Here is a 144,179-nt window from a genome sequence, read left to right as displayed (position 1 = left end):
TTGGAAGACATTGACCCAAGTGAAGTTTTGGCCATGGTTGGATAGGAAATGACTTGGACTTAGTTATATCATGTTGGGAGATAGGGTTTATTCTGAGTGTTTGCTGTCTGGACAGTTAATGAATTTGGAGGAGTCAGTTGGTAGTGGATGTCTGGCAAGCATTTAGCCTGAGGAAAATTTGGAGAATGAGATGAGATTTGTGGACAACCTGTGATCTTAAAGGAGGAGCAAGAGCCTGAGGGTAAGGATGAATACTGATAATGGAGAGGTTAGTCTGATGTGGTCATTTGACAGGGAGGAGCTGTCATCTGTATACAAAATGTAGACATGATTGCTAAAGAACTCTCTTTTGTATTAGAGGGGTGGGGTAGGACACCACTCAGAGTTTCTAGATAGAAGTTTAAAGGATCAGGGGAACATTGAGGTAAAGGTATGAATTAGGGGACAGGCAGGTAAGAAATGTGAATAGTGAGTTTTGTGAATTTGGAGGGATGGAATCAAAGACAGTGGATGAGCACTAGGAGATAAGGGAGATCTTGGTGGGAATAAATTGTGAGAAGGAATCTATAGCTTTTGATAGAGATCAACAGATTTTAAGAGGGAATCCAAGAGTTTGAAATTTTGTTGTTGGTGATGGTGGTTTGTTTTGGGGTTTTTTTTTTGTTGTTTTTTGTTTGTTTTTATGTTTAGAGGTGAACAGAGGGGCTGTGAGATGGAGAAAGGGAGGTCACCCATGGACGATGCTGTCAAGGGTTTTGGAGAGGTAGGTGACAGAGGCAAGGGTCAGGCTTAGGGACTATTTGAGTGTTTGGAAGTGTAAGGATGCAAAGGTAGGCATAGATATGGGAGATGGACAACTGAAGCGAAAGGAGAACATTTTAAGTTAAGGAATTGTTTGTGGATGTGAGGAAAGAAGAGATCCAGAAGAGGCTTGGTATAGAGGATGTATGGGGACCCACAAGTGGAGGAAACTGCTCATGAGGGAAGAGATAAGGAGAAGATATGAGCAAGATAGTTTAAAGTGAAGTGTTTTGGGATTGTTGTGAGAGAGAATATCAGGTAAGTGAATTGAGAGAGAAGAATTGAAGCTTGGGAGATGAAAGCCAGAAACTTTAGGAGCTGAGGAAATTGAGCAAGGTTTGTCACATTTGCTATCATGGAGGGAAGTGCTACAAAAGAGGTTATTTATATTCTGACGCAGGTGGGAGGCAAAATGGGAGAGGCAGGAGGAAAAAGAGGGAGACAGACTCAGTCTTTAGTGAATGTTTAGTCCAAAAGGTGAGGACTATCTCGGAAATCCTGGGGAAAGACATTCCAGATCAGTTGTAGGAATTCTTGAGTATCAGGATCCATTGATGTATAGACAAAACAGTTTCACAGTGGATGTCCAAGAGTATTATCCACACTGCAGCTTGCAACCATCTATAACTCCAATCCTAAGGGATCAATTTCACTTCTTGCTTCCAAGGGCATTGCACCTACATAGAACACAGACACACATGCAAAGAGAACACCCATACGCTCTAAATAATAATTTTAATTTAGAATTAATTTTAATTACGATTCTACTTGGATCATAGCACTTGCTTAAATTTTATTACACTTCATATTGAGTGATATATGAATCAATAGGTATCTATTCTAAGAAATTTCATTATGCCTCTTATACAGTAAACAAAATATTTTTCTTTTGATTACAATGGAACCTTTGGCCAAAGTTTTTTTTATTTTTTGGTTTTTGGTTTATTTATTTATTTGTTTTGTTTTTTTAAAAGAAGAGGACATCCAAATGATTTATCAGAATACTTATTTTATCAGAATATTTATTTTTGAAATACTTATTTTCTATAATTTAAAAATTAAAAAGACATCATTTATTTTCTACTACAGTTACCAAATATGTAACTGCATACTTCCTACTATTTGCACATAAGCCATAAATTATAGAGAGGTGTGGAAGAAAGAAGTCATGAGAAAAATGAATGGGATGGCTGTGGACAGTGGAAAGAGAGAAGTCCTTGTCTAAATCTTGTTGTTGTTGTTGTTGTTGTTGTTGCTGTTCTTGTTGTTGTTTTAATAGTACACTGGAGAAGAAGACATCTCACTTTCACACAGCTCAGGAGACTGATAAGCTCAGTATCAATGGACCAGCATCTGCCCAGAGTCTGCTGGTGCATCACCACAGGGTAAGAGGTATCCTGTGGGCAGAGTTCAGTTTACATAAAGTCACGCTCATTGTCACAGGATTAGTCTATTATTAATAAACTAATTTGTGAGTGTCCATCAATACAAATTCTTCCCATCTCAAGATCCTCAACTCTGAGCCTCTGCTGTCAGTCAACAACAAGACTTTTAATCAAGATTCTACAGCCCAAATGTGAAATGGCTTGCAGCAGGGATGGGGTTAAAATCCAAACTTTACAGACAGTTTTCCACAGCTGTCTGTAGATGACCTAAGACACAGAGATAAGCAAGGACCACACAAGGCCTCCAGTGCCCCCTGCTGGCCTGTGCTTCCTTTGATAAACTCTTCTCCTAGAATGACACATCTGTCTGTGTACATTTACATAATAAAGTGGAGATGAGCACCAGTAAAAGTAACAGTGGTTTTGGAGTCCATACTTTGTGCCACTAACTATGCCCTGGGTGGGCCAGCAGCAGACAATGTTCAGTGCAGAGATCTGGCGTGGACTATGAAGTAATCAAGATGAGATTCACAATCAGGAGTCAGGACACAGGTTTTCAGACATGTTTCAGGGTCTTTTGGCAGATCCAATGGTTGTCTGAAGAACAGGAATCTGAAAACACTTCTGTGTGTGAGATGAGGGCACAGCTGTTCTCTACCTCCGAACCAGTGATCCGTAATCTGGAGAGCAAAACATAACTGCTCCTAGTGTCCAAGATTTTCTTACAATTATTACATCAGCCCTCATTTCTGTTTGGACTTTTAAGAATTCTCTAGATTAGATGGTATTTATGTATAGTAAACACACAGTGACAAACATTATAAACACATATGAACATTAAAGATACAGCTAATAGCAACCCCTATAATTTTGCATTGCACTGTCACTGGAGAAGAATTCTTCCAGCAAGAATATTTATCATGATGTACAAAGAGGAGGTTTAAGATTTGGAGGTGAAACCTATTCCATCTACTACAAACATGTTGTGTGATTATGTGGAAAGCATTTTCATTTGCTGAGCTTCAGTTTCCTAAAATATATAGGGTTGAACCAGCTAATGTTTAGGGGAGGTATTGAGATATACATGAATGCATGTCAACCCTTACACACAGTAGGTTCTCAGTAACTGTATTCAACAAACAGAATGAACACAGTGGGTCTGCAGAATTGGGTGCAGAGAGGACAAGAGCCTCAGCTCGTGTTGAACAGGATCCAATTCGTTCCTGTGTCATCCCAAAGCAGGTGGGTCTTTGCTTCAATTTAGCATTATTCCCGTACATGAGACCAGAAGCCAACATTAACACAGGCATCTTCTGGGTGATTGTAAAGAAGGGTGTGTTCAAGACTAGCCTGTCGCTATCAGGATATAACATATCAGACAGTAGGCAACCTCCCTCACTCCTGTGCCTTTGCCTCTGTTCCTTTTTCTATAGAGTTCCTTGGGAGTGAACAGCAAATTTGATGACACCCTAGTATGTCCCTTGTTGTTTCTACCTGCTTTGGACTGGAGTCTCACTGGCCCAAGTTCTTCTAAGCCATTGTCTGGTCTTCACCACCAATCTCTCTGCAAGAGTGCCGAGATACAGGTATTCACTTCTGCATCTGGCTTTTTAGATGGGTTCTATGGAATGAGCTGTGAGGCTTAGACACCTAGAGCTTGTACCTGGAGCCATTGCCTCAGTGCAGTGTACACTAAACAGGCTTCAGCTGACTCTCTCCTGTAGCAGGACGCCCTCCAGATTTACCTGGTTGTTGTTGTTTGATCAGAGCATCATTTTATCCAAGAGTAAAATCGCACAGCAACCAATCATAATCCTCTGCTTTACATGAATTTTTCACATATTATTATATTTTTGTATTGTGAATCAAGATTAAATAAGCATTTTACATCATATACAATTAAGAAACACACAAAACGGGGCTGGGGATTTAGCTCAGTGGTAGAGCGCTTACCTAGGAAGCGCAAGGCCCTGGGTTCGGTCCCCAGCTCCGAAAAAAAAAAAAAGAACCAAAAAAAAAAAGAAACACACAAAACAAAATCAATATTCATACAGACACAAGCATATAAACAAAAATCAAGCGTTAGTTTGTATGAAATTACTTTCAAATGGCAATGTCTATTCTTATACTGCCTAGAGAAATTCCTTTCATGGCATACTTAGATGCAACTTTATGCCACAATTCTAAAGAGCTACATAAGGATTTTTGTATAGAGTGGGAGGGATAGTTTAGAGGTTAACACTGCTTACAGCTCATTCAAATGACACACATTCAACTTTCAGCTCCTACAAGGCAAGTCACAACCATCTCTAACTCCAAATATAGGAAATCTGATGCTCTCCTCGGACATCTGTAGGCTCCTGAATGCACAGGGTACACATAAATACATACTGGCAGGCACACACACACACACACACACACACACACACACACACACACAAATTAAAGAAATTCTCTGTAAGTATGTATATTTAAAAAGAAAAAAATCTAAGTGTTTCAGGTAGATATTTAAAAATAAACACACACACACACACACACACACACACACACACACACATGCGCGCACCACAAACTATTATAAAAGGTAGATGTCTACTTGTATATGAAAACTTTCAATAAATGGTTTACTTGTCTTTTCAGTCTATTCTTAACCTTTCAAGAATTTATAAACTAAATTAAAATTATAAAACTTAATTTTTAGTAAAATGGATATGAATTGAATTTTCAAATTAATTCATTTAAAACTTACATGTTAGGCTTTAAAACAGAGCCATTTATCCACTTCCAGGTCATCTCCGTTTGTACATAATTTAGTCCAATAAAAAATAACTGCTGTCTTCCCTTTAAAATGTTCTGCACAAACTTCTATGATCAAAACAGAGTGAAAGACTTAAACTACCACATGTTTATTCATGACTAACTTACTTCTATTAACTTTCTAAAGCACAATTACTCCTTCCTAGCTCCCCACCAATAATTCTCTCTACATTGAGAAATTTTTCTCTATATATTTGAATTTTAATTGATTCATCGAAGTTATTAATTAATAAATTCAATTAATCTCTCAGATTATGAATGCTTTAAAATGCAAGCCTCCAGTTCCTCAGTATAGACAATTGGTTAGGGAACAGAGATATTTACATAGCTTAAAGAAAAGCCTTATGTTTTACTTAACAATATTGTTTAGCAATGTACCAGTTCTTCTTCATTTTCAATGATCAACAAAGTGGCTTCTTTCATAGAACAGGCAACTAGACCTTCTGCCCAAGGTCTGGAAATTTGAGAAATAATTAAGCATTTGTTCCGGTGTGGTTGCCAATGTCTCGGGCATTCTAGTATGGCTGATCTCCCTAGAGAAGAGAGAAGACATATTCTATTTCTGCCCTCTTTCTGCTACATCACAATCACAATCAACTACACACTGTAGCTACTTCATTAGTACATGTGGGAGCATAAATAATGCTATCATATGTCAGGGAATCATAATGACAAAGGATTGATTTATATTTTCTTTCTATTAATTAACTTCACCAAAGTAACATGTTCAACATATTCATTAAATTCATCAAATATTCCACTTCTTAACTTGATATCTGCCTATGAGTGCTCATGTGTACCAGCATCAGCAGGCAGCAGGGCCAAAGCTCATAGCTGTCACCATCACACAGCTTCAATGCAGTTCCCAGCGCCAACATTTACAAACTGTGTGACTCTCCAAGATGTCTTCACAGTATGGCTGTCTTCTCAGACAAAACCATTGCAGTATAGTGTCCTCATGTCCTCATGGAGAGCTGTTTGTGAACTTTGACTGAGGTAACTCACATTTTGTGTCAACTATTATTCTCAGGAAATTCAAGCCACACAATTACCTGTTGGTTCAGTCCCATTCTCTTGAGCAGCCATACTGCATTTTTCTATTAGTGGTTTTTGCACTAGGAATCTCACTAGTAAATAAGAAAAACACACAGAGATGATTGATGGTGAAATGAAGAGTAGAACGTATATTCTATTTCTCACTTCAGGCAATGGATTACTTCAACAAATCCGGATTTCAAGACTGAGGATAAAATATCAGCAAAACAGATAATGGAACAAGTTCTGAGACAGTATATAGGAAGAAGAAAAGCACAGCCCATTTGGCTTCACAAGGCTCTGAGGTTGCATATGATTCTGATTGACAAGACAACCTGTGGGCATGGCTGAATCTCTCAGTTGTTCACAGTCACATCTGGGCTTGTTCATCCGCAAGCTCACCCACACCAAGACAAGGTTTAGCAAGCATGTCAGAAGCTAATGTGGGGACTTTTGAGCTCCTTTGTTACTGTCATCTTTTTTAACAATGTGACTTGGATTTTTTATAGTTCAAGATACACATATGCTATGCCCTGTAATGGTTTTCTGAAAAATTAAGAAGCATGGAGAAAGGAAGTTTTGGCAGAAAACTCAGTATATTGGCCTGTAACATTATGTGGCATTGACCTTACCCTAGGATTCAGGAGGCCAAGTGCTATAAAGAGGACTAATGTTTAAGTGGGAAAATTATGAAGCAAAAGCTCTTGCCTCACTTACCGAAGACACTGAGTCCAATCAGGGTCAAGAGAAGAAGGATCAGCGTAGCACAGCCAAGTTTCAGAGCCAAATGATGCCAGTGTGGGCACCGACAAGCATCTAAGAAGTGCAAAGACTACACGTGTTAAGTCCACTTGAGAACATCTGAGATAATGATTAGAGGGGGTTCATAATTACGTAAGATCTCCCTTACAACATGCTAGTGGACTGACTGTGCCTGGAGGCAGTGCTACACTTCAACACACACACACACACACACACACACACACACACACACACACACACAAGAGAGAGACAGAGAGACAGAGAGACAGAGACAGAGACAGAGACAGAGATTTTCATTTTAACTTAGCCCATGATATATTTGGTGGCTATAACTTTCACAATTTGATGTGTGACAGTATAAACAATTTTTCCATTAAATGGAGTGCTGTGTATTATCATCTTTTATTTAAAGGAATGCATTATGGTTTCTCTTTGGCATGTCTGGTTGTCAGTATCTCTACTTTTGCAATATGGGTCCACCAATGAGTGAGTTAGTGTTCCTGGAACATGGCACTAGGGACTGATGAGTGACATCTTAACCTAGATGCCATAATATTTCATCATTGCTGCTCAGGGCACTGTCCATATAAAACACAGAATAACTTATCTCTATGCTTTTATGGTCACTCATTTAATCTCACTGTTGAATATAAGTAATAGAAGCTACAGACACTGAAATGGTGATTAAAGGGTACTGCGGTATAACATGACATACACTATGTCTTTAGAAGTTATGGAAGTACTATGATATAGCATGGTCAGAGTCTCTGTGATCACCACAGCCAGCAGGGAATGATCTTCAAGAGGCAGTAGGCAGTTAGGTTCAGCATGACTAAGTAGCGGGTATTGGTTCAAACTTCAAGAGTCCAACCCCAAGAAGTTTATTTTAGGCATTGAAGCTCAGGAGTTTGGTAAAAAAACTTCTCTGGTGATAACTAACTCATTCTTTGTGCACAATATGACTTCAGACTTCAGTACATTTTCTTTTTTCTTTTTTTTCCGGAGCTGGGGACCGAACCCAGGGCCTTGAGCTTGCTAGGCAAGTGCTCTACCACTGAGCTAAATCCCCAACCCCCAGTACATTTTCTATATAGATACGTTTTATAGATTGAGGAGTTCTCTATCTTTGTCTGGGAGATGATTCAGTATAGTCTCAGCCATATAGATATTGCAAGGGTCACACAGTATTAACTATGTCTAATTTCTCAGATTGTGCATCTCTTCTTCAAAGGAGCAAACCTTTGTGCTTAACATTCCTATTTCATATAGTGGTTGTCTGTGAGCACAAGACCCTCCATGTTTCCGACATGATATGGCATACACTATTTCTACCACACTGCACTGCCTAAATATCTCATTTGACATTTCTGCCTTCCTCAGTAACTCTATCAACGATGAATGGTTTGTGTTTTTTAAGAAGCAAAATGTACTAATTTGGGAAATGTGGTCATCAAGTAACAAGTGTCAATTTAACTTTCTTCTAAACAATTAAAATATATGGGTTTCTTATGGGGGAAATGATGTTTTTTTATAAAGATAATAAGGAAAAACATTAGCTGGTTCATCCATCTCTAATTTTATTAAAAACCCCTTTTGCTCTCATTTAATTTCTGACAGTTCCATGTCTCACTTGTTTTGTGAATGGTTTCAAGACTTATTTATTAGAACCAAGCACTGTATCATTTTAAGCAAAGCTTTCTTACTGCTTTTTGGTTTCTTTTGCTTTGTTCTGTTTCTGAGATTGCTTTTCCTGTAGCCTAGGCTAGACCCAAACTCACTCTTAACTGATTAAGGATTAATCCTGATCTCCCTGTCTGCTCTTCCCAAACACTAGAGTTACAGCTCTGTCCTACCATCCATAGCAACAGTTTTTTAATTTCTACAAATACAGATGATTCCTGGTTTTGTTAGTTTCCTGTTGTTTCTAAATATTTCGAGGTGTGAATGATACCATGCCTTGAGTTACATGTGAAAATTTTAAATCAGATATGCTAAAATATATTGTCTTTTATTTTCATAGTGTGCTACAGAATTGCCTGTGTGTCCATTTTCACAATTTTTTTTATTTTTGGTGCATGAATTACATGATGGAGAATGAAGATGAAGGAGGAGGAGGAGGAAGAGGAGGAGGAGGAGGAGGAGGAGGAGGAGGAGGAGGAGGAGGAGGAGGAGGAAGAAGAAGAAGAAGAAGAAGAAGAAGAAGAAGAAGAAGAAGAAGAAGAAGAAGAAGAAGAAGAAGAAGAAAAAGAAGAAGAAGGAGGAGGAGGAAGAGGAGGAGGAGGAGGAGGAGGAGGAGGAAGAAGAAGAAGAAGAAGAAGAAGAAGAAGAAGAAGAAGAAGAAGAAGAAGAAGAAAAAGAAGAAGAAGAAGAAGAAGAAGAAGAAAAAGAAGAAGAAGAAGAAGAAAAAGAAGAAGAAGAAGAAGAAGAAAAAGAAGAAGAAGAAAAAGAAGAAGAAGAAGAAGAAGAAGAAGAAGAAGAAGAAGAAGAAGAAGAAGAAGAAGAAGAAGAAGAAGAAGAAGAAGAAAAAGAAGAAGAAGGAGGAGGAGGAAGAGGAGGAGGAGGAGGAAGAGGAGGAGGAGGAGGAGGAGGAGGAGGAGGAGGAGGAGGAAGAAGAAGAAGAAGAAGAAGAAGAAGAAGAAGAAGAAGAAGAAGAAGAAGAAGAAGAAGAAGAAGAAGAAGAAGAAGAAGAAGAAGAAGAAAACACAGGTAAGCTCAACACTGTAGATCAGTTTTACAATGCTGACAATTATTAAGTAAGCTAAACTATTTTAAAATGTTCTTTAGAAAAAAACAAAAAGAAATGAAGTGAAGGAGAGAGGAAATAAATAATCCTAAGAAATAGGAGACAGTTCTTCTTAGCCTTAAGTCCCTCCATATCTGAAGACCCAATTCATTGCCGACTAAAGGTTTTCATATATAAATTAAAAGGTTGCAACTATTAAACACATACAGATTCTGCCATCATATTCTCTAGAGAAATACTTAGAACAGCCATTTGTATGGCACTGAGATCTTCTTAGACACTGTGGTTAATCTGGAGATGACCTGAAGCACAGAGATATGCACATAAGTCCTGTGCAAACACCATATTTTATAGAAGTGACGAGCTTATATGCGACAGTTCTGGAAACAGTCTTTTGTGGGCAGTGAGTAATGCTGTGTGGTCTGGCTGACATAAGACTGTCATGAAAGGAAACAATGCCTCGATTTTAAGATATAAAACCATGGATTGTGATAGCTGCTGTGTAAGACATGCTGTGTTGCTGAACAAAGAGGCAGTAGCAGACACCAAAGAAAATTTCAAAGCCGAAAAGACACCATGAATATAAGAACGATGAATTTATATCAGCCTAGACATTCTTATAAACATTAGTTAGCCACAGAGTAACAAAGCCTAGCGAAAAAACCAATGTTTCTCATTCTGTGTTTGTACATTGTTTTCTATTTCTCTCTTTTCCCACTCTCTCCACCCTTGAAATTCTGTGTTTTTGTGAAATAGTGTTGTAGTTGTAGTCACTATTTTTAATGTGTTTTGTTAAAGTCTAGTATTCAGAACACATACATTTCAACATAACAAAATATCATACAGTATAATAAAATATTGGGGAAATGTGTTCATAACCATAAATTTCTTCATCTGTAAAATGAGTGGACAATACCTACTTCACAAAATTTTTTGACCAATTCTTATGAATTTAAAAGCCTAATACCTGCTACAAAGCATCACTGAATACTGAGTAATGCTTCCTCATCTCCCTCCCACCTCCCAAGTCATGCTTTTTTGTAAAACAGAAAGTAGAAGATTATTTGAGTGATTTTAGAAATCACTATTCCTTCACAGTAAGATATAAGGAAATGCATAGACATCCTGCCCTTTTTAAGCTGTTCTGGAAGAGGTTACACTGAGGAGAATAGTCATTGACCACTGAAGAGGCCAGGTGAACTTTAGTTATGTGGAAGTCACTGCTTCAGACATTTTGTTTAGTATCCACAGAATGCTAAGTCATCTCCACTATTCAGACATTATGGCAGTTTCCTCCTCAAACTGATAGGAACCTATGGAATGTCCTCCAAATCCCTTTCTGTGAGCATTTCTCCTGACATGATCTCTATAGGACACTGGGCATTCGTGTTCCCCTACATCATAGGCCTGTTCTCCCTTTGTATCTGCAGGTTCAGCTTCCTAGAAGACTCATCTCTCACATACTGATTCTTGATCCCCTGCACTTTTCATGGCTGAACTCCAGAATCATCTATCAGAATGCCTACCTGTATGCCTCTGTTTGCTGCTGTCTATAATGGCAAAACATCTTTTCGTTTAAATGTCTTTCTTGCTGTCATTCAACACCACGCAGTGTATGATGCAGGTGTTTAATGACTGCACATATACACATTCATAGAAATCCAATAATGAAAAAATATTCACATTTTGTACCTGAATCTTATCATTTCAAGAAATACTGACACATAGTAGGGTTGTTGTATATGAATGAATGAATGAATGAATGAATGAATGAATGAAAGAAAGAAAGAAATTAACTCTGTACACATTTGATCCATCCTACCATCAAAGAAAAGGTTTTGTCCTTTGGTCAAAAAGCTTGTTCTTTTCTCTGTTTTTGTTCGTTTATTTACTGAGAGATATAACTACCGGGGTGTGAATTTCCCACAGTTTAAGCCATCTAGTCAATGGGTTGCTTCAGTTGGTTCAGGTTGGTTCAGTTCCTTCACTAATGGGTCACACACCTTATGCCTCAATGGCTTTATTCTACTAATTTTCCTTCAGCTTTCCATTCAAGTTGATGGCTGCAGGAAAATAATCTCAATGAGGGTAGGCAAATTTTCTAGTCTCTTGATTGGAGATCATGGACAGTAGTGTTGAGGAAACATCATTGCTCTTCTCAACCTGCATTTTCTTACTTCCATTTCAACAAGCCCCACCCCTATTTTGCTAAGTAGAAACACAAGCAGAAGGAAAATGGCTTCTTTGTATCACACTGGCTGGCTCACTTGGATCCTCTAGGCACTGTAAAAGCCTCCATTTTCTCCTGACCCTGACTTGAAGGTGAAGCTAGCGACTCTTAGGACATTTTCCTGATTTTAACTTTTATAATTTAATAGATCCTAACCAAACATCCTTTAATATTGTTAATCACATTGTTTTCACAATATAGGAATAATGTCACATTGGAAATGTTACAGCATTATTGATGTTAGTAAGCCCAGGTGGGTCTTAGAGTGTAGGGCTATCTCATGACAATTTGGTGCATTTTCTACATTTTCATCATCCTCATGTCAGGCTATCCTCTTGAGTATTACCTCAGTCTTGCACATTATTTCTCTAAGATTACTAAACTCTCTGGCAGAAAAGAGGGCTGATTTTCCCTAACACAAAATGCTAGGGGTGCAACTGCAGTAGAGCTGAGCCAGGTCTGTTCTGTCCCAGAATCTGGAATAGGAGAGCCATTAGAGCAAGTTTGCAGTATCTCTAACGGCATTAACCTGTTCATGTTTGTAAAACATTATTCCTCCATGCTTCTTTTAACTACAGTTGAATAGGAGAAGCCCTGCTCATGAAAATTACTTGAACAAAAAGCTTTTTCTCTCTGAAGCTGTAGATATCTGCAGGCAAGTTGTCCTAAACCATCAACACAACCAGAACCACTGCTTAAAAAACAACAGAGGTGTGTGTGTGTGTGTGTGTGTGTGTGTGTGTGTGTGTGTGTGTGTGTGTGTGTGTCTGTCTGTCTGTCTGTCTGTCTCTCTCTGTCTATCTGTCTCCTTCTCTGTCTCTCTGTGTAACTGCAAGTATGTGCATACCACAGTAGGTGTAGAGATCAGAGAACAACTTCAGGAAGCAATTCTCTTTGCAGCAAAAGCATTGGAAATTGTCGGTTTTCTTCTATCTCAACAAGCCACCCTGCCACACACACACTTTTGCTTCAGTTGTCAGGTTTGTGCAGCAAGTACTTTTACCTAACGAGTCATCTTACCATCCCAAAGCAATCACTTACAATTGCAAAATAACAGGAGAGGGTTATATCTAGAATATATGCAAATTCCTAAAGAATAAATAAAGTTGTTCAACATCTTTAGTCATAAGGGAAATGCAAATCAAAACCACCCTGAGATTTCACCTCACACCAGTGAGAATGGCTAAGATCAAAAACTCAGGTGACAGCAGATGCTGTCGAGAAAGAGGAACACTCCTCCATTGTTGGTGGGATTGCAGACTGGTACAACCATTCTGGAAATCAGTCTGGAGGTTCCTCAGAAAATTGGACATTGAACTGCCTGAAGATCCAGCTATACCTCTCTTGGACATATACCCAAAAGATGCCCCAACATATAAAAAGGACACGTGCTCCACTATGTTCATTGCAGCCTTATTTATAATAGCCAGAAGCTGGAAAGAACCCAGATGCCCTTCAATGGAGGAATGGATACAGAAAATGTGGTACATCTACACAATGGAATATTACTCAGCTATCAAAAACAATTACTTTGTGAAATTCGTAGGCAAATGGTCGGAACTGGAAAATATCATCCTGAGTGAGGTAACCCAATCACAGAAAGACACACATGGTATGCACTCATTGATAAGTGGCTATTAGCCCAAATGCTTGAATTACCCTAGATGCCTAGAACAAATGAAGCTCAAGACGAATGATCAAAATGCTTCACTCCTTCTTTAAAAGGGGAACAAGAATACCCTTGGCAGGGAATAGAGAGGCAAAGATTAAAACAGACACAGAAGGAACACCCATTCAGAGCTTGCCCCACATGTGGCCCATACATATACAGCCATCCAATTAGACAAGATGGATGAAGCAAAGAAGTGCAGGCCGATAGGAGCCGGATGTAGATCGCTCCTGAGAGACACAGCCAGAATACAGCAAACACAGAGGCGTATGCCAGCAGCAAACCACTGAACTGGGAATAGGACCCCCATTGAAGGAATCAGAGAAAGAACTGGAAAAGCTTGAAGGGGCTCGAGACCCTATATGTACAACAATGCCAAGCAACCAGAGCTTCCAGGGACTAAGCCATTACCTAAAGACTATACATGGACTGACCCTGGACTCTGACCTCATAGGTAGCAGTGAATATCCTAGTAAGAGCACCAGTGGAAGGGGAAGCCCTGGGTCCTGCTAAGACTGAACCCCCAGTGAACTAGATTGTTGGGGGGAGGGCGGCAATGGGGGAAGGGTGGGGAGGGGAACACCCATAAGGAAGGGGAGGGGGGAGGGGGATGTTTGCCCGGAAACCAGGAAAGGGAATAACACTCGAAATGTATATAAGAAATACTCAAGTTAATAAAAAAAAAGAATAAATAAAGTTACTTACCTGTGGAGAGAGATGGGAATGATGCTTGCTTATGCCCTGGAGACCTAAATGTCTTTACATTACCATAGACTCTTGATGTGTCCATTGGAGACAAGAGATGAGAACTGTGAACAGTAACAGATTCTAAGTTCTGAGAAGCAACATTAACAAAAGGAAGTCTGCTGTGGACACTCGGCTGTCTGTGCCCACACCCACCCACACTTGCAGCTGATGGTTTCTCTGAAGGTATTGAACTTGGTTTCCATTATGCCCACACAATTTAAACAATTTTATCTTTGAAAGAAAAGATGTAACACATGATATACTCTAGATGGTTTTATTTTCTTCTTCTTTAACCATCTGCTTTGAGCTACTCTTTCAAGGCCCAGGGTAAACAAAGCACTCAATCTTGAACTAAAGTTTAAGAATCCTTTCCCATCACATTTCCAGAATCATTCTGTGCCATGTTGTGAAAATAAAACTATGAGAACATCCCTGGGGCTATTTACTGGAATGGAAGCTCTAAAATCCTCCAGAAACATCCAAGCCACAAAAGAAGCTGTGATATGCGGAAATAACAAAACTGTGGTTTTAAAACAAAACAAACAGAAAAATAAAATGACTGAAACAACTGGAAAAGGAATGAGAAGGGAGCCACATGTCCCTTCACCATTGTCCTGAAGGTCTACACAGATGTAGCAATGTTTACCTGATTTAAGGACTTCATCTGTCAGAGCTGTGAAGAGTGGAGGACTGAGTCAATGGGTGAGCTAACTCCTCCTGAGGGCCAGCAGAAAGAATGAAAACAGGAAGGTAGGAGATGGGGGGACACTCTAGAATGTACCAGAAACCAGGGAGGTGATTCTCAGGACTCAAAGGGAGGGACCTATCTCCTATCCTGAGCAGAGCTATCCTGAATTCCTAGTGGCCACAGAAGGTTTCAGAACTTATACTTCTGAAAAACCTTGCACACTTGCTGAAATCTTCAGATTAGGTGAAGCATAAGGCAGAGTCCTCTGCCTGACATTGAGCAAAATGACTGCCATCAAAGAGTGACACCTGAGGACACTTCTCTAAGTCTTAAGTGAGCTGTGAGACCCTTACACAGGCTTCCCCTCACTTTGTAATCATCATGGTCATGGGAAATGAATGCAAGCCCCATGTTGTATGTACACACACACTCTGTAGTGTCGTAAAGACACTGCACCCAGAGCTGGGGTTGTTCCACAACCTTCAGACACAAAACCTGCCTGCAAAGAGCTGGTCTCCAGGGAGCAATCTCCATCCTAAGCCCACAGCCCACAGGAGAGACCTGATGAGAGCATATGGAAAACCAGACTGCGGCCTAGGACAGGACCCTTCTGGTCTTCCTCTGCACCCACAGCTGGGTCTGTTCCACAGCTCACAAACCCAAAACCTGTGGGCAGAGAGCTGCTGTGCCACGAGCACTCTCATTCCAAAAGTCACAGGCTCACAGACTCACAGGCATACAGGAGGGAAAAGCTCTAGTCAGAAACAGCAAGACCAACTAACATCAGAGTTAACCAAATGGCCAGAGGCAAGCACAAGAACCTAAGCAAGAGAAACCAAGACTACCTGGCATCATCAGAAACCAGTTCTCCCACCACAGCAAATACTGGATATCCCAACACATAAGAGAAGCAAGATTTGGATTTAAAATCACATCTCATTATGATGATAAAGGACTTTAAGAAGGTCATAAATATCTCCCTTAAGGAAATACAGGACAACACAGGTAAACAAGTAGAAGCCCTTAAAGAGGAAACAAAAAATCATTTAAAGAATTACAGAAAAACACAACCAAACAGGTGCTTGAGCAAAATCATCCAGGATCTAAAAATGGAAATGGAAACAATAAAGAAATCAAAAACAGATTTAAAAATACCTAGGAAAGAGATCAGGAGTCACAGACACAAGAATCATCAACAGAATACAAGACACTGAAGAGAGAATTGCAGGTGCAGAAGATACCATAGAAAACATTGACACAATAGTCAAAAAAAATGCAAAAAGCAAAAATATCCTAACCCAAAACATCCAGGAAATCCAGGACACAATGAGGAGATCAAACCTAAGAATAATAGGTATAGAAGAGAACAAAGATTCCCAACTTAAAGGGCCAGTAAATATCTTCAACAAAATTATAGAAGAAAACCTCCCTAACCTAAAGATATGCCCTTGAACATACAAGAAGCCTACAGAACTCCAAATAGATTAGACCAGAAAAGAAACTCTACTGTCACATAAGAGTCAAAACACCACATGCACAAAGCAAAGAAAAAATATTAAAAGCAGTAGGGGGAAAAAGTCAAATACAGTATAAAGACAGACCTATCAGAATTACAACAGACTTCTCAACAGACTATGATAGATGTCATACAGACACAAATTACAGCGTCAGCTACTATATATAGCAAAACTACCAATTAATATAGATGTAAAAACCAAGATATTCCATGACAAAATGAAATTTACATAATATCTTTCCCCAAATTCAGCCCTAGGAAGGATAATAGATGGAAAACTCCAGCACAAGGAGGCAAACTACACCCTAGACAAACCAAGAAAGTAATCTCCTCACAATGAAACAAAAAGAAGAGAGCCACACAAACATAATTCCACCTCTACCAACAAAAATAACAAGAAACAATCACTATTCCTTAATATCTCTTAACATCAATAACCTCAAACTCACTTCAGTGACAAAGACAGACACTACCTAAGAGTAAAAGGTGGGAAAATTTTTTTCTAAGCAAATGGTCCCAAGAAACAAGCTGCAGTAGCCATTCTAATATCAAATAAAATCGATTTTCAACCAAAAGTTACCAAAAATGATAAGGAAGTACACTTAATACTCATAAAAGGAAAAATCTACCAAGATGAACTCTCAATTCAGAACATCTATGCTCGAAATGCAAGGGTACCCACATTCATAAAAAAACACTTGACTAAAGCTCAAAGCACACACACACTGTAATAGTAGCAGACTTCAACATCCCGTTCTCATCATGGAAAGAGAAACTAAACAGAGAGATAGTGAAACTAACAGAAGTTATAAACCAAATGGATTTAAGAGATATCTATAGAACATTTCGTCCTAAGAGAGCATCTTATGGTATCTACTCAAAAACTGACCATATAATTGGTCACAAAACAGGCCTCAATAAATACAAGGAAATTGAAATAATCCCATGCATTCTATCAGATCACCACAGACTAAGACTGGTCTTCAATAAAAATAAAAACAACAGAATGGCCACAGACACATGGAAGTTGAACAATCACAGCTTAGACAAGGAAGAAATAAAGAAATTAAAGACGTTTTAGAATTTAATGATAATGAAGGCACAACATACTAAACTTATGAGACACAAGGAAAGTAGTGCTAAGAGGAAAACTGATAGCACTGAGAGCCTCCAAGAAGAAACTGAAGAAAGCATACACTAACAAGTTGTGAGCACACCTAAAAGCTCTAGAACAAAAAGAAGCAAATAAACCCGAAAGGAGCAGAAGGCAGGAAATAATCAAACTCAGAGCTGAAATCAACCAAGTAGAAACAAAAAGGACTATACAAAGAATAAGCAAAACCAGGAGCTGATTCTTTGAAAAAATCAACAAGATAGATAAACCCTTAGCCAAACTAAGCAGAGAGCACAGAGACAGTATCCAAATTAACAAACTCAAAAATGAAAATGAAGACATAACAACAGAAACTGAGGAAATAAAAAATTATCAGATCTTACTAAAAAAGCATATACACAACAAAACTGGAAAATCTGGATGAAATGGACAATCTTCTGAACAGATACCAGGTACCAAAGTTAAATTAGGATCAGATGGACCAACTAAATAGCCCCATAACCTCTAAAGAAATAAAGGCAGTCAGTAAAAGTCTCCCGACCAAAATAAGCCCAGAATCTGATGGGTTTAGTGCAGAATTCTATCAGACCATAAAAGAACACCTAATACCAATACTCTTCAAACTATTCCACAAAATATAAATGGAAGGAACTCTACCCAATTCCTTCTTGAAGCCACAATTATGCCTACGCGTAAACCACACAAAGAACCTACAAAGGAAGAAAACTTCAGACCAATTTTCCTCATGAACATCAATGCAAAAATACTCAATAAAATTCTCACAAACTGAATCCAAGAACACATCAAATGATCATCCAATATGATCAAGTAGGCTTCATTGCAGGAATTTAGGAATGGTTCGATATGTGGAAATTCATCAATGTAATCCACTATATAAACAAACTCAAGGGGAAAAACCCACACAATCATTTCATTAGATGCTGAGAAAGCATTTGACAAAATTCAACACCCCTTCATGATAAAAGTCTTGGAAAGATCAGGAATTCAAGGCCCATACCTAAACAAGGTAAAAGCAATATATAGCAAACCAGTAGCCAAAATCAAATTAAATTGAGAGAAATTTGAAACAATCCCACTAAAATCAGGGACTAGACAGGGCTGAACACTCCCTACCTATTAAATATACTACTTGAAGTCATACCCAGAACAATTAGACAACAAAAAGAGATCAAAAGGAAACAAATTAGAAAGGAAGAAGCCAAAATATCATGATTTGCAGATGATATGATTGTATACTTAAGTGACCCCAAAAATGCCACCAGAGAACTCCTTCAGCTGATAAACACCTTCAGCAAAGTGGCTGGACATAAAATTAACACAAACAAATCAGTAGTCTTCCTCTACTCAAAGGAAAAAACAGGCTGACAAAGAAATTAAGGAAATGACACCCTTCACAATAACCACAAATAATATAAAATACCTTGGTGAGACTCTAACCAAGCAAGTGAAAGATCTGTATGACAAGAACTTCAAGTCTCTAAAGAAAGAAATCAAAGATCTCAGAAAATGGAAAGATCTCCCATGCTCATGGACTGGAAGGATTAATATAGTAAAAATGGCCATCTTGCCAAAAGCAATCTACAGATTCAATATAATCCCCTTCAAAAGTCCAACTCAATTCTTCATAGAAATAGAAAGAGCAATTTGCCGATTCATTTGGAAAAGCAAAAAACCCAGATTAGTGAAAACTATTCTCATCAATAAAAGAACTGCTGAGGAATCACCATCTCTAACATCAAACTGTATTACAAAGCAACCATGATTAAAAAAAAAAAAAAACAAACAAACAAAAAAAAACCCTGCATTGTTTTGTTACAAAGACAGGCAGGTAGATCAATGGAATAAAATTGAAGACCCAGAAATGAACCCACATACCTATGGTCACTTGATCTTTGGGAAAGGTGCTAAAACTATCTAATGAAAGAAAAAACAGCATTTTCAATAAATGGTGCTGGTTGAACTGGAGGTCAGCATGTAAAGAAATACAAATTGACTCATTCTTATTCCTTTGTACAAAGTTCGAGTTGAAGTCAATCAAACACCTCCACATAAAGCCAGATACACTGAAACTAATAGGAGAGAAAGTGGAAAAGAGCCTCGAACACATGGGCACAGTGGAAATTTTCCTGAACAGAAAACCAATGGCTTATGTTCTAAAATCAAGAATTGACAAATGGGACCTCATAAAATTGCAAAGCTTCTGTAAAGCAAAAGACACTATCAATAGGACAAAATGGCAACCAACAGATTAGGAAAAGTTCTTTACACTCCTACATCCGATAGAGGGCTAATATCCAATATACATAAAGAACTCAAGAAGTTAGACTATGGAGAATTAAATAATCTTATTTAAAAAAGGAGTACAAAGCTAAGTAAAGAATTCTCAACTGAGGAATAGAGAATGGCTGAGAAGCACCTAAAAAAAAATAAGTTCAACATCCTTAGTCATTAGGGAAATGCAAATCAAACAACCCTGAGATTCAGAATAAGTAAAATCAAAAACTCGAGTGACAGTAGATGCTGGTGAGGATGTGGAGAAATAGGAACACTCCTCCATTGTTGGTGGGATCGCAAGCTGGTAAAACCACTCTGAAATCAGTCTGGAGGTTCCTCAGAAAATTAGACATAGCACTACCTGAGCACCCACCAATACCACTCCTGGGCATAAAACCAAAAGATGCTCCAACATATAACAAAGACACATGCTCCACTATGTTCATAGAAGCCTTATTTATAATAACCAGAAACTGGAAAGAACCCAAATGTCCTTCAACAGAGGAATAGATACAGAAAATGTGGTACATTTGCACAATGGAATACCCAATCACAAAAGAACATACATGGTATACACTCACTGATAATCAGATATTAGCTCAAAATCTCAGAATACCCAAGATGCATTTCACAAACCATATGAAGCTCAAGAAGAAGAAAGACCAAAGTGTGGAGCATCCTCATAGAAATGGGGGTAGAGGAAGGATTATGGGAGAGGTGGGAAAGGGGACGTTTGAACTATAAATACATAAATATCCAAGAAAAATAAAAAAAGAAATGATAGCTCTGAGGCGTTTTAAAGAGGCTATGATTTCCAATGGAATACATTCATCATGTAAAGCATATATTAAGTAACTGGAATAAGGAAAATAGAAGATTGGGAGGGTCTGGTAACAGCTGTGCTCGAGGCCAGTCAGCAGTTACAATGTTTATCATGGTGGAGGGAGGAAGCCCTGAATATTGAACAGTGAAATAGAACAAGTAGAATAACATTGTCAAAGATCATTTGCTTGGTGAAGGGTGATACTCTGATTTACAAGAAAAGTTTTGATGTGATGATGCTGTCATAGAACAATGTTGCTTAGTGGCTTTAAGAGCTTGGGATAAAGTTGAAGAGCCTGGGAGAAGGTCCACCTTAGGAAGATTGTTCAAGGCTCTGGGGAAGCCTTGATAAATTTCTTGCAAAGACTGATGTCAGCTGTAATCAAAGATATATTATACCCTAATGCAAGACAGGTGATGATAGAGAACCTTGCATTTGAGGAAGTGAATACCAAATGTATGAGATTTATTAGACCATTAAAGTATAAACAGTGCCAATGGACAAATGGATAAGGAACGTGACCAATACTGGTTCTCAAATGTATCGTGCTATTATTATCTTAGAACAAGCTAATGCTAAGTGTCTCCAATATCAAAATATCAGTGTTTCAATTGAGGAAAATTCAGTCACTTACAAAATAAAATGTGGCCAAACTGCTAAAAGCCTCAAAATGTCTACTACATTAATTGTGAGAAATACGATACCTTCCACCAGAGAAGTGTGCAAACCATTTCTTACAGGAATGGGTTTTTTAAAAGAATGCCTTTAGCTTCCCAGAGTTTGTGAATGTTGTGTCAAGGGATGCCACTGGACTAAGGATTTTAGGTCTGAGATGTATATCCAAGGCAGTTTTTTTTGCAATCTGGAAGTGAAATAAGGGACCTGAAAGCTCAAGACCCCATAGTGAAAGTATGAGAACAGCTGAGAGACACCAGTTAATAGAAAAATACCTTAACCACTGATCTGAAAAGGCGTTTAGTTCACTGAAAATGTCTGTTTACAATTTCTCTCTAAATATAGTACAATTGATGGGTTAAAACACAAAGGGAGAAATATACTGAGAATTTTTGTTTTCTTTAAAAATACGGAAATGGCAAGGCCCTGGGTTCGGTCCCCAGCTCCGGGAAAAAAAAAAAAAAAAACACGGAAATGTTATGTGAATAAGTTTTTGTTTTAATCCCAGGTATGAGATATGGGGGTTGATTCAGACTGTCCACAGCATCTGACTATGATTTGCTTCATGCTCTAGCAGGGGTGTGATATTGCCAGCAAAAGATAGTTTACATTTGGAATTCTGAGTAGTCTTGAGAAGGTATAAGATGACAGGGCCATAAGAGGTGGGTATGATTCTGCTCCCTCTGCTCCTGCTGATGTTACTAGATTGCTGGTTGAAGATATCCTGATGACAAGGGTCAAACTCACCCTAGGAAACTTCACACCCCTAGTCAGCAGGAAGTAGTCTAAGAATATAAACACTCCTTTTCCCCTCTATCCTTTCTTCTCTCCTAACTAATGTTGGAGGGTTGTGTTGGTGGCATTTTAAAATGGATGTGTTACAATTTTCTCTTAGCCAGCCAGCTCCAAAACAATTAAGACTGGACTATTTTTTTTATTTATTTAAGAGTACAGTAACTGATCAGTTTCTAAATAGAGTACTATTTTAGTCTTCGATGCTATCTCCAGCCAAAATTCCCAAGATATTACATTTTTTGGCTCTTCTCCAGATATTTTTCTAATGCTCTTTCATGGACTCTCTTTGTGGCTAATGCCCTATTTCCTTTCTCTTCTGCTCCCTCCCCTGGTTGGCAAGAAGTCTCACACTATTCTCTCTCCCCTTAGTCATTGGTTGTTAAGTTTTCTTTATTGACACATCAAGGAATGATTGGGGAACTGGTGTTTGCACAAGATTGAGACAGGAGATTCTCTGAATAAGGACTGCATCCAGATATAGGGGAAACAGAAATCTGCATTTAAATCCTCACACAGTACACAATAGTGTTATGTCTACCAGATTGGGAAAGGTAGGAGTGGTTTAAGGAGGTAGGAGAGAGAACTCTATAAATAACCATAAAGTTGGGCTACAGGCCTGTTTGGAACTGGGGTTAAGATATCAAAGGACTCGTGTTTTGGTTCCTGGGAACTTTTCTTTTTCACATAAAATACTAGACTTATCAGCATCAAGGCCACTGTATACTTGTTCTAGCATGCTCTTTAGATTCTCAATATTTCCTTTGTGCATCACTGGTTGATTAGCGTCTGGTGGACTTCATCCTATGGCATGATAGCTTTCTTCTGAGTCTGTCCCATTTCTCCCCTGGAAATAGTGTATGAGGTGCTGTATTTATTAACAAATTTGCTTGGCATAAGACAAGTTCTGCAAGAACTCCCAAGCTCACCTGTTCAATCTTCTTTATCTTTGATTCCATAAACCTCCCTGGTCAGTACCCTTGTGGCTAAAGAATGACACCATAAGGTCAACATGGACAGGATACTTTTCAATGAAACAAAACAACTAGCATAAATGGAATGTTCTGGTTTGCTTGCAGACACCTGAGAACTGTTTCTGTCTTGATATACGTGGATTGCCAACAGGCACATCCCGAATTCAGAGCCCAAGATAATAGTAGAAAGCATCATGTTTTAGTCACAGTTCACAGAAATGCAGTTGAGAGAGAAAGGCAAGAAAATATGTTTGAGAAATAAAATAACCTCAATCTGAGGAAAAATTCCCTCAAATGAAGAAAGAACCCATGTGAAGAATAAGACAGGTGACTGGCTTTTCAGATGCCCAAATCATAGGGGGAAAAATCAACTTATGCTAATACACAGAAACACCAAAAATTGGTGCAACCAAAGGAAAAAAATACTTCTAAAAGAATCACAGATCTATAAGGTGCTTGGGTAATAATTTTATTTCTTTTTTATTTTTTGGATATATCTATGGTGTGGGTACGCATGTGAGTATTGTGAGTATGTGTGTTCACATGTGTGTAGGTACACATCAGTGGTACATATGTATCCATGTAGAGGCAAGGATTTGATATCAGGAGTCTTCTTTGATGATGATCTACTTTATTTACTGAGGCAGGATCTCTTCATGAGCCCAGAGATCATTGATACCATTAGTCTAGTTAGGCAGCTTGCTCCATGGGTCCTTGTTTGCACCGCCCAAGCACTGTGGTTATAAGTGGGCTACCATGCCAACCAAGCCTTTACCCAAGTAAATCTGAAGTATAATCTCACTGCTCACATAGTAGGTAACTGACCTACTGAGCCATCTCTATTCCCTTCACAAAGGAGTTTTAAAATTTGTCATAAAGATGTTCATGAACACCACAGAGAAGAGCTATAGGAATGCAATGGATACATTATACCAATGAAGATGTAGAAGCTGTAAAAAATACCAAGCAGAATTTCTAGAATAAAAAAAATGTAATAACTAAACTGAAAAATATGTTAGCTTTAAACAACGATGTAAATAAGGAGATGGGAGTAAAAAGAGGTAAAGAGGGGCTGGAGAGATGGCTCAGCGGTTAAGAGCCCCACTGCTCTTAGCCTGAGGTCCTGAGTTCAATTCCCAGCAACCACATGGTGGCTCACAACCATCTGTAATGAGATCTGATGCCCTCTTCTGGTGTGTCTGAAGACAGCTACAGTGTACTTATATATAATAAATGAATAAATCTTTAAAAAAAAAAAGAGGTAAAGAATGGGTTAGCCAAAACTAAATGTATGCAAAAGCCTTGTGGAAAACTAATAATTTATATATGCTAATTTAAAATTGATATTTTTTATATTATTTTGAACTGACTTATCCTGCATGGGTAGACAATGCTGCTCCCAGAAGACATGGGTTATGAAATCAATATCTCACTTCCAGGCACGAGATATAAGATACTTGTCAGGTGTCTTACCCAGAAGTCTCCAAAACTACACAGGTTGTTGCCGTTGGTCTTGATTGATTGTCTACCATTACTATATGGCAAGACCCTATTTCTGAAGATACCGCATGATACCACGTGGTTTCAGGACAAAAAGAAAGCAATCTAGAATTGACCAGGAAACCTCTGAACTGCAGGTAAGCATTCATAATGCAGGAATGTGATAAGCAGGCTGCTGATGAAAAGGCCATCAATGGTCTGGCCTATTCAGAAATTCAGCATCAATTGCCCACACAAGATGATCATAGCCGCAATGCTGGTATCAAGGTTACAGGGCTAAACTATTGGTTTCCTATTAGATTTGAAGAATCCTATTCCAAAAAAAAAAAAAATCATGCCTTGTGTTGCTAAGGGTTTTAACCCATGGCATAGAAGTCATACACCCTGAGGTGGTTTGAATAGGAATGGCCCCCATGAATTCCTGTGTTTAAATGCTTGGCTCAAAGGGATTGGCCCTATAAGGAGGTGTGGCCTTATTAGATAAAGTGTGTCACTTTGGGACAGGATTTGTGCTCTCATATGTTCAGGCTACACCCAATGTGTTACTCAGTCTCCTTCTGTTGCCTACACATCAAGATATAGAACTCTCAGCTCCTCCTTCAGCACCATGTCCTCTGCCATGGCAATCATGGAATAAACCTCTGAAACCCTAAGCCAGCCCCAATTAAAGATTTTCCTTTATAATAATTGTCTTGGTCATGGTGTCTCTTCGCAGCAATGAAACCCTAACTAAGACAGGCCCTAAGGAAAAACTCACTATTATTGTTTTAGATAGTCAGCCACATTGTCAGACTATCACCTAAATATCCGTGTTTATACCCATAGATTAATGCTGCCCTCCACCTTGATCTGAAAAGATTCCTATTGCAGTGGGCCCCGGCTTGGTGAGCAGGGGTTTTATGAAGGCAAAAAACACAAATCCAGCACTGCCCATTGATATAGCTGAGGTGGCAGTTGGCAAGAATGGCAGGATAATATTAATGTTTAACAACAATAGGGTACAGTTATGGCATCATGGTGTTACCATTTGACCTAGTAACCAAAATCATTATGGTTACAGAAACAGAGCACAGAATAGCAAAAGTTTATGCTAAGTTTTTGTGCATGACGGTCAAGCTGACCTTAGTTTTACCATTGAGTTCATCACATTAGGCATAAGCTAAATCTCAAGAGCTGAGCAGAGATGGAGATAAAACAACCACAGTCAAAGGGGAGAGAGAGCAGTAGCAGCCAGGCCCAGGGACTGGTTGAGGAAGGAGCTGAAAGTGCTAAAAATCTATCTTTCACCTCGACCACAAGCATTTCTAAATTGCCATTGCCTACTTGGGCAAGCTGAGCTGCTAGCTCCTGCTAGCTTGAGCCAGAGAGACAGGGCCAGAATAGCTTGCAATTCTCCCCTCACAAGATTCTGGGTCTGAAGGGACTCCATCCATATCCACTACAATATCACAGAATCTTACCCTTCAGTGGCCACTCGCCTTCTGGTGAGTGGAGTCTGATGACCTTAACATGTCTCCTTGTCTTGAAGAGGCTCTGTTGGGGTATCACCTTGCATCAGGCTGGCTGGACTGATGTCTGATGTTTTATTGAATTGGATACAGGGATGGACCAGGAGAAATGCCTGATAGTACATTATTTGAATGTCATATATCCAATTCTCTGATGTCTCCCTGAGGAGACTACGGAGTACAGACAAGTTAGGAATTCGTCCTGGCCCAGAGTCAGTTCGTTAGAAGCAGATTCTATTCATTTGCTAGGAGGAAATAGGCCTCAGTAGGGTTCTGATTTCTTCAGTGACCTCAAAGGCTACTGTAACATTCCCTGATGAAAACATCGCCCAAATTATTGGAAGTATGGGCTAAAAGTGAGGAAATAATACACTGTATTTCATGCCTTGAAAATCTAGGGATCCAGTGTTGAAGTTGTTCAGCAGAAACAATGGGTGTCAGTCACACACCCTCATGCACAGCATCCAGGCAGGAAGCTCACTTATGAGGTAAGAAAGCAAAGCTCTTGCTGGTGTTTCTGAACTCTGACCAGGACAGAACCAAAGGCGTTTTCTGTTTCAGTAAGAATCAGAACTGTCCACCTTTGGGGCCTCTGCTTCTAACTCTGTGGCCCATTTTGTCTCCTACCTTAATAGCTTAAGCTTTGAGTCTTGTGTGTCAGCTTTTCCTTACTTGAAACTGAGGTCTGTCGTGTAGTTTGGTTGAAAAGAAACATGCAGTAGTAAAAGTCAGGTGTACCTCCTCCCCACCTTGATTTTTTTTTTTGAGACAGTATTTTTCTGTGTAGCTGTGTAACTTGAACTTAATTTTTAGACCAGGCTGGCCTTGAACTCAGAGATCCACCTTCTTCTGCCTCTTGAGTTCTGGGATGAAAGTCATGTGCCACCATACCCAGCTAGAGACTTTTTTAATGTAATTTTTATTCAGTAAAATTAGCTCATTTCTTACCTATTTCCATGAATTTTGAGAATATGTATAATCACCTTGATATCAAGGTATAGACCCAAACCCCACCCCAGTACCCCATGTTCTTGTGTAGACACTCCTTTCCTCTGTACCCAGGTCATCCTTCTCTTTCTGCTCTTACACACTAGCTTTTCAAGAATACCTTGGAGCTGGGTCCCTGCAGTAGAGTCATCCACACTGCAGTCAACAGCTGTGTGTCAAATACCAACACAGCTGGATACAGAAGAAGATGCCAGAGCAGGAGAGATGTGAGCTGGGATTGCACAGTATGCATCTCTAACCCTAAAAGAAAGGCAGTGTTATGAATGGATCAGGGAAAACAAACAGGAAACTGGTGGGTAAACCGTGAGCAGAGAGACAACAGGATGGTGGCAGGTAGAATTTCCCAGCAGAAAACCACTGCTCTGTGGTCAGATTCTGTAAAGTGCAAGGGGGGTGTTTAGGCATAAATTGTTTTTGCAACTTACTTTTAATAGTTTTCGACCACTCCTCTAGCCCACCACCCAGCAGATGTAGTGGAAGAGAAAAGTTATAAGGATATGGGGGAAGTGGACTTGTTTACCAGTAGTTCTTTGGGGGCGAGCTTGGTCTTCTTTGTCAGCAGTTCACCACTGTAGCGAAGACCAAATATAATTTAGCAGCTGCAGAAAAGTCTTCTAGGCAGCAGACACCAGACACAAATCAGAGGCTACAGTCCAGTCCATTCAGCAAGAAGACACCAGGCAGCTGGAGTTCTATCCAGAAGAAACTGTTAGGCTCGTCACCCAGCCTGTGGTGAGGCCATAGAAGCAGCAAGCTGCTGAGGATCCACACCAGCAGTTCTTGGGTGAGCAGCTCTCAGTGGCAGCATTACCAGAAGTTGAGAACAACAACTCCATGTAAGGTGAACCAATACATGCAGAGAATAGTGAGGCAGAGCAAACCAAACCAATGTTCAGCGCTCATCTCCCACTGTCTGTGGGGTCATATTTATACTTCTTCATCCCTGGTCCTTTCATGTGTTTGCTAAATCAAAACATCCTTTCACCTGTGTCTGTTTCAGGAAAACATTCTTTCATGTGTTTAACAATACATCCTTTCACCTATGTGTCCCAGCAAACCATCCTTTGACATAACCAACCTTCCAAAGAAACTAGAAGCTTCCACTTCAGGGGTGGGTTAGTTTTGTTAATGTTTTGATTTTGGTGAGTATGGTGATGGTGCGTGGAAATCACACACATGGCATGGCCCACATTTAGAAGTGAGCAGACAACTATATGTAGTTGTTTCTCTACTTCAATCATTTCCCCCAGACCTAAATAATGTTGGTTTACTTTGTCACAAGCTAAGGAATATTTGAGTTTTTACAAAATACAAGGTTTAATTCTCAAAGCTTCTGTAAACACAGACAGGTCCTTTAAGTAAACACAGTCATTTCCCCTGTGTGGGTATGTGAATAAGATGATGAGGATGTATGGTAAAAATAATCTCCTTTTTCAAAAAATTGCTCTTTTTCTCTACTTTACCCTATGCCTGGTAACAGTGAGCATATTTAACGTATGTATTTACTATGCATGTGCCATTTTTGTTCAATTTTTGGATCATTTTTTAGATGAGTATGTATGTATAATGTGTGTACATGTTATTAGTTGTGTATGCATGTGCATTGTAGAGTTGCCAAAGTGGACAGTTCTTAAGTAGAGAAACTGTGACATCTTTTCTGTATATGATGCTAAGGCAGTTGCTTCCCACGGTGAAGCACCCCAAGGTGATAAGCTCAGACCACATCCAATTGAATCAAAATGGATAACAAACACAAACATGAAGCCTATAAATTTAAATCTACTAGAAAGGTTAAAAAATAAATTTCTGAATGAGAATTTGGCTTAGTAAAGTTGTTTTGTTTTGTTTTTTGTTACAATATCAAAAGCTTTATCTATGCACCAAAAATACATTGGGTTTAATATAATAAAAACTCCCTTCTCTGGTCTCTGAAAAAGAATAACAAGATAAAAAAGTTTCAGAAAAAAAGAACTGACACCCCAAAACTGTCTAGTATTCTATAATATTAGTAACTAATAACTAATAATAGAACTGACCCGTCCAGCAGGTCCAGTTATTCAGGGTCCCGAAGAGGCTTTCTACCTGTAGGCCAAATGGGGGTGAAGAGAAGAAGGAGACCAAGCAAAAGTTCTGTTGTCAAGGTCTCGTTTATTGGGGTGAACATTACAGCTTTTAAGGCTTTCAGGTAGGGGGAGTGTCCTTTGTGAAACACAAAGGATGGAGGGAGGAGGGCATTCCAGCAGCGAGAGCAGAAGGTGAAGAGGTCATGCAATGGAGACGCCGGAGATGTCTGGTGTTTGCTCAGACTGAAACATCCTGTGAAAGTTATCTTTCTGTGCCGTAAATTCATGGGAGAGGCTTTTGTCCAACACTCTCTAGACTTATGGCAGTCATTTCAAGATTGAACATCCGTGGCCATGTAGCCAAGAGTCACGTAGCCACTTTGAGCCATACAGTCACAAAGCGTCCAGGCCCAAATCCAATATGGCTCCCGACATAGAACTAGTTAATAGTTTGTTACACTAAATCTTGTTGCCCAATGTTTGTTTAATATTCATACAAAAAACTTGTTCTAAATCACATATCAAAAAAGTTCAGATTACCCTATTATATATAAGCCTGAACCATGATAAGCTTAGTAGTCCCAGTCAAAGTGTTTCTTCATATCCAAAATGTGACTAGGAATGACAATACTACTGGTCAGCTTGTTCTTGAGGATACTTTACCAACCAGGAAATATGCCGTTTGTTCTACCACTCTTGCATCATGGAGATGAAAATGAAAAAGCAGTCATGGTCTTCAGTAGACTGTAACCTCTGAGTGACACTACTGCCACCTATAGGTGACAGCTGTTCAGAACAACTTTTCACAGTCACAATTCACCACTACCTAAAGGAAATGAAATTTTAATTTTGCTATTTTCCTGCCTAGTGAAAAGGACATGTCTGCCATGAAGGATAGCAGCAGGGACCCAGTTGGCCACAGTGTTCCCTTTGGTCGATATTGTTTAGATGTAGTTATTGCTAACTTTCAGATGATATACAAAGTCATATTCTATTATAATAAGCCTTTCCCTCAGTTCCTGAGAGGCAGAAGCAGGGAGATCTCTGTGAGTTATAGGCCAGCCTAGTCTGCATAGAGAGCTCTAGGCCAGCCAGGGCATCATACAGACACTGCCTCCAAAACAGAAACCACAGCAGCAAAACAAACATAGTTGTATGTTAGTGCTGTTCTTTAAAACAACCCCATAAAAACAACAATGCCAACCAACCAGAGCTTCCAGGGACTTAACCACTACCCAAAGACTATACATGGACTAACCCTGGGCTCCAACCTCATAGGTAGCAGAGAATAACCTTGTTGGAGCACCAGTGGAAGGGGAAGCCCTTGGTCCTGCCAAGGTTGGACCCCCAGTGCAAGGGAATAAGTGTGTGTTGGGGCAATACCGGGGGGAAGTATGGGGAAAAACCCGTATGGGGGAGGGAGAGGGGAAGGAATGGGGGCTTATGGACAGGAAACCGGGTAGAGGAATAACATTTAAAATGTAAGTAAAGAAAATTCTGCTGAGGGATGGAGAGATCACTCAGCAGCTTAGAGGCCTGACTGTTCTTGCAGGGCATCCAGGTATGGCTCCCAAGACCCTGTATGGCTAGCAATGATCCATGAGTTCCAGGAGACACAATATCCTGTTCTTACCACTGTGGGCACCAGGTACGCACATGATACATATATATACATGCAGGCAGGCAAGCATTCGTACACATGAATGAAAAATAAATAAATCTTAAGAATAGACAAAGAGGCTTAAACAGCAACAAAAACATGAATCTCTATTACAGTTTTGAAGGCCAGAGTTTCAAAAGAGATCCTTTTTTTTTATATTTTTTTAAACGTATTTATTCACTTTACGCCTTGACCACAGTTTCCCATCATCTCTGCTCTGTAGTGATCATGGTCCTCATTGTAGCTGTAACTGTTCTTTATGTCGCTTTGTCAGGTAAGTGATTTACTCTCCATATCCCGCTGCACTCTGTTCATATTCACATTGTCAGTTATACTCACTGAGCACTGTGAGCTAGGCATTATGGGAAGGGCTCCAGAGAAAACACATAGGCAGTTCCTATTCTCTGGGAACTTAGGTTCCAGCAGGAAGATGCAGTGAAGGAACACACAGGATGTGGTGTGCATAGGAAGTCAGGCTTGGCGTCTCTGGGAAGATGATATCCACAAGCTCTAGAACAGAGGTCCACTTGGGGGAACTATCCAAGGCAAAGAACAAAGAGAGAGAATCTCAAGGAGAATGCTGCATATAGAGGAAAGTAAGGGCAGTGGAGATTGATATAATTGGGAAGATACAGACACACCCACACCATGACCCACAGTTTCAGCTAATATCTCCAATCATGGTCTGAAAATAATGAATAGAAAGCTCCAAATATGTGATTCCTAAGCTCTTGGTTGTAGACTCTTCTGAATAAGGTGATAAAATCTTGTACAACTTTTCTACCACAGCTAGAGGAAATGTCCCATGGGTCCCATGGTGTACATATGTGCATACATATGTACATGTATGATCTCTGTGTGTGTGTGTGTGTGTGTGTGTATGTGCATGTGTGTGTGTGTGTGTTTGGGTGTGTGTGTGTGTGTTTGGGTGTGTGTGTGTGTGTGTGTGTGTGTGTGTGTGTGTGTGTGTGTGTGTTTGGAAACACAGTTTCCCTGTGTAGCCCTGGCTGTCCTGAAACTCACTATTTTGATAAAGCTGACCTTGAACTTGGAGATGGGTCTGGCTCTGCTTCCCAAGTGCTAGGATTGAAGGTACGCACCACCAAGACATGATATTGTTTTATGAAATCAACTTTAGCTGCACCAATAACAAATACACAAGTCTAAACATGACAAACAACTTGCCAACAAGTTTTAGTGTAGCCTAAACTATTATACAGAACTAAAAAGAGTCAGATAAAAAGAAGTGACATCACCCTCCCTTCCCGCTGCATTTGTCCTTTTCACTGAAGCCTCGTGATACTGGATATGAGAACTGGGAACAACTATAATGCAGTCCCACTAAAAACATTTGGGGAATCATTGTCAGCATTTAGTATTTTGCTTCAAAGATCACTTTTTTCTTGAAATTGGGTAGACATTTGAAAGAGCAGGACATTTATTCTGATATGTTATAGGAAGGAAAAAGTAGGGAAGAAAAATATGTGTTATTTTTCTAAGCTGTCTTCTGAAACATTGCTGCATTCAAAGCTTCTTACACACACACACACACACACACATACCTACACCAACATATACACATGCTTGCACACTTGCATGCACACATAATACGTTATTAAAAACTACTCATAGATGAGCATGCTCCACAGCTCCATCAACATAGCCACTCAGACACTGCCAAGCACCAATCCTCGGCATCTTAGTAGCTTCCACACAGTTGAACAGACAGTCTGAAGCCAGAGAGCTTTGGTTACAATTTTAGACTTTCACTCTCAGTCCATTTTTATGCACTTGTCCTCAACAACAACAACAACAAAATATGGCAGCTGTGAAACTAGAAAGACAATTCTCTTTATAACATCTTTCACAACTTCTGGGTCCTTTGCCTACATCTTGTCCTTCATCATAACCATATGTCACCATTCCATGTTCTTTCACTACATGGCATACCATGCCCATGCTCCCAACTGTATACACTATACACTATAGGTTAGGACTGCATGTGAGGGGTACAATAAGTTTCATTCTTCTGAGTTTGAGTTACTTTAATATTTATTTACATTATTTAATATTATACTTTCTAGGTTCCCCCACTCTTCTCCAAATTTCAATTATACTTTGTTTTGTACCTGTAACACACTTACATTATCTTTCAGTTGGTGAGTCTCTGGGTCAGGTCCCTTCTCTTGTTATTGTAGATTGGGGAGCAATTAACATGGATGTGCAAGTATCTATGTGGTAGGATGTGGAGTTCTCATCATATATGCCCAGGACTGGTAAAGCTCAGTCACATGACAGATATAGCCATCTAATCTCCCGAAGAAAACCTCCCAGCACTGCCAGCACTCCCAGCCACCTCTACCACCAAGCCAGCAGCCTACCACAGTAAAGCAAAGGACTATCCCTGTGGGACCAACCGGAGCACCCCCTTTTCCCACTGGGCCTCGGTGTTAGATCTAGCTCCATGGGCCCCCACTCCATTCTCAGCTCTTCTGCAGCATCCCAGAGACACCTGAATGCCCAAGAGTCTGAGAACCTGATGGCCCCATATTCCTTGCAGTCCTGGGGACCCCTGAGCCAACTCTAGCTGTGTCCTGCTCCCAGACTGTGTTTTCACACCCCTGGAGCAGTGCCAGGCAGTGGTGACAGCAGAGTGGGGTAAGCATGGTCAACTTCCTGCATCCTGCTTCCCTGAGTTCCTGAGCGCTGTGGTAGAGCAAACACAGGACCCCAATATCCCTACAAAGAGACTCAGTTATAAACCTACATATAAGTGTGTGTGTGAAGAATGATAGGGTTCCCATGATTAAAATTTTGGTATCAAAAATTATTTTAAGCATGCCACGTTTTGCATGTTGACATCTCCATATAGTAAAATCCATACAAGGAGTTCTTTCTTCTTTCAAGGAAAAGGATGGGTATGAAGGAAGATTATATGAAAAGAAGCTGTAGGATTCCTGAAATCAGGGACAGTCCGAAGGAGCAGACAGCTTAGAAATGAGTTCCTCACAAAATATAATCCCAGCACTCAGGAAGCACAACCAGGAGGATTATACAAGCTCCAGGCAAGGTCAGTCCATGTAGTGAGATTTGGGCCAGGCAGGAGGGCATAGCTATATTCTGTCTCAAAGCACAAAACACAAAGAAGAAAAGAAAATACATTCCTTAGAGCCCCACAGAAAGGCTCTGTACTGGGGACCCTCATGCTAGGAAGAATCTCCTAGTGATCAGTTATGATAGCTATATTATAAGCACACACCTCACAACTAAGGTTTGGATGGCTGTGCATGACATGGAAATGTTTCTTTATGATATTTCTTTGCCCTGTCTCATTTTAGTGAGGAAGAAAAAGATAGCCATGGAGAGCTGTGAACATTTGGAAGTCAATGTTTTTATTCAATCCTCCTGCATGGTACTAGATGCCTATGCAGCTCTATTTGACAGCCTGGAGGAGCTGGCACAAAAGGATCAGTTATTGATTTGTTGTTTTTGTTGTGGATTATGTACTGCTGAGAGAGAGAGAGAGAGAGAGAGAGAGAGAAAACCTGAGGCTAAAACATGAGGAAGGCAGATGAGATATATGCGGAGCATATTAGTTTGTACCACTTTCTAGTGTTATTACTTCTGGCTCAAGCCCCAAGACATAGAAAAGACATGTTTTCATTCAGTAAGGCCAGCCAGGCCAGACATAAAATCTCTTGCAATACCTTGTGGTCATGTAATATCCCATCCTGCAGGACAGTCAACAAGGGTCAAGAGGGTACCTGGAAGAGAATGGGGGACAAGAGACACGAAGAAGGATGACAAGAGTATGATCAAGGTGACAATTTTAATTCTTGCAAGTTCTGGTTATATACTATAGCAAGGCTGGAGGAGGAGGAAATCTTCAGGGGGCTGGGAGACCTTGATGTACTAGCCAATAAGGTAGTTGGCTCACACCTGCAGGATGTTGGCCTAGGTCTTGTAAGAAGGTGGCTCCTAAAAGCCACAAGCCCTAGGTCTGTAGGAAGCTATCTCTTTGCAAAGATAACAAGCCCTTGGTCTGTAAGAAGCTAGCTCCCAACAAGCTTGGAGGTCACAAGCCTCCACTTGGCAAGCTTATTACTAAGCAACGCTGGCCACCATATTTGTATCAGCACTTCTGTGAGCTTAGCTAGAACACTGGGTTTTTTCCACTGAGTTTGTCTTTAGATAAACCTTCATATGTTATTTGTCTGTCCTAATTAGATCAATGTTGGGGTCTCAGGCAAGTCAGCTCCCCACATCTCCCCCTTCCCTGTAATAAAGGATGAAAGGCCCCTGATTTTAGCACTCCAAGGTGGCAGGTAGCTCAGTGGGGAACGAATTCCCTTTTATCCTTTTGGGGTAGAGCCTGTCTTCGGATTGATCAAGGAGCACACAATCTTACCCGTCACTGGATACCCAATCAGACTTAAGGACTCCTGTCTTAGGTGAATAGGGGGGTTTCTCAAAAGTTGCCAATACCCGGCAGGGGACAGACAGACTGAAAGGTGAAGGAGGCTATCTTTGCAAGTAGGGCCAATGTTAGGCAGTCCAAGGGCAATATCGCCCAAATCAGGGTTGGTTGGAGATGGGACTTGAGGCTGAACCTTCTTCACCTAAATCCTCTGAAGCCAATCTATATAATGTACTTGAATAGGTTTCACTGCTAAAGTATCTATTTGTTGTTTAATAAGCTAGTTAAGCTATTAAAGACCCAAGAGCCAAAAGATATGAGCAAAAGGAGGCCAACCAAGGGCCCCAACAAAGAGGGAAGAAGGGCAGTCAGCCAAGGAGAGATGGAAAACCTATTTTGACACCAGCTTTCGCCTCTCTCTCTCTCTCTCTCTCTCTCTCTCTCTCTCTCTCTCTCTCTCTCTCTCTCTCTGTGTGTGTGTGTGTGTGTGTGTGTGTGTGTGTGTGTGTGTCTTTTTTCTAGGCCCTCTCTCACCTTTTTCATGCTTTCTTTGACCATATTCTAAGACACAGAAAGTCTCCAAGAATAGCCTTTCTCTCACAAACCAGAATTCACTGTGATTGCTCAAAGTTGGGAAATTAAACGTAAAAACCCAATCAGAAACAAGTACACTTGTTAGCATGCTTGGTTTATGTAAAACGTGGACCAGACAATTGTTCTTTCTGATTAACCTCTGACTCTTAAAGACAGTATGGGTCAAAATTAAAATAGTCAGATATACTGAAAACACTGCTCCATTTTGGATAGATGTGGAACTTTAAAAATTGAATGAATTTATATGATTGTAAATGTTTACCGTGAAATATCACAGAAGGGATGCCACCAGGCAGAAAATTACAATTTTAACTGATATTAAACATCTTAAATAATTTGGAGAAACCTCAGCATTGAATTATAACCATTGGGAAAAAAAATAAAGACATAAATAGGTATCCTGTGCATGTTATGTAAGAAATAAGTGCACGGAGCCATATTGGATTTGGGCCTAGCCGCTTTTTTAACTGCTTGGCTCAAAGTGGCTAGGTGACTCTGGGATGTTTGGCCACAGATACTCACCCCTAAGATGACTGCCATAAGTCTTAAGATTGTTGGACAAAGCCTCTCCCATGAATTTACGGCACTGGAAGATAACATTCAAGGGATGCCTCAGCTCCCTTAGCAGATACCAGTTATCTCTTCAGTCAACACCCAGTGTCTCCACCACCTGACCTCATTGCCTGACTTCTTTGCCTCCAACTATCACTGCCTATATCCTCATCTCCCCCTCCTTCATATTTCACAAAGGTCACTCCCCCTACCTGAAAGCCTTAAAAGCTGTAACATTCATCCCAATAAACGAGACCTTGACAACAGAATCTTGCTTGGTCTCCTTCTTCTCTCGCCCCCCATTTAGGCCCAAGGGTAGCACCCCTTTGGGACCCTGAATAACTGGGTCCCCGCTGGTGGGGACAAATAAGCAAACCCCAAGTCAGTGCAGTACAGTATAAATAACTGAAAGTTAATTAATATGTTAATACATGGAAAAGATAACATGTTGACTGCCATTGTTGAAATTCCCAAAATAATTACAATAGACAATTCAATCTGAGTTCCTGAAACAATCATAATTGCATTATCCAAAAAGCTAAACCCTACAAAAGGTATCACATTGTGGAAGAATACATATCTCAGCTGTCCTGGAGTTGGTGGTAGAGCTTCCAATTTTTCTTGTGCAACGGCAATGGACAATCAGTGCAGCTCTTTGAGCAAGCAGCTCCTCTTGGTGGAGTACAGGCTGTAAATAAAGTTGCATCAGGGGGAATTTCAACAGACCCAGGAGTCCTAGGGACTGCACTGTCTTGGCCTCACCTAGGATCACACACAAAACCTGGAGATCCAGCACCAGGGCAGCTCTGGTCAGACTGGCAGGGAGAGCACTGGGCATGTTTGGAGCCTAGGGAGCCCAGTGTCTGGAAGGAATAATCCCCTAGAGGTGTTGGCATTTTCAAAAAATAGCTGTTTAATAAAGGGATTTTCAGGCTCTTGGACACCAAATAAGCTGTCTCCGCCAAGTGGTTGACAAAAGAATTGTATGGCACATCCGCTCCCGGCATCACCTTAGTAAGCACAGAGGAAAAGCCAGCTTTAGGGGGGAAGTTTCTTCCAGACTGTCAGACACACCCGGTGAACTTGAGCCAAGAAACCAGGAGAAAATAGCATCTGAGCCTCTAGAGTGTTGGACAGGGAGGATTGCCCAGGGGGGTGGGGGTTGCGATCCAATTGAAGCCTCGGGTATCAGAGAGTAAGCTATAGTCAGAGATAACTGGCTCACCTGGGGGTTTAAGGACTCTTTCTGTTGCCATTCCTGAGTCAGCAGTCTCAGTTGAGCTGGGCTTCCTGCCTTCACATCCAATAAAGAGATTGCTAACACTGGAGTACTGATCTTTAGTAGAACTACAGCCCTCCCTGTGGCTCTGAATTCCAGGACTCCAGTAGCAGTCCCCAGCCCTTCACCAAGCTGCCTCATTGGGTTAGAGACCCATGGAAAATAAAACATTGATCCTGACCTTGGCCACAGCCTCCAGTTGGAGTAGGCTGAAAAGCCCTTGCCAAGACTTTCTCCTGATATCATCCTAGGGTAAACATAGCCAAAGCCTGTTCTGAATTCTTTCGGTAAAACAAACGTCCTCTCAGTCTGCTGCAGACTCTTTCTGGAACTACTTTAGTGGCTCCCTTGCCCCCTAACCTGGGGAATATTGACCACAGTGTCAAGAACTGACTGCTGCAGGGATGGTCCTAAGTATATCATTAATAAGAGACCAGTAACTGAAGGCAGCGACTGGAATATTTTCAGGGCCAAAAGTCTCATAATAGTCTTTAAAACAATCACTAACCCTGTGCTATCTTTCTGCATCAATTGTTCCCTCCTTGGGGAATCATGGACAAAAATGTTCCACAGTCTAATAATTTCTTTACATTTCTTTTTTCTTAGCCCTATTCTTTGTGTCTTGAGTAACTCCTTGAGTCCTGTTGAAAGAATAAAAAATGCAGCTAAGAAGTCAGAAGTTTAAAAAAGCCCTAAATACCTCAAATTCCAGACCCTGCCCTCTACCTGTACTAGCTGACCATAAAGTTAGAATAAAATCTTAGAGAACAGTCTTGAGAAACAGGGAGTTTCTCCTTGTGATTTTTCACTGGTATTCTTGTGATTTTCCAATGACACCACCCCTGCCCCCTTGGGTTGTGGTTTCTCCCTTTAAATACCCTTTCTCCCAGCCTCTCGGGGTCGAACTCCACTGCCCCTGCGTGGGATATGAGTCTCGACCCCAGTACACTGGTTCCTATCAATAAACCTCATGTTTATTACAGCAAGGACAGTCTCACGTGAGTTTTTGGGGGGTCACATCATCCTGAGATTTGAGTGAGGGTCTCCCTGCTCCGGGAGTCTTTCACTGTCACAAAGGGTGACTGTAGAATGCTTGTTCCATCACTCACCACTGAGATCTGTGTCATACAAAGAGAAACACACCAAGCGGCTGAACCGAGGTCAGGCAGTCCACGGCATGGGGGTGGGGTGGGGAGCCAAGACTCCGAAGGAGGAAGAGAGGACTGTCTGTTCATGGGGGACAACCCACAGTTACAACCTGCTGTTATCTGAGGTGAGGCTGCAGGGCAGACTCAAGGGTCATCTGAAATAGAGAGACACATGTATTGGATTACTGTATTTTATGACAAATTTTCCTAAAGAGATACAGGTGGGCTTCTGGCCACAGGAACAACCTGCACAGAGAGTCATCAGAGCAATCTTGGATGTGGAGAGACAATCCTGAGTGTAACAGCTTATATGTTCTTTCAGATCACTTCTCCTTCTATTGTGAACATTTGTCATGAAGAGATATAAATAATGTCTGTAACAAATGAATGGCTGCATCATGTGCAGTAAACTGCACTGGGAAGTAAGAAAAACAAACCTTTTAAGTGTAGATGTAACTCAGACATAGTGTGGGTGCTTAATGCAGAGCCAATCCCAAGCAAACACACGTCCTGACAAACTTGAGTTATTTGGATGTCTTCCAATTTACTTGTCATCTCTCATTTATGTAGAATGATTTCACTCATAATCTATACCATGATGATGGCATCTGGGGGAGATGTTGTCTGCTTCATCACCAACTGAAAACTTTTCTTTACTGGGGTCAGAACTACAGATGGGCAGTGGGGACTCCAAAACTCAGGAAGCCAGTGCAGAACCTGGGTAAGACTTGTTGATCCTCTGTTTGCACTCTACCTGTTCAAAGAAGCAGAGACTCCAGGGATATTGGGAACCTTTCTAATGTCTCCTCATCAAAAAAACCCAGAGACAGCTCTTATGTAACCATAGTTAGCCATTTTGAATGGAGTCATTTCACTGGAATGGTAAAATGCAGACACATCCATGTTCATCATTAAAGTCCTTAAGGAAATTTACTAGGAAGTGGGGTTTCCCCTACTCTCATACATGTGTGAAAGACATCAAGAAATGAAAGTCACCCTCAGTGAGATCATCCATAGCAACAGTTGGAACATGACAGCAAGCACCAGTCAATTTCCTTGTACACACATTCTAGGTTTCAACATGGATGAGTGACAAAGATGTACTGTTCAAGTCAAGATCTGAGGATGTAAAATATGCTAGGTGCCAAAATTACTGTAGGTGTTTAAATATACTTTGGGCCTGTGCAGTAATTACAGGGTTTTTTTGTTTCCTTTTGTTTTGTCTTTTGTTTGTTTTCTTGTTTTTCATTGTGTTTTTTTTGGGGGGTGGGTTGTTTGTTTTGCTTTTGTAGTTTTTTGTTTTGTTTCTTTATTTGTTTGTTTTTGCTTTAGGGTTCTCGCCTGAGGAAGGAGAATGTGCCTACCTGAGTGACAATGGGATCAGCAGCAGCAGGTACTACACAGGTAGGAAGTGATTTGTAACAAACCCAACAGCTACACCTCACAGTGCCCATTAGTTGTAAACCCAGGGTAGGGACTGTGCCAAAGCATTCATGAGAAACAGATGCTCTGTGCCCCTGTGCCCTGCTATCTTCAGTTGCTTCTCTACTCCAATTTACCAAAGCCATTATCAATATCCATCAATAATCACATTGACAGCAAAGATGAAAACTAGCTTAGAGGATCATAGATATATTGCATAGAATTTAGATAGTTGATAATAAATCAAATAGGTGTTCATGTATTAGTTAATACTAATATGTAAAACTAAAGTATAAATACATCTGTATTAGTGAACTCCATTTTGAACAGGTATGAATTTTTTCATTGGCCCTTGCTGTCACTTCAGGGAACCTAAACATGGGAGAGACTTAATCCATGGAATTTTTCAATAATTACAAGAAAGATGATTATTGATCTATGGACTTTAAACATTATTCAAAACAGAGTCATCATCCCTTTTAAAAAATTCAATGCCCAATAGGAAGGAGATCTAAACAGGATTAAAAGTGATGCTGAACACACTAACTTAATAATATTATCAGACCGTAGGAGGTATGAAGAAGGGTGTCGAGTCTACTGCTCTGAATGTGGAACTGGGGAGCTGGGAAGTAGGTATTATTCTGCCTCTCAAAAACAAATGGCTGGCTCGGAAGCATAATTTTCCTCAATCTTGGATCCATGGTGAGTTCTCTTTTGGCACATTGGGATGGATCCAAGGCAACCATGCTGTGATGAGCATACTGGGAGGGTCAGACTATAATTATAGGATCCTTCCAGTTTGTACCTGTGCTGAGCAAAGAGCCTCTTCTCTGAATTCCAACAGATTCAGGCTACACCCCAATTGTATCTCAACACCCAGGTATTCTGAAACATCCAGAACTGCAAATGAGACCCTAATCCCCACCCCAATACCTGTCGCAACCTGGACACTCAGACCCCTGGACACAAATAACCCACCCAACCAGAGACCAGAGCTCTTTCTGGATTGCACCCGTACCTGGAGCAGAGCCTTTGCTCAGGATCCCAATCTACTTGGCCTATACCCACGCCTGAGTAATAGCTCAAATCCCAGGGGTTCTGACATGTCCAGGATCACAAGAAAACAGGATCACAGGGTCACAGGAGGGACAGGTTCTAGTAAGCGACAACAAGGCCACTTAACACCAGAGATAACCTGAGTACAAGAGGCAAGCACAAGAGCATAAACAAAAGAAACCAATACTACTTGGCAACATCAAAACCCAATTCTCCCACCACAGAGAACCCTGGATACCCCAACACACCTATAAAGAAGGATTCAAATCTAAATGCTCATCTCATGAAGTTGATAAAGGACTTTCAGAAGGACATAAATAACTCCCTTAAAGAAGTACAGGAGAACACAATCAAACAGGTGAAGGAACAAAACCATCCAGGACCTAAAAATGGAAATAGAAACATTAAAGAAAACACAAAGGGAGACAATCCTAGAGATGGAAAACCTAGGAAAGAGAGCAGGAGTCACAGATGCAAGCATCACAAGCAGAATATAAGAGATAGAAGAGAGAATCTCTGATGTATAAGATACCATAGAAGACATCAAAAAACAAAGAAAATACAAAAAGCAAAAAGCTCCTAATTCAAAACATTCAAGAAATTGAGAACACAATGAAAAGACCAAACCTGACAATATTAAGTATAGAAGAGAGTGAAGATTCCCAACTCAAAGTACCAGGAAACATCTTCAACAAAATTATAGAAGAAAAATTCCTCCCATCACATAATATTCGAAACACCAAATGCACAGAACAAAGACAGAATATTGAAAATGGTAAGGTCAACTAACATATAAAGGCAGACCTATCAGATTTACATCAGACTTCTCAACAGATGCTCTAAAAGAAAGAACATCTTGGACAGATGTCATACAGACCCTAAGAGAACAAAAATGCCAGCCCAGGCTAATATAGCCACAAAACACTCAATTATCACAGATGGAGAAGCAAAGGTATATACGTGTGTGTGTGTGTGTGTGTGTGTGTGTGTGTGTGTGTGTGTATGTGTGTATATATATATACAAATTTAAACAATAACTTTTCACTAATCCAGCCATATAGAGACTAAAAGAAGGAAAAGTCCAACACAACAAACCTAAAGGAAGAGAAAAACTCAAGCATAGTTCCACCTCTAACAACAAAAACAACAGGAAGCAAAAATCATTGGCCCCTCATATCGTTCAACATCAATGGATTCAATTCCCCAATAAAAAGACATAGACTAACAGACTGAATATGTAAACAGGACCCAAGATTTTGCTGCATACAGGAAATACACCTCAATGACAAAGACAGACACTAACTCAAAGTAAAAGGCTGGAAAAATGTTCTCCAAGCGAGTGGTCCTAAGAAACAAGCTGAAATAGCCATTCTAATATCCAATAAAATAGACTTTCAACCAAAAGCTATCAAAAAAAAAAAAAGATGGGGAAGGGCACTACATACTCATCAAAGGAAAAATCCACCAAGATGAACTCTAAATTCTGAACATCTGTGCTCCAAATACAAGGGCACATGCATTTGTAAAAGAAAAGTAACTGAAGCTCAAAGCACATATTGAACCTCACACAATAGTAGTAGGAGATTTCAGTGTCCCACTCTCATCAATGGACAGATCATGGAAACAGAAACTAAACAGAGACACAATAAAACTAACAGAAGTTATGAACCAAATGGATTTAACAGATATCTACAGAACATTTCATTCTAAAACAAAAGATTATACCTCCTTCTCAGCAACTGATGGTTGCTTTCTTGTACTTTCTTGTATCAGTCTATGTAGAGTGTACAGACAAGTTAGGGTAAAATTCTGCACCTTTTTTGTTTTATTCTCTTGAATCTAGTTTTTATAGGGGTCTCCCTCTATCAAATCTGATCCATACATCTCTGGAAGATGTCCAGAGCCTAATCACCTTTTCTAAAAACACAAAGACAAAACCTTTTTCTCAAATCAGCATATCCTTCAAGTGGCAACCAGAAAAGCTTATGTCGTGCATTCTCTCTCAGAGAAATAATATAACCACAAAATTCAAAATCACACACATTTTGAAAATTAAAGTAATCTAAAACAAATGAAGTAAACTAAAATACTATATGAGTCTATTTTTAGGTTTTTTCTAATTTGTCATGCCAGGATATTAACCCAAACTTCCTGTGGAGCTGACAAAGAATATGAGTTTCCTGCAGACTGTATGTACTATCTACCTGTTACACTCTCTACCGGGAGCCACAGACTTCTATTTATTAATACCTTTTAGAGTAGGTAAATACCACTGCTCTCTACTTGGAGTCAATTTTCCCTACCCTTGTTCCAAAGTGTGGGTGAAATTTCCCATGTGATTCGGACAAACTCTGTATATAAATCTATCCTAAATGCAAATAAGCCACCCTTTGAATTAAATATACTCTAATCAGCATCTGCTAAGAAAGCAGGCCCATTCTCCAGCTCAGAGCACCCATCTTGCCTCTGTTCACAGGAGGGAACCTCAGAGTCCTCTTTCTTTGTTTCAAGTTCCCACATTTGAGTCCATGTGACTTGTCTAGGCACCACCTTTCTCTCACTTAGAAAATAAAACTCTAACTCTCAGGTTGATAATCTTAAATTTCTAGTGGATTCTTGCCTAACACATTGGATCCACCACCTGTTGCATTAATAAAAATTTCTAATTTCCTATTTCCTAAGTGAGCTCCCTGCCTGCATGCTGTGCATGACTGACACTAAGCATGGCTGCTGAACAGACTTAGAATTGAATCATTACATTTTCCTGGCAGAAATACATTATATCAATTCCTCAGTTTTAGCCCATAAGTTAAATAACTTTTGGGTCTCTTGAGCATAATGATAACATAGCCTTCGAGGCCATTGGAGATGTCAGTGCTCTTTTGAGGCCTATTTCCTTCTAGCAAAATAATGGGATCTGCTTCTTGTTGTGGGTAGACATGGCACACCATTCATCCTAAGAGTTAATCATGCTGAGCCTATCATCAACCTGGATAAGAGATCACATCTCAGAAAGGATGATTCACCAAAAGCCATGCTAAAAAAAGTCATAGGAAAAATTATTCTGTTAATGAAATGTGCTTTCCATCCCTGAAACGCCACACTCTGTGGAAAACTTATGGCATTGTACCCAGGCAGTTTGTTAAGCTGGCTGGCTTTTCTAAGTTCTAAATCACAACTTCTCCCTATTCTTTTCCACCTATTTTTTAGTGGCCAAAGCCAGACCTTTTCACTCTCTGGCTTTTTCTTGGAGCTGCTTATTATCATGTGATTTCTTGTTGATATCCATGGTTGAGTGAACCTGATGGCTTTTTTTCTCCTCTTTATGTTGTGACCCTCCCTGCCCCCTGAGATCATTGGTCAATATCTGTTCACAAAGGTAAATGGAAATGGACAGGGAGTCCAGAAGTCCCATGAGTATGAATGGATATGACCACCCTCAAAGATCAGCTTTGGGGAAACAGATCAACCTTATTCAGGGTGGATCAAGGGTTATATAGTTTTGTGGAAGGGGGTAGAAATATCCAGAGTGGGCAAAGGTCACTGGGTGAAGGCTAAGGTATTGAGATGCCTCATTAGCATGGGGAAGGCATTCCAGGAATCTCAGGTTCTTGCTGAACTTGTTTTTGATGAGGACTGGGGAGATGGGGAAGGGGGGTTGGACCTTCAATTTCCTAAGGACAATGTGACATTCCTTGGATAATCATTTTGATACAAGTGGCCTCCGGTAGAGAAATGGAAGCCCCACTGACAAAGGGAGTCCACAATTTTGCATGGAGCTCAGGGTTTTCTGGTAATGTCAGACTTTGACCTTAACAACACGGTTTTCCAACATCTGCATCTACTTATTTTACAATAGAAAGGTTGACACCTTTCGCAGCCCTCAGTCACTGTGATGGGGACAACTTGGTACTAAACCAGAACATGATTAGCAGTGACTTTAGCAATGCTAAGTATATGCCATTTTAATAATTGGGTGAGGCAAGATTCCAGGAGGTTGATATAAAGCTCCAACTACCATGGAAGAGGAAATAAATATAAGGACTTGGATTAGCTACTGTAGGATGATGTCACAGGTGAGGCAGGTACAGGATAGAAGGAGGCCTGTCATTGGAGGAGAAGGAAAGATGGGTGGGAGAGAAGTTTGAAGGAAGAGGAGGAGACTAAAGGAGAGAAGAGGAGAAGAGGAGACGGAGAGAGGGGAGAAGCCATGGCAGGTGATGTTAAGATTCTGCTCTGTGTATTTACAGGTTGTTATTAATGTTCTCAAGGGATGAATGGTACCGGGCTTTGTATGTTTAAGTGGGCAATTATATTTTACCAATTGGATCTAAGATTATTGTGTTGTGTGTTCTTTTATGTGAGGGTTTGAGTGTAAGAAAGTGTGCAGCTGGGCTGTGTTTCCGCCAAGATATCTAGCAGATATCTGGGCACCACGGCGTGGGCCTAGTGGGGTAAAAGACAATTACTCCTTTCTATTTTATATATTTTTACAACAACAAGCTACTGTAGATATTGCAAGTGAAAGGAAAATTATACAGATTTAAGGTTTAAAAATATGAAGTTAAAAGAGTAACTTTCAAAATTCACAGACTCAGGACTAAACACTGTGAAAAGCAAGTCCAGGCAGCCCCGCCCTGCCGCTAGGACTAACAGACCATAAAGATAAAGAAAAGGAATGCAGGAACCAGCCCGAGTTATCATGACTGACCCAAACCATCTGGCAGAAAGGCACCTCCCCCAGCTTACTCAGAGTCACACCTTAACCAGATGTCCTTCAAACCCTGATACGCCCCTAGCTTCTAAACTCCTGTATGCTCCAGTCAATACATACTCTCCTGCTGTGCTGTAATCTCACTGCCATGTTTAAATGAGCCAATCACTTATAGCCGCGCCAGAAATTAGCCAATTGTGGGTAACCGCGCCAACCCCCCTAGCCTTCCCTATATAAACCCCTGACTTTTTGAGCTTCGGGGTCGACACCTCTGTCTCCTGCGCAGGATACGTGTCGACCCAGAGATCCCCGTAATAGATCTCCATAATAAACCTCGCCTTTGCTTATTACATCCAAAATGGTCTCTCTGTGTCTGGGGTCCGCGATTTCCCGCGACTTTAGAAAGGGTCTCTCTTCGGGGATCTTTCACAAGCAAAGAGGCATTTTTAATGTGGTCGCTTATAGAACAAAGGGCCTCCTTGAATGCTGGTGTCAAGGAGCAAATAGAGGAGTCTTTATCACCCTTAAGTAAGTCAAGTAGAGGCTATAATTGACTGCTTAGTATGTGAAGCCAAGGTCTAAGCCAATTGATATTGCCTAAAAAGCTTTGAAGGGCACTTAGGGTTAATGAATTGAGGAAGTCTATAACTGGTTTAGCTGGTCTGAGTGAGGTTAGGGTGATTTCGGTCCCTAGGAATGTGATGGGGAGAAAGAGCTGGATCTTATCTTCTGTGACAAGGCCTCTATCTTTTAGGGCCTTTGTACCTTCTTGTTTAAGGCCTTCTAGAGTTAGTTTTTGATCTTCTTTTTCATCTAGCCACATTAATGGGTCATCCATATAATGGTATATATGGCGACCTGATTTAATAACAGGTTTTAATGCATGGGCTGCCACTTCCTAGCAAATAGGTTGTTAGCCATGCCCTTGGGGAACATGATCCATTCAATGTATCAGCTGGTCCTGAGTTACTAATTTTAGGTACTGGGAAAGCAAAGCACTTTTGATCTTCTTTGTGGAGTGGTATTGAAAAGAAATGATTTTTAATGCCTAGTACCAATATTGGGGTGCTTATGGTATGGTAGAGGCAAGTGGAAGGTCAGACTGAGGTAAGCCCTGAATTTTCATCATTTTGCTGATTGCCCTTTAGTCCTGGAGGAACCTCCAGGTTCTGGTTTTCTTTTTTTAATTACAAAGACTGGGGCATCTAGAGGGATAGTTATGTCCCAAGTCTAATTGGCATTTAAATAATTGTAAGATTATCAATTTCTCCCTGTTAAGAGGCCACTGTTAACCCAGATGAAATCACCCACGATTCATTCTAGGCAGCGAGTTTCTAGGCAGGCCCTTAGAACTGGGGGTTCTTTTGATCTTGGTATTTTATCTGTCTGGAAACATTCTCCCTGTTACCTACAAGCAAAGACCACATTTAAATCTTCTAAGATATCTCTACCTAGAAAGTTAGTAGCCATGTCAACCACTAAGGGCATGATGGTACCATTTGTTCCATCTAGGTCTTCCCTTTAAAAAATCTTGGGTAATAAACGTTTTGGAGAGACCACCTACTCACATCAGTTGAGGCTCTGGTAGGAAGGTCCAATGTAGGAGGAAATTCAACTTGCCTTAGTATGGTCTTATTTACTCCTGTGTATATCAGGCATTTTAAGTTTTTATTTTCAGTTTTTATTGAGTGTTAAGGGTGAGAATTTTCTAGGATGGGAATAACTCAGTATAGTTATGGGTTTTTCCTTCTTACTGGTGGGAATGGGGGCTGCCCATCAAGGAGTTTAAAGGTGGCAGGAGCTTGCCTTCTTGATCATATTGAGATTGCTATCTTTGATTCCAATGAAACCTTTCTTGCAGCAGGGACAGACGGATTTAGGAGGTTTAAGGATAGCTGGATCATTGTTTTGGCAATCTCCCTTCTGGTGTCTAGTTTCTCCACATTGAAAACATTTTGAATTGGACTGTGTTGTAGCTGCAAAGGTTTTCACAAGGGAAGAGGCCTAATATGAGGTAATACCAATATTGTGGGTAGCTATGCTTCATTGTCATATTGTTCATGTTTTATTCCCTGGCATGCCTGCCAGTGTTCTAGAGTTATTCCTTCCCAGATAAGGTTGTTGGACCATCAACTGCAACTGAGGCTACACCTTCACCAATGGCCTTTCCTGGCCTCTCATAGTGCCAAGCCTCAACTATTCTCCATGATCCCTTCATGCCCTCAACACTACTACCACCTGGGTGACTCTTACAAACCATGAAATCCAGCTGCAGCCCAAGAAGAACACAACTTCTTAGTGCTCTCAGAAAATACTTCTCAGAAGACTTTACCTCAGTGATGCTGGTCTCTTCTTAAACATTACTAATTTAATTGATTTAATTTGTCTTGTTAAACCCAGATTAACAGGGAAGATCCCTATGGGAGGAGGTCCTGGAGCCTCGGGGTCATTAAGGCTGAGATAGATGGCTGTGTATAATTGTTCCCAATATCTTTGAGGTTACAGAGATATTCAACAGCCTTGGGTGGTGGTATGTGGACATTTTTAGTTAGGGGAGGGTTTATCTGTGGGGATTTAGAAATTTTGTTCTTAATTTCTGGGTGTCTAGCCTTTGTAGTCAATGAAGGCTCATAGGTGGGAAGAAGGGGACAGGAAGGGAAAGGGTGTTATGGGTTAGGCCATTTCTTTTCTCTAATTAGATCAATTGTTTTTTTTTTAAGTGGCTAAATCAGCTACCTGACAGTCCTCAGGGTCTTCCTCCTCATTTGAGCCTAGTCCTTTGCCCTCCCGTGATTTTTTTTCCCCTAATGAATCATTTTGAGACTTGGGGTTTTTCCTGTGCATTGCCTAATGACAGTTACACAGGGAGGAAGGAGAGGAACAAAACATAGCCTTTCCGGGCCAAGAAGACAAGTCAAGTTGAGATGTCTACATCATAGTGAAAGATCCCCGAAGAGAGAGACCCTTACTCAAGTCTCGGGAAGTCGCGGACCCCAGATACAGAGAGACCATTTTGGATGTAATACGCAAAGGCGAGGTTTATTATGGAGATCTATTACGGAGATCTCCGGGCCGACACGAATCCCAAGCAGGAGACAGAGGTGTCGACCCGGAGTGGCTGGGAGAAGGGCTTTTTAAAGGAAGAAGTCACAAGCTCCAGGAGATGGGGGATGTCAAAAGGAAATACCAAAAATGTCACAAGGGGAAACTCAAAGTCACAAAATTGTTCTTAAGACTCTAGGGTTTAAATTAGGGGAAAGGTCAAGCATTCTCCTGAGAACAGATCCTGATTGTCCTTTAGGGTAAATGTTTGTCAGAGTTGATGAGGCATCTGCATCTGCATCTGAAACACATCTGGTTAGGCTTGGCCTTCGGTTTCCTGAAATACTCTCTGTAGGACACATTGGCTGGAGGGCACAAAGGGGACTTGAACAAACATCACAGGGGCAGAACAAAACCCATTACTCATTTACTCAGTCCGGTGATAAACTGGAGGGTCAGTGTCTCCGAACCTGTTCTCCTGCATTTTTAACAATCTGTCTTCCTGAGTCAGAGCCTGTTGCTGAGTTTTGAGCTAATTTAAAACGCTGTCTTTCAATAGGTAATCCCCAGACAAGATTTAAAGTGGAAACTTAAGGAGTCTTTGGAAAGTCAGTTGTGTCTGATGGTGTTTTGCTGGGGCAAACACATGAAGGAGTGTTTTCTTGAAGCAGATGCAAGTGAAATGATGTTTTGCTAAAGCAAGCATATGAAAGGACAAATGATGAAGGATTATTCACTAATGACAGCATGATGTATTGGTTTTCCTTACATGCATTTTTGAGCTCCATTTGTCCTAACTCCACAGAGATAAATGCATGAGAACACTGTGAGATGAACCTCTTCCAGAACCTCTTGAATGAGACTCAGTGATCTATGCAAAAGCAAGAGAAGTTTAATTCAGATATGTGGGGGTCCTCCCACTTCAAGAGGAGATGACCCAAGGCAAACTCTAACAGAGACTTATATACCTTGTAAACAATTGAGGTAGAATTCAAACAGTTTGGGCACAATTTGCACAATGGTAACTAGGCAGGGCACTATGCATTTGGTGAAGCAAAACAACTTTCAGATCTAACTCAGTGTACCATTCAAGACCTTCCCAAGGGTGTGGGGGTGTGGGGGGAGTTGGTTGGAAGCCACAGTAGTTTTATGTGACAGTTTGGCTTATAGCTGTTCCAGGAACTAAACCAGCTTTTCTCTTCCTGGAAGGGAGGGGTCCTTGTGTGTAGGATGTCATACAGATGAAGGCATGTACAAGCTAGAATGAGGCCTGCTATTGGATGAAAAGGAAGAATGGGCAGGAGAAAAGTTTTAGAGAGAGGAGGAGACTAGAGCAAGGTGAGAGAAGCAGTGGAGACAACATGGAGGCTGATGTTAAGATTCCTCTCTGCACCTTTAAAGATTGTTATGAACGCTCTTAAGGAATGAATATAAGAATGGATGTGTATAGGGCTTTGTGTGTATAGATGAGCAAATTATATCTTAGCACTTGGATCAGAGGTTATTGTGTTGTGTGTTCTTTCATGATGTGATTTAATTTTAAGAAGGTATGCCATGGTTGGATACGCCAGTCTGCCACAAAATTGGGATGTATATTTCTGGCATGGTGGCAACCTACCATGAGAATCTCTTGGGTAGAGAGATTGATGCCAAGCTCAGAGAGAAGCCATCGGCAGTATGATGTGGGATAGAGCAGAGTGGGTGAGACACTTTGCTGACTGAGATGAAGATGTCTACCAGATATCTTGGGGCACTGAGATGCCAGATCTAGTGCGGGGTAAAAGACAACATTTTTTTAATAATTTTACACCAACACCTGTACTCAGAGGTCTGAATTATCCCACTGGCCACAGATTGGCCCCAACTTTGGCTCTTTCAACACTTCTCGAAAAGTTTTTGCGGCTTCTTGCTACTTCCTCAAACTCAGGCCAATTGGCAGAATGATGTCAGCTGACACACATGGAGTTTTATTAAGACATACTCGTGTGCTGAGGCAAGACACATGCCAAGGCAAGACCAGTGGAGGACACGTGATATTTGAAAGGAGTATAAATAGGACCTAGTGGATTGTAATAGGGTCTTGGCTTGCATAGCCAGCTTTGCAGTGTTTCTTGTTCTCCATCTTTGCTGATCTTTGCTTCACTATGAGAGGCACAGCAGAAAACAAAGGATTGGTCAAGCTACTTGTAGTCAATTAAGACAAGCAACACATTTATGATTTGTATGCCTTGTTAGACTTGTGTGCCTTTGTTTAGATAATGTGATAGAAGCATCCTTTACTGGTTAACAGACAAACACAAAACATCTGAAGAAGGAGGATAGTTGGGTTCTGGGGCCTGGGAACGTGAACACAGTTTTGATTCTGTCAGCAAGACCTTATTCCTGAGATAGTACACTCAGAAAAACTACCTCCTAACACATTACACTTTTTATTACTTTAAAAAAAATTTTCCTGCATGAGTAAAGCACAAGTTTTTAGAACACAAGACAACTTTATGGGATCAGGTCCATTCTTCTACCATGTGAACGCAGATGCCCAACTCAAATTGTCAGGCTTAGTGTCAGGGTGGCATTACCTTCTGAGCCGTATCACAGACTCTGAATATTATCCTTTAATAAATAGTAAAGATATGTTATGTATGGTGATACACAGCTTTAATTCCATAAATCTGGTGCTTACACATAGTCCTCTTTACAAAAAATTTAATCTTTATTATTAATACAGTTATAATGTCAGAGCTAAAGAGAGAGAGAGAGAGAGAGAGAGAGAGAGAGAGAGAGAGAGAGAAGCATGTGACCTGATATTTTGACGCTTTTGGGACTTGTCAGTGCAAGGTAGTGAATTATCAAATAAAATCTAAAATGTTTTGTTTTTACAACTTAATAATATGTAAACCACTGCAGGAAATTTAATGCTTAAGGAGGTTCAGTAACTAACTGTGTCTTGCTAGGAAATGAATCTAATGAAAATAAGATTCAAATGACGTGTTTGAAATTCTCAAAAAATTAAATAAGAAAGTAAAATGACTTGTTTATAACATGTTCTTAGTCCACTTTGACTGAAAAAGGAAAACTGAGAAATCTAAAAGTATTTTTAAAAACATTCCTTACCAATCAGATTAATAATACCAATTGGTTAACCCTGTCTAGGTCTCCCTTTGTGTTGGGCATTGAATTTTATAAAAGAATGTTGATGATTCTAAAAATATTTCAAGGCCACAGAACAGTAATCATTTTTTGTGATAATGGAATTGAAGACTTAAATTTCAAAAAGTTTGTCACAAACAAAGTCCGGACATGCCTGAGGGAATTTGAGATAGGGCTCACCGGCCCGGCTGTCAGGGACACTGGCCATCTGGAACCGCCCCCTCCCCTTCCTTCACTCCCTGAGGATGGGTCATCCCCCTGCTGAGTGAGATGAGTCACCCTACCCACATTGCTGAGATACTAGGTTGCATGTATGCTTTGCTGATGTAACTCCATGCCAAAAGTAACTGTGCACCATTTGAATCAGCCAATCATGTGTAACCGCACGAAATCCCCTGGCTTTCCCTATATAAACCCCTGCCTTTAGAGGCTCGTGGTCGGCTCCTCTATCTCCTGTGTGAGATGCGTGTCGGCCCGAGACCTCGGTGTTGGCCCGAGACCTCGGTGTTGGCCCGAGATCTCGTTAATAAAGCTGCCTCTTGTTGTTACATCAAGATTGGCTTCTCGAGTTTCCTGGGGCACGCCGCCATCCCTGGAGCGAGAATCTCCCCATTTTGGGGTTCTTTCAGAATCATTTCACAGTTTTATTTGCCCTTCATTTTTTAAGGTCCCAGTCATTCAAAGAAAGGACTAATGGGAAAGGGGAGAAAAAAAGCTTCATATCTGGTCATAAAAGGAGAGATTATCCCCTTCAAAATTTTTGACCCAGAATTGTTCCTACCTAAAAGAAATGCAGGGACAAAATGGGGCAGATACTGAAGAAAAGGCCATCCAGTGACTGGCCCAAATTTTGATCTATCCCATGGTCAGGCACTAAACTCTGACGCTATTGATGCCATGTTGCTATGTTGCGTTTGCAGACAGGAGCCTACAGTGGCTGTTCTCTTGTCAGGATCCATTTGCCACTTCTCTGGACAAAGGGGGAAAAAGAGAGAGAGAGAGAGTCTGCCTGGCAAGCACAATCAAGACAGCTCAGGGTCTATTGGCAGATTCCTTGGCCTGCTGAGGCATAAAACAATAAAAAGTGATATACTTGAGACTCAAAAGGAAGATCCTATTGACCTTGGTAGTAGAAACATGGAGATTTTGGGGTAAGAACAAATGTCCTTTATATATTTCAACAACATTGTTCCTGTTAGCTTGTGGCTTTGCTTCGCACGGTACTGTAGTATAAGGAGGCTGTGAGAAATACACTCGGGGCTGACATGGTCCGAGACCTGCAGCCCCCCATACCTGTCTCTTGCATCTTTTTTCTATCTTTTCTATAATCAGCCTCACTTCCCCCTCAGAGGACTGTTTGACTTTGGACCAGCCAGACCAGTATAGGTGGCATTCAAATAGAGACTCTCTGAGAGTGTGGGGATTAAGTGGTGGACAGCACACACACACAAAAAAAAAAAAAGCACTCAAAATAGGTAAAGGTGTGGTGAGAATTTCCTAGGACTAAAAGACAGAAAAATACAGATAAGAAAGCTCAGAAAAAGTAAGAAAACTCATGAAAAGTAAAAAAGAAAAAGGAGGGGCAGGAATGGAACCAACCATATGCTTTTTGCTTTTTGTATCATTAAAATAGAGCAACAGCAATCACATAATTTTTTAGATCTTGAAGAGAAGGTTTCTCCTTGGTTTCCTGAGGAAGGTACAATGCACTTAACCTGGGAACTGGGTGCAGAGGTGTGCTTGGCAGCAGCCAGTGAAAGGCCTTGCACAGCCACATTCAGGGCTCTGCTGCTCTGCATTCACAGCAGGAGCATCCACCCACCCGCAGGGAAATGGAGACTTTAACAGCCAGCAGCAGCAGGATGAAAGGAAAGTGCATGAGCCATGCAGAACTCCCCCTCTGGGGCTCTGCAGCAGACAGCACTGCAGACATCTTAGCTCTGGCATGAGTAAACACTTAGGATTCCTGGTTTTCATGCAGGCAACACAGAATATAAGTTACATTAACTAAAATATGTGATGCAAGTCAGAAATTATGTACATTAAAACATGTTTGTAAAATGTATACTTTATTCAAATAACCTCAGAAGATAACCCATCTTAATGACTACATACATATTCACATATATACATGCATGCATATAAGTTGTACATATTAAAACTAAACTATATGTTAAATATAAAGTATACAAGGTGAATAGAAATTATACATTTAGTATCAATTATATACACTAAGAATGAATCCTATGCATTAGTGTATACATTATATACAGTAAATAAAATATACATTAAATGATGATATACTTAAATGAAAAGTATATACATTAAATATAAAATGTGTTCAAAATATAAATTAAATATAATTTAAATCTATGAAATATGAGTCATAATCTATATAAAACGCATAAGTTCACATTTCCTCAAGGACAGAAAATTGTGGAACAAATCCATGAAATCAGTTGCTTAAAATAAAAAAGGGAAGTTGTATACTCCTTCACTTTTATTTTGAATTTTTAATAGATGCCAACAGATTCTTTGTTGCTAAGTGTTTATTGCATCCTTCAAGTAGGCTACTTATACTCAGGTGAAAGGAAAGGATCCACTTATTGGCATATGACATGGTACTGATCTGGTATTAATACAGGGAAGAAAACATGTTTGCGTTTTGCCACCAGATGATAAAAGAGCTCAGCTAACTCAGTTGCTAGAGCATGAGACTCTTAATTAAGCCCCATATTGGGTATAGCAGAACGTGGCTTTATGATCCTTTTCACTAAAGTCTATCACCTATTCTTTTAAGAGGAATCGTCACAGCTTTTACTGATGTCAAAATAGAGTTACATAAATTCAAGTTCCAACATCTTCCCTACGGAAGCTGGTAAATTCAAGTAATAAATGTTGGAGGTGCTACAAAAATATTTTGAGGTATATAATTGCAAGTTATAGAGATGTAAAAAATGATTTTTTAAATGAGAGTAAGAAATGGTGTTTTATATTCTATTTTAAATGAGAGTAAGTAAGGTGTTTTATATTCTGCCCCCACACTTTTTATTAGTTCAAAGTTCCCAATTTTAACATTCATCAATGAAATTCTGATAAGTTAATAAAACATTGACAGTTTACAATTCAATCACAAGCTCAAAATTTTAATTTCCCTTTAGTTGTTTTCTGAATATAAACTCAAAGATACAATATTCAACTATAAGAAGGCTGTGAGGAAGCTGAGGAATGCCGAATGGCTGAGAAACACCTAAAGAAATGTTCAACATCTTTAGTCATAAGGGAAATGCAAATCAAAACAACCCTGAGATTTCACCTCACACCAGTGCGATTGGCTAAGATCAAAAACTCAGGTGACAGCAGATGCTGGCGAGGATGTGGAGAAAGAGGAACACTCCTCCATTGTTGGTGGGATTGCAGACTGGTAAAACCATTCTGGAAATCAGTCTGGAGGTTCCTCAGAAAATTGGACATTGAACTGCCTGAGGATCCAGCTATACCTCTCTTGGGCATATACCCAAAAGATGCCTCAACATATAAAAGAGACACGTGCTCCACTATGTTCATCGCAGCCTTATTTATAATAGCCAGAAAATGGAAAGAACCCAGATGCCCTTCAACAGAGGAATGGATACAGAAAATGTGGTACATCTACACAATGGATATTACTCAGCTATCAAAAACAACGAGTTTATGAAATTCGTAGGCAAATGGTTGGAACTGGAAAATATCATCCTGAGTGAGCTAACCCAATCACAGAAAGACATACATGGTATGCACTCATTGATAAGTGGCTATTAGCCCAAATGCTCGAATTACCCTAGATCCCTAGAACAAACGAAACTCAAGACAGATGATCAAAATGTGAATGCTTCACTCCTTCTTTAAATGAGGAAAAAGAATACCCTTGGCAGGGAAGGGAGAGGCAAAGATTAAAACAGAGACTGAAGGAACACCCATTCAGAGCCTGCCCCACATGTGGCCCATACATATACAGCCACCCAATTAGACAAGATGGATGAAGCAAAGAAGTGCAGACCGACAGGAGCCGGATGTAGATCGCTCCTGAGAGACACAGCCAGAATACAGAAAATATAGAGGCGAATGCCAGCAGCAAACCACTGAACTGAGAATAGGTCCCCTATTGAAGGAATCAGAGAAAGAACTGGAAGAGCTTGAAGGGGCTCGAGACCCCAAAGGTACAACAATGCCAAGCAACCAGAGCTTCCAGGGACTAAGCCACTACCTAAAGACTATACATGGACTGACCCTGGACTCTGACCCCATAGGTAGCAATGAATATCCTAGTAAGAGCACCAGTGGAAGGGGAAGCCCTGGGTCCTGCTAAGACTGAACCCCCAGTGAACTAGTCTATGGGGGGAGGGCGGCAATGGGGGGAGGGTTGGGAGGGGAACATCCATAAGGAAGGGGAGGGGGGAGGGGGATGTTTGCCCAGAAACCGGGAAAGGGAATAACACTCGAAATGTATATAAGAAATACTCAAGTTAATAAAAAATAAATAAAAAAAACAAAAACAAAAACTAAAACAAAAACAAAAACAAAAACAAAAAAAAAAAAAAAAAAGAAGGCTGTGAGAAATACACTCAGGGCTGGAGTGGTATTGACCTGCAGCCCTCCCATTATTGCATCTGTTTTTTCGTCTTTCCTATAATAAGCCTCACTCCCCTCTCAGAGGACTGTTTGACTTCGTAACAGCCAGACCAATGCATCTTCTGAGGCTCTACCAACAGCTGACTAAGACAGATGCAGATATTCACAGGCAATCACTGGGCTGAGGTTGGGGACACCTATAGAAGAGTTAGGGGAAGGATTGAGAGAGCTGAAGAGATGGCAACTCCATAGGAAGAATAGCAGTGCCAACTAACCTGGAATCCTAGGAGCTCCCAGAGACTAAGCTACCAACCAAAGAGGTACCTGGCTGGTCCATGGCCTCCAGGACATATGTAGCAGAGGACTGCCTTATCTGTCCTCAGTGGGAGAGGATGCACCTAATCCAGTAGAGAACTAATGAGCCAGAGAAAGGGAATGCCCAGGGTGGGGTAGGGTGGGCATAGGACAATAGGGGGAGAACATCTCCTCAGAAGTAAATGGGAGGGGTATGAAGTGAAGAATTCTGGAAGGGGGGCCAGGAGGGGACAGAATTTGGAATATAAATAAATGAAATAATTTTTAAAAGAGAAAGAGAAAAAGGTAGAGGTTACTAATACTGCTGTGATTTAGTTTATGTTTAAGATATGACCTCCAAAGCAAACTTGTCCACAGTTGTCATCTTTGATGTCACCACACATTATGAACTTATTATTTTAGCAGATTGTTAATGAGGCAGCTACTGTAGAGAAGATGTTATGTTCCTCATGATTGCTATGATATACTCTCTACCCAGGATACAAAACTACTTGCACTGTGAGGTGTAGTTGTTGGGCTTGCTACAAATCCAATTCCTTTTTATGTAGTTCCTGCTACTGCTGATCCCACTGTCACTCAGGAAACCAAGTAGTTCATCTCCTCGGATGGAAACCCTAAAGGAAGAAAAAAAAAGATTTCTGCAGAGTCTGCCATTGCATTCAGTCCTGCAATCATATCTCTCATCTTCTACACCTACTTATAATATGGATCAGAAGCACAGTCCACCAGACTCCCATGCACTAGTTTTGCCTAAGGATTTATACATCATCAGGGTTTGACTTGATCAGGACACCTCTGTCACTCATCCATGTTGAACCCTGTAATGTGTGTACAATGTTCGCTGCCACGTTCATGTGAACTGCAGCAGTGGGTGGCCTCACAAGGGTGATATTCAGTGCTCTCTTGAACTATTTTACACATGTATGAAAGTGGAGGGAAATGCGCCACTTAGTAAATGGCTGATAGCTCTTTAATTATGGTCATAAAAGGTTTCTTGTTCTACCCTTCCAGTGAAATGGGTCTGTTCAAAACGGCTATGCTCACATTCAAGAGCTGTCCCCGAGCTGAAGCGCACAGGCGGGAGACTGCAGGGTCCACGGCCCTGAGCATCTGAGTGCTCTTCAAGTCTCCGATTAAATTTTAAAAATGGCCTCCAATAAAACTACATTGCAAAAAATGGGAAAGAAACAGAATGGAAAGAGTAAAAAAGTTGAAGAGGCAGAGCCTGAAGAATTTGTGGTAGACAAAGAACTGGACCGTCATGTAGTGAATGGGAAGGTGGAGTATTTCCTGAAGTGGAAGGGGTTCACAGATGCTGATAATACTTGGGAACCAGAGGAAAATTTAGATTGTCCAGAATTAATTCAAGCATTTCTTAATTATCAAAAAGCTGGTAAAGAAAAAGATGGTACAAAAAGGAAATCTTTATCTGACAGTGAATCTGATGGTAGCAAATTGAAGAAGAAGAGAGATGCTGCAGACAAGCCCAGGGGCTTTGCCAGGGGCCTTGACTTTGAGCGAATAATTGGTGCCACAGACAGCAGTGGAGAGCTAATGTTTCTCATGAAATGGAAGGACTCAGATGAGGCTGACTTGGTGCTGGCAAAGGAGGTGAATATGAAGTGTCCTCAGATTGTCATCGCCTTCTGTAAGGAGAGGCTGACTTGGCATTCTTGTCCCAAAGATGAAGCACAATAATTGTTTGCATATATTTATAGTTATATATAATGTATATTATATATAATATAATTATAGATTATATATATATATATAATCTGGATCTTGGGTTTTGAATTACTAGTGTGGAAAAAATAGCATTCTAATGAAAATCAAGTTTGATATGCTGGTTTTGAAAGTATTGACAGTAGTTGGGATATTTTTCGTTTTTGTTCTGCATCAAAAGGCACTGATTCCTTTGAGCAAGTAAGAGCTTTCTGTAGTTGCTTCCTTTAACAGTAGAATATTTGATGCCATGTTGTATTTCCTCAGCTTTGAAGAACAGCTTTTCTTAATTACTGGGGAGATTTTACAGTCATTATTCAAGTCAGAACTTATTTTTAACTGGGACACAGAAGGACCATTCTGGATTTTTTTGTTTGTTCGTTTGTATGCAGTGTATGCATAAAACACATAACCTGTCTGTCTTATCTTGTTTTTAATACTCAAAAGAACTGAATGTGAAAACGCAAGTTGATGAGATTCCATCACCGTGAACATTTTCCTGAAACCATAACCTCTCAGAATAAGCAGAGTCTATAATTTATTGTATAGTTTAAAACCAACCCCATCAGAATTGATGTATTATCAAGTAAATACAGTAGTTTATTTACAGAATGTTGTCCATACGAATACCCCTTTCAGAAAATGGAATTAGACAACAAAGTAGTATGATTTAATAACAAGACTTGGCCGAGTGTGATGGTGCGCACCTTTAATCCCAGAACTCTGGAGGCAGGTGGAGCTCTGATTTAAGAGGCCCCTGGTCTACAGAGGCAGGTCCAGGTCAGCTGGTCTGTGTAAAGGTTCCTCTGGTGAACCATTCCTTTGTAGAAAGTTAAAATCTGCACTAAAAGGTTATGATTCATGGAATCTGTTTGATGTGGAAATAGAATCATGGTTGGAGCTGATGTTGGCGATTTAAGACCTGCTGACTAAGTGCGTGAACAAAATTTGCTAATATCAATTAATGCCCTGCATGCTTTTTCTTTACCCTGACTCATTCCTTACTGGAAGGATCAATCTTCTCAGTATTTGCATACTGGTTCATTGAGTCAGAAAAGTAACTTTGTAGTATCAGAATGTCATCCAACTGTATATTTACTTTATTGTAAATAATGGTGAACAGTGGTCAGTAAATAGTTTTATACTCCTTTAAAAAAAAAAAAACAAAAAAAACAAAAAAAAGAGCTGTCCCCATTGATCATTTATGACTAGACCTTAGGGGAGATTCTCAATGCTCCTGGAGTCTCTGCTTCTGTGACCAGGTACAACCATGCAAACAGAGGACTGATAATTCTCAGATTTGCAGTTCTAAAGTAGCTTCCTATGGTTTTAGAGACTTCCTCAGCAGGTCTATCTAACCACAAGGACAGTTATCACCAAGGAAAGGTTTTCAAGTGGTCATAGCAGACATCTACCCCAGATGCCACCATCATGTTAAATATTTGGAGGGAAATGACTATGTAAATGCTTTGAAGATGATGGCTAGTAGACGGAAGAGTATCCAATAGATATAAATTTATCAGGATGTGGAATTTTCTGGGGGTTGGCTGTTGCATGAGGTACACATGCCCAGGGCACACCTCTAGCCCAAGGGCTTTTTTTCTTCCTTCCCAGTACAGTTGGCCTCACATGAAAGCCTTTTAACCCTCATAGCCACAACTTACACATATCATAACACACAAACACATTAGAAGGAAAACATTGTGAAAACATACAAGTTGTTATACTCAGTGTTATCTGTCCACTTCCAAGGGTGCTCTGAGGACTCTCTGTGCAAGCCAATCCAGTAGTTAGATGACCCCTTGTATCTCTTCACAAAATTCTGTCAATACAGAAAGTGAACATTTGTGTCTCTGTTTCAGATGATCCTGGAATCTCTCCACTCTACAGCTTCCTCAAGAGATAACAGGAGGGCATAAATGAAAGTCACAGATTTTGGATCTGTATTAGTCCCCATTCCCACGGAATCCACTTGATATCTGTAATTCTAATGAACTTCATTTGAAGTAAAGAACCAAATGTAATGATACATTCCTCTGTGGCCAGATTAGTTCTCAGCTAACCTCCTATTGCAGTTATTAACAGTATGCAACATGTTCTATCTCATAGGAAAACGCTCATGTCTACCAGGTATTCTAGTAAAATGGCAGATCTGACCTTCCAGCTGACTGTGAGCGCTGTGTGAGAGAATGTTTCCTGGATGTCTCAGGGCTCCAGTCAGAAGTCAAGCATCAGCAAATGGCACACACTCACACGTGTCCCATGTCTCCATGTGCGTGGGATAGGATCCTTCCTCATGCTTCATCTATAACTTCTCTATCTCAAGGCAGGACAATATTCAATAGAACAAACAGACAAACCAATCCCTGCCCATTCCTTACCAGCTCCTCCTGGTTGTCAAATCGAGCTAGTTGGGACTCTTGTGCCTTGCAGAAGTCCTGGCTGAATGTCCAGTTACTTGCATATTCAGAAAAATAAAAGCATTTATTTCCAACTCCAATCCAGTTTCTTGGGCAAGCAGCGTAGGCATTTATGTTTGAGATCTGTGGTGTCTTTTTTACTAAAATGAAGATGATACAAGGAATTGTAACAAGCATGTCTTCTCTCTTTATGGAATACCCCCCTGAGCTCTGCTGTGAGGTGTGAATTTGATTGTAGCTTTCCTAACTGATCTCTAGGAATCCTCTCCTGAGCATGATGTGCTTTTATCTAAAGTCTCCCACCTTGGGCCTGTGTTCCATTCTCTCTTGGGTGCTCATTGACAGTACAGCTCTCAAGAAGTGCATTTCTATAATAGCATCACTTCCTGAGTTTTGGGTGACTGATTACTACAGTAGGGATGGCTACAGCAGCAAGCACTCTGTATGGACATCTATTGGCTACCAGACTAATAATTGAGATAGCAGTGAGGACTTTGCATAGGTAGTATATACAGTGTAAACACTAAAAGATAATTCACACACTTAAGAGGACAGTGCAAGGTTTTACTCTACTAGTCTAGAAGAAATGTAGTATGAAAATCCTATAAATTCATCACTTCAGGAACTTTCCATTTAATATTTTCAAAACACAGTTAAGACCAGTAACTAAAACCATGGGTTATGGAGGAAGGCAATGTACCTTCCTGGCCATATTATTTTTCTCTGTCCTTACACTTGTTACAGGATCCTCCTTGGAGTTTTTCTTCCTTGTTCTCTGTCTTGGACAGTTCCCTCAAGTAGACCTATGTTCCCTGCATCTCTCTTGTTGAATGTCATCTTCCCAGAAATACTGAGCCTGGCTTCCTGTGCACACCACAGCCTGTGCTGTTCCTTCACTGCATCTTCCTGCTGGAACCTAAGTCCCCAGAGAACAGGAACTTCCAGGTGTTTTCTCTGGAGCCCTTCCCACAATGCCTGGCTCACAGTGCTCAGTGAGTATAACTGACAATGTGGATGTGGACAGAGGGACGCAGGATTTGGAGAGTGAGTCACTCACCTGACAAAGCAACAGAAAGAGCAACTACAGCTACAGTGAGGACTAGGATCACTGCATAACAGCAGTAAAGCTTAGCAGGAGATTCAGGGGAGAAGATTCTGAGACAATTTCCATGGAGCATTTCACCTGAAAAATATAAATATGAGAACACCAATCTCAAAAATCTTTCAGAGAAAAAGATAAATTTACTACAGGATCGTCTGTAGATTTTACTTATACTTTTCTAATGCAAGGCCCTTCATAGAAAGGTCTCGATCTATAAATGATGTTCTTGACTCTTAAGAGACTATAGGAAAGTGAAACAAAATGTTTGCCATACAATATTCCAGTTATTAAACTAAGGGCCAATAAAAGAGCAATAAACAGAGAGAGGGAAGATCACGGAACAGAGAGCTACCCACAGGATTAGTGTCATCAGAATAGACCTAGTTAAACCAGAGAGGAACACATGAATAATAAAACAAAGAGCTAATTAATGTGCCAGGTTTGACATCACCAGAGCTATAATTCTAGCTCAGGGGAGGTGCAGACCATAAAGTCATGAATTCAAGGCCAGTCTTAGCTAAATACTGAATTTGAGGCTGAGACTATATTAGGATTGGTTCTATCTATCTATCCAACATCTATATAAACTATAATGAACTAACAAAATCTAATTCAACATGGTAACAAATAAGAAAATAAAAAAGGACCATTTCAGTAAATTCAACCAAAAAACATATGGAGAATTCAATGTAAGTCCAAAGTAATAACTCTACACATTAGGACTTGAGGAACATCTGACAAGAAGTGTATAGCTACTAGTATTCTCATGCTAATTATGTTTCCAAAAAAAAAAAAACCGTTTGCAATGTCCAACACATAAGACTGAGGTATATTATCCCTAATTAGTTCTGATTGGTGCATAAAGATGCAGACAGCTAATGACTTGGCAGACCAGACAGGGGCCAGACTTTTAGGATTCCCAGGCTAGGGAGAGAGGCATGAAGAAGAGGAAGGAGATCCTCCCATCTGGGAGAAGGAGAGCCAAGGAACCATTAGTAAGGAGTAACTTCAGAATATTGGAGGGGGTGGATTAAACATGTGGAGGTTAGGAAGTGGCCCAACCAATGAGCTATTTAAGGCATATAAAAATATAAAGGCTGTGTTTATCCCGCCACCAGGATCAATTTTAATAGCAATCAATTTGGTTCAGCTACAATAACCAAAAATAAAAATTCAATTACAGCCAGCAGGAATGATCCCCATGACCACTCCCATTGAGAAAGAGCAAGGCAAGGATGTCTGCTGAACATTCTGGCGTGACTCTGGGGGTCCTAGCTTGGACAATAAGGCAAGAAAAAGAAATAACAGTCTAACTTCAGAGATAAGAATATTGATAGCCAGACAACATGGTTGCATCTACATATAGAGTTCTAAAGAGTTTATTAATTGGCTATAAAGGTAAGGAATGAGTTTGCAATACTGTAGGAAACAATGCCAATGAATGAAATCATTTGCATGTTTGAACACTAGCAATTGCCAAAGGGAAACTCATATGTAAAGATAGTATGTATCACAGAACTGTCAAGCAAGCAATTACACCCCCAATAAAACATATTCACATTCAATTTGGGAACAATAACAAGTGCTCTTAACCTCTGCACCCATTCCTCCATTCCTCCCACTGTGTTTTAAAGCTCTCAGTACATTTTAGGTACAACTTCTTTTAAGTAAGAGAAGAAAAACACTGCCTGTCCATTGTTTATCTTTTTTTTTTTTATTAACTTGAGTATTTCTTATATACATTTCGAGTGTTATTCCCTTTCCCGGTTTCCGGGCAAACATCACCCTCCCCCCTCCCCTTCCTTATCAGTGTTCCCCTCCCAACCCTCCCCCCGTTGCCCCTCTGCCCCCAACAGTCTAGTTCACTGGGGGTTCAGTCTTAGCAGGACCCAGGGCTTCCCCTTCCACTTGTGCTCTTACTAGGATATTCATTGCTACCTATGAGGTCAGAGTCCAGGGTCAGTCCATGTATAGTCTTTAGTTAGTGGCTTAGTCCCTGGAAGCTCTGGTTGCTTGGCATTGTTGTACATATGGGGTCTCGAGCCCCTTCAAGCTCTTCCAGTTCTTTCTCTGGTTCCTTCAACGGGGGTCCTATTCTCAGTTCAGTGGTTTGTTGCGGGCATTCGCCTCTGTATTTGGTGTATTCTGGCTGTGTCTCTCAGGAACGATCTACATCCGGCTCCTGTCCGTCCGCACTTCTTTGCTTCATCCATCTTGTCTAATTGGGTGGCTGTATATGTATGGGCCACATGTGGGGCAGGCTCTGAATGGGTGTTCCTTCAGTCTCTGTTTTAATCTTTGCCTCTCTATTCCATGCCAAGGGTATTCTTGTTCCCCTTTTAAAGAAGGAGTGAAGCATTCACATTTTGATCATCCGTCTTGAGTTTCATTTGTTCTAGGCATCTAGGGTAATTCAAGCATTTGGGCTAATAGCCACTTATCAATGAGTGCATACCATATATGTCTTTCTGTGATTGGGTTAGCTCACTCAGGATGATATTTTCCAGTTCCAACCATTTTCCTACGAATTTCATAAAGTCATTGTTTTTGATAGCTGAGTAATATTCCATTGTGTACATGTACCACATTTTCTGTATCCATTCTTCTGTTGAAGGGCATCTGGGTTCTTTCCAGCTTCTGGCTATTATAAATAAGGCTGCAATGAACATAGTGGAGCTCGTGTCTTTTTTATATGTTGGGGCATCTTTTGGGTATATGCCCAAGAGAGGTATAGCTGGATCCTCAGGCAGTTCAACGTCCAATTTTCTGAGGAACCTCCAGACTGATTTCCAGAATGGTTGTACCAGTCTGCAACCCCACCAACAATGGAGGAGTGTTCCTCTTTCTCCGCATCCTCGCCAGCATTTGCTGTCACCTGAGTTTTTGATCTTAGCCATTCTCACTGGTGTGAGGTGAAATCTCAGGGTTGTTTTGATTTGCATTTCCCTTATGACTAAAGATGTTGAACATTTCTTTAGGTGTTTCTCAGCCATTCGGCATTCCTCAGCTGTGAATTGTTTGTTTAGCTCTGAACCCCATTTTTAATAGGGTTATTTGTCTCCCTGCGGTCTAACTTCTTGAGTTCTTTGTATATTTTGGATATAAGGCCTCTATCTGTTGTAGGATTGGTAAAGATCTTTTCCCAATCTGTTGGTTGCCGTTTTGTCCTAACCACAGTGTCCTTTGCCTTACAGAAGCTTTGCAGTTTTATGAGATCCCATTTGTCGATTATTGATCTTAGAGCATAAGCCATTGGTGTTTTGTTCAAGAAATTTTTTCCAGTGCCCATGTGTTCCAGATGCTTCCCTAGCTTTTCTTCCATTAGTTTGAGTGTGTCTGGTTTGATGTGGAGGTCCTTGACCCACTTGGACTTAAGCTTTGTACAGGGTGATAAGCATGGATCGATCTGCATTCTTCTACATGTTGACCTCCAGTTGAACCAGCACCATTTGCTGAAAATGCTATCTTTTTTTCCTTTGGATGGTTTTGGCTCCTTTGTCAAAAGTCAAGTGACCATAGGTGTGTGGGTTCATTTCTGGGTCTTCAATTCTATTCCATTGGTCTATCTGTCTGTCTCTGTACCAATACCATGTAGTTTTTATCACTATTGCTCTGTAATACTGCTTGAGTTCAGGGATAGTGATTCCCCCTGAAGTCCTTTTATTGTTGAGGATAGTTTTAGCTATCCTGGGTTTTTTGTTATTCCAGATGAATTTGCAAATTGTTCTGTCTAACTCTTTGAAGAATTGGATTGGTATTTTGATGGGGATTGCATTGAATCTGTAGATCGCTTTTGGTAAAATGGCCATCTTTACTATATTAATCCTGCCAATCCATGAGCATGGGAGATCTTTCCATCTTCTGAGGTCTTCTTCAATTTCTTTCTTCAGTGTCTTGAAGTTCTTATTGTGCAAATCTTTTACTTGCTTGGTTAAAGACACACCGAGGTACTTTATATTATTTGGGTCTATTATGATGGGTGTCGTTTCACTAATTTCTTTCTCGGCTTCTTTCTCTTTTGTGTAGAGGAAGGCTACTGATTTATTTGAGTTAATTTTATACCCAGCCACTTTGCTGAAGTTGTTTATCAGCTTTAGTAGTTCTCTGGTGGAACTTTTGGGATCACTTAAATATACCATCATATCTTCTGCAAATAGTGATATTTTGACTTCTTCTTTTCCGATCTGTATCCCCTAGACCTCTTTTGTTGTCTGATTGCTCTGGCTAGAACTTCAAGAACTATATTGAATAAGTAGGGAGAGAGTGGGCAGCCTTGTCTAGTCCCTGATTTTAGTGGGATTGCTTCAAGTTTCTCTCCATTTAGTTTAAGGTTAGCAACTGGTTTGCTGTATATAGCTTTTACTATGTTTAGGTATGGGCCTTGAATCCCTATTCTTTCCAGGACTTTTATCATGAAGGGGTGTTGAATTTTGTCAAATGCTTTCTCAGCATCTAATGAAATGATCATGTGGTTTTGTTCTTTCAGTTTGTTTATATAATGGATCACGTTGATGGTTTTCCATATATTAAACCATCCCTGCATGCCTGGGATGAAGCCTACTTGATCATGGTGGATGATTGTTTTGATGTGCTCTTGGATTCGGTTTGCCAGAATTTTATTGAGTATTTTTGCGTCAATACTCATAAGGGAAATTGGTCTGAAGTTCTCTTTCTTTGTTGGGTCTTTGTGTGGTTTAGGTATAAGAGTAATTGTGGCTTCATAGAAGGAATTCGGTAGTGCTCCATCTGTTTCAATTTTGTGGAATAGTTTGGATAATATTGGTATGAGGTCTTCTATGAAGGTCTGATAGAATTCTGCACTAAACCCGTCTGGACCTGGGCTCTTTTTGGTTGGGAGACCTTTAATGACTGCTTCTATTTCCTTAGGAGTTATGGGGTTGTTTAACTGGCTTATCTGTTCCTGATTTAACTTCGGTACCTGGTATCTGTCTAGGAAATTGTCCATTTCCTGTAGATTTTCAATTTTGTTGAATATAGGCTTTTATAGTAAGATCTGATGATTTTTTGAATTTCCACTGAATCTGTAGTTATGTCTACCTTTTCATTTCTGATTTTGTTAATTTGGACACACTCTCTGTGTCCTCTCGTTAGTCTGGCTAAGGGTTTATCTATCCTGTTGATTTTCTCAAAGAACCAACTTTTGGTTCTGTTGATTCTTTCTATGGTCCTTTTTGTTTCTACTTGGTTGATTTCAGCTCTGAGTTTGTTTATTGCCTGCCTTCTACTCCTCCTGGGTGTATTTGCTTCTTTTTGTTCTAGAGCTTTTAGGTGTGCTGTCAAGCTGCTGACATATGCTCTTTCCTGTTTCTTTCTGCAGGCACTCAGCGCTATGAGTTTTCCTCTTAGCACAGCTTTCATTGTGTCCCATAAGTTTGGGTATGTTGTACCTTCATTTTCATTAAATTCTAAAAAGTTTTTAATTTCTTTCTTTATTTCTTCTTGGCCAGGTTATCATTGAGTAGAGCATTGTTCAATTTCCACGTATATGTGGGCATTCTTCCCTTATTGTTATTGAAGACCAGTTTTAGGCTGTGGTGGTCCGATAGCACGCATGGGATTATTTCTATCTTTCTGTACCTGTCGAGGCCTGTTTTTTGACCAATTATATGGTCAATTTTGGAGAAAGTACCATGAGGAGCTGAGAAGAAGGTATATCCTTTTGCTTTAAGATAGAATGTTCTATAAATATCTGTTAAGTCCATTTGGCTCATGACTTCTCTTAGTCTGTCTACGTCTCTGTTTAATTTCTGTTTCCATGATCTGTCCATTGATGAGAGTGGGGTGTTGAAATCTCCCACTATTATTGTGTGAGGTGCAATGTGTGTTTTGAGCTTTAGTAAGGTTTCTTTTACACATGTAGGTACCCTTGTATTTGGGGCATAGATATTTAGGATTGAGAGTTCATCTTGGTGGATTTTTCCTTTGATGAATATGAAGTGTCCTTCCTTATATTTTTTGATGACTTTTAGTTGAAAATTGATTTTATTTGATATTAGAATGGCTACTCCAGCTTGCTTCTTCAGACCATTTGCTTGGAAAGTTGTTTTCCAGCCTTTCACTCTGAGGTAGTGTCTGTCTTTGTCTCTGAGGTGTGTTTCCTGTGGGCAGCAGAATGCAGGGTCCTCGTTGCGTATCCAGTTTGTTAATCTATGTCTTTTTATTGGGGAGTTGAGGCCATTGATGTTGAGAGATATTATGGAATAGTGAGTATTGCTTCCTGTTATATTCCTATTTGGATGTGAGGTTATGTTTGTGTGCTTTTCTTCTCTTTGTTTTGTTGCCAAGACGATTAGTTTCTTGCTTCTTCTAGGGTATAGCTTGCCTCCTTATGTTGGGCTTTACCATTTATTATCCTTTGTAGTGCTGGATTTGTAGAAAGATATTGTGTAAATTTGGTTTTGTCATGGAATATCTTGGTTTCTCCATCTATGTTAATTGAGAGTTTTGCAGGATACAGTAACCTGGGCTGGCATTTGTGTTTTCTTAGGGTCTGTATGACATCAGTCCAGGGTCTTCTGGCCTTCATAGTTTCTGGCGAAAAGTCTGGTGTGATTCTGATGAGTCTGCCTTTATATGTTACTTGACCTTTTCCCCTTACTGCTTTTAATATTCTTTCTTTGTTTTGTCCGTTTGTTGTTTTGACTATTATGTGACAGGAGTTGTTTCTTTTCTGGTCCAATCTATTTGGAGTTCTGTAGGCTTCTTGTATGCCTAAGGGTATCTCTTTTTTTTAGGTTAGGGAAGTTTTCTTCTATGATTTTGTTGAAGATATTTACTGGTCTTTGAGCTGGGAGTCTTCACTCTCTTCTATACCTATTATCCTTAGGTTTGATCTTCTCATTGAGTCCTGGATTTCCTGTATGTTTTGGACCAGTAGCTTTTTCCACTTTACATTATCTTTGACAGTTGAGTCAATGATTTCTATGGAATCTTCTGCTCCTGAGATTCTCTCTTCCATCTCTTGTATTCTGTTGGTGAAGCTTGTATCTACAGCTCCTTGTCTCTTCTTTTGGTTTTCTATATCCAGGGTTGTTTCCATGTGTTCTTTCTTGATTGCTTCTATTCCCATTTTTAATTCCATCAACTGTTTGATAGTGTTTTCCTGGAATTCTTTCAGGGATTTTTGTGTCTCCTCTCTATGGGCTTCTACTTGTTTATTTATGTTTTCCTGGAATTCTTTCAGGCATTTTTGCGATTCCTCTATGTAGGCTTCTACTTGTTTATTAATGTTTTCCTGTGTTTCTCTAAGGGAGTTCTTCACGTCTTTCTTGAAGTCCTCCAGCATCATGATCAAATATGATTTTGAAACTAGATCTTGCTTTTCTGGTGTGTTTGGATATTCCATGTTTGTTTTGATGGGAGAATTGGGCTCTGATGGTGCCATGTAGTCTTGGTTTCTGTTGCTTGGGTTCCTGCGCTTGCCTCTCGACATCAGATTATCTCTAGTGTTACTTTGTTCTGCTATTTCTGACAGTGGCTAGACTGTCCTATAAGCCTGTGTGTCAGGAGTGCTGTAGACCTGTTCTCCTGTTTTCTTTCAGCCAGTTATGGGGACAGACTGTTTTGCTTTCGGGCGTGTAATTTTTCCTCTCTACAGGTCTTCAGCTGTTCCTCTGGGCCTGTGTCTTGAGTTCACCAGGCAGGTCACTTGCAGCAGAAAAGTTGGTCTTACCTGCGGTCCCGAGGCTCAAGTTCGCTCGCGGGGTGCTGCCCATGAGCTCTCTGTGGCGGCAGCAACCAGGAAGAACTGCGCTGCCATTTCCGGGAGCTTCAGTGCACCAGGGTTCCAGATGGCGTTTGGTGTTTTCCTCTGGCATCCGAGATGTGTGCAGAGTGCAGTCTCTTCTGATTTCCCAGGCGTGTCTGCCTCTCTGAAGTTTTAGCTCTCCCTCCCACGGGATTTGGGTGCAGAGAACTGTTTATCCAGTCTGTTCCTTCAGGTTCAGGGGCAGGGGTCCTGCTGCTCCTAGGCCCTCCCCCACGGGAACCCAGAGGCCTTATACAGTTTCCTCTTGGGCCAGGGATATGGGCAGGGGTGGGCAGTGTTGGTGGTCTCTTCCGCTCTGCAGCCTCAGGAGTGCCCACCTGACCAGGCGGTGAGGTCTCTCTCCCACAGGGTCTGGGAGCCCATTGTTTATCTTCTTAATTGTTTTTCAGGGAACAGAGCAGAAACTTCTCATTCCACTGAAACCAGTGTATTTTTCTGGTGTGTCGGTAAAGATTTTGATATTGGAAGCAACATTCATTGCCTGAGACCATCTCTCACTCATAAAGATTTTTTCCTTCATGTATATTTAGGTTTATAACCTTCTGTGTTTGTATTTGTGATCCATTTCAATACAATTATTGTACAGACTATCAACTGTGAGTCTTCACCACAGAATCAATAGTTCCAGGACCATATTCAGAAGAGATGTCATTTTTCTCAACCTAAGATCTGTCCACATGGGCCATTCTACAGTACAGACACACACACATACACGCAAAAACATTATGAACACATATTTTTTCCAAATGATCAAAAAAATGAAAAAAATGACATGTATGAAGCAAAACTTGCACAAATATGATTAATATTACCAGGTTTTGTAAGAAACACAGGAAAAAAAGTTTAACATTTTGATATCCCTCTTCTCACATGCCCTTGTCTTCCAACACACATATCCACAAGATGAAAATGCCTGTGTTTATATTTAAAATCTGCAAGTGTTTACCGTAGGCTTATGAATTAAGTCATATGTCACAACTCAGATGTTCCCGACTTTGTCCCAAAGTAAACCAAAATGAGTCAGTTTAGGAGGAAATGATTGGAAAGGAAACACTAACTAGACCTCATGCTTGGCCCTGCCCATTTATTGCTCTGGCTAAATACTCCTCAGCCTGCTGTCCTCAGAAATCCCTAAGTCAGAGCTTGCTAGACAGTGTAAGTATCTCCTAAAGCATTTTGCAGAAAAAGCAGTTTCTCTTGGGCCAGGAAGATGGCTCAGGGGGTAAATGTGCTTGCTGTTCAAGCAGTACCACCATCACCACCAAAACTCAGAGGAACAACAAAACCCACCTAGACCACTTACACTTTATTTGGAGGATCTGATCACAGAGCAGCTGTTTTCTGCTGAGAAACTCTAAATGCCATTCACATGCTCTCTTCAAGGAACTGAAAACAATTCTCTTCTTCTCTTGCATGCAGTTTGAAGCATTTCAGGAAGTTATCCATCCTCGAGCAAGGGGCTTTATAGGCTTTCTGGGAATTTTTTGTTTTTGTTTTTGTTTTGTTTTGTTTTTTACTTTGAGACAAAGTTGTTAAAACTTAATACATACTTTTAGCCATCACAATAGCACTCTCTCACAATGTAAGCAACAGAGTACCTATTTAACACAAGCCTCCAAGCATCTTCACTTATACAGGGACAGGCCTAGCCAGGTTAACTGGCAGGAGGTTCTGCTCTTTTGTGAGACCATGGTAACACTCTGAAAGGAAAGGGTTAGTAATTTTCCACCAGCCTCAGAGTGCCAAACAGCCCCTCCCATGGAGGAAGTAATGTGCCAATATTATCTGACTAGAGCTCCTGAAGTGTTTACCAGACACCAAGCAGCCCTTTTCTCCCAGAAGAGCTGTCCCAACCTTATCTAACAGAAGCACCAGGATTGTAGATCAAAGACCAGGACTCTGCCAGAGTCCACAGCAACCTAAAGGTCAGTTGAGCCCACCAATGCTTGTATGCCCAATCACCATACCTGAAATTGTCCTTTATAAACTGTATAAAAACTGTACTAATGGAAAGCTCAGTTCCCTCTTCCCCCAATGTAGGCTGACTCCAGTGTACTGGAACAATAATAAGCTTCTTGCTTTTGCATCAATCTTTCCAGTCTCATGTCCCATTTACAGAAGTCTCCCAGTAGTTAAGACTCAGGTAGAGTCTTACAACTCCTCTCTGCATTTCTAGTTTGTTTCAAGTAGCATTAAAGATATACCTGTTTCTCCCTCTTTTAGGAAGTCTGTGGTAGTGTCTTCTGTCTTCATCAATCTCATAGAATCTTCATCCCGTGAGGATCTCATCTCAACTGCAAATGAAACCGGACAGGGAATTTTGTCTAATCCTGGGCGTTTCCAGACAAGGCCATTTAAGAAAGTTCAAACTTGTTCACTTTGTGACTTGTTTATTCTTACTTTTCAGCAGAACACCCACTCACACAGAACAGGTGAGAGATAGAGTTTTAAATTAGCCCAAAACTCAGCAACAGGACCTGACTCAGGAAGACAGATTGTTAAAAATGCAAGAGAACTACTTTGCTTATCACCTGGTGTGAGTAACTGTTTTTGTTCTGCCCCTGTGATGTTTATTTAAGCCCCTACTGTCCCTTCCAGCCATTGCATCCTGGAGAGAGCATTCCAGGAAACTGGAGGCCCAAGCCTTACCAGAGGTGTTTCAAATGCAGATACTTCATCAATTCTGACAAACTTTTAAAAATAATGAGGACCTGAAGACCCAACCCTTCTCCTGGTTTAGTAGCTCTGTTCCAGGAACCAGGGGGCCATAAAACCTTTTGGCGTCCCCTTATCTCTTAGAGCCATAAAACAATCCTGTAACTTGTGGTACATTCCCCTTTGACATCCCCCCATCCCCTGGGGCTCACAGCCTCTGCCTTTAAATACTCTTTCTCCCAGCCTCTCGGGGTCGAACTCCACTGCCCCTGCGAGGGATATGAGTCTTGACCCCAGTGCACTGGTTCCTATCGATAAACCTCATGTGATTACAGGAAGGATGGTCTTGTGTGAGTTCTTGGGGGGGTCTCGTCATCCCGAGACTTGAGTGAGGGTCTCCCTGCTCTGGGGATCTTTCATTTGGGGGCTCGTCCAGGATCTTGCAACCACCCACAACTCCGAAGACCTTCTTGGAGGTAAGGGGGATCCCCAATTGTGTCTAAGTGTGCGCCCACTGTCTGTGTCTGTCTCTGTTCTGATTCTGGTTAGTATCGGTTTGAAATAAGGGAGTGGTCGAGGAATCCCACTCCGTGCAGCCACCTCTGCAGTCCGTGAGGACCCTCTGGCCACGGAAGGGGGGACGCCGGGCCCGCAAGCTGCAGCCCTGGAAGACGTTCCACGGGTGGAGAACAGTCGGGAGGACCCAACCTTGGGCAGTCAGGAGGACCTGACTTATTGAAGAAAAGGAGACAGAGTGCTCCTTTTCCCTAGGCGGGAGTGGATGAGGAATCCCACTCCATCAGAGGTCACGTTCGGCTGCCTATTTAAGTCTAGGTGTGGACGAGTGTTAGTGTCTGTTGTCTGTATTCTGTTTCTGTATTTGGTGTTCTTTATCTTTGCCATGGGGCAGGCTGTGACAACCCCTTTGTCTTTGACGGTGGACCATTGGACGGACGTTAGGGCAAGAGGACACTCTGGAATCCTGTTGGGAGGTGGAATCAGATGGTCTGTCTCATCCCAGAAGCAGCTAAGGTTAAGCTGCAGTTTGGGCAAGGAACTGAAGGTACCAGGCATCTGTGGAAATTGGTTTTAGGATGCTTTGTCTTGGTCTTGTTTGTCTAGTTTGTTTTCTGTGGTATTGTCGAGTGTCTTTTTGGCTTTCGTTTCGTTTTTGGACATTGGACAGACGACTGTGTTTGAAATCATGAAACTGTTTGCTTTGTTTGTCAAGGAGTTTTACTTGGTCCTCTTGGTGCTTAACTTGAAAATAATTTGCTTGAGAGAAATTGTTTTCTGCCAGGGAGTCTTGTCTTTCTCTCTTGAGCCTCCTCCCCAAGGAGAGATGCCCCTCCCTTTACTCCCCTTGACCAGTCTAGCTGCTGCTAACAGTTGTGTATGAAAAACTCCAGGTTAGTGAGTGACCCTGTCTGAAGCAGGCATTAACAAGAACCTGAAAGCTTTACCTTAGATCCTGAAGAAAATTTCTCCCTGTTGCTTAAACATTCACAGCTTCTAAGGAAGGGACAGCACAGAGTAGGAAAATGTAGGGGCTGAGGGTGGCAAGCATACAGGCCTGCTAGTAAGCTGCAGGCTGCGCATGGCAGCGGCGCAGCCAAGGCCAAGTCAGCATAAGAGGAGTTTCAAGGTGAGGAGGCCAGCGGAGGTTAACGCTTTGACAACAAAAAGATAGTGTAGAGTTAGTGGTTGTTTTAAGAGTCTTTTGGCCCTGAAAAAAAAAATTCAGGTTGCTGCCTTTAGTGGCCAGACCTTCAACACTCGCTCTCAGAAGGAGAGTGTTCATTAAGAGAAGTTCTTTGAGGGAGCCTGCCTTATCTGCTGGCCCTATTCCAAGAGAGGAGTTGATCTCCAGCATTAAATAACATGGAGAATGCCTTTGATCCTATCCCCACAGCAGCCAGTTCCTGCCCGTGTGGTCAAAATGCCCCAGGTTGGGGGGCAGAGAAGCCCCTAAAATAGTTTCAAAAAGAATCTACAACAAACTGTGAAGAACTTTGTTTTACCAGTCAAAATTTAGAATTCAGGCTTTGGCTGTGGCCAAGGTCAGGATTAATGTTTACTTTTCCATGGGCCTTTAGCCCACTAAGACACTTTGGTAAAGGGCTGCTACTGAGGTCCTGAAAGTCCCAGGTGAACCCGTTACAATTCTTATGTCAGCCACTTGGCATCTAGCACCCAGGTCCTAACCATCTCTCCATCCTTTTGTTATTAGTTCTTACTAGAAGCCTAGTGTCATTTGGAGGCTGGTTCTCTTGAGAGGCAAAGCCACCAAGCTGACACTGAAGAGAGATACTCCTTGAGAGAAAATCTAAGTCCAGAGAGATAGTCGGTAACAGATCAGCTGCCTCTCTGCTCATCTTTCTGTTTCACAGACAAAGCTTGTGCTTATTTTTACAATGGCCTTTTTGTCCAAAAAGGCCTCCTGGTTTAGCTGTGTGACTAAATGCTATTTGTCCTCTTCAGTGGACCTCTATTCTCTAGATTTTCTTCTTGTTTTCTCACCATCCCACTTGAGATGCTTGTTAGTAACTGTTACAAGTCTTCTTTACCACCGAGGAAAGACAGAATACTACTAGAGGCCAGAAAAAATGTTCCAGACACGGATGGAAGGCCCTCACTTCTGCCTGTTGGTTTCAATACGCCTGAAGGTAGGGAGTGCCAGGTCTGTGGCCAGACTCCAAGGGTGGGTCTCCGAGGGGCTAAAAAATGCCCCACCAATCTGGCTAAGATAAAAAAAAAGATATGAAGAGAAAGTTACAGAAATTTATTTGAAGGGTTAAGCTAAGTTGCTGAGAGTTAGTGTAAGTTGCAGAGAAAGTAAGGTTAAACAGAGAGACTAAAAAAGAGAAAGAGAAAAAGGGTAAAAAGAACAAGAAGCTAGAGAAGAAAAGAGACAAAAAAAGAAGAAGCTAGAGAGCTAAAGAGAGATAAAAGACAAGAGAGGAACATATACTGGCCACAGTAGTTAGGGAACCTAGGAAGACAGTACCTGGCAACAGAAGAGAATTTCTGGCTAAAAATCCGGTGTGCCTAATACAAAGAAAAAGGACACTGAGTCAGGGACTGCCACAGGAAGAACAAGAGGGGCCTCTCCAGTGGCCTGGAAGGCAAGTCCTAGAGTGCTGGCTATGCACAAAGTTAGAAGAGAAGCCCGCCCAGTTGTTTTGTGAATACGAGGGGCTAACACACAGTGCTCCTATGCTCAAACGGTCTAGTGTCCAACAAAAGACCTTGAGTACAGGGGGCTACTGGCAACAAACAATACTTATGGACTACCCAAAGAACAGTGGACCTTGGTGTGGGCCGGGTAACCCACTAGTTCATGGTCATCCCTGACTGCCCCAATCCCTTGCTCGTGAGAAATTTGCTCTCCAAAATGGCTTGTGTGGGCCAAAATGGCTGGGTGAAGCCATGTGTATGCATATCTACAGACTGTGTATGTGGAGCTTAAGACCTGTCTCAGTGCACCAGTACCTGATGCTGGGAGATGTGAGATATGTGGCTTAGTGCCGTTCTGCCTGGAACACACCGCTCCTGCCAGCCAGGCACTAACAATTATCACTCAATCCAGGACTTAAAACTGTGGTAGAGTGGCTGATGTTTTGCCTTTGAATAAAGTGTCCCAGAGGATGGGACCACTAGTTAGCTGCCATAGACTAGATTCTCCACCTATTGAGGACAATCTGGTCACCTTGCTGCCCAATCCTGACCTGAAGCCACCACAGCACGAGTGTCAAGCACTGATAGAAGCCTATGGGAGGAGGAAAGACCTCTGCAACTGACCGATCGACCCCTGCTGAAAGCCGAGGCTACCTTGTCTACAGACAGGAACAGTTTTCTTCATGAAGGTCAGGGATAAGTGGGTGCTGCCATGGTGGATGTCATCTGGAATGTCTGAACCTCAACCCCCCAGCACATCAGCACCACAGATGTCTTTACCATCTCTTGGATGCCCTGGTGAAGCCAACAACTGTGAGTACTATAAAAGAGATTCAGTGACATGGGACAGTAACAAAGTAGATTAAGTGACTCAAAAAATGACTATACTGGAGCCTATCCTGAGACAGCCACTCGGAACTGGGATCAGACTGAAGGGATGGCCTCACTTAGAATACACAACAGAAGAAAAGGCCCAAACTGCTTAAAAGATAAATGGACAATGACACACTTGAGGGGAAAGCTATACTCCCCAGAGAACAAACAAAAGACTCACTTTGCCAAATACACAAATGGACTCATTTAGGAGATAAGAAGGTTGTCCAAGTAGTTAAGGTATATATAATAGACTTTAAGATTTTAGCCAAGAGAGACAGTAAAAAATATAAGGTATGTCAGTAAGTGAATGCTTAACAAGCAAACAGGGCAAAGAGACCTAGAGAGTTTAGCGAGAAGTCAAAGTGAACTTCACTGAGAAAATATGGTTACAAGTATCTCCTAGTGCTTGTAGATCCTTTTTAGGAATAGATAGAAGCTTTCCTCACCAAGCAAGAAACGGGCTCCGTAGTCATCAAGAAGATACTGGAAGAAATCTTCCCCCTGTCTGGAGTGCCCAAGGTAATCTGGTCAGACAATGGCCCTACTTTCATTGCCAAGGTAAGCCAGGGTGTGGCCAAGTATTTAGAGGTCGATTGGAAATTACACTGTATTTACAGACCTCAAAGTTCAGGACAAATAGAATAAAAAATAAAACTCTAAAAGAGACCCTGATCAAATTGACCATGGAGACTGGCACAGACTGGGTGGCACTCCTTCCCTCTTGCTCTCTTCAGAGCAAGAAATATCCCTTCCAGATTCGGCCTTATCCCCTTTGAGATCTTATATGGGGCCTCAGTTCCTCTGACTGTATTAGATAATGTTATTGAACCAACATGTCATAGTAATAATGATTTGTATGCCAGGCTAAAAGACCTACAGGTGATACAGAAAGAAATCTGCTCACAGCTGGCAGCAGCAGCCTATGCCCCGGGGACCCCCGAGACATCTCATCAGTTCCAGGTCGAAGACACGGCTACATACGATGGCACTGAACCCAGACACTCAGCCTCACTGGAAAGCACCGTACATGGTGCTGCTGACCACCCTGACAGCCGTCAAGTCTCAGCCCTCACCAGCTGCGTACTCGCTGTTGGTGCTGAGAGCTGGGACCTAGAGGGACACTCTGATCTTCAAAAAGCTCCCTAGACTTACACATCAGATAAGTGGATACATAAGAGACCAGACTGGTACGTTGCTATAATGCTCACTTGAGGAGTGTGCTTTAGAAACAAGAATTTCATGTTTGCCCTGGGTTCCATCGGGAGAGGTGTAGAGATAGGCTTAGTTTCTATTACAAATGATGTAACATTACATGTGTTAGTACTCCTAACAATTCTTGGGACTGTGCCTCAGGGATCACAACCTGTATACGTTTAGAAGTTCGAAAAGACAGTCATGACCTTGGTGTGTAGGTACAGATAGTGTCCAGATTGGAATCCTGATGCTAAAGACTTAATAAGATCTTAAGACTGAGTCTAGGTGCTACAAGGACTGCTACAAGGATATCTATCGGGACTCTGTTTGGGAACCCCTCCAGCCTTCCATAAGCATTTATATAACCAAACAGTAATTAGTTCTAGGACAGCTGCCACTCATTATCTGGTACCAGGACCCAATCGGTGGTGACTATACAGTACTGGACTCACCCCTTATGTGTCCACAAGCCTTACCAGAGGTGTTTCAAATGCAGATACTTCATCAATTCTGACAAACTTTTAAAAATAATGAGGACCTGAAGACCCAACCCTTCTCCTGGTTTAGTAGCTCTGTTCCAGGAACCAGGGGGCCATAAAACCTTTTGGCGTCCCCTTATCTCTTAGAGCCATAAAACAATCCTGTAACTTGTGGTACATTCCCCTTTGACGTCCCCCCATCCCCTGGGGCTCACAGCCTCTGCCTTTAAATACTCTTTCTCCCAGCCTCTCGGGGTCGAACTCCACTGCCCTTGAGAGGGATATGAGTCTCGACCCCAGTGCACTGGTTCCTATCGATAAACCTCATGTAATTACAGGAAGGATGGTTTCGTATGAGTTCTTGAGGGGGTCTCGTCATCCCGAGACTTGAGTGAGGGTCTCCCAGCTCTGGGGCTCTTTCACAGGATGGGTTTTTTGTTTTTTGTTTTTGAAGGGGGGGGTGGTTGTTTGTTTTGTATTGAGAAACAGGAACACTAGATAGGACAGGAGATGGAGACACTGAGTGGTACACTGAATGAAATAATCGGAAGTGTGAAACACTGTATGATTTGACAAAGCAAACAGCTTTTAATTTTAAAGCAAGTGTTTATTTATTTGCACATGGCATCTCACTGTGTAGCTATGCTGGCCTCAGACTCACTGGATGAGTAAATCTCTGAGGGATACAGCACTAATGTCACACTGGGGGATCAGCATTTATTGACAAGGCAGAGTAAATGGTTAGAACTGTTTACAGAAACTAGAAACTGGAGATTCTTGGTAAAAACATTAAAATGCAGTGTCCAGGTTGAAACAAGATGTGAGTGCAGAGAAATCAGCATTTGAATAAGCCCAGGGTAAACTTTACAGAGAACACAAAACCTTATGCCTACACAAGCTAGTCTTGGAGGCAAAATGGTTCCTCAACACCTCATGCTCTATAGTGGCCCTCCTAAGTGTGAATGAAAGGAGGACATAACTGTTTAAGGCATGGTTGAGGGGAGGTTTTTATAGTAGAGCAAGAATAAGTATAACCAGAGGCCTCTGGAAGGATCAAGAGCAAGAAGAAAAAGTAGATTCAACAAGGCCATAAGACATGGGGAGAGTGTATGAGAGAAATAAAGAAAAAAGGTGTCTTCCCTGAGGTTTTAAACTAGAACTGACCAGTTGTTATTAAATAAAAGTTTAGATTTGTGATTCTTTTAGCATTTTGATAAGATTACATTTTAAGATCAGTAATAAATAACTGATCCTTTCTTTGTAACTGCAAATTAATGGCTGCCAGTAAGAGAAACTGACTGAGAAAATTACCTTGCTTACGTATACTTTGTTAATCTATAACAAATAAGTTCTTTAACGTATGTGTAATATTGGGACATAGTAAAAACAGATTTTTAAAACTGATGTACTAAGAATGGAGGTAAAGACATGACTGCTCATACATTTTCTATTTGGAGCATGCTTAGACAGGCCCTAGTAAGTGAGAAGGAACACCTGTCCACACCAGAGCCTGCTGCCCCATCCTCATGAGAGAGCTCCCTTGTTGTCACCTTGCTAAATAATCTAAACATAAAGTTTTTCCTTTAGTAAAGTCTCCTAACATGGCTCAGGGGAACAAACAGAGGAGTTAGAGAGTGATAAATTAACTCAAGATGAAATTGACCCCTTAAAGAGGAGTTGGCAAGTGTTGTGCTGGTCACAGGCCATCTCCCAGGGCCTCTGGAAAAATGTAAAGACTACCAAAGACAACTGTAGGATTTGCTGCTGTCCTGTGTCAGACTCAACAGCAGGGTGAACCATTTGGCTGTTTTCTCATTGTTATGAGAAATTGGACATTATTGGTCATTGTGTGACTATGCAGAAATGTTGAGTGTCCCACTACCATGCACACTCTTCTCACTAGAGTTATTTATGTAGGTAGGGATACTTATTCTCATGGAGTGTGTGTGTGTTTGTGTGTGTGTGTGTGTGTGTGTGTGTGTGTGTGTGTGTGTGTGCACGAGCGCCCCCGCGAGATTCTCTGTATGTGTCAGCTTTATGTTTTCTCCAACTCCACATCCTCGCTTTCAGAATTCAGTCTTCAACAAATATGGCCTTACTGTGAGGTTTGAGGAGGTAACCAAGGACCATGACAGTAGTCTATGATGTTTTTGAGACCTCTGTGGTCTCCATGAGTATCAATTCATAGGGGAAAATCCTATCCTTTGCACCTCAATTTCCAATGAATAACATATTTCTTCTAGGAACAATATTGCCCATCCGTGCAAACCTTTCCTATTCTAACTCCTTTTTAAAGGAGTTATATTTTGAAATTAACTTATTAAAAAAGTGGCTTTTGATAGGCATTTTCAACATGTCCTTAGTTTTGGTTCATCTACCCTCTCCCTTTACTCTTCCTCAGTCCACTCAGCCCTAGGCCACAGAATTCATCCTTTTTCTCTAACATGACTTTCGTTTTTACTATTCCTTTACTTATATTGTTTAACAGGATTGTGAGACTGTAGACTTCATAGGGCTTTCCATACCACCAGGCTTTGGTTTAGTCCCCAGCACTCCCCCATACCAGCACTTAGCATTTTGTCAGCTCCACCCAAGAGTTACCTGGCAACAGCCTGGTATGCCTGACTCATTATAAAATGGGCTGCTAACCCCTCCTCTCTCTCTTGCTCTCTTGCCCTCTTGCCCCTTCTCTGTCCCCCCTCTCTCCCCATTCCCTTGCTCACAGCTGGCCTCTCCTCCTCTACTCTCTCTGCCTTTATCTGACTCTACTACCCTCTTAACTTCCCTCACCAAACCCTGAATAAACTCTTTTCTATACAATAACACTGTGTGACCCTCTACCCCCTTACCTGACTACACCTCTACCAAAACATGTAACCTCTCTGTTTATCTTTTTATAAACACAACATCCAAAAGTGACTTCCTTCACTGTGCCATTTCCCTCTATCCTAAACCTTTTAACCACCAACATTCTAACTCTCAGCTATTGTTTTATCTATAACCTTCTAACCCCTTCTCTTCATGAAGCCCCCTTCCTAGTTTCCTGGCTCCTATTATGCCCCATGTTAAATGCATTCAACAAGAGATTTCAAGCTAGGATCTGCATGAGAGAATATACAGTGTTTGTCTTTCTGGACCTCGGTCACAACACTAACTAAAATATTTTCTAGTTCCATCAATTTACTTGAAATTTTCATGACTTCATTTTTCTTTACAATTGATAGATGTTCCATTTGTTTGTGTACCACATTTTCCTTATCCATTCAACTTTTAAAGACCATAAAATCTGGTTCTATTTCTAGCTACTGTGAATGGAAGAGCTAGCTATTAATTTGGGTGTACAGGTTTCTATGAAGCAAAATATGAAAAAAAAAAAAACTGTTGAGGAAAAACCAGGGATGATACAGTTTAGTCATGTCACAGTTTTACATCCAGTGGGTTGTGAAACATTCCATTTCTATCCCAAAGTAGCTGCTTTACCCTATTAACTGTGTGTTGCCTGTAGTTTTATAATCACAATAGGACTTTTTTCCAGGACTGTGCTTCTAGACCCTTCCTACTCCCTTCCCTTCTACTTGGCTTGGGTCCTGGATCAGCTGCCTCCAGCCCAAACCTGTCCTCTCTCTCTCTCTCTCTACCAGCCTCTGCCCCTGGAGGGGTCACTTTACCAACCCACTCCAGAGAGCCTTGAATCCATGGATAAAAGACACCCTGATAGCTTAGCTGCCTGATTTGCCTGTTAGCCCAATTCCTTGGGCTACAATTCCTCTTGCCTGGAAATGTATTCCCCTGCCAAACAACCACAAGAACATTCCTTCTGCCCCCTCAGTCCTGAATAATACCTCTGGCAACCTGCCCATAGTGACTTTGGGCCCTGGCTGTCAGAAGGTTGTATGTGGTTGCTGCCTGAGAGAAAATGTTCTGTCCTTCCTTGTGTCTCTTTTCTTCCTAGGGTAAGAGAAAGTGGCTGAGAAAATTACCTTGCTTACTTATACTTTGTTAATCTACAACGAGTAAGTTGCTTAGTTACAAATGTGTGTAGATTCTTGGGAATAATTTGCTTTACATTTGTTTTCCATCCATTACATGCAATCAGACTGGATATGTGAGGGCATTGGGGAACATGTTTTTACCTATGTCCTCATGGTAATTGTTCACTTACGGAAAAAGAGAATGTAACTACATTGTGGTTTTTATACTGCTTGAAATATTTTCTTGGGATTTGCAAGCTGTGGGAGAATGAAAAAAGTTGTTGGAGCTTTGCTCCATCCCCCAAATGTGTATATATGAATATATATAAAGATGTTGGAGCTCATTCCAGCTTGCTTCATCGACAAAGGTTGTATGTGTGTGCCTGCTTTACATAGTGACGGACAACACATGCCCTCCTTGAACAGTTGAACACAAGGTCTGAGATGGTCTTCCCTATCTGACACCTGGATCCTGGACTCAAGGAGTCATGTTTAATGAAAAAGAAAGGGAGGTTTTTACTTTAAAAGAAAGACAGAGAGGACATTTCAGATGAGGCTAGGAGTCTCACGCCAGGGTGTCTTTGACCTAGACTGCTGAGTCAGGTTACTAAGGCTGAGGAATCATTATTGTGTGATTGTGTGCTCTATTTTCATTCAGTGTGGGACAAACTGAAGCTCAGAATAGAAAAATACTTACTGACATTATTCAGTGTATACTTAAGAAAAGAGGAATTAACGTAAATACTGGTGAGTTTGAAGATTTTTCTCTGTTTTATATAGTAACCCTAGGTACCCTCGTCAAAGATTAGGTATAGAAACATGGGACATAGTAAAAATAGATTTCTAAAACTCTTGTACTAAAAATGGAGGTAAAGACATGGCTGCTGGTACATTTTCTATTTGGAGCATGCTTAGACAGGCCCTAGTGAGGGACAAGGAGCCCATGTCCACTCCAGAGCCTTCTGCCCCATCCTCATAAGAGAGCTCCCTTGTTGTCACCTTGCTAAATAATCTAAACAGAATGTTTTTCCTTTACTAAAGTCTCCTGACAGAGCTCAAGGGAACAAATAGGGGAATTAGAGATTGATAAATTAACTCAAGATGAAATTGAGCCCTTAAACAGGAGTTGGCAAGTGCTGTGCTGGACATAGGCCATCTCCCAGGGCCTCTGGTAAAATGTCAGGACTACTAAAGGCATATGGAGGATTTACTGCTGTCCTGTGTCAGACTCAACAGCAGGGTGAATCATTTGGCTGTTTTCCCACTGTTATGAGAAATTGGTCATTGAAAATCTCTAAATGACTCTCAAAAACTTCTTGGAGATGTCAACTTGTTTCACCCCTTCTTTAAAATATCTACAGCTGATTGCAATAATTACAATTTCTGAGAGAATTAAAGGTAAGTCATTTGATCTACATTCTGATACTATATATTCAGATATTTATCTGATTTATTTCCCCATATTGAAACAGCTCCTCTTGACTTCTAGCTGTTCAACTATTCTAGTCTTACTTTCTTACAAGGGTTGTTACAATCTTTGTTCTCTGTGGAACACATCTGAGCTCACACTATGCTTCCTGATCCTACACATGAGGAAAACTGTATGGTTGATTCCCTGGCAAAAGTTGTTGTTTTCTTTATGGAGGCTGCTCAGAAGAGCCATGCATTTACTACTTCACCTACACAGTGCTGTCTGGGGCTTCAGTATCAGCTTCCCCTGAACACTGCCAGTGTGACCCTGCACAACTGCTGAGTGTCCCCCTTCCATGCACACTCTCCTCAGGAGAGTCATTTATGTACATAAGGATACCTATTCTCATGGAGTGTGTGTGTTTGTGTGTCTGTGTGTTTTTGTGTCTGTGTGTGTGTGTGTGCCTGAGTGTGTGTGTGTGTGTGTGTGTGTCTGTGTGTCTGTGTGTCTGTGTGTCTGTGTGTTTCTGTGTATGTGTCAGCTCTATGTTTTCTCCAACTCCACATCCTTGCTTTGGGCAGCTGAATACACTGCAGGAGCCAGTCTTCAACAAACAGGGCCCTTCTGTGAGATATATGGATGTAATCAAGGACCATGACAGTAGTCTCTGTTTTCGAGACTTCTGTGGTCTCCTTGAGCAGCAATTCATAGGGTGGTATCCTACCTTTTGCAACTCAATTTCCAATTAATAACCCATTTCTTCTGGGAGTAACATTGTCCATCCATACAAACCTTTTCTAACTCCTTTTCAAAGGAATTATATTTTGAAATTAACTTATTAAAAAATGGCTTTTCATAGACATTCACATGTGTCCTTAGTTTTGGTTCATCTATCCTTTCCCTTTACTCTTCCCTAGTCCACTCAGCCCTAGGCCACAGAATTCATCCTTTTTCTCTAACATCACTTACATTTTTACTATCCCTTCAGATATGTTGTTTAATAGGATTGTGAGACTGTAGACTTTCATGTGGCTTTCCATACCACCCTGCTTTGGATTAGTCCCCAGCACTCCCCCTTACCCATACTTAGCATTTTGTCAGCTCCACCCAAGTGTTACCTGGCAACAGCTAGTTATGCCTGACTCATAATAAAATGAACTGCTTACCCCTCACCCCCCCCTCTTCCCTTCTTGCTCCCTCTCTGTCCTCTCTCCCTCCCTCCTCTCTCCCCATTCCCTTCCCACCTCTCTCTCCACTTGCTCACAGCTGGACTCTACTCCTCTACCCTCTCTGCCTTTATCTGACTCTACTACCCTCTTAACTCTCCTACCCAAACTCTAAATAAACTCTATTCTATACTATACCACTGTGTGACTGGTCCCTCAGGGGTAAGGGATGACTCAGCATAGGCTGGCTCAGGTACCCTCTTCCTCCATTCCTGACTACACCTCCGCCAAACATGTACCCCCTCTGTTTATCTTTTTATAAACACAACACCCATATGTGACTTCCTCCATTGTCCCATGTCCCTCTATCCTAAGCCATTTAACCACCAACATTCTAACTCTCTGCTGTTTTTTTTCCTTTTCTTTTTTTCGGAGCTGGGGACCGAACCCAGGGCCTTGCGCTTGCCAGACAAGCGCTCTACCACTGAGCTAAATCCCCAACCCCTCTGCTGTTGTTTTATCTATAATCTTCTAACCTCTTCTCTTCATAAAGCCCCCTTTCTCGTTTCCTGGCTCCTACTTGTGCCCCAAGCTAAACGCATTAAGCAAGAGATTTCAAGCATGGATCTGCATGAGAGAATATACAGTCTTTGTCTTCTGGACCTCGGGCACAACACTAACTACAATGTTTTCTAATTCCATCTATTTACTTGAAAATTTCATGGCTTCATTTTTCTTTACAGATGAGTGATGTTCCATTTGTTTGTGTACCATGTTTTCCTTTTCCATTCAACTTTTAAAGACTATCATACATGGTTCCATTTCTAACTACTGTGAATGGAATAGCTAGCTACTAATTTGAGTGTACAGCTTTCTGAGTAGTAAAATAAAAAAAAAATCTGTTGAGTATAAACTAGGGTTAATATACCTTAGTCATGTGGTAGTGTTACCTCCAGTGGTTTGTGAAACCTTCAGTTTCAATCCCAAAATAGCTGCTACACCCTATTAACTGTGTGTTGCCTGTAGCTTTATAATCACAATATGACTTTTTTCCAGGACTGTGCTACCAGACCCTCCCTGTTCCCTTCTTTTCTACTTGGCTTGACTCCTGGATCAGCTGCCTCTACTCCTAACCTCCCCCTCTCTCTTGATCTTGGAGGGGTTCCATTACCAGCCCACTCCAGACAGCTTTGAATCAGTGGATAAAAGACACCCTGACCGCTTTGCTGCCTTAACTCGCCTGTTAGCCCAATTCCTAGGCTCAAATATCTCATGCCTGGAAATGTATACCCTTACCAAACAATCACTCCATCTCTTCTTCTGCCCCATCAGCCCTGCCTAATACCTCTGGCAACCCATCAATAGTGGTGCCATGGGCCCTGACTGCCAGAAGATCTTACATGTTTGCCGCACATTCCTCATTCCAAAGCCTGGCAGAAAAAGGGCCTATCCTTCCTTGTGTCTTCCTTTTCTTCCTAGGGCCTGGAATTCCCACCTTCTACCCAGCAATTGACTTCCAGCCTTCTTTACTGACAAATCAAGAACCAATTATGAGAGCCTCCCCTTACAACTGTGTGTTTAAGATAACCTCTTTTGTTAGGAAGCCTGTGATGTACCTTTAATTGTTGGACCCTCCAGGGTCCCCTCAGTGTTTACCCCTGCTGAGCCTTGCTGATGCATGTGAATGCCTTTGTTCTTTAGAAAGGAACATCCTGGCCAAGCTGGGAGAAGGAGAGCCAAGGTGCCATTAGCAAGGATTAACTTGAGAATATTGGAGGAGGTGGATTAGCCACGTGGAGGTTAGGAAGTGACCCAACCTTTGAGCTATTTAAGGCATATAAAAATATAAAGGCTATATGTATGTATCTGTCATTTGGGAACTCAGAACATTGGAGCAGGTATCAAGGAGACTGCCGCCACCAGAATCGATTTGAATAACAATCAATTGGGTACAGCTATAGTAACCAAAAGAAAATATTACAGGCAGCAGGAATATCCCCACTCCAACTCTCACTGAGAAAGAGCCAGGCAAGGATGTCTGCTCAACATTCTGGTGTGACTCTTGGGGTCCTAGCTGGGACTATCGAGCAAGGAAAGGAATAACAGTCCAACTTCAGAGATAAGAATATTGATAGCCAGACAACATGGTTACATCTACATATAGAGTTCTAAAGAGTCTATTAATTGGCTACAAAGCTAAAGAATGAGTTTGCAATACTGTAGGAAACAATCCCAATGAATGAAATCATTTGCATGTTTGAACACTAGCAATTGTCAAAGGGAAACTCATGTGTAAAGATAGCACCTCTCACAGAACTGTCAAGCAAGCAATTACACCCCCAATAAAACATATTCACATTCAATCTGGGAACAATAACAAGTGCTCTTAACCTCTGTACCCATTCCTCCATCCCTACCACTGTGTTTTAAAGCTCTCAGTACATTTTAGGTACAATTTCTTTTAAGAGAAGAAAAACGCTGCCTGTCCATTGTTTATCTTCTTAATTGGTTTTCAGGGAACAGAGCAGAAACTTCTCATTCCACTGAAACCAGTGTATTTTTCTGGTGTGTCGGTAAAGATTTGGATATTGGAAGCAAAATTCATTGCCTGAGACAAGCTCTCACTAATAAAGATTTTCTTCCTTCATGTATATTTAGGTTTATAACCTTCTGTGTTTGTATTTGTTATCCATTTCAATTCAATTATTGTACAGACTATCAACTGTGAGTCTTCACCACAGAATCAATAGTTCCAGGACCATATTCAGAAGAGATGTCATTTTTCTCTACCTAAGATCTGTCCACATGGACATTCTACAGTACAGACACACACACATAAACACAAACACACATATCCTATACAAAATGCACACACATTATGAACACATAAATTTTTTTAAATAATCCACAAAATGATGAAATGATACGTGTGCAGGAAAAATTGCATAAATATGATTAATATTACCAGGCTTTGGAACAAACACAAGAAAAACAGTTTAGCATTTTGTTAAAATGAGATCCCTCTTACCACACGCCCTATCTTCCAACACACATTTCCAGAATATGAAATGCCTGTGTTTATATTTAAAATCTGCAAGTGTTTCATGTGGCCCATACATACACAGCCACCCAATTAGACAAGATGGATGAAGCAAAGAAGTGCAGGCCGACAGGAACCGGATGTAGATCTCTCCTGACAGACACAGCCAGAATACAGCAAATACATAGGCGAATGCCAGCAGCAAACCACTGAAATGAGAACTGGGCTCCCGTTGAAGGAATCAGAGAAAGGACTAGAAGAGCTTGAAGGGGCTCGAGACCCCATATGAACAACAATGCCCAGCAACCAGAGCTTCCAGGGACTAAGCCACTACCCAAAGAGTATACATGGACTGACCCTGGGCTCCAACCTCATAGGTAGCAATAAATAGCCTTGTAAGATCACCAGTGGAAGGGGAAGCCCTTGGTCCTGCTAAGACTGAACCCCCAGTGAACGTGATTGTTGGGGGAAGGGCGGTAATGGGGGGAGGATGGGGAGGGGAACACCCATAACGAAGGGGAGGGGGAGGGGTTAGGGGGATGTTGACCGGGAAAGGGAATAACATTCGAAATGTAAATAAGAAATACTCAAGTTAATAAAGAAAAAAAGGAAAAAAAATCTGGAAGTGTTTATGAATTAAGTCATATGTCACAACTCAGATGCTCCCAACCTTGTCCCAAAGTAAACCAAAATGAGTCAGTTTAGGAAGAAATGATTGGAAAGGAAACACTAACTAGACCTCATGCTTGGCCCTGCCCATTTATTGCTCTGGCTAAATACTCCTCAGCCTGCTGTCCTCAGAAATCCCTAAGTTAGAGCTTGCTAGACAGTGTAAGTATCTCCTAAAGCATTTTGCAGAAAAAGCAGTTTCTCTTGGGCCAGGAAGATGGCTCAGGGGGTAAACGTGCTTGCTTTTCAAACAATACCACCATCACCACCAAAACTCAGAGCAACAAAACCCACCTAGACCCCTTACACTTTATTTGGAGAATCTGATCACAGAGCAGCTATTTTCTGCTGAGAAATTCTAACTGCCATTCACATGCTCTCTTTAAGGAACTGAAAACAATTCTCTTCTTGCATGCAGTTTGAAGCATTTCAGGAAGTTATCCATCCTCGAGCAAGGGGCTTTATACGATTATCTAGGAGGTTTTTTTTTCTTTACTTTTAGACAAATTCGTTAAAACTTAATACATATTTTTAGTCATCACAATAGCACTCCATCACAATGTAAGTGAGATAGTAATTGATTTAACAGAGGCCTCCAAGCACTTATACAGAGACAGGCCTGCCCAGGTTAACTGGCAGGAGTTTCTGCTCTTCGGTGAGACCATGGTGAGACCACGGTAACACTCTGAAAGGAAAGGGTTAGTAATTTTCCACCAGCCTCAGAGTGCCAAACAGCTGCTGCCATTGAGGAAGTAATGTGCCAATATTATCTGACTAGGGCTTCTGGAATATTTACCAGACACCAAGTAGCCCTTTCTCCGAGGAAGAGCTGTCCCAACCTTATCTAACAGTAGTCCCAGGATTGTAGATCAAAGACCCAGACCCTGCCAGAGTCCACAGCAACCTAAAGGACAGTTGAGCCCACCAATGCTTATATGCCCACTCACCATCCCTGTAACTTGCTCTTTATAAACTGTATAAAAACTGTACTAATGGAAAGCCCAGTCCCCTCTCCCCCCAATGTAGGCTGACTCCAGTGTACTGGAACAATAATAAGCTTCTTGCTTTTGCATCAATCTTTCCAGTCTCATGTCCCATTTACAGAAGTCTCCCAGTAGTTAAGACTCAGGTAGAGTCTTACAACTCCTCTCTGCATTTCTAGTTTGTTTCAAGTAGCATTAAAGATATACCTGTTTCTCCCTCTTCTAGGAAGTCTGTGGTAGTGACTTCTGTCTTCATCAATCTCATAGAATCTTCATCCCGGGAGGATCTCATCTCAACTGCAAATGAAACCGGACAGGGAGTTTTGTCTAATCCTGGGCGTTTCCAGACAAGGCCATTTAAGGAAGTTCAAACTTGTTCACTTTGTGACTTGTTTATTCTTACTTTTCAGCAGGACACCCACTCACACAGAACAGGAAGCAGTTTTTTGTTTTTGAAGGGGGGGGTGGTTGTTTTGTATTGAGAAACAGGAACACTAGATAGGACAGGAGATGGAGACACTGGGTGTGGTATACTGTAAATGAAATAATCAGAACTGTGAAACACTATATGATTTGACAAAGCAAACAGTTTTTAATTTTAAAGCAGGTGTTTATTTATTTAGACATGGGATCTCACTGTGGAGCTGTGCTGGCCTCAAACTCACTGGATGAGTAAATCTCTGAGGGATACAGCACTAATGTCACACTGGGGGATCAGCATTTATGGACAAGCAGAGTAAAAGGTTAGAACTGTTTACAGAAACTAAAAACCGGAGATTCTTGGTAAAAACATTACAATGCAGTGTCCAGGTTGAAACAAGATGTGAGTGCAGAGAAATCAGCATTTGAATAAGCCCAGGGTAAACTTTACAGAGAACACAAAACCTTATGCCTACACAAGCTTGTCCTGGAGGCAAAATGGTTCCTCACACCCCATGCTCTATAGTGGCCCTCCTAAGGGTGAATGAAAGGAGGACATGACTGCTGAAGGCAGGGTTGAGGGGAGGTTTTTATAGTAGAGCAAGAATAAATATAACCAGAGGCCTCTGGAAGGATCAAGATCAAGAAGAAAAGGTAGATTCAACAAGGCCATAAGACATGGGGAAAATGTATGAGAGAAATAAAGAAAAAAGATGTCTACCCTGAGGTTTTAAACTATTAAATAAAAGTTTAGATCTGTGATTCTTTTAAGATTTTGATAAGATTACATTTTAAGATCAGTAATAAATAACTGATTCCTTCTTTGTAACTGCAAATTAATGGCTCCCAGTAAGAGAAACTGACTGAGAAAATTACCTTGCTTACATATACTTTGTTAATCTATAACAAGTAAGTTCTTTAGTGACAAATGTATGTGTAATCTTGGGAATAGTTTGCTTTACAGTTGTTTTTCACCTATGACATGCAATCAGTCTGGATATGTGAGGGATTTGGGGAACATGTCTTTACCTATATGCACATGGTAATTTTTCACTTGGTGAAAAAGAGAATGTAACAATATTGGGGTATTTATACTGCTTGATATACTTTCCTAGGATTTGCAAGCTGTGGGAGAATGACAAAAGTTGTTGGAGCTTTGCTCCATCCCCCAAATACGGGTATATGAATATATGTAAAATTGTAGGAGCTTGTTCAGGCTTCCTTCATACACCAAGTGTGCACATGTGTGCCTCCTTTACATAGTCACTGACTACACATGTCATCCTAGAGGAGTTGAACCCACTGTCTGAGCTGGTCTTCCCTATCTGACACCTGGGTCAGGGACTTAAGGAGGCATGTTTAATGAAAAGGAAAGGGAGGTTGTTACTTTAAAAGAAAAGAGAGAAAGCATTTCAGATGAGGATAGGAGTCTCATTCCAGGGTGTCTTTGACCTAGACTGTTGAGTCAGGTTACTAAGGGTGAGGAATCATTATTGTGTGATTGTGTGCTATATTTTCACTCAGTGTAGGACAAACTGAAGCTAAGAACAGAAAATACTTACTGATACTATTCAGCATATACTTAAGAAAAGAGGAATTAACATAAATACTGGTGAGTTTGAAGATTTTCTCTGTTTTATACAGAAAATCACTACAAGCACTCTCCCCAATGATTAGATGTAGAAACATGGGACATAGTAAAAATAGATTTTTAAAACTGATGTACTAAGAATGGAGGTAAAGACATGACTGCTCACACATTTTCTATTTGGAGCATGCTTAGACAGGCCCTAGTAACTGAAAAGGAACACCTTACCACACCAGAGCCTGCTGCCCCATCCTCATGAGAGAGCTACCTCGTTGTCACCTTGCTAAATAATCTAAACACAAAGTTTTTCCTTTAGTAAAGTCTCCTAACATGGCTCAGGGTAACAAACAGAGGAGTTAGAGAGTGATAAATTAACTCAAGATGAAATTGACCCTTAAAGAGGAGTTGGCAAGTGTTGTGCTAGTCACAGGCCATCTCCCAGGGCCTCTGGAAAAATGTAAAGACTACCAAAGTCAACTGTAGGATTTGCTGCTGTCCTGTGTCAGACTCAACAGCAGGGTAAAACATTTGGCTGTTTTCCCATTGTTATGAGAAATTGGTCATTGTGTGACTATGCAGAAATGTTGAGTGTCCCACTTCCATGCACACTCTCCTCACTAGAGTTATTTATGTAGGTAGGGATACTTATTCTCATGGAGTGTGTGTGTGTGTGTGTGTGTGTGTGTGTGTGTGTGTGTGCGCGCTCGCACGAGATTCTCTGTATGTGTCAGCTTTATGTTTTCTCCAACTCCACATCCTCGCTTTCAGAATTCAGTCTTCAACAAATATGGCCTTACTGTGAGGATTGAGGAGGTAACCAAGGACCATGACAGTAGTCTATGATGTTTTTGAGACCTCTGTGTTCTCCATGAATATCAATTCATAGGGGAAAATCCTATGCTTTGCACCTCAATTTCCAATGAATAACATATTGCTTCTAGGAACAACATTGCCCATCCGTGCAAACCTTTCCTATTCTAACTCCTTTTTAAAGGAGTTATATTTTGAAATTAGCTTATTAAAAAGAGGCTTTTGATAGGCATTTTCAACATGTCCTTAGTTTTGGTTCATCTACCCTCTCCCTTTACTCTTCCCCATTCAACTCAGCCCTAGGCCACAGAATTCATCCTTTTTCTCTAACATGACTTTCGTTTTTACTATTCCTTTACTTATATTGTTTAACAGGATTGTGAGACTGTAGACTTCATGGGTCTTTCCATACCACCAGGCTTTGGATTAGTCCCCAGCACTCCCCCATACCAGCACTTAGCATTTTGTCAGCTCCACCCAAGAGTTACCTGGCAACAGCCTGGTATGCCTGACTCATTATAAAATGGGCTGCTCACCCCTCCTCTCTCTCTCTTGCTCTCTTGCCCTCTTGCTCCTTCTCTGTCCCCTCTCCTCTCCCCTCTCTCTCCCCATTCCCTTCCCAATCTCTCTCTACTTGCTCACAGCTGGCCTCTCCTCCTCTACTCTCTCTGCCTTTATCTGACTCTACTACCCTCTTAACTTCCCTCACTAAACAAACCCTGAATAAACTCTTTTCTATACAATACCACTCTGTGACTGGTCACTCAGGGGGAAGGTATGCCTTATCATGGGCTGTCTCAGGCACCCTCTTACACCATAACTGACTACACCTCCACCAAAACATGTACCCTCTCTGTTTATCTTTTTATAAACACAACATCCAAAGGTGACTTCCTTCACTGTCCCATGTCCCTCTATCCTACGCCTTTTAACCACCAACGTTCTCACTCTCAGCTATTGTTTTATCTATAATCTTCTAACCCTTTCATTTCACAAAGCCCCCTTCCTAGAGTCCTGGCTCCTATTATGCCCCATGTTAAATGCATCAACAAGTGATTTCAAGCTAGGATCTGCATGAGAGAATACAGTGTTTGTCTTTCTGGACCTCGGACACAACACTAACTACAATATTTTCTAGTTCCATCCATTTACTTGAAATTTTCATGTCTTCATTTTTCTTTACAATTGATAGATGTTCCATTTGTTTGTGTACCACATTTTCCTTATCCATTCAACTTTTAAAGACCATAAAAGCTTGTTCCATTTCTAACTACGGTGAATGGAAGAGCTAGCTAATAATTTCGGTTTACAGGTTTCTATGAAGCAAACTATAAAAAAAAAAAGTGTTGAGTAAAAACCAGGGATGATACAGTTTAGCCATGTCATATCACAGTTTTACATCCAGTGGGTTGTGAAACATTCCATTTCTATCCCAAAGTAGCTGCTTTACCCTATTAACTGTGTGTTGCCTGTAGTTTTATAATCACGATAGGACTTTTTTCCAGGACTGTGCTTCCAGACCCTATCTGCTCCCTTCCTTTCTACTTGGCTTGGCTCCAGGATCAACTGCCTCCAGCCCAAACCTGTCCTCTCTCTCTCTCTCTCTCTCTCTCTCTCTCTCTCTCTCTCTCTCTCTCTCTCTCTACCAGCCTCTGCCCCTGGAGGGGTCACTTTACCAGCCCACTCCAGAGTGCCTTGAATCCATGGATGAAAGACACTCTGATAGCTTGGCTGCCCTAATTTGCCTCTTGGCCCAATTCCTTGGGCTACAATTCCTCTTGCCTGGAAATGTATTCCCCTGCCAAACAACCACAAGAACATTCCTTCTGCCCCCTCAGTCCTGAATAATACCTCTGGCAACCTGCCCATAGTGACTTTGGGCCCTGGCTGTCAGAAGGTTGTATGTGGTTGCTGCCTGAGAGAAAATGTCCTGTCCTTCCTTGTGTCTCTTTTCTTCCTAGGGTAAGAGAAAGTGGCTGAGAAAATTACCTTGCTTACTTATACTTTGTTAATCTACAACGAGTAAGTTGCTTAGTTACAAATGTGTGTGTATTCTTGGGAATAATTTGCTTTGCATTTGTTTTCCATCCATTACACGCAATCAGACTGGATGTGTGAGGGCATTGGAGTACATGTTTTTACCTATGTCCTCATGGTAATTGTTCACTTAGGGAAAAAGAGAATGTAACTATATTGTGGTTTTTATACTGCTTGAAATATTATCCTGGGATTTGCAAGCAGGGAGAGAATGAATAAAGTTGTTGGAGCTTTGTTCCATCCCACAAATGTATACATATGAATATAGATAAAGCTGTTGGAGCTCGTTCCAGCCTGCTTCATCAACGAAGGTTGTATGTGTGTGCCTGCTTTACATAGAGACTGACAACACGTGCCCTCCTTGAACAGTTAAACACACTGTCTGAGCTGGTCTTCCACCTGGATCCTGGACTCAAGGAGTCATGTTTAATGAAAAAGAAAGGGAGGTTGTTATTTTAAAAGAAAGAGAGAGAGGATATTTCAGATGTGGATTTGAGTCTCATGTCAGGGTGCCTTCGACACCTAGAATGCTGAGTCAGGTGAGTAAGGGTGAGGAATCATTATTGGGTGATTGTGTGCTATATTTTCTCTCAGTGTGGGACAAAGGGAAACTAAGGACAGACAAATACTTATTGATAGCATTCAGCATGTACTTCAAAAGAGGAATTAAGGTAAATACTGGTGAGGTTAAGGATTTTCTCTGTTTTATAGAGACAGTCACCCCAGGTACCCTGGCCAGGGATTAGATGTAGAAGCATGGGACATATTAAAAATAGATTTTTAACACTGATGTACTAAGAATGGAGGTAAAGACATGACTGCTCGTACATTTTCTATTTGGAGCATGCTTAAACAGGACATAGAAGGAAAAAGGAGCCCAGGTCCACTCCAGAGCTTTCTGCCCAGATCCTGGTGAGAGAGCTCCCTTGTTGTCACCTTGCTAAATAATCTAAACAGAAAGTTTTTCCTTTAGTAAAGTCTCCTGACATGGCTCATGGGAACAAAGAGAGGAGGTGGAGAGTGATAAATTAAGTCAAGATGAAATTGACCCCTTAAAGAGGAGTTGGCAAGTCCTCTGCTGGACATAAGCCATCTCCCAGGGCCTCTGGAAAATGTAAAGTCTACTGAAGGCATATGGAGGATTTGCTGCTGTCCTGTGTCAGTCTCAACAGCAGGGTGAATCATTTGGCTGTTTTCCCATTGTTATGAGAAATTGGTCATTGGAAATCTCTAAATGACTTTGAAAACTTCTTAGAGAGGTCACATTTGTTTCACCCTTTGAAATTTCTACAGCTGATTGCAATCATTACTGTTTCTGAGAGGCTTAAAGGTAAGCCTTTTGATTAATATACTGATACTATATATTCAGATATTTATCTGATTTATTTCCCCATATTGAAACAGCTCCTCTTGCCTTCTAGCTGTTCAACTATTCTAGCCCTACTTTTGAGTTACAAGGGTTGTTACAATCTTTGTTCTCTGTGGAACACATCTGAGCTCACACTATGCTTCCTGATCCTACACATGAGGAAAACTGTATGGTTGATTCCCTGGCAAAAGTTGTTGCTTTCCTGATGGAGGCTGATCAGAAGAGTCATGCATTTACTACTTCACCTAAACAGTGCTGTCTGGGGCTTCAGTATCACCTTCCCCTGAACACTGCCAGTGTGACCATGCAGAACTGTTGAGTGTCCCCCTTCCATGCACACTCTCCTCAGGAGAGTCATTTATGTACTTAAGGATACTTAATCTCATGAAGTTTGACTGTGTGTGTGTGTGCGTGTGTGTGTGTGTGTGTGTGTGTGTGTGTGTGTGTGTGTGTGTGTGTGTTTCTGTGTATATGTCAGCTTTATGTTTTCTCCAATTCCACAAACTCTCTTTGGGCAGCTGAATACACTGCAGGAGCCAGTCTTCAACAAATAGGGCCTTACTTGGCCTTTGGGGAGGTAACCAAGGACCATGAAAGTAGTCTATGTTGTTTTTCAGACCTCTGGGCTCTCCATAAGTATTAATTCAAAGGGGGATATCATATCTTTTGCACCTCAATCTCCAATGGATAACACATTTCTTCTAAGAGCAACATTGCCCATCCGTGCAAACCTTTCCTATTCTAACTCCTTTTTAAAGGAGTTATATTTTGAAATTAGCTTATTAAAAGGTGGCTTTTCATAGGCATTTTCACATGTCCTTAGTTTTGGTTCATCTACCCTCTCCCTTTACTCTTTCCCAGTCCATTCAGCCCTAGGCCAAAGAATTCATCCTTTTTCTCTAACATGACTTTCTTTTTTACTATCCCTTAACTTATGTTGTTCAACAGGATTGTGAGATTGTAGACTTTCATGGGGCTTTCTATACCACCAGGCTTTGGATTAGTCCCCAGCAATCTCCCATACCCACAGTTAGCATTTTGTCTCAGCTCCACCCAAGAGTTACCTGGCAACAGCCAGGTATGTCTGACTCATTATAAAATGGGTTCCTCACCCCTCCTCTCTCTCTCTTGCTCTCTTGCCCTCTTGCTCCTTCTCTGTCCCCTCTCCTCTCCCCTCTCTCTCCCCATTCCCTTCCCAATCTCTCTCTACTTGCTCACAGCTGGCCTCTCCTCCTCTACTCTCTCTGCCTTTATCTGACTCTACTACCCTCTTAACTTCCCTCACTAAACAAACCCTGAATAAACTCTTTTCTATACAATACCACTCTGTGACTGGTCACTCAGGGGGAAGGTATGCCTTATCATGGGCTGTCTCAGGCACCCTCTTACACCATAACTGACTACACCTCCACCAAAACATGTACCCTCTCTGTTTATCTTTTTATAAACACAACATCCAAAGGTGACTTCCTTCACTGTCCCATGTCCCTCTATCCTACGCCTTTTAACCACCAACGTTCTCACTCTCAGCTATTGTTTTATCTATAATCTTCTAACCCTTTCATTTCACAAAGCCCCCTTCCTAGAGTCCTGGCTCCTATTATGCCCCATGTTAAATGCATCAACAAGTGATTTCAAGCTAGGATCTGCATGAGAGAATACAGTGTTTGTCTTTCTGGACCTCGGACACAACACTAACTACAATATTTTCTAGTTCCATCCATTTACTTGAAATTTTCATGTCTTCATTTTTCTTTACAATTGATAGATGTTCCATTTGTTTGTGTACCACATTTTCCTTATCCATTCAACTTTTAAAGACCATAAAAGCTTGTTCCATTTCTAACTACGGTGAATGGAAGAGCTAGCTAATAATTTCGGTTTACAGGTTTCTATGAAGCAAACTATAAAAAAAAAAAAGTATTGAGTAAAAACCAGGGATGATACAGTTTAGCCATGTCATATCACAGTTTTACATCCAGTGGGTTGTGAAACATTCCATTTCTATCCCAAAGTAGCTGCTTTACCCTATTAACTGTGTGTTGCCTGTAGTTTTATAATCACGATAGGACTTTTTTCCAGGACTGTGCTTCCAGACCCTATCTGCTCCCTTCCTTTCTACTTGGCTTGGCTCCAGGATCAACTGCCTCCAGTCCAAACCTGTCCTCTCTCTCTCTCTCTCTCTCTCTCTCTCTCTCTCTCTCTCTCTCTCTCTACCAGCCTCTGCCCCTGGAGGGGTCACTTTACCAGCCCACTCCAGAGTGCCTTGAATCCATGGATGAAAGACACTCTGATAGCTTGGCTGCCCTAATTTGCCTCTTGGCCCAATTCCTTGGGCTACAATTCCTCTTGCCTGGAAATGTATTCCCCTGCCAAACAACCACAAGAACATTCCTTCTGCCCCCTCAGTCCTGAATAATACCTCTGGCAACCTGCCCATAGTGACTTTGGGCCCTGGCTGTCAGAAGGTTGTATGTGGTTGCTGCCTGAGAGAAAATGTCCTGTCCTTCCTTGTGTCTCTTTTCTTCCTAGGGTAAGAGAAAGTGGCTGAGAAAATTACCTTGCTTACTTATACTTTGTTAATCTACAACGAGTAAGTTGCTTAGTTACAAATGTGTGTGTATTCTTGGGAATAATTTGCTTTGCATTTGTTTTCCATCCATTACACGCAATCAGACTGGATGTGTGAGGGCATTGGAGTACATGTTTTTACCTATGTCCTCATGGTAATTGTTCACTTAGGGAAAAAGAGAATGTAACTATATTGTGGTTTTTATACTGCTTGAAATATTATCCTGGGATTTGCAAGCAGGGAGAGAATGAATAAAGTTGTTGGAGCTTTGTTCCATCCCACAAATGTATACATATGAATATAGATAAAGCTGTTGGAGCTCGTTCCAGCCTGCTTCATCAACGAAGGTTGTATGTGTGTGCCTGCTTTACATAGAGACTGACAACACGTGCCCTCCTTGAACAGTTAAACACACTGTCTGAGCTGGTCTTCCACCTGGATCCTGGACTCAAGGAGTCATGTTTAATGAAAAAGAAAGGGAGGTTGTTATTTTAAAAGAAAGAGAGAGAGGATATTTCAGATGTGGATTTGAGTCTCATGTCAGGGTGCCTTCGACACCTAGAATGCTGAGTCAGGTGAGTAAGGGTGAGGAATCATTATTGGGTGATTGTGTGCTATATTTTCTCTCAGTGTGGGACAAAGGGAAACTAAGGACAGACAAATACTTATTGATAGCATTCAGCATGTACTTCAAAAGAGGAATTAAGGTAAATACTGGTGAGGTTAAGGATTTTCTCTGTTTTATAGAGACAGTCACCCCAGGTACCCTGGCCAGGGATTAGATGTAGAAGCATGGGACATATTAAAAATAGATTTTTAACACTGATGTACTAAGAATGGAGGTAAAGACATGACTGCTCGTACATTTTCTATTTGGAGCATGCTTAAACAGGACATAGAAGGAAAAAGGAGCCCAGGTCCACTCCAGAGCTTTCTGCCCAGATCCTGGTGAGAGAGCTCCCTTGTTGTCACCTTGCTAAATAATCTAAACAGAAAGTTTTTCCTTTAGTAAAGTCTCCTGACATGGCTCATGGGAACAAAGAGAGGAGGTGGAGAGTGATAAATTAAGTCAAGATGAAATTGACCCCTTAAAGAGGAGTTGGCAAGTGCTCTGCTGGACATAGGCCATCTCCCAGGGCCTCTGGAAAATGTAAAGTCTACTGAAGGCATATGGAGGATTTGCTGCTGTCCTGTGTCAGACTCAACAGCAGGGTGAATCATTTGGCTGTTTTCCCATTGTTATGAGAAATTGGTCATTGGAAATCTCTAAATGACTTTGAAAACTTCTTAGAGAGGTCACATTTGTTTCACCCTTTGAAATTTCTACAGCTGATTGCAATCATTACTGTTTCTGAGAGGCTTAAAGGTAAGCCTTTTGATTAATATACTGATACTATATAATCAGATATTTATCTGATTTAGTTCCCCATATTGAAACAGCTCCTCTTGCCTTCTAGCTGTTCAACTATTCTAGTCCTACTTTCTTACAAGGGTTGTTACAATCTTTGTTCTCTGTGGAACACATCTGAGCTCACGCTTTCTTTCTACTTGGCTTGGGTCCTGGATCCGCTGCCTCCAGCCCAAACCTGGCCTCACTCTCTATCAGCCTCTGCTCTGGGAGGGATTGTGTTACCAGCCCACTCCAGACAGCCTTGAAGCGGTGGATAAAAGACACGCTGACAGCTTTGTTGCCTTAACGTGTCTGTTAGCTTAATTCCTGGGCGCAAATATCTCCTTCCCGGAAATGTTTGCCCTTAACAAACAACCACTCCATCTCTCCTTCCACCCCATCAGCCCTGCCTAATATCTCTTGCAACTTGCCCATAGCAGAGCTATGGGCCCCGGCTGCCAGAAGGTCTTACGTGATTGCTGCATGTTCCTCATTCCACAGTCTGGCAGAAAAAGGGCCTGTCCTTCCTTGTGCCTGCCATTTTGAGGCCGGGAAGTCCCACCTTCTGCCCTGCAATTGGCTCCTGGCCTTCTTTGTTGACAAATCAAGAACAAGTTATGAGCGCCTCCTCTTACAACTGTGTTTTAGAGAACCTCTTTTGTTAGGAATCATGTGATATACCTTTAATTGTGGGACCATCCTGGATTCCCTCAGTGTTTACCTCCTGCTGAGCCTTGCTAATGCACGTGAAGGCTTTTGTTCTTTAGAAAGGAACATCTTAGCCTTTCAGTTTGGCCCTGGGCATAACACCTCGGTGGTAACACCTTTGATGTCAGTTCTTGGTTTTGGTTTCTGTTTTCCTGACGAGAACATAAACTCGTTTTTCCATTGTGCTTCCTGGGATTTTCCACTCAATGAATTTGGGGTATATATGCTGTGAACCTCAGGAAAATTTTGGCATTCGCTTAACAGAAATGACCCGAGTCTGTGTTTTTTCTTAAATCCCCCATGCCTATGCCTGATTCTCAGTACTTTACTGTGGGGGTGTCCTCAAGTAGAAGTCCCACTGAGATCAGGATAGAGAAGAGGCTCTGACAGGATTGTTCCAAGAGCCTGCCCGCAAAGTGGAAGGGAGGTATTGGATGAATGGGCCACAACATTGGAGCCCAGTAAGAGGGATACCGTGAAGGACACTACGGGAATGGAAAGCATGTGCAAAGGAAAGTAAAAATTTGGGCCATCGATAAATAAACCTTGTAAAAAGGGACAAGGTAATGATAAAGTTTTTTTGTATATGTGTTCTTTTAGAGTTATGCTAAAATCTAGACATCTGGGTCCCCCTGGAAAGACATCATCTAGTTTTCTCCCTCTATATCTATCTGTTCTTGGTACACCAAGCTGTCCATGTCTGTCAGCTTATGTCTGTAGTTTTTGTTTCTCATTTCTTGAATGTTTTGCGTTTCATGTTCAAAAGAAAATATGGTTAAAACTTTTATCTGTTGGTTGTTTACCCCTAGATTTAATTTTAACTCGTTTCAAAAATAAATAAATAAATATAAAACAGTCTCAGTTGGCCTTTGGAGCCCTGCACCTGTAGCTAGGAGTCTAGGTCAACTGGAGAAGGCCCACCCCAACCCCCCCAAGGGGCTGATTGTCTGCATAAGCCGATTTTAAAGGGGCCAACAGCTTCTTGGTTTCTATGGTAAGGGAGCTGATGGTTGTTTCTTTTAGAAAAGTCTCTGCCATTGTGTTTATTGGATTCAACAGGTGACAAGGTACTCGTCTTAAAATTATAGCAAGAAAAAGTAAGAATTGTGTTTGGTCTAAATATTAAAGATATGTATAGCCACTTCGTTTTTTTATTTCTGATTGGTTTTAAATGTATAAATATGCTCTACATGTCTTGGTTATAGATTATTGGCTTTTAAGTTATTGGGTATGGTTAAAAAATTTATAGCATTGGTAGCAGAAAGTTGGCTTAAAAACTTGTAATTTAGATAGAGTCATTCTAGACAACACATGACATGAGCCAACCCAGGGAAACAGGTCTCTAAAGATACATCTAACTTGGGATAATATTTTATGTAATTCTTATCCTAGAAACCAGACTTATAAAAGGTAGGATTTAGGGAAGTATCTCTTTGAGGTATTGGAGGCTACTACATCATGCGTTAGCATACAGGAATTGGCAGTCAGACTTTGTAACATGAGGGATAGACTTGGTGTTTTAGAGAGACTGGATTTTAGAGACTGAATTGTTTGTTGGAGGTACAGTTTTGCTTTCCAGAGTCGTGGTTATGCTCTGGTATTGCAAGGGAAACTTGAAGATTGTGGTTAAATTGCCAGTGTTCCATGGACTGCAGTTTACAGTTCTATCACATGCTCAGGATTCTAACCCACACATATTTGTAGTTAAGAAAAAAGAAAACAGGTGGAGATTGTTATGGGATTTATGAATTTATGAAGGGTTGATGAGGCTATGGAACTTGTAAGAGCATTACAGCCTGTTTGCTTACTCCAACTGCCATTTCAAGAATGCATATAGAATTATTATGGATCTGGAAGATTGTTTTTATGCTGTTTCTATACATCCTAGTGATTGTGAAAGGTTTTCATTTAGTGAGCTTGCTTATAATTTTGGAAAGCCCATGAAGTATTATCATTGGAAAGTTTTGCCTCAAGGAATCATTTATGTCCCTACATTATGTAAAAATGTTGTTGCTGCTTCAATACAAGAGGTTAGGACTTTGAATTTTCCAGTGTGTATTATTCATTATATAGATATTTTATTAGCTGATCCCCCTGAAGGAGTTTTACTACAAGCCTTTGCTCTTATACAAATTTTTGAGTAGTTGTTGCTCAGAAAAGATTCAAAGGCAATATCAATATAGTCAATACTTGGGACATCAGTTATATCCTAAACAAATTGTGGCACAGAAAACTCAAGAAAAGATAGTTTACTTTAAATTATTTTTAAAAGCTTCTAAAGATATGTTAACTGGCTTAAGACCCTCAAGCTCACCAAGGGGGAGCTTAAGCCTTTGATATTCTCAAGGGGGATGCAAATCCTAATTCCCCTAATTAACTAATGAGGGACTGAATTGTTTTATCAGTAGAGGAAGCTGTTAGTCAACAACAGATACATTATCAATGGTTGGTTTGCATACACAATAGTCCTTTGGCAAAAGAGACCATTAATGTGGATTTATTTTGCTTCATCTCAAAGTAAAGTTTAAACACTCTATTGTGAAGCTGTTATTGTGTTAATACAGAATTGTAGTATAGAATCATACAAATATTTTAAGAAGATTGTCTTAAGAACCTGATGGAATATTTATGCCTTATTCCAAACGTCAATTAAGTTGGTTATTATAGAATACTGATATTTGGCCTATTACATGTGCAAACTTTTCAGGCAAAATTGATAATTTTCTTCTATACATGCTTTTGTATTTCCTGTAAATTTACACATGTAGCCCATAGAAAATTTGCTTACTGTATTAATAGATGGCTCATCTAATGAGAAGGCAGCACATGTAATTGAATCACTTTTTATTCTCTTGAGTTTCCCCCTGCTTCAGCACAGATTATTGAATTATGTGCTGTAGCCATTGTTTTTAAAATGTTAAAATCAATCTTTCAATTTGTATACTGATAGCCAATGTATATCTTATGGTTTACAACTGATTGAAATTGTTTCCTTTTTAGATACTTCTAACCCTCAAATTTTGCAATTATTTATGCTAATGCAACTGATTTAAGAGAATATACTGTTCCTTTATAGGCCATTTAAGAACTCAGACTGGATTGCCTGGACCCCTTAGCAAGGGCAATGCCACAGCAAATTTGTATACCAGGGAGATTATAGGCCTTACATAGGAACAATTAGCCAAACAATCTCATTCTTTACATCATCAAAACAGTAATAGCTGGAGACAATAATTTGGTACACAAGTCAAGTTGTAAATACAAGTCCTCAGTGTCCACAATTTCTTCCTGTATCACATAATCCTCAAGGACTTATACATTATAAGTTATGACAAATAGATGTTACTCATATTTCTGGTTTTAGAAAATTAAGATATGTATATGTGGCTATTGACACCTTTTCAGGCTTTATTGTTTCTTTGCTGTTCCACTAGATGCTAAGATCGTGAGAGATTTGCTTTTGGCCTTCCTTCCATGAATTTTCAGGAGTTTTCTTATCGCTATCATTGAGTTATGTTGCCTCAGGGGATGGCCAATAGTCCTATGTGTCAGGTGTATGTAGCCTCTGCGCTAAAGCCTTTGAGGCAGAAGTATCCACAGATGTATATTGTCCATTGTATAGATGACATTTTGTTAGCAGCTGAAGATGAAAAAAGAATTGTTGACAGCATATGCTGATTTACAAGAAGATTTGGGCACTGCAGGGTTAATGACTGCCCCTGAAAAGGTTCAAAAGAATTTCCTGTATCAATATTTAGGACATGAATTATTAGAAAAAGAAATTTGCCCACAAAAGTAAAATTAGATTAGATACACTGAAGACTTTAAATGATTTTCAAAAATTATTAGGGAATATAAATTGGCTTCAACCAACATTAAAATTAACCACAGGATAGTTGAAGCCATTATCTGATGTTTTAAAAGGTGATTCCTCTCCAAATTCACCTAGACAATTAACTCCAGAAGCGCAAGAATGCTTAAATTTAATACAACAGGCTTTGGAAGGGGCTCACCTTAATTATATTGTTTATTCGAGGCCTCTTTTGTTTTAGATTTTTATATCTGTTCATTCCCCTACTGGGCTCTTTTGGCAGAATAGCTCACTTAAAAGTTTCACCTACAAAAATAGTGATGGCTTATCCTCAGACCATTGCTCAATTACTGTTCAAAGCTCAAAAAATTAGCTTACAGACCTTTGACAAGGAACCAGATTTTATTATTACTCCCTATACCAAGGAACAGCTACACTATTTAGCCCAGGGATTTACAGATTGGGCTATTTTAATGTACACTGTTTAACATTTCAGTTTGTTTAAACATGTTTGACATGTTTAACATGTCAGTTTGATAACCATTATCCTGACAGTAAGATTTGTCAGTTTTTAAAATTGCATCTAGTAATTTTTCTACAAATTATGGTTAGTTCCCCTTCACAAAAGACTCGTTTAGTATCTACTAATGGTTCGTCCAATGGATGTTCTGCAGTAGTGTTTAGAGGGAAGGTAAAGGTTGTAAAAATTCCTAATTGTTCTACATAGCTAACAGAATTGAAAGCTTTACAACTACTAACTTTGATAATGTTTCCTGATACACACTGATAGTATATATGTCTCTCAGATATTTCATCCCTTGAGACCGCAGCCTTTGTTGCTCCTGTTTCATCCATTTTTGCCTGCTTATTACAAGTACAGTCTTTGCTATGGCAGCATTGGGAGCCTATTTTTATAGGCCATAGAAAAGGACATTCCATGTTACCCAGCCCCTTAACACAAGGCAATGAGTTGGCTGATTCTTATACTCAGTCTCCATGTTATTATATGTTAATAAATATTACTGCTTATGATAAAGATTTACAGATACATAAAAAATTCATCTTAATATTAATTCTTTGAAGTTTCACAATAGAGTAACTAAAGAACAAAAAGCCCAAATAGTCAGTCAAGGTCCCCAGCGTGCCCCATTTATTTCCTTTCACAATTTGGGAGTTAACTTAAGAGGGTTACAGCATAATGATATTTGATATATAGATGTTACCCATGCTATTAAGATTCCTTATAATTCTCAAATACAAGATATTATAAAACAAGTATTATAAAATTTTAAAACAATATCATCATAAATAGAAAGGGTGGAGTTATATCCCTGTATATCACACAATTATTTAAATAATGCTCTTTTTATTTTAAATTTTAAAATTTGGATGCCGAGGAACTCTCTGACTGTCTATGGCACCCAACAACAGGCATACTTATGCCTAAGAGAAATGGAAGGGTACACTTACTGATATATGCCATGATCCTGTTCAGGTATTTTATATGGGGAGGATGGCATGTTTGTGTTTTTTCTGCAGGATGCTGCAGGAGTGTGCTAGCTTCCAGAGTGGCTGGTGAGATATGCTGATGCTAGGACAAAAAATGATGTTGACCTGTGAGCTTGCTGAGTGCCCTGACAATGGTGACTGGGAAGCTGTTTTGGACGTATATTCCTGACCATCTTTACCTGCCTATATCCCAGATTGGACAAGCTGCCCTGCCTCAAGCTTTTAGACCTTGTGGGACAGAGAACAGGGAGACTGTGGAAAATGCCTTCAGAAAATCAAAGAGAAGTTATGACTCTTCTCTTTCCTTTAATGTGTTAAGTTATTCTGACTCAATCATAGACTTGTCAATCCAATATTGGAAATAACAGTTTTCATTTGGAAGATTGGTTCTGGACATTTTCAGAGACATTTGAAAATTCACAACTGTCTTGTATGAAGTTACATTTGCAGCAGATAAAATTGATACAAGGTCTAGATTTTGAACAAATGTTAGTGCATGTGTCAAAACTCCTAATCTTTCATTAACTGGTCATGTTAAAATTACTTTTATTTCTCCTACAGTATTTAATGTAAGTTATAGTGATTGTATATAGTCTAATTTTGTACTGTATTGAAATCTGACATACCACCAGCTTTTGTTTTATTGCTTGTATTGTAGGACCTTGATATTCTGAAAAAAGGCTTACAAATATTGGAAGAAGTAAAAGATAAAAGTTTTAAAGTTGCCCCCCCTAGACACAAAGTTTAGAGCAGAAAAAAAAAAAAAAAACAGGTTAGGCCCCAGAATTGTATGTTCCAAGAAGCCTCTTCTAGGGCTATAGAATGGATAATTACATTGGCCAGCTCAACAGCTTTCTCCCAGAAACTAGCTGACCATAAATCTTAGAGAACAATCTTGAGAAGCAGGAAACAACTTCTCCTAGGAACTAGCGGAACATGAAGTTAAACAATCTGAGAAGTAGGAGACAGCTTCTCCTAGGAAACAATCTTGGGGGACAGAGAGTTCTTCCTTGTGATTTTTCACTGCTATTCTACACACTTTCCAATGACGCCATCCCTGCCCCCTCGGGTTGTGGTTTCTCCCTTTAAATACCTCTTCTCCCAGCCTCTCGGGGTCGAACTCCACTGCCCCTGCGTGGGATACGAGTCTCGACCCCAGTGCACTGGTTGCTATCGATAAACCTCATGTGATTACAACAAGGACAGTCTTGTGTGTGTTCTTGGGGGGGTCGCATCATCCCGAGACTTGAGTGAGGGTCTCCCCACTCTGGGGGTCTTTCAAGGCTTTAAGCAGAAATAATAGGATAATGGGTTTGATTATTGCTGGTTTAGTGGTATAGCTGTTTAATCAATAGCACTATTGCTTTGACCCAAGTAGTTAAGACAGTTACTTGTGTTAATCATTTAACAAAAATGTTAATGTTTTGAGTATTCAAGAAGATTTACTCGTTTGGAACAATGGATTGATGATCTTTGTGTTACCTGAATGGTACTAATGCTAGAGACAGTCTTGACTATTCTTCCAAGGAATGCCCTCTATGTGAAGCTGCTGGGGACCAGAGAACTCTACTGTGGTTGTGGGGACATCAAGCATAGTTCCATTGCCTGTTGGTCATTCAGGAGAGGGTCAGCTGATGCTGAACCGTCATGGGAGAGACTTTGACATCATTGTTGCTATTGTAGCAGCCATTGCTGCTGTGGCTACTGTGGCTGCAGTGTCTGGAATTGCCATCTCCCAATCTGTTGTTAAGGCAAGCACAGTGGATAAACTTTCAGGAGAAGTTGCTGACAATTGGGAATTCTAAATTTAAATCAACAGTCAGTGCTTTTACAGGAACAGCTTGATCTCTTAAGGCCTCCTGTTCTCCTATCTTCACCTTTGTGTGAAACCTTACAGTGGCCCTCAGTATTATGGCTCTTGGTGCCACAGTAGTTGGCCTTTTGCTTCTTATCACATGCACAGAGAGCAATCCCAGTCCCAGGCATCAATTAAGCAGGTGTCGCTCTCCTTGCCAGAAGACAATCCCTCTGCCCAAATCTGGCTCAGCCTTTACAAGAAGTAGTTAGCCAAAGATGGGCGACTCTTTGGGACCAATGCCCACCTAAGACAGGGGCTCTGAGACTGACAGATATTCCCAAAGATAGATTGGCTTTCACAAAGTGACCTAAGACATCTGCTACTTTAAAAAATTAAAAAAGAGGAACTTGTCAGACCCTCCTGGGTCCCCTCAGCGTTTACCCCCTGCTGAGCCTTGCTGATGCATGTGAAATCCTTTGTTCTTTAGAAAGGAATATCCTGGCCTTTCTGTTTGGCTATGGGTGCTAACACCTTTGATGTCAGTTATTAGTTTTGATTTCTGTCTTCCTGCTGAGAATGTAAACTCGCTTTTCCATTGTGCCTCCTGAGATTTTCCACCCAGTGAATTTGGGGTATATATATTGTGAACCTCAATAAAGCTTTGACATCCTCTCAGCACAAATGACCCGAGTCTGTGTTTTTTCTTAAATCCCCCAAGCCTACACCCAGCTGTCAGTGCCAGACTTAGCTGTGTATCATCAAGGTATAGAACCAGTGCTTGCTGTAGATTCATAAAATCTACTGCCACTTCAGGCTTTGCTGAATACGTTTTCAGCTTTCCAAACTTTCTCATTAATATTTGAGTCCTTTCAAAAATCATTTGGTAAATGCCTACAATGAATTCCTTTGATTAATGGAAGTGATTGGGGCCTCTCTACTATACTATGAGAATGGGTAAATCTCAGACTATTGCCCTGAAACAGACATGGTAGAGCATGACTGTAATCCAAACCCTTGAGAAGCAGTGGCAGGTGGAGCTCCGGGGTCCAGGCCAGCCTGGCCTGCAGAGCAAATTCAAGGGGGAGTCAAGGCTGCACAGAGAAACTGTGTCTCAAAAAAGACTAAAAACAAACCATAAGACCTTCTACTGAAATGTTTTCCATGCACGCAGGTCTCACCCTCTGATGATGTGACTCTTAGAGGAGGTTCCCAGGGTCCCTGCAGCCTGTGGTTGTGTGAATAGATGCAGTTGGGCAAAGAGTAGACCAATGAGTCTCATACTTGCAATGAGCATTGATTTCAGTGGGGAGTGTTAGAACTCCAAGTGTCCATATGCATGCAGTTTTGTTTACATGCGAAATACTACGTAGGGTGGTTATAGTAAGGAAACAGTTCTAATGGAAAGGGAGTAGACTAGAGCTAGCCCAGAGGCCACAACCACCTAAGGATTTAAGTGAAATCACAGCAAGAAAAGGGTTTCTACAATTGCAGATAGTAAATGGAAGGGCAGAAAAAGCAATTAGATTTGAAGGGTTTTGGAGCTTGCAGGGGGAAAGGGTTAGATTTGCGGTCATATAGAGTTTGCTGGAGCCATACATCCAGTCTAACGGTTTATTTTTATTCTGTTCCAGTACACTTGGCTTCACATACTCAGCATTTCATGTCTCATAGCCACAACTGACAAACATCACAACACATGAACACAGTAGAAGGAAAAGCAGCTTGAAACATACAAGCTGTTATACTCAGTGTTGTCTGTCTACATCCAAGGGTCCTCTGATGACTTTCTGTGCAGGCTGAGTCAGAGTTCAGAAGCCCTTGCATATCTCCTCAAACACAGAAAGCAAATACATGTGTCTATCAGTTACAGATGACCCTAAAGTCTCTATGCCCTGAGGCCTTCTCTAGGGGTGGCAGCAGGGTATAAATGAGGAGCATAGGCTCTGGAGCCAGACTCCAGATTCATTTAGTATCTATAACCCTACAGTATCAACACTTAAATGACAAAGCCCTCTGTGACTGGGAGACTCCCAATTTATGCCTGTCTCTTGAATATACTATCAGTGGTGTTCTCTTCTATAAAATGTATCAACCAAAGATGGGAAACAATGCTAAAGGGCTAAATAATTAAAGCATGAATAAAAGCCTTAACAACATTGTATTCCCTAATGAAGGTAACATTGATGAGGTTTTGCTTACTACCATCAGGAATTAGTTTCTCTGTTAAAAAAGACATTGCATAACAGGTACTCTGGGCAGCAGCTGTACTTCCAATGTCATATATTAAACCAAATGTTTATCCTTAAATGACCTCAAATCCATTGAGTCTGCATTTATCAAACAAGAAACACCATAGTTTGAGGTATTCAAACACTCTTCCAGTAATTTTGCCATTTTTAGTTTTCATTTAAAATAGAAAAATAAACCTGAGGAGCCGATTTAAAAGTTTTTGTATTTGCATGTTTATTTACATTTTAAATAAATCCCAATTCCCAGTTTCCCTTCCAGAAACCCACTATCCCACAGCCCCCACCCCACACTTTCCTTCAATGAGGGTGCTCCTACACCTACCCACCTACTCCCTCCCACCTCCCTGCCCTGATATTCCCCTACACTGGGTCATCAAGCCTTGATGGTACCAAGAGCCTTTCCTCCCATCAATGCCCAACAAAACCATCCTCTGCTACATATACGGATGGAGCCATTCCTTGGGATGGGGGTTTCATCCCTGGAAGTTCTGGGGGTCTGGTTAGGTGATATTGTGTTCTTATGGGGTGGCAAACCCGTTCAGCTCCTTGAATCCTATAACTCCTCCAATAGGGACCCTGTTCTCAGTTCAGTGGTTGGCTACCAGCATTCACCTCTGAGTTTGTAAGGCTCTAGCAGAGACTCTCAGGAGACAGCTATATCAGGTTCCTATCAGCATGCACTTCTTGGCATCTACAATACTGTCTGGGTTTGGTGGCTGTATATGGGATACATATCCAGGTCTGGCAGTCTCTGGATGGCCTTTCAGACTCTGCTCCACACTTTGTCTCACATTTCCTCCTGTATTTCTCTTCCCCTTTCTAAGAAGATCTAAAGCATACCCACGTTGGTCTTTCTTCTTCTTGAGTTTCATGTGGTTTGTGAATTTTATCTTGGCTATTCCGAGCTTTTGGGCTAATATCTGCTTATCAGTGAGTACATACCATGTGTGTTCTTTTGTGATTGGGTTACCCAACTCAGGATGATATTCTCAAATTCAATCCACTTGCCTAAGAATTTTATGTAGTCATTTTTTTAATAGCTGAATGCTACGCCATTGTGTAGACATACCACATTTCTGTATGCATTCCTCTGTGGAAGGACATTTGGGTTCTTTCTAGCTTCTGGGTATTATAAATAAGGCTACTATGAACATAGTGGAGCTTGTATCCTTGTTACGTGTTGGAGCATCTTTTAGGTATATGCTCAGGAGTGGTATAGCTGGGTCTTCAGGTAGTACTATGTCTAATTTTCTGAGGAACCTCAAAACTTAATTTACAGAGTGGTTGTACCAGTTTGCAATCCCATCAACAATGGAGGAGTGTTTCTTTTCTCCACATCCTCACCAGCATCTGCTGTCACCTGAGTTTTTTATCTTAGCCATTCTGACTGGTGTGAGGTGGAATCTCAGGGTTGTTTTGACTTGCATTTCCCTGATGACTAAGGACGTTGAACATTTCTTTAGTTGCTTCTTAGCAATTCTATATTCCTCAGTTGTGAATTCTCTGTTTAGCTCTAGCCCAGTTTTGAAAATGATTCCCTGTTTGGTTTTTGGCTTTTTTTGCTGTTGTTATTGTTGTTTTGTTTTTTAAATCAGCTCGGGTCACCTACTGGCTTAGGGCTGCTTGCCTCTGTTCAGATTTTGATGCCAACCTAACAGTCTCTAGCAGGGAACAACATCTCTAGATGGTTCTCATGGTTAAAAATATAATTTAAGCCTGTGCTGCACAGTGGGCCTTTCTCTTTCTCTTCCGGTCCCAGGTACTATGAGAGCCATGGGTTACCTTGCACACATGGCCAAGTTCAAGAACCCACCACACACAACCAGTCCCCTAAATGGCACAGAAATGGCATCAAGAAACCCCTGTCACAAAGATACAAATCTCTTAAGGGGTTTGACCTGAGAAAAATACACTTTGCCAAGAAGTACCACAAGAAAGGCTGGAAGAAGATGCAGGCCATCAAGACCAAGATACTAAAGGGCCCAGACTATAAACTCAGCTGTCTGGCTTTCATCACTCTCCCCAATCTTGGGAAGAGGATTCAAAGCTACATGGCCAGGGGTCATAGGCTCTGCCAACCAAAGCCCAAGGTTCAAACCAAGGCAGAGGTCAAAGCTCCAGCTAAGGTCCAGGCTTCAGCTTCAGCTCAGGCTCCCAAAGGTCCCCAAGCCCCTGTGAAGACCCCATAGAAAAGGCTCCTGCCAGAGTGAAGACAGACGGACTGCTGTGACACACCTACCTACACACTATTTGCAGATGACCAGTGTCCTATGCTGTTTTAACAAATAAACTTAAGGCAACATATATATATATTTTGGACAAAATAAGATAACCAAGATCTATGTTGTTCTAGATAAAAAAAAAAGATTCAAAACAGCAGGTGAATGACCGAGAATAAACTAAAAAAATTGCAACAAAATAGGCCTCAACAGATACAAGAAGATTGAAATAATCCTGTATGATAATGTCATGATACAGGTGAAGGCAGGTACAAGATAGAACGAGCCTGTCATTGGACAAGAAGGAAAATGAGCAGAAGAAAAGTTTTAGAGAGGAGGAGGAGACTGCAGCAAGAAGAGAAAGCAGCAGAGAGAACATGGAGGCAGATGTTAAGATTCCTCTCAGCACATTTACAGTTTCTTATGAACAGTCTTAAGGGATGGATACATACAGGGCTTAGTATGTCTCACCTGGTACCCCAGATGACCACATGAGTGTGCCAATCTCCTGCTTCCCCATTCAGTGTTCCATGCATTCCCACGGCTGGGTCCTTAGGCCACTATCAGCTGCCCAGCTGCCAGAGCCACTCTGACACAGGCTGAGAAATGGGCCTGCATACCTACCCACTCAGTCCATGGTCCAGGCCTAAACCTGCTTTCTCTCCCAGCCCACAGCTCACCCAGCGGCTGTCAGTTTTGTCATTTCTTTCCATTCCTGTCCATATCAAGTTACAGTGCGCTGTCTTTACTATATACATTCTCAAACAAGTAATTTAACAAACACAACTTGTCTAACTCAGATTATGTGCAAGAAATACTGCTCTCAATCTTCTCAGAAGTCCACTAATGTATTAATACATAAGGTTATGACAGACAGATGCCAAAGGCTGATATTTAACCCTCAGGTCTCAAAGATCATGGACAGCTACAAGAGACTGCCTGGATTGTGATACCATGACCCCTGAAAAACACCACCATTGCTCTGCTCAGGCTTGGTCTATACTGTGGGAAAAACTTGATATACTGAGAGTCAAATGGCTCATATTGCCTAAGTCAGGGTGAGTCATTTCTCATTTAAAACATATTTATTGCACAGAGAAAAAGTTTTTCATCTTCTGGGCTTCATGCCCAGACTGACTCCACCCAAGTTGTCATGGACACCACAAGGACCTCAGAACTGTTTAGGTGTAGAATGATGTCATTACACAGGTGAAGGTAGGTACGAGATAGAACTAGGCCTGAAATTGGATGAGAAAGAACGACTGGCAAGAGAAAAGTTTTAGAAAGGAGGAGAAGCAGCAGAGAGAACATGGAGGTAGATGTTAAAATTCCTCTCTGCACATTTACAGGCTGTTGTGAATATTCTTAAGGGATGGATGTGTACAGGGCTTTGTATGTCTAGGTGGACATGTATATGTCTGACATAGTGGCAACCTGCCTTGGGAACTAGATGGGTAGAGAAATTGTTGCCAGGTTCAGAGAGAAACCATTGGCAGTGTGATATGGGATTGAGCAGAGCACATGAGATGCTTTGCTGACTGAGATGAATATGTCTGCCAGATATCATGGGACACTATGGTTCCAGACCTAGGGCAGAGTAAAAGACAACATTTTTTATAATTTTCCAGCAACATGTAGTTAATGGACTCTACACGAACTCTGTCATTTTTAATTAATATATGACTCCTAGATTATAATTTACTCTTCCCCAGATAACTGACTCATTGACAACTAAGGTAACTGTAGCTTGACAACTAGAAAACAGACATAGCTCCTTGTCCCTAATTTAATCCACTACTATATGTACTCACTAATAAATTCATTAACTAGCTAAGACTGTCAGATTTCTCACAGACTTCACAATAAATGATACAGAAAAAGCCCTCCTTGTTCCTTCTGCTCTAGAAAATGTTTTTGTCTTCCCTAAGCTCATCTTACTACTAACAAATCTCTTTGGTAAACTTACAAGCTCCAGGAAACCCACTCAGATCTGCCTCTCATGGACCAAATAGACTCCATACAGGAAAGTACACCTACCTATTCCAGAGAGTGGGATTTCTCTCCAGTGCCCTGAAATTGGGACTCAACAATCACTAAGACCGAAAGGTTTTAAATGTACACATAAGAAAAAAGTTTTTCTCCCAAACATACATAAACTTATTCTCTACCTATAGTGTGTGTGTGTGTGTGTGCGTGTGTGTGTGTGTGTGTGTGTGTGTGTGTGTGTGTGTGTTTCAGCATCGTGTCAGTCCAGGAATTTACTATATCTAGGACAACTCCACAGGACAATAAAGCAAACCACAGATACACAGATGCTCCAATCTGCCCTCAAAAACAGATATTTCTACTGGACCCGTTCCTTCTGATCTATCCACAAGTTGCAGTAAAAATTGAAAATGGTATATTTGCTATCAGGTCCCACCAGCTGAATCCACTCACTCCAGCTGCTACTCTAGCACACTGTCCACAAACCACCCTCTCTTGACTGTCTCCCTTTTAGCCACCCTCTCCGTGTGGTCCCCTAGGTGGTAATTACCACACCTAGCACACACCTAGCACACACCTAGCACACACACACACACACACACACACACACACACACACACACACACACACTGTTCTGTGGGCCCTTGAACATCTCACTCTGTACAGGCAACAAAACCAGATCTATACACTCAGCCATTTCTTTCACACACTGTCCTCATTAGCCCAGTAAATCAAAGTTCCAGAAATTTGTAATATAACAATTACATTTACATGTTAAATTCCCAATCCAAATATATCCACACAACAAATTCACTGCCAATTAAAGATTTAAACTACCCTCCTAGACAAGACAAAATCAACCCAGTCCACAAGGATCTGGATCATCCTGCTCTGTTGTCCCCATCTTGATTTTCTGCTTCTCCTCCTCCTCCCTCCATCCTAGACTTTCTCCACCTACTCCTTCTCATCCAGTGATAGGCTGTGCCTTATCCTGGACTCACCTTGCTGCATAATGACATCATCCCATACAGATTCCACAGACCTTGACAGCAAGGAAACATCCAACTCTCCTAAGACTGGAACACATTCCCATACCCATTTTCCTGTTTCCTAGAGACATGTTACCCCAAAGCCAATAAGAGGTAACTACAGATCATGACTACATTATTCCTGCTCCACAATCACCTCCTTCCAATTTTTTTCTGTTTAAATTAAACTAAAATGGGAGAATGTTAGCATTTTGTCTAGGCGTCACCCCTCAGCTCCCTGGCAACAGCCAGGTGTGCCTGACTCACTATGAAAGGAGCTGCTTGCCCCCCCTTCCTCCCTCTCTTGCTCCTTCTCTGTCTCCTTTCTCCTGTTCCCTCTCTACCCCCACTCTCCTCCCCCTATGTCTCCAAGTGTTCATGGTCAGCCTCTACTCCTCCTCCTCTCTCTCTCTCTCTCTCTCTCTCTGACTTTCTTTGTCTCTACTACTTTCTCAACTTCCTTCTCCATGCCCTGAATAAATTCTATACTATACCTTCCTATGTCTTGTCCCTCAGGGGTAAGGGATTCCTCAGCATGAAATCACAGAGGCACTGCTTTCCCCCACACCTAACTACACATTCATGAAACATATTTCGTCTCTCCTTATCTTTTTATAAAACACAATGAGTAGTCCCCAAAACCTGCACATATATACAGGTAAATACATGATTGTTTTACAAGTATAACTGAATATGAAGTAAAATTAAACCATATGCTATTATTAATTCAAGAGTATAACTGAGAGTTAACACATGTAATTTCTTGATATGAAAACTTAAATTCTCCAATGGTCACTAAGGAAAACATATACAAGCAGAACTATTATATTTCTTATATGTTTTAAAAATATAATTAGTAGCAAGACTGAGCAGTCCAAGTAAATGAGCCACAGTTTGAAAGGAGAGCTCTTCATCAGGAGGACCTTCATATCAGTGTCTCACTGCTGCTTTCATCCTTGACCTCACAGCGTCTCTGAATCGATCTTCCTAGCATCCAGAGTTGTTGTTGTCCATCCTGAAACAATACATCAACAGCTTGAACTAACAACATCCCTCTCTACCATACTGTATCAGCAGCTATCTTAACTCAGACTTTTTGTGGATGAAAATTTTTGGCGGTTGATTTGGAATCAAAATGTTTTTCTGTCCTACTAAGTATATCCCCTTGACAGAAACTAAGGTAATTAATTGTGAATACAGCTTGATGAATAACTGATCTCAGTGAAGCTTGCCCTTGCTTATAAAGAAACATAAAAGCGTCACCTATTTTCCTCCTCTTCAATTTTTTAAATTTGTTTTTTTAAAGTAAAATGAGTTCTTTCCACTGTTGCTTATCTTGGAGGCTATCATTTAATTTCAAAATACATACAAAATTGTTTACATATGAGAGATGTATAGGCTGGACCATCATCTATTTAATTATCAGAGGAACTCCCGTGATAGCAAAAGCTTGAGTTAAGTGCTGAATTACACGATCAGCAGTTCTCCAGGAAGTGGTGTACCCCAAATAAATTTAGAAAATGTGTCAATAGATACATGCACATAAAAATATCTTCCAAATGCAGGTATGTGAGTGACATCCACTTGCCAAATATCATTCACCTGCATCCCCTGAGGACTAACTCCTTGTGAAACCAAAAGAATTTGCATTGGTTAACATATTGGACAATGGGAAATGATAGCCTTAGCTTGTTTATAAGGAATTTGATATTCTATATGTAGTGTGTTAGTATTAGTATATAAAGTTTTATGCTCTGCAGGAACAAAAGTAACCAAGTGATCTACTCATTCATTTCCTTTAGAAATGAACCCAAGCAATTTAGTATGAGATCCAATATGAGTAACAAAGGTCCTGCCATGTTGAGAGCTTTTGGTACCACTTCTAGGAATTTGACATTTGTCACTGGGCTGAGACAAGGAAGTAGGCTCAGATAAGAATATTAGAAGCAGTGACAATGGGGCTTTATTTACTTTGTTTAATTCCTACCTTGTATGATCTCTTGGCTTACTACTTCACTTATTACCTTGTGTGATCCTTTTATTTACTACTGTGATTGACTATTGTCCTGGGTGATCTCCTTGTTTACTACTTCCCTTGATTATTTTGTCTTTGATCTAAGAACAGGCTGTGTTTTTTGATGTATTGAGAATGATATAAAAGAAGACTGCAAATGAATAAAGCTGTTTCATCCTGAGTACTGGCTGGAGTCATGTTATAATTTCGTCTAAATTGTTTTTTTGTTTTGTTTTATTTCTTTTCTTTTTCAGTCCTCATTCCTTCACTTGAGTTTCTGCTGACTGACTAAACTGGCTTGTTATTGCCATTATGATTTCCTAATTCATTTTGTAACTGCAGAAAAAAAGTTCTTAAAGGATGTTTATAATTAGAAATAACTAAAGTATAAATTTGTTTTATAATCTCTACAGCTTATGCTGCATCTACCACTAAATATCTCATAGATACATTTGAACAGCTCTAAGTACAGCATAACCTCATTTTGCTGAACAGAGTATATTTAGTCAGAAAAAGTTGATAATCAGAAAGAGTCCAAAAAGCACTGTTAGTTTTTAACACACCTGTAAAAAAATTTTAAAGCATCTTATAATGATTCTTGAACTCTCACATCATTTATCACAAATTCTTTTTTTCTTTAAGAAGTTCCATAGTTTACTTTTTGGCAAATGATATTTAAATTGACCTATGAAATTTATTAAAGCTCTCTGCAGTGATTTACTCATAGTGCACAGTAATTCTGATTTATTTTTGGTTAAAGGAAATATAACAGAAGCACAATCATCCCCACTTATTTGTACATCTTTAAAGACCCCTCTGTGTCAATAAGGATAGCATATCTCCAAAAGTAGTTACAGTTTTAGAAAGAGAATGCCTACTATAAGTCTATTCTCCAGGATAATCTTTTTGAGCCAATATTCCAGTTGGGCACTGAAAAGTGTTTAATAAAAGCAAATCAATAGTAACATCAATAAGGAAACAGCTCAAAAAGAAGAGAAAATAAAAGAAAAGAAAACTCTTCCCAATACTATTTTCAACTATTCGTAACCCTAGTTTTGCTTCTGACCTTAATTCCCTTTTACTTTCAAGAGCAGGATCTCCCTGTAATGTTCTTAAGGAATTATGTAGCAGACAAGTAGGAGTATCTAAAGACAGACTTAACCAATTGATATCGCCCAATAATTTTTGAACATCTTTCAGTTTTAAAACAATCTGTTTTTAACTTTATTTTCAATGGATGCACATACTATCCAGCTACGGTGTATCCTAAATAGTTAACAAGCTGTTCCTTTTCAATCTTTTCAGGAGTTATTATCAAGCCACATGGCTTAAAAAGTTCTGATAAAATTTGCAAAAAAATTTCTGACTCTACCAGACTAGGTCCTGCAACGAGAGCATCATCCATGTGATGGGACATATATAAATGAGGATAGCACTGACTAATAGGGTTCAATGCCTTATCCACATAAACCTGACATAGAGTAGGGGAATTCATCATTCCTTGTGGGAGTACTTTCCATAGAATTTTTATAGGCTCCATCTACACAGTATTATATTTTTAAATGAACACCCTATATTGTTTCAAGACAGAGAAACATTCATTTGCCAAACATCAACAGATGAATCAAGGATACATAAGTCTTTACATTTTACCAGAGACAAGCGTTTGTCTTTAGAATGTAAGCCCTGGGGTTGGGGTGTTCACTTTTGTCACAGCATTTCAGCCCACAGAGTAGAATAATGGAATCTGTCTTCTGTATCTGCTTCTTGCTGACATTAGGACACAGCAAAGCGTCACGGGAAGGCTTAAATGCTAGTCAAAGGTGGGGCAATGGGGCATTTATCAAAATGTAATTTTGATAAATTTTAAAGCTGATCACCAGATGGAGTCTAAGCCAGGTGAAAGTCTGCTAAGACAAGTACAGAATATGAAGAGAAATTAAAAATGTCTAACAAATTGTAAAGTGTAAGAAATCCCAAGACCAAGAAAAAAAATCCCTTTTCTTTTCTTTTTCCCATTTAGATTTTTATAGTAGATTGAGATATGTCACATGAATGCACACAAAACCTTGCAGAATCATACATAAATGTCATAATAAAATTATACTGGTCATTATTTCTCTTTAGTGTACTGTCCTACGTATTTTTTTGACAGCAGATATTTTCTCGTTGAATTTGCATGCTACTTTTTTTCTTTTTTTATTGGATATTTTTATTTACATTTCAAATATTATTCCCTTTCCTGGTTTCCTGCCCATAAGCCCCTATCCCATCCCCATCCCCTTTTTCTATAAGGCTGTTCCTGTTTAGCTAACAGGTGTCCCTTATACACCTATAAATACACAGATTGAACAGAGATGTTTTTAGCATAGTAAGGAGCATCTTAAAATTTATCATTGGAAAAGAACCAAAGAGAAGTTAAAATCTTGAGCTTGTAATTATAATTTGCCAATGTTCCATTAACTCATCAGAACTCCATTAATCAATGTTCAAATTCTGAACTTTGAAATAACAACAGCATGTGGGGGATACATTTTTTAGAGCTCTATAGGCTTTTTTCAGACTTCCCTGTCTTTGTAGACATGCGCAGATATGATTATAACTTATACTTAATTCATACTTAACATATACGAATTTCATTTAAAGTATATCACTAACATTGAATGCATATAATTTTTATTCACTGCATATAATGTATACACTCACATATACAGCTTACATTCAGTGTTACAATCTTTATTAAATGCATATAATCTGTATTTAAAGTATAGGATTAATATTCAATGCACATGGCTTAAATTGACTATATAATATATACTAACTTTATTATTGCACACAAACTATATTCAGTGAATACAATTTATATTTAACTTGTTTAATATGTATTAGTTTATACTTTAAATTTGAGGCCATCTGCATGAAAACAAGGAATATTAACTACTTACCCACACCAGAGCTGTAAATCTGCAATGCTGTCCTGTTTGCTGGGCTGCTCCTTTACCAGAGCACACCATTTCTCCCCCAGCTTCTCACTGCTGCAGTCCCCTGGGGGCTCAGTGAGTGCTCATGCAGTGAGCACACAGTGACAGAGCCTGATGGAGACCACCCCTGCAGCCTGTGGCTTCCATCCCAGCCGCAGGCCTCTGTGTTTTCTCTCATTCCACAAAGTTTCCCAGACAGGGTTTTCCTCTCCGAAACTCCACTTCTCTCCCCTTGCTGACTCATCTCAACCTTCTTCCTGGTTGCTGAATTTATTGTACCTTCCTCATATTCCTTTTTATGAGCTCCCTTATCTATATTTTCTCACCAGTCCTGCCAGTAAAAGTAAGGCTGATTATAGGACGGTTAAAAAACAGGTATAAGAAGGTTGCTTTGTGATCACCAACCCTCTGCACGTATATGTCTCATAGCCTAAAATACTACCGAAATGGAGGACCAAATTAACTCAAACTATAGAGAAATTTTCTCTCCTTACTGAACAGCCCTTTTTACATTCCTTTTTATCCTTTGTAAATTCCCAAAATCTATAATGAATGCTTACTGATAACTTCTAAAAGAGTCTAAAAACTTTCTTGCCCATTCTATGGTTTAAAAATTGACTTCTTGGGGCTGGGGATTTAGCTCAGTGGTAGAGCGCTTACCTAGGAAGCGCAAGGCCCTAGGTTCGGTCCCCAGCTCCGAAAAAAAGAACCAAAAAAAAAAAATTGACTTCTTTTCTCTTTAACTCTGCATGAGTAAATGTTATACATCTCAGTGAACTTAACTCTTACTATTCTGTACTAAGAACTTAATTCTTTCTTAATGTTTTATTACTTGTACGTTAATGAGCACTAATACCTGGAAATTAACACATGCTGCTTAGCAGCTAGGAATTAAGTGAACAGATCGATTGCTGGTGGTCCTTAAAGAAGGAAAAGAATTAAGATGCTTTATACAGACAAATATGCACAGTCACTTACACTTTCAAACATTCATACACACACATTCTCTCTAGCCAGGCCACACCTTCAGTCATAAGCAACTCCACATATATTCATACATGTTTGCATACATACTCATGCACCTATACACATGCTGCAGAAAAAAATATTAAGCATAAAGAGCTTGTCATTTTTCCCTGTAATGGAGAGTATTTTTGGGAAGTGCCTTGTGCAATGAGTTTTGAAGCATCGAGTTACTCCATTGTATCAAGGTCTACTCACCAAAGTTCCAGCTGACTTGCAAATTTTTCATTCCTTATTCAGTGTCCAGTACTTAAGGGCTACTTATGAAAGTCTAGTGTGTTGCTGTCCCAAGGGTAGAGTCGCATTAACAGGACACAGGGGATGCACAGAAGGCCAATGCATAGTTTATTGAGTATTCCAGCATCTTTTATACAGAAAGCAGAATAAAGATTTCCCATGGTTTCTCATTCCCACCAGGTGCTGTTTACTTAGCAACAGCTTGTCTTGGTTCAAAGAGACCTGAAAGTCCTTGCAGACTGAGAAACCTGTCTGCAGTTCAACTCTTTGGTGTGATACCTAATTAAACCATAAATAAAGTTATTTCTCATGAGTAAAGAAACGGGACGGCCACTTCCTCGGGTCTGCAGCTTTCTTGGCACAGCACCAGGATCCTCTGCTTGAGACAGTCTGCCTGCCCTTTATCTTAGTGTGCTGAGATGAACACAAATCCTTCATGGCCAGCAACTAGCAAGCTGGGAGCAGTCACCTCACGCCATTTCTCCACATTGATTTTATTTTATTTTTTATTTTTATTTTTTTTACTTCACCTTCTAAAGGATTTTTGCCATAAGGTACACATTCAATAAGTGTGTTTATGGGAGCAACATTCATAAACGGTCAATGCTGTCTCCTCGTGACATTTCTCTGCACACCTCACTCCAGAAATCTAGGCCCTCTTTTGGGGAGTCCTCTTGATTTGGAAATCCCTCTCATGTGATGTTGAATTCCCCATGTTAGGAAAAAGGAGACAGTGGTGCTAGTGACTGTTCCTGAAGGATTTTGCCACCAGGGATTTGCATGCTCAAGAAGCACAGGCCTGACCACAGATGTGAGAGACTGGCAGACATCCCAGTGACTTCTCAGTGGGAGCTGTGTTACCAGGTTCTTGATGAGAGGCTAAAAGGTCATTGCCTACACCCAACTGGGATGCCAGGGTGCAGAAATTCTCAAAAAATTAAGTAAGAAAGTAAAAAGACTCGTTTATAACAAATTCTTAGCATACTTTAATTAAAAAGGGAAAACTGAGAAGTAAATCTAAAAGTATTTTGACAAATATTCCTTATTAATTAAATTAATAATACTAATATTGGTTTTAGACCTGTCTAAGTCTCCCTTCATGTTGGTCATTGAATATTATAAAAGAATATTGATGATTCTAAAAGTATTAGAAGACCACAGAACAATAATCATCTTTTTGTCAAGACAGAATCATTTCACAGTGTTATTTGCCCTTCATTTTTTTTAAGACCCCAGTCATTCAAAAATACTAATGGGAAAAAAATACTTCATAGCTAGTCATAAAAGTAGAGGTAATCACCTTCAAAACTGTTCCTGTCTAAAACAAATGCAGGGACAAAAATAGAGCAGAGACTGAAGGAAAAGCCATCCAGTCGCTGGTCCAACTTATAAGGCTCAACACTAAGAGCTAAAGATTCTATTGACCTTGGTAAAAAAAAATAACAAGATTTTAAGGTTTTTGGTGAAAACTAATGCCTGATATATATTTCAACAAAATTGTTTCTGTTGGCTTGTGACTTTCTTTCACATGGTATCATCTTATAAAAAGGCTGTGAGACATACACTCAGGGATGGCGTGCTATTGACCTATAAGCCCTCCCATTATCTGTTACTTTTATCTTTTTTCTGTCTTTTCAGTAATCACCCTCAATCCCCCCCCCTAGAGTATTGCTTGACTCTATTGACTCCAGACCAATGCACCCTCTGATAGGTTCTACCAGCAGCTGACTGAGACTGATACAGATACTTAAATCCATCCACTGGACTGAAGTCGGGGACACCTGTGGAAGGGTTAAAAGAAGCATTAAAGGAACTGAAAGGGATGGCAACTCCATAGGAAGACTAACAACATCAACTGGCGATTAAGTCACCAAAGAAGATTCATTGGCTGGTCCATAGCTCCCAGGTCATATGTAGCAGAGGCCTTGTTGGCCCTAATAGGAGAGGATTCACCTAGTCGTGTAGAGGCTTAAAGTCCAAGAGAGGGGGATTACTCAGAGTGGGATGGGTTGAAGATGGGGGTTGGAGGATCCTCAAAAGTAAAGAAGAGGGGTTGTGGAGTAAAGAACTCTGGAAGGGAGAACCAGGAGGGGACAACATTTGGCATACAAATAAATAAATAAATTTAAAAAAGAGAAAAAAGAAAGAAAGTAGAGGAAACTAATACTGACGTGACTTAGTTTATGTTTAAGACGTGAGATCTAGCTCATACCTGAATACCTACTTAATATAGAACAATTCATGATCTCCCAAACAAAATAGTCCTCAGTTGTCTGTCATCTTAGATGTCACCACACATTATGAACTGATGATGATTTAGCACATTGTTAATGATGCAGGAACTGTAGATACCATGTTCCGTGTTCCTCATGATTGCTAGGACAAACTCTCTACCCAGAACACGAAACTACTGGCACTGTGAGGTGTAGCTGTTGAGCTTGCTACAAATCGAATTCCTCTTTATGTAGTCTCTGCTACTGCTGATCCCATTATCACTCAGAAAACCATGTTTTTCAACTCCTCGGATGGGAAGCCTAATGCAAAAAGAAAGAAAAAATATTTCTGCAGAGTCTGCCATTACATTCACTCCTAAAAATCACATCTCTCTCATCTTCTCCACTTATTTATAGTATGGATTAGAAGCACAGTCCACCAGACTCCCATGCACTAGTTTTGCACCTAGGAATTTATACATCATTAGGGTTTGACTTGATCAGGACACCTCTGTCACTCATCCTTGTTGACCCCTGAAAAGTGTGTACAATGTTCACTGCCACGTTCATGTGAACAGCAGCAGTATATGGCTTCACAAGGGTGATTTTCAGTTTTCCCTCAAACTATTTTACAGATGCATAAAAGTGGAAGAAAATGCACCACTTAGTAAAGTACTGAAAGATCTTATGGAGGTAAGTGGTTCTGTATTTTACCATTCCAGTGAAATGCGTCTGTTCAAAATGGCTGTGCTCACATTCAAGATCTGTCTCCAGTGCTCTTTGATCACAAGAACTTAGGGAGATTCTCAAGGTCCATGGAGTCTCTACTTCTGTGACCAGGTAAAACCATGCAAACAGAGGACTGATAATTCTCAGATTTGCAGTTCTGAAGTGCCTTCCTAGAGATTTAGAGCCTTTGATGCCCAACAGCAGGCCTGGTTACATCACACCATGGAAGTTATCATCAACTAAAGATTTTCAAGAGGTGATGCAGTATCTACCCTTGATGCCATGGTAGTGATAAATATTTGGAGTGAAATAACAATCTCTAAATATGTCAAGGAGATGGCTAACAAAAGGGAGAGGATCCAATTGATTTAAAATTTTCAGGAGGTGGAGTTTCCTAGAGATTGGCCATCGCATGAGGCACACAACCTATATCCAGGGCACACTCCCAGCCGAAGGCTCCATTTTTTTCTCTTCCTTCCCAGTACATGATCATCTTATAGCCACAACACACACACTCACACACACACACACACACACACACACACACACACACACACACACCACAACACATGAACACAGTAGAAGAAAAACATTGTGAAACATACAATTTGTTATATGCAGTATTGTCTGTCCATGTCCAATTGTGTGCTGATGACTCTCTGTGCAGACCGATCCAACAACCCGGACTCCCTTTGTATCTCCTTAAGAAATTCTGTCATAAAACACAAAAAGCCGAGAATGCATGTGTCTCTGTTTCAGATGATCCTGGAATCTCTCCACAGCTTCCTCTAGAGATAACAGGAGGGAGGAACTGAGGGGCACAGATTTGGAGCTGTACTAGTCACCAGTGGTCAGTGGATCCACTTGACATCTGTAATTCTAAAGACCCTCATTTGAACTAAAGTACCCAATGTAACAACATGTTCCTGTGTGGCCAGGAGAGTTCTGGGTTGACCTTCCACTGCAGTTATTAACAGTTGTCTCCTGTATACAACATGGGTCAGCTTAGAGGAAAACGCCCATGACCATGCGGTATCCAGTAAAATGGCAGATCTGACCTTCCAGCTGACTGTGAGCGCTGTGTGAGAGAATGTTTCCTGGATGTCTCAGGGCTCCAGTCAGGAGTCAAGCATCAACCAATGACACGCACTCACACGAGCCCCAGGTCTCCATGTGTGTGGGATGGGATCCTTCCTCATGGTTCAGTGGTAACCTCTCTATCTCAAGGGAGAGCAATATGCAACAGAACAGACAAACCAATCCCTGTCCCCTTCTTACCAGCTCCTCCTCGGTGTCAAATCGTGCTAGCTCGGCCTCTTGTTCCTTACAGAGGGTCTGGCTGAATGTCCAGTTCCTTGCCGTTTCATTAAAATAATAACATTTATTTCCAACTCCAATCCAGTTTCTCGGGCAAGCAGCATAGGTTTTTACGGTGGAGATCTGTGGTGTCTTTTTTACTAAAATGCAGACAATACAAGGAGTCATAACAAGCATGTCTTCTCTCTTTATGGATTACCCTCCTGAGCTCTGCTGTGAGGTGTGAATTGGATTGTAGCTTTCCTAACTGATCTCTAGGAGTCCTCTCCTGAGCATGATGGGCCTTTATCTAAAGGCCTCACACCTCAGGCCTGTGTCCCATTCTCTCTCAGGTGCTCACTGACAGTAGGGCTCCCAGGAAGTGCATTTCTACAACAGCCTCACTCCTGAGCTATGAGTGACTGATTACTACAGTAGGGATGGCTACAGCAGCAGGCACTCTGTATGGACAACTATTGACAGCCAGCCTAATAACTGGGATTGCATTGTCGACTTTACATAGGTAGTGCATACAATGTAGACACATTGCACTAAAGGATCATTCACATACATAAGAGGACAGTGCAAATTTTAATTACAGTATTCTGAACAGTGTGGTACTAAAATCCTATAAATTTATTACTTCAGAAACTTTCCATTTAATACTTTCAAAATGCAATTGAGCTTAATAACTAAACCCATGGGTCATGGTGGGAGGCACTGTATCTTTCTGGCCATATTACTCTTCTCTGTCCTCATCTTTTGAGATTTCCTCTTGTGTTTCTCTGCTTTGGACAGTTCCCCCAGGTGTACCATGTCCCCTGCATCTCTGACTAGATTCTGCTGGATGTCAGCTTCCCAGAGAGGCTGAGCCTGGCCTCCTGTGCACACCACAGCCTGTGCTGTTCCTTCACTACATCTTCCTGCTGGAACCTAAGTCCCCAGAGAACAGGAACTTCCTGTGTGTTTTCTCTGGAGCCCTTCCCACAATGCCTAGCTCACAGTGCTCAGTGAGTATAACTGACAATGTGGATGTGGACAGAGGGACGCAGGATTTGGAGAGTGAGTCACTCACCTGACAATGCAACAGAAAGAGCTACTACAGCTACGCTGAGGACCACGATCACTGCACAGCAGCAGAGAAGCTTAGCAGGAGACTCAGGGAGGATGATTCCGTGAAACTTTTCTTGGAGCATTTCACCTGTAAAATATGAATATAATAAAGCCAATTTCAATAATTTCTTAAGTAAAATAAAATAAAGTCACCCCAAAAACCTGCTTAACAATTGCCTATAAATTCCTGGAAGGCTTCTACCAACCCTTTTAGAGAAGGCACTGGTCTACAAAGGATGTCGTTGGTAGAAAGAAGTCTAGAGAGGATGGAAACAGAGCTTCTGCCAGGGACTCTTCTGGTGACTGAAATATGGCTGAATAGTGAAAGTTCAATAGTAGAGGGAGTGAAGAACCCAGTGAAATGCAAACAACTAAACTCTGGATGTGGATCCGAGAAAAGTACCCTGGTTAGAAGGAATTATGGAAACACTAGAAATAAACATTGATGTTATTAGACATATTAACAAAATCAGAAAACAGGGGAAACTAGAAATATCTCAAAACACAGAGCAAGATTATGTGAAAAATAGCAGTGCATGAAACTTTCTCAGCCTACAAAAGTTATCCATTAACAACAAAACAGTAAGTCCAACTTCAGTCGGCTTCATTCTCAGTGGTGCAATTATGAATGTTTTCTCAGCGATCAGGAGCAAGAGTCGGATGTCTGCTCATTACTCCAGGTAGACTTTTGCCAGGAGGTCCTCACCAGGACAAAGAAATAGGGTGAGGTGTCTGGAGAATGGCTCAGCTGTTAAGATCACTCCACCTCTTCCAGAGAACCTGGATTCAAGTCCCACGACCCACAAGGTAGCTGACAACACTGCATGGCTCCAGTTCCGGGGATCCATTGCCTCTTCTGGCTTCTGTAGGTCCCGGGCATTCATGAGATGCACAAACATGCAGGCAAATAGCCATGTACATGAAAGGAGTTCCTTAAAGAACGAAAGAAGCTTTACACTTCTCAGAAACAGGTGAAACTCTTTCTCCTCACAGATGACATGGTTCTATCTACATAAGAATCCTAACCCATATTCCACGACTACTGGATATAAAAAATGAGTTTACAAAGCTGTAGGATGGGGCTTCACTGGAAAAATAAGGTATATTTTCCTGTCAAGTGGAAATTAATATCATTGACAGTGCTCTTTACAGTAATGACAAAAAAACCATAAAATTACAAATGTAAAATAGGGATGTTCATAATCAGCATAAGAAAGACTACATGTATAGTGATGAAGAAATAAAGATAGGAAAGTTAGCTCAGTGGTTAAGATTTAACTTGTTAACCTGCTGTTGTTGCAGAGGAACTGGTTCAGTTCTAGCACCCACCCATATACCAACTCCCACACCTCTGGAATTCCACATTCTGGAAATCTGACACCTTTTCCTGACCTTGGTGGACACTAGGTATACACATGATCCATACCTGTCTATGCAGGCCAAACACTCGTTCACGTTACATTTGGAAAATGAAAGAAGAAAGAAATCAAGGCAGCTATAACGCTCCATATGGGAACGCTCCACATTCGTCATATGTCAACAATTACTGAACAAGTTTACATGTGCAACAGATTCCTGGGGAATAATTGCCTTCAGAAAAAAAGTGTAATAACACCAAGTTATGTGAAACATACTGTGAAAATTAAAAAGACAACAGAATAGTCAAACATGATTCTGAAAAGGAAAAGGTCAAAATCAGAAAGATCTCAGTGCCTAATCAGCCTGGTGCTATCAACAGAGTAGGCACTGAAACAACACAGCATAAAACAGGACTCCAGAATGACATCAAACACATGTAGGCAACAGACACTTAACAGATGATTGATTTTTAAGCAGGGAAAGGGTGACATCGCTCCAGTGTGTGCCACTGAAACAACCTGCTGACTGACTGCTAAAAAAGGGAAGATTCAAGACTACTACAGACCTTCTGTGGACTTATAGACCCAAGCACAGAGCTTAATATTGTAAAGTCATTTGACTTTTTAGAAAAGTAAGGGAGAATGTTTGGGAACTTGACTTGGGCAAAAATCATCTCAGATAAAAGAGCAAAATCACTGTGTGCTAGCAAGATGGTTAAACATTGATGTTGATGTAGATGTTGAAATAGATCTAACACCTTTTTAAGGCAAAATTGTGCAGCTACTACAAAGCTGTTTGTAAGTGTAAAATATGACACACTCCCATCCTGCTCACATGTCCCCACGCTGGAAAGGACAGCCTGCATTTAAATTTCAAGAAATTTTTATGTGACTATTTGCAGCAGCATAAGTGTCCCTGTATGAATGACACATTTGTGACCATTGAAATATCCCCAAGCTGATGACAAGGTAAACCTCTCAACACAAGAAACAACTGGAATCACATGCCTGTGGGCACCCTTTCTTATGCAACTTTAACAGGACAAATGTCCCATAGGCTCCTAACCCAAAATGTCCATATACTATTTGCCAGCCAGCAAGCTTATGCAAACTTGAGGTCAGAGAGCTACAGGATGAGGTCCCCTTTGCAGTTTCCTTTGAGAAGAGACCCCCAACTGCCACTACTCACTTCCTCCTCTCACTTCTCTATTAGTTTCTGAAAGCTTTCCATAACCTCTCTGTATAACACTTGCTGGTGAGATTCTTGGGAAATTCTGAATTGAGAGCATAATTCTGCGTCAGCTGTGCTGTGGATACGGTCTCTCAGCATGTAGCCTGAAGTGCTTGTTCCTGACAGGCTACTGCTCGGCACTGCACTGTGGGTGATGAGCAGAGGAGGTTGCTCTGACAAGATGGAGGAACTGAGGCAGGATTCTCTGCTCCATGGATCCACTGTACGGCATCTGCAAAGGTGAGTACTTAAGGCTGCAGCAGGGGAGCAGTGAGTGAGTCTCCAATAGACAATGGGGAGAGCAGGGGAGGGGAGAGGGTTGTGCACATATTTTGAATATTATTGTTTTAGTCTTATTAATTTTACATGTAAGAATGCTTTATTTCAGCCTGTATGTATGTATGTATGTATGTATGTATGTATGTATGTATGTATGTGTACTCCATGCATGCCTAATGTTACGGGAGCTCAGAAAAATATGTTGGCTCCCTTGTACTGGAGTTAGGGGTGGGTGTGTGAGCTACCATATGGGTGCTGGGAATGAAACCCCAGTCCTCTGCAAGAGCATTAAATGTTCCCAATGGTTGAGCAAATTCTCCAGACTCTATTTATCTTGATGTTGAATGCATAATATATGTTTTCAAAATTCACAGAAATAAAGAAAAAGTGTATTAATTTTACTAAGTGCAGATTATAGCTTTTAGAAAGTTTCCACTGACTTTAACCATTGCATTTTGCTCATTTTCACAGGCCTAAAACACCATGAAGCTTCTATTACATTAACAACTAAGAAAAAGGATACTTAAGATTAGAAGGCTTTAAGCACTGAACTGTGTGTGGCCTTTGGATTTTCCATCCAAACAGATTCATTGATTCTAGTTATAAAAAGTATTTCTACTTTTAATTCAGCTCAAGTTATCAGAGAAACCCATTAGTGTGTTCCATAAGCTGATTACTATAAGCAGGGTTACATCCCTTCTCCCCCTTTGGCTGAGATCAAGTGTAACAGTGTTACAACACACAAGCAAGTAAACATATCTCTTACGAGGGGCTGAAGGGGTAGAAAGGGAGTACACAATATTTTCTATTACGTGGTATCAGATCCGGGATTCAAAGGTTCAGTAGGATGAATACTGCTCACCGTAATGTACACAATGTCTAAAGCTAGCCCAAGGGATTTTGAAAATAGTCATCACAATGATGAAAGAGCATGATCATTAATTTTAATGTGTCAATCAAAACACCACATCCTACTCAGCCTTGGAACTGTTTGGACTTGCTCACCAGCAAGGGCTGTGACTGGCAGGAAATGAAAAAGCCGCCATTTCAGAATTTCACCATTTTATACATTATTGCTTAGTCACGGGCTCTCTTAAGGGCCTCTGGTATCCATCTAGACCCTAAGCCCTCAGATGTGCCTGGCCTAGCTAAGAAACAATAGTATTACTCATGAGATTTCTCTTTGGGTATTAGTCAGAGGAGAGGAAATGTTAGAGAAGTTGTGCTTCGAGAGAACCTTTTCAGCAAACAGCAGATATAGTAACTTACACCAAATTCAGTAGCTTTATGAAACTTGGCCACTGCTGTGAGGACCGGGTTTCCATTTAGCCCATAGAAAAGTCTGAGGAGCAAAGGAAATCTTTACTTTTGTCAGTTTTCCCACCACAACAGGAGCTCTGACTTACTGTGAGGAATTCTTGACTCGGTGTAACCTGACAATGACTCAGAGGCAGAGGTAGCAGACGGACCACAGCTGCTACTCTGCCTCAAGGAGGTCTGTCCTTCATTCTGTGTAAGGGTCCTGGAGAGGAGTGGAGGAGAATCCTGTAGGTGTGCACTGGATGGCATTTAGTAGGACCCTAGGATTCAAGGGAGGCATGGTTAGATCTCCCTCCTCTTCAGCTTGTCCCCTATCTCTCAGAACAGTGTTTCAGATCATCACAGCAGGTAGGCTGTCCAGTCTGGAGGAGCTTGGCCTGAGATCCTAGGGCTGACACTAGGCCCTTGATCTAGCAATAACTGGAAACTCTGTGCTTCAAGAAATTTGATATTTTATTCCTAAACAAAAATACTAAGGTGTGGGCAGCAGCGGAGGGCATTTGCTGCCCTTGTAGAAAGAGAACTTGCTTCATTCCCAGCACCCAAATAGTGGCTCACAATTGTCTAAGTCTGCTTTCAGGGAATTCAACACTTTCTTCTGACCTCTAGCATGCATGACCAGGAATGCCCATGGTGCACACAGACATACAGGAAAAGCACCCATATACATAAAAAATATTGTTTTTATAAATTAAAGGGGAAGAGAGTTAAAGAATAAAATATAATTATTTTCAAAATGGAGAGGATACAGTTTTAAGTAGAAATCTTCAATGTTCTTTTTTCATTATTTATTATGAACTAAAACTATAGATGGCTTTACAGGTGGGATAAAGCTCACACCCCTACCCTACTGAAAAAAACCTGAGCTATAATATCCAACACTAGGACGAAGATTGTTCCCTGAGGAACATGTAAGGCCAGAAAGAGAATACAACATTCCAGTGTCCTAAAGAAGAGAGAGAATTTTGACATCTTAGAAGTTTGGGGAAGGAAGATACATCCCTTGCTGTAGGAGTCTGAAAAGAAAGGTGGGAGAGATTTGGAGGAAGGGCACATTAGGTGTGGGCTGGGTGGCATGATGTGCCTGAGCCCTTCCAAGGTACTGTAGTCAATCTTCCTGAAATCTAGAAACCTATTCTATTTACAAACTCAAAAGGGTCCTTTTCGTCTGAAGTAGTAGGGACCTCAGAATCATGTATGAGTGCAGGCCATCAAACCAATGGGAGATTCAGTCATTCTCCAAGGGAGAGCCTGGGATCTGAGGGGGATTCTGGGAAAGTGAGGATTCAAACTTAACACTCTACAACACCTGCCACTGCTCTCATGGCTGCTGCACTTTAATTACACTGAGTGACCACAGTAAATCCCAGCCTCACTGTTTGTTGGGTGCAAGTTTATAGCATTTTCTGAAAGTTAGTGGAGTGCAAATTCCAAATACTTGAGAAGAGGATACAACAAGTTTGCTGTTGGTTGCACTTCCCAAACACATTTAAGTAACAAAAGCCATACTAGAAATATACATAGGAAAAATACATTCCTACTCCCTGCAGAGCTCCCCACCCCACCCACCCCAGCCTGCACCTATCTGTAAAGACCCCAGCGTGGTAGACTAACAGGCGTGAGGTTCAGCTCCTTTCATGAAACTTGCTTCTCTCCCTTTAGTTTAGTTTAGTTTAGTTTAGGTTAGCTTAGTTTAGTTTACATTTCATTAAATACATACCGATTTCTCCCATTTCCAAGCAATCTGGCGACGGAGGCTCTGCACCACCTTCTTCTTGCTGAAACAGGCCTCTGATGACTAAAGATATTTGGAAGACAGCCTGAGAGCTTGTGGGTGGATTTTCAAATCAGCTGACCTGGAAGCTGCCAGTGATTGGGTGCCTACCCAACTCTGACCACACACTGCGGAAATAAAAATATGGAGAGGGGTCAGTGACCGAAAAGCATGCTATCCTGTAAAGGAAATAAAGAGAATTGAGAAAGGCTTACAGAATGTACAGTCTCGTGAAGCTCATCATCAGAATGTTGAACTGACTTGCTTGGATGGAAAGATCTCAAGGACTTTCAGTCGGGTCCAGTCAAGAGAGTCATCAGGCTATAACAACTCCCTTCTTTTCCCTACAAGCCCTCCACCCATAAGGATATCTCGATGCCCACATACGGCTTGAAGAAGTTATTGACGAGTCATCTCCCCAATTCCCAAAACTTCGGGAGATTAAAAGTTGTCTTTCTAGAGCATTTAGAAATGGTCATAATTTAACAGGGAGGAATTATCTAGAATTGGTTGTGCAGCCATAATCTCTATTGGTAAAAATCCCTATATTTGTTACTAAGCTAAAGTTATAATCTTTATATTGGTATAGAATTTATTTGATACAAGCTTAAATTTACTTTGATATGAATGTCTTATGAATTTAAAATTAAAATTCATATTGTTATGCTCATGTATAGGCATCGTGCCTATATGACATTTAAGTATAAAAGGCTTATAATCAGTAATTTACTGCTATTAAAAAAACTAATCTAAGATGATTAAAGATAGAAATTAAGGGCCAAATAACAAATTCATGGCTCATAGTTCACTGTTAGGGTATTTTCAAAGTATTCTCTTCAGAAATAGCTGAGAGTCGTAGTTCATGGAAAACAGTCTAGATTTCATTATATAGATAGTTTTATATATTATTTCCTATAGGTGGTTTTCAAAAACATCACAAATCCACAAATGTGACACTTATTGTAATTTATCATTTGTTGAGACATGTGTATCCTGACAGTTCCCCTTAGGTGGATTCAAAGAAGAAATTAAACATCTCCAACTCGAGGTGATGTAATCCATTGGCTATATGGCCACTGGACAGAAATTGTCTGTTTCTTCTACAGACGAAATACTGTCCAAAAGAAGACATATTACAGAATAGTCGACTGATAATTTCTGCCAAGCCAAAATGATCAACCTTTCAAAATTCTACGTTTCAAAAGTCTGTCACATGATCCTAGGACAGAAGGCTGAAGATTTGCTCTCAGATGTTACTACAGGGGACGGTATAAGTAGAAAATTGTCTCTTTCACCTGTCTCAGCTCAGGAAGCCATGTTAGGCTTCCTTTATTTTTAGATAATGTTGGTCATTCTCAGATTTCTGACAGGGTTGAAACTAGTTATAATCTCATAGCCTCCCCAGGCTATTTAACTTTGAGAAGACATATTTAATTAGATATTTATCAGATAATATACAAGCTAGCCAGGGCATAACATGGATTTTAAGCCTTCCTTAAGCTACAATAGATAACTAAATGTTCTGTTTCACTGATAAAATGTTTGACTGGGTGTTAGTATATTTTATACTTTTAAATTACAAAATGATAATAGTTGTACTCAGCTTACATTTGAGAGAAAAGTTTTGTTAATTAGACAGAAAGGGTGAAGTGTAAGTTGATGTCATTATGCAGGTAAAGGCAGACAAGATGAGAGAGGCCTGTCTCTGGACAAGAAGGAAGGGAGGTGAGAACAGAGGTTTTCAAAAGAAAGGGAGAAGCAGGAGAGAAGGGCCGGAGAGAGGAGAGGAACTGAATAAACATGGAGACAGATGTTAAGATTCCTTTCTGCTCAGAGGTAAAGGTTGTTATGACTAATTTTAAGAAATGGGTGTGTACATAACTTTGTGCTGTCTAGATATCCAAATTACACCTTATCAATTAGATCAGAGGTTATTATGTGATGTGTTCTTTCACATGGTGACTTAATTGAGTTCAAGAGAGCGTGTGGTGGCAGGACACACTGGGCCCGCTATGGGTTGGGATTTGGATGCCTGGGTTGGTAACCACCCACCAAGGGAACTGAGAGTGAATGACTCGAAGACAGACCTCCCAGTTCAGAGGGACCCTGAGAAAGAAAGCATGAAGCAGTATGCACGGGAACTGGTCTCAATGATTACGTTTTATTTTTTACCAAAATAGTCATATATCATTTTTATCAATCTGGAAGGAGTCAATAGCTTTTCTTTTCCTGTGGAAATATAGGCATAACCCCTCCCACAGTGTAACACATTTCCCGTTTTCCATTTTGATAAAGGATGTGCAAAAAAAACCAAAAAGCTTTTTTAGTTCAGCAGTTCGCCCCACATTCCAATGTCTTTCTGCAGTCATAGTTTTTTGTTCATTAGCATTTTAAAAGTTTAAGGTTAATAAAGCACTATATAGTCTATATTTTTTTATTATTCCCTTTATCTCTTAAGCATTTCTTTTAAAGTTCAATTAAATCTCTCCACAATTGCTTGTCCCATAGGATTATAGTATATACCTGTAACATATTCTATAAAATGGAAAAAACTGCTTCATCCTATTATAGACATATGCCAGACCTTGTCCATTTTAATTTTTATGGGCAATGTTATAGTGGCTATAACTTCTAACAAATGTATAATTACAGCCTTTTTTGAAGCTAAGGCAGTTGCCCATTGAAATTCTGAATATGTGTCCGTAGTATGATGCACATATATTAGTTTACCGAATTCTGGAAAATAGAAGACATGCAGACCCAAATCCCATGGGAAAGAGAGCTGAATACCCAGAAGTGCAGACGATCCTAACACAGCAGGACAGACTGCCACTTCTGCACACCTCTGCCCACATCGCTGCCCAAGAGGAAACTGCATAGGGCTTCAGGACACAGGAATATAGGAACAGTCAGCTGCCTGTACCTGCGGTTCTGGTCTGTGCCCAAACTGAACTGAACTGAACCGGTCAAAGAGCTCCCTGAACCCAAATCCCATGGGAGAGAGAGTTGGACACTCAGAAGTGCAGACCCTCCGGAAAAATCAAAGGAGACTACCCTCTGCCCACATTTCCAACCAAATAGGAAAGCTCCTAGTGTCAGTTGTGGCCTCTGGGTGCAAGGAGCTAGAAGCAATCAGGGGCAGGACCCTTCTGATTCCTGCCTGCACCCAGAGCTGAAAGACAGCCACCAGGAGTAACTACACACCTGAGAGCAGAGCACCTGTTCTCAGAAATGGCTGAAAGAAAACAGTTCTATAGGAATGCTGACACAGAAGCCTAAAGGAGGGTCAAGCCACTGTCAGAAACAGCAAAACAAGCTAACACCAGAGGCAACCCAATGGTGAAAGGCAAGCGCAGGAATCTAAGCAACAGAAACCAAGATTGTTTGGCATCCTCAGAGCTCAGTTATCGCACCAAAGAAAGTACTGGATATCCAAACACACTGGAAAAGCATAGTTTAGTTTTAACATCACATTTTGTGATAATGATTGTGGACTTTAAGAAGAACATAAATAAGTTTCTTAAAGGAATGCAGGACAACACAAGTAAACAAGTAGAATCCCTTAAAGAGGAAACACAAAAATCCATGAAAGGATTGCAGGAAAACACAACCAAACATGTGAAGGAATAGAACAAAACAATCCAGGATTTAAAAATGAAATTAGAAACAATAAAGAAAGCATAAAGGGAGACAACTCAGGAGATAGAAAAACCTAAGGAAGAGATCAGGAGTCATAGATACAAGATTCACCAACAGAATACAAGAGATAGAAGAGAGAATCTCAAAGGCAGAAGATACCATAGAAAACATTGACACCACTCTCAAAGATAATGTAAAACGCAAAAAGCTCCTAGCCCAAAACATCCAGCAAATCCAGGACACAATGAGAAGATCAAACCTAAGGAAAGTAGGAATAGAAGAGGGTGAATACTCCCAGCTTAAAGTAAATATATTCAACAAAATTATAGAAGAAAACTTCCCTAACCTAAAGAAAGAGATGCCAATAAACATACAAGACCCTACAGAACTCCAAAAAGATTGGACCAGAAGAGAAATTTCTCCCATCGCATAATAGTCAAAACACCAAATGCACAAAACAAAGAAAGAATATTAAAAGCAGTAAGGGGAAAAGGTCAAGTGACATATAAAGGTGGACCTAGAAGAATTACACCAAACTTCTCACCAGAGACTATGAAAGCCAGAAGATCATGGACAGATGTCATACAGACCCTAAGAGAACACAAATACCAGCCTGGGCTACTATAACCAGCAAAACTCTTAATTAACATGGAGAAACCAAGATACTCCATGACAAAACCAAATTTACATAATATCTTTCTACAAATCCAGACCTACAAAGGATGATAGATGGAAAACTCAAACACAAGGAGAGAAACTACACCATACAAGGAGCAATAATGTAATCTCTTTGCCATGAAACCAAAAGAAAGACAAACACACATAATTCCACATCTAACAATGAAAATGACAGGAAGCAACAATCACTATTCCTTAATATCTCTCAACATCGATGGAATTGATTCCCCAGTAAAAAGACATAGACAAACAGAATGGATATGTAAAGAAGAGCCAGCATTTTGGTGAATACAGGAAACACACCTCAGAACACAGACACTACCTCAGAGGAAAAGGCTGGAAAACCACTTTCCAAGCAAATGGTCGCAAGAAACAAGCTGGAGTTGCCATTCTAATATTGAATAAAATTGAATTTCAACCAAAAGTCATCAAAAAAGATAAGGAAACACACTTCATATCCATCAAAGGAAAAACTAACCAAGATAAACTCTCAATCCTAATTATCTATGCTCCAAATGCAAGGGCACCTACATTCATAAAAGAAACCTTACTAAAGCTGAAATCACACATTCCACCTCACACAATAATAGTGAGATTTCAACACCCTATTCTCATCAATGGACAGATCATGGAAAGAGAAATTACACAGAGACATGGAGTAACTAACGGAAGTTATGAAACTAATGGATATATCAGGTATTTATAGAACGTTCCATGCTAAAACAAAAGGATATACCTTCTCAGCGCTTCATGGAACCTTCTCCAAAATTGAACATATAATTGGTCACAAAACAGGCCTCAACAGATACAGGAAGATAGAAATAATGCCATGCATCTTATCAGATCATTACGGACTAAGTCTGGTCTTCAATAACAACAATAATGACAGAAAGCCCACATATACATGGACTTGGAACCATGCTCTACTCAGTGAAACATGGTCAAGGAAGAAATAAAAAAAATTAAAGACTTCTCAGAATTTAATGAAAATGAAGATACGACATACCCAAACTTATGGGACACAATGAAAGCAGTTCTAAGAGGAAAACTCATAGCTCTAAGTGCCTACAAAAAGAAACAAGGTAGAGCATATGTCAGCAACTTGACAGCACACCTGAAGCTCTACTACAAAAAGAAACAAATACACCTGAGAGGAGTAGAAGGCAGGAAATAATCAAAGTCAGAGCTGAAATCAACCAAGTAGAAGCAAAAAGGACTATACAAAGAATCAACAAAACCAGGAGCTGGTTCTTTGAGAAAATCAACAAGATAGATAAACTCTTAGCCAGACTAAGCAGAGGACACAGAGAGTGTATCCAAATTAACAAAATCAGAAATGAAAAGAGAGAGAAAACAACAGAATCTGAGGAAATTGAAAAAAATTATCAGCTCCTACTACAAAAGCCTATATTCAACAAAAGTGAAAAATCTGGAGGAAATGTACAATTTTCTAGACATATACCAGTACCAGAGTTAAATCAGGAACAAATAAACAATCTAAACAACCCCTTAACTCTTAAAGAAATAGAAGCAGTTATTAAAAGTCTCCCAACCCAAAAGAGCCCAGGTCCAGACGGGTTTAGTGCAGAATTCTATCAGACCTTCATAGAAGACCTAATACCAGGGCTGTCCAATCTATTCCACAAAATAGAAACAGACTGAGCATTACATAATTCCTTCTATGAAACCACAATTACACTTATATCAAAACCACACAAAGACCCAACAAAGAAAGAGAACTTCAAGCCAATTTCCCTTATAATATTGACTCAAAAATACTCAAAAAAATTCTTGTAAACCGAATCCAAGAACACATCAAAACAGTCATCCATCATGATCAGGTAGGCTTCATCCCAAGAATGCAAGGATGGTTTAGTATATGGAGATCCATCAAGGTAATCCACTATATAAAAATCTCAAAGATGAAAACCACATGATCATTTCATTAGATGCTAAGAAAGCATTTAACGGAATTCAACACCCCTTCATGATAAAAGTCCTGGAAAGATCAGGAATTCAAGGCCCATATCTAAACATAGTAAAAGCAATATACAACAAACCAGTAGCTAACATCTAACTAAATGGAGAGAAACTTGAAACAATCCCACTAAAATCAGGGATGAGACAACATTGCCCACTTTCACCCTTCGTATTCAATATAGTACTCAAAGTCCTAGCCAGAGCAATCAGATAACAAAAGGAGGTCAAAGGATACAAATTGGAAGGGAAGAAGTCAAAATATTTCTATTCACAGAAGATATGATAGTATACTTAAGTGACCTCAAAAGTTCTACCAGAGAAGTACTAAACCTGTTAAACCACTTCAGCAAAGTGGCTGGACATAAAATTAACTCAAACAAATCAGTAGCCTTCATCTACTCACAGGAAAAAGCAGGCTGACAAAGAAATTAAGGAAATGACACCCTTCACAATAACCACAAATAATATAAAATACCTTGGTGAGACTCTAACCAAGCAAGTGAAAGATCTGTATGACAAGAACTTCAAGTATCTGAAGAAAGAAATTGAAGAAGATCTCAGAAGATGGAAAGATCTCCCATGCTCATGGATTGGCAGGATTAATATAGTAAAATGGCCATTTGGCCAAAAGCAATCTACAGATTCAATGCAATCCCTATCAAAATTCATACTCAATTCTTTATAGAGGTAGAAAGATCAATTTGCAAATTCATTTGGAATAACAAAAAATCCAGGATAGCAAAAACTATACTCAACAATTAAAGAACTTCTGTGGGAATCACCATTACTGACTTCAAGCGGTATTATAGAGTAATAGTCATAAAAACTATATGGAATTAGTACAGAGATAGACAGATAGATCAGTGGAACAGAACTGGAGACCCAGAATGAACCCACACACCTATGGTCACTTGATCTTTGACAAAGGAGCTAAAACCATACAATGGAAGAAAGATAGCATTTTCAACAAATGGTGCTGGTTCAACTGGAGGTCAGCATATAGAAGAATGCAAATTGATTCATTCTTATCACCATGTACAAAGCTTAAGTCCAAGTGGATCAAGGACCTCCACATCAAACCAGACACACTCAAACTAATAGAAGAAAAACTAGGGAAGCATCTGGAACACATAGGCACTGGAAAAAATTTCCTGAACAAAACACCAATGGCTTATGTTCGAAGATCAAGAATCAACAAATGGGACCTTATAAAATGCAAAGCTTCTGTAAGGCAAAGAACCCTGTCATTAGAACAAAATGGCTACCAACAGATTGGGAAAAGATCTTTACCAAACCAACAACTGATAGAGGCCTAATATCCAAAATATACAAAGACTCCAGAGAGCCAAATAACCCTATTAAAAAGTGGGGTACAGAACTAAACCAAACATTCTCAGCTGAGGAATATAGACTGGCCAAAAAGCACCTAAAGAAATGTTCAACATTCTTAGTCATCTGAAAAATGCAAATCAAAACAACCCTGAGATTCCACCTCACACCAGTCAGAATGACTAAAATAAAAAAACTCAGGTGACAGCAGATGCTGGCGCGGATATGGAGAAAAAGGAACACTCCTCCATTGTTGGTGTTATTGCGAACTGGTACAACCACTCTGGAAATCAGTCTGGAGCTTCCTCAGAAAATTGGACATTCCACTACCTTTGGCCCCAACTATACCTCTCCAGGGCATATACCCAAAAGATGCTCCAACATACAACAAAGACACATGCTCCACTATGTTCATAGCAGCCCTATTTATAAGAGCCAGAAGCTGAAAGGAAACCAGATGCCCTTCAACAGATTGATGGATTCAAAAAATGTACATCTACACAATGGAGTACTACTCAGCTATCAGAAACAATGATTTCATGAAATTCATAGGCAAATGGAATGAACTGGAAAATACAATCCTGAGTGAGGTAACCCAATCACAGAAAAACACACTTGGTATGCACTCATTGATAAGTGGGTATTAGCCCAAATACCCAAGATTCAATCCACAGACCACAGGAAGCTCAAGAAGAAGAATGACCAAATTGAGGATGCTCCCACTACTTCTTAAAAGGGGGAAAATCCCATAGGAGGGGATATGGAAGTAAAGTTTAGAACAGTGACTGAAGGAATGGCCATTCAGAGCCTGCTCCACAAGTGGCCCATGTGGCCCATATATATACAGCCACCAAAACTAGATAAGATTAATGAAGCTAAAAAGTGCATGCTGAAAGGGACCGGATATACATCTCTCCTGAGAGACACATCCAGAGAATGTAAAATTCAGAGGTCCCACTGACCTAAGAACAGAACCCAGAACCCCCTTGGGGGTAATTAGAGCAAGGATTGAAAGAGCTGAAGGAGCTTGCAACCTCATAAGAACAACAATGCCAACCAACCAGAGCTTCCAGGGACTAAACCTGAAAATACTGAAAAACTATACATTTACTGACCCAGGCCTCCAACTGCATATGTAGCAGAGAATAGCCTTTTTGGAGTGCCAGTGGAAGGGGAATCCCTTGGTCCTGCCAAGATTGGAACCCCAGTGCAGGAGACTGTCTGGGGTGGGGGTGATAATGGGCGTGGATGGGGGGGGAAACCCATATGTGGGAGGGGGAGGGAATGTGGACTTATGGACAGGAAACCAGGAGAGGGAATAACATTTGAAACGTAAGAAATATATCTAATTTAAAAAAAAACAATAAAAATATAGAGGGGAAATATTAATAAAAATCTCCTCTTGATAGGCCATGAAAAAAATAATGCTAATAAATAAAGACCTCCTCTGGCTGCATCAGTCACACTTTGTAGTAAAGTTCTAGATCCATGCCACACAATTTATCAGCTAGTATTTTAGCAATATTAGATGCATTGTCAGCTTTGTGTTTTCTTTATATTCCTGTCCACATCAAGTTACAGTGTGCTCTATTTACCATATACATTCTCAACCAAGTAATTTAACAAACACAAGCTGTCTAACTCAGATTATGCTCAAGAGATACTGCTGTCAATCTTGTTAGATGTTCGCTAATGTATTAATATTTAAGCTTATGACATACAGACTCCCCAAGGCTGACAGTTACCCCCAGGTCTCAGAGAAGATAATGGACATGGCTACAAGAAACTGATTGGATTGTGATATGATGACCACTAAAAAACACCAACATTGGCCTGCCCAGGCTTGGTCTAAACTGTGGACAAAACTGGAAACCCTGAGAGTCAAATGACTCTTATTGCCTAAGTCGAGGTGAGTCATTTCTCATTTCACACATACCAATCCCACATCGAAAAAGTTTCTCATCTTCTGGGCTTGGTGCCCAGATGGACTCCACCAAAGTTGGCATGGAGACCACAGGGACCTGGTAACTGTTTAGGTAGTGGGCTATACAGGAACTCTGTCATTTTTTAATTAATACATGACTCCTAGATTATAATTTACTCTTCCCCAGATTACTGACTCATTGACAGCTATGGTACCTGTAGCTTGACAACAAGAAAAGAGACCTAGCTCCTTGTCTCTAATGTAATCCACTACTATAATTACTCACTAATAAATTTATTAACTAGCTTAGACTGCCAGATTTCTTACAGACTTCACAATGAACGATACACAAGTTGGGATGTAAGCTTTCACAGTTGAAACTGAATACTTCCTTACCTAAACTCAGTTTCCACCAATTAAACACTTCATATTTCCTCTTCTTGCTATGCCTCTGTCCTAACATTATTCGTGTTCTTATATATTTGCCTAACCTTAATAAAACATTCCACTATACCATCTAACTATATAATCACAAATTCAAATTTAAAGTTTTCTTTGATGGTCAGTTACCTAAAATATGATCACTGTCCTCATTAATCTGGTAAATAAAAGTTCCAGAATGTGTAATTTAGCAATTACATTCACATGTTAAATTCCCAACCCACAACATCTACACAACAAATTCACTGCCAATTAAAGATTTAAACTGCCCTCCTAGACAAGACAAAATCGACCCAGACCCGAAGGATCTGGATCATCCTGCTCTGTTGTCCCCATCTTGATTTTTTGCTTCCCCTCCTCCTCCCTCCATCCTAGATTTCTCCACCTATGATTCCTTCTCATCCAATGATAGGCTGTGCCTTATCCTGGACCCACCCTGCTGCCTAATGACATCATCCTATACAGGTTCCACAGACCTTGACAGCACGGAAACATCCAACTCTCCTAAGACTGGAACAACATTCCCATACCCATTTTCCTGTTTCCTAGAGACATGTTTCCCCAAAGCCAACAAGAGGTAACTACAGATCATGACTACATTATTCCTGCTAAACCATCACCTCTTTCTGATTTTTTTGTGTTTAAATTAAACTAAAATGGTGGAATGTAAGCATTTTTTCTCGGTTCCATCTGACAGATACCTGGCAACAGCCAGGTGTGCCTGACTCACAATGAAAGGGATGAAAGGGGCTGCTTGCCCCCATCTCTCTCTCTCTCTCTCTCTCTCTCTCTCTCTCTCTCTCTCTCTCTCTCTCTCTCTCTCTCTCTCTCTCTCCCCCCTCTCTCCCGTTCCTTCTCTGTCTCCTTGTTCCTGCTTCCCCTCTCTCCCTTCTCTCCTCCCCCTCTCTATCCAAGTGTTCATGGTGGCCTTCCTCTCCTCTCCTCCTCTCCTCTCCTCTCCTCTCCTCTCCTCTCCTCTCCTCTCCCTCTCCTCTCCCTCTCCTCTCCCTCTCCTCTCCCTCTCCTCTTCCTCTCCTCTTCCTCTCCTCTCCATCTTCCTTTCTCTCTTAGCCTTGCTTTGTCTCTACTACCTTCTCAACTCCCCTCTCCATGCCCTGAATAAATTCTGTACTATACCTTTGTGTGCCTTGTCCCTCAGGGGAAGGGATGCCTCAGCATGGAATCATGGAGGCACTGCTTTCCCCCACACCTAATTACACATTAATGAAACATATTCCATCTCTCCTGATCTTTTTATAAAACACAAGTAGTCCCCAAACCTGAGCTTATATACAGGTAACCACACATGACTACATTGTTTTACAAGCATTACTGAATATGAAGTAAAATTAAATAATACACTATTATTA

At 40.6% G+C, this 144,179-nt stretch overlaps 3 protein-coding genes, 4 long non-coding RNA genes and 1 pseudogene across 29 annotated transcripts; 3 read left to right on the top strand and 5 right to left on the bottom strand.

The window, feature by feature from the left end:
• Positions 1-1,517: 1,517 nt before the first annotated feature.
• Klrb1f (killer cell lectin-like receptor subfamily B member 1F) lies at positions 1,518-27,999 on the bottom strand. 16 transcript variants are annotated; one of them, XM_087659223.1, is made up of 9 exons: positions 27,603-27,999; positions 27,183-27,322; positions 14,148-14,251; positions 6,756-6,854; positions 6,056-6,130; positions 5,382-5,536; positions 4,936-5,051; positions 4,140-4,173; positions 1,518-2,866 (listed from the first exon to the last, which is right to left on the bottom strand). In XM_087659223.1, exons 3-8 carry the CDS (start codon positions 14,230-14,232, stop codon positions 4,140-4,142), a joined length of 564 nt encoding a protein of 187 aa, XP_087515349.1. In that variant the 5' UTR covers positions 14,233-14,251; positions 27,183-27,322; positions 27,603-27,999; the 3' UTR covers positions 1,518-2,866. The 16 variants fall into 16 exon arrangements, with proteins under 16 accessions (XP_087515349.1, XP_087515346.1, XP_087515359.1 ...); XM_087659220.1 differs by lacking the exon at positions 4,140-4,173; XM_087659233.1 differs by lacking the exon at positions 5,382-5,536.
• A 1,211-nt stretch (positions 28,000-29,210) lies between these two features.
• On the bottom strand, positions 29,211-37,811 carry LOC120102406 (uncharacterized). Its single transcript, XR_015687048.1, has 4 exons — positions 37,594-37,811; positions 36,339-37,056; positions 34,513-34,569; positions 29,211-31,341 (listed from the first exon to the last, which is right to left on the bottom strand). It is a non-coding gene; the product is annotated as an uncharacterized LOC120102406 (long non-coding RNA).
• A 16,415-nt stretch (positions 37,812-54,226) lies between these two features.
• On the bottom strand, positions 54,227-90,159 carry Clec2gl1 (C-type lectin domain family 2, member G like 1). 5 transcript variants are annotated; one of them, XR_015685830.1, is made up of 7 exons: positions 89,964-90,055; positions 72,340-72,429; positions 62,302-62,427; positions 61,206-61,384; positions 60,540-60,646; positions 56,779-57,716; positions 54,227-55,397 (listed from the first exon to the last, which is right to left on the bottom strand). XR_015685830.1 is itself a non-coding variant. In XM_087659357.1 (6 exons), the coding sequence occupies exons 2-6, from the start codon at positions 71,548-71,550 to the stop codon at positions 57,590-57,592; spliced, it is 651 nt and encodes a 216-aa protein (XP_087515483.1). In that variant the 5' UTR covers positions 71,551-72,429; positions 89,964-90,055; the 3' UTR covers positions 54,227-57,589. The 5 variants fall into 5 exon arrangements, 3 of the variants coding, with proteins under 3 accessions (XP_087515483.1, XP_087515484.1, NP_001389504.1); XR_015685831.1 differs by lacking the exon at positions 72,340-72,429; XM_087659357.1 differs by having other exon boundaries at positions 54,227-57,716; positions 71,439-72,429.
• Positions 58,182-59,988, top strand: Cbx3l3 (chromobox 3 like 3; annotated as a pseudogene).
• On the top strand, positions 72,961-108,450 carry LOC147995087 (uncharacterized). Of its 4 annotated transcripts, none has more exons than XR_015687044.1 (2): positions 72,961-73,266; positions 106,001-107,170. It is a non-coding gene; the product is annotated as an uncharacterized LOC147995087 (long non-coding RNA). The 4 variants fall into 4 exon arrangements; XR_015687045.1 differs by lacking the exon at positions 106,001-107,170 and adding an exon at positions 73,701-74,510 and having other exon boundaries at positions 72,999-73,266; XR_015687046.1 differs by lacking the exon at positions 72,961-73,266 and adding an exon at positions 98,452-98,513 and having other exon boundaries at positions 106,001-108,450.
• A 5,993-nt stretch (positions 108,451-114,443) lies between these two features.
• Positions 114,444-120,504, bottom strand: LOC147995086 (uncharacterized). Its single transcript, XR_015687043.1, has 2 exons — positions 120,210-120,504; positions 114,444-116,265 (listed from the first exon to the last, which is right to left on the bottom strand). It is a non-coding gene; the product is annotated as an uncharacterized LOC147995086 (long non-coding RNA).
• A 1,086-nt stretch (positions 120,505-121,590) lies between these two features.
• Clec2dl1 (C-type lectin domain family 2 member D-like 1) lies at positions 121,591-132,844 on the bottom strand. The gene is made up of 6 exons (NM_001085404.2): positions 132,765-132,844; positions 131,131-131,304; positions 126,819-126,944; positions 125,726-125,904; positions 125,053-125,159; positions 121,591-124,039 (listed from the first exon to the last, which is right to left on the bottom strand). The coding sequence occupies exons 2-6, from the start codon at positions 131,291-131,293 to the stop codon at positions 123,913-123,915; spliced, it is 702 nt and encodes a 233-aa protein (NP_001078873.1). The 5' UTR covers positions 131,294-131,304; positions 132,765-132,844; the 3' UTR covers positions 121,591-123,912.
• On the top strand, positions 129,179-135,112 carry LOC102549299 (uncharacterized). The gene is made up of 2 exons (XR_015687042.1): positions 129,179-129,685; positions 132,785-135,112. It is a non-coding gene; the product is annotated as an uncharacterized LOC102549299 (long non-coding RNA).
• Positions 135,113-144,179: the final 9,067 nt, after the last annotated feature.

Source organism: Rattus norvegicus, chromosome 4 (assembly GCF_021556685.1).
Source record: "Rattus norvegicus strain SHRSP/BbbUtx chromosome 4, alternate assembly SHRSP_T2T, whole genome shotgun sequence".
NCBI classification, from domain to species: Eukaryota; Metazoa; Chordata; class Mammalia; order Rodentia; family Muridae; genus Rattus; species Rattus norvegicus.
This window is presented reverse-complemented; position numbering and strand designations above follow the sequence as displayed.

Bases quoted from the DNA above. Each gene is read 5' to 3' on its own strand.
- Klrb1f (XM_087659220.1), bottom strand. From the start codon at position 14,232: ATGGACACATCAAGAGTCTATGGTAATGTAAAGACATTTAGGTCTCCA. The intron at 6,131-6,755 runs GTAAGTGAGGCA...CTTATTTACTAG, and splicing joins GATTGGACTCAGTGTCTTCG to TGAGATTCCTAGTGCAAAAA. The intron at 2,867-4,935 runs GTAAGTTTTAAA...TTTGCTCTCCAG, and splicing joins TCTGTTTTAAAGCCTAACAT to ATTACGGATCACTGGTTCGG.
- Clec2gl1 (NM_001402575.1), bottom strand. From the start codon at position 90,048: ATGAGATCCTCCCGGGATGAAGATTCTATGAGATTGATGAAGACAGAA. The intron at 60,647-61,205 runs GTAAGGAATGGG...CTGTATTGACAG, and splicing joins TTGACAACCAGGAGGAGCTG to AATTTTGTGAAGAGATACAA. The intron at 57,717-60,539 runs GTATGTTTTCAC...TTCTTCCTTTAG, and splicing joins AACACTGAGTATAACAACTT to GGTTTCCATCCGAGGAGATG.
- Clec2dl1 (NM_001085404.2), bottom strand. From the start codon at position 131,293: ATGCCATCCAGTGCACACCTACAGGATTCTCCTCCACTCCTCTCCAGG. The intron at 125,160-125,725 runs GTAAGAAGGGGA...GTTTTATGACAG, and splicing joins TTGACACCGAGGAGGAGCTG to AATTTCTTAAGGAGATACAA. The intron at 124,040-125,052 runs GTATGTTTCACA...TTTTTGCATTAG, and splicing joins AATACTGCATATAACAAATT to GCTTCCCATCCGAGGAGTTG.